The sequence below is a fragment of the Dermacentor andersoni genome, chromosome 2 (assembly GCF_023375885.2).
Source record: "Dermacentor andersoni chromosome 2, qqDerAnde1_hic_scaffold, whole genome shotgun sequence".
In the NCBI taxonomy this organism is placed as follows: domain Eukaryota; kingdom Metazoa; phylum Arthropoda; class Arachnida; order Ixodida; family Ixodidae; genus Dermacentor; species Dermacentor andersoni.
Genome location: NC_092815.1, coordinates 181,487,955 through 181,614,935, shown reverse-complemented (window position 1 = coordinate 181,614,935; position 126,981 = coordinate 181,487,955). Strand labels below are relative to the sequence as shown.

General features: G+C 46.9%; 1 pseudogene; it reads right to left on the bottom strand.

The window, feature by feature from the left end:
- Positions 1 to 57,242: 57,242 nt before the first annotated feature.
- Positions 57,243 to 122,242, bottom strand: LOC126540361 (ionotropic receptor 25a-like; annotated as a pseudogene).
- Between the last annotated feature and the right edge of the window lie 4,739 nt (positions 122,243 to 126,981).

Sequence of the window (126,981 nt, the reverse complement as noted above, 5' to 3'; positions counted from 1 at the left end):
TTAAAACCTCTCTTAATATAATGTGCCATTACCTACGCTTAATATGACTCCGGTTCTAATAATCTCTTCCCAGTTCTTTTTCAACCAATCATATCTTATCTCGACTGCTGACCAGCTAATCCTTCCATCTTCATGGTTAAGTAAAATTGAAACTTTTCGCAACCACGAATCCAACATTCTAATTAGCCCAATTGGCAGTCTTGATTCCTTCCATCTTTAAATCTCAGCGCTTTAGAAGGTGGGCACTCTCTACGGATGTCGCTGGGTGAATATTTTAGCATTCTGTTACGATGTGCCGAGTCGTTGCCGGGTTTTTTTTTTGTCTTTATTTTTTGCGACACAGACACGTCTCATCCTGTGGCACATATATTCTCCGGCATTTTTTTGTCCTCAGGTGGCCAGGTCGGGCCTCAAATAGCAAGACACTCCCCTTTGCGTTAGCATACATATTTTCGCTCCTAATTTCTTGCCGTTGTGCCTGACGATCCCTCAGAGCAAAGGATGATTCACCGGCAGACATGCGGCTATCACAAGTGCTAATCACGCCTCGTCGTTCTCTCAAGGCAGCTCAACCAACGTCACCTGAGACTTACGGAGAGGGAGTCGTGTTTCAGATCTTCGGCTGTTCCAGCGCCCAGTCGCTTCACGACAACACCGTCGCCCCTCCTGACCGTCACGAAGAGGCCACTGATAGATGACAAGATCGTTGTCGACAACTCCCGGGGAAAGCGTCGACGGCAGGTTTACAGTTTGCACGTGGTTTCCCCGTAATGTGCGACGTTGAAGACACATGGCACTTTGGGGAACGGGAGGTGGACGGCAGTTTCACAGTTTGCCAGGTGCTTGCTTTGTACTGTGCAACGTTTGAGACACATGAGACGTTGGGGAACGGGAGGTGGACAGCAGGTTCACAGTTTGCCAGGTGGTTAATTCGTACTGTGCAACGCTGGAAACACATGAGAAATTGGGGAACTGGAGGTGGTGAACGATTCGGCGTTTGTGATTGGGCAGTGAATTTCCTCGACGAGGGAAAGAGGGAAATAAATGGCATAAAAAGCGGCTCCGGATGGCTGTGAAGGAGAGAGAGGCGCTCGGACATGAAAAGCTTCTAGCATGCAGCGTGCTCTGATAGTTGGAGCCACGTTTGTAAAGCTGAATCGTGTACTTTTGTGTATATTCTTCTTTCTATTCTCTCAACCGCGGCTCGGAACCTCTCTTTCTCCCGGCACCTGGCACGGCCCCATCCATGGAACCTTCGTGGCCGCACGGACCCCCGACTACACAGCACCGTATTTGTTAATCTCCATGGTGTTCTTTTTGTGTTTCCAGCCTTTGCATCCAATTTATCACCTCTATTTCTCACCCTTTCTTTTGTATGATTCCTGCTTGTGCATTTACACTTTCAATTACCCCCTAGTTGGTTGCCAACTTTCCCGACCTCTTCCTACATTACGTGTACACGTTTTTTTTTTGTCCACAGAGTTAAGCACGGCGCCGCCTCTCACTAACGACGTAGGTGTTTTCGAGAACTATATGGGATGCTAAAGAAGGGCAGTGTCACGGGTTAGCAGTGCTATCTGCTTTCTCAAGTCGAGGTGAGGTGCTGAGTGCAGGAACGTTCTAGAACAGGAGCGGTTAGAGACGTCCAATTAAGCTTGTCCTGGATGAACTGCCCCCCTCCCTTCCTATATGTGTTTATACGCCGTGACTTGACTTATGTACATCACACAGTGCCTCCTGACGAAGCAAATCAATACGTTTGTTTAACGGTGAAGAAGAAGAAGCTCACGTTCACAATTCTTGGAGCCTATTTATCTCCAACAAGCCGTCTGGATTGTGAGCGCTTACGGGGAATTTTGACATCGACTCCACAGCCGTGGGTGCTCACTGGTGACTTTAACGCCCACCATTACCTATGGGGAAGCTCCAAAGTGAACTCTAGAGGCAGAACGTTGGTGTCCTTTGCCTATGAACTCGAATTTTGCCTGTCAAACGATGGAAGCCCTACTTTTCTGCGTGGATCAGCGTATAGTAGCTGCTTGGACCTTACCTTCGTTTCACGTTCGCTTTCGAGAAGAGTGCACTGGTTTTCGGATTTAGAAACGCGGGGTAGCGACCACATCCCAACCTATTTGAAGATCGAAGGTTTGACTAGCTCCAAGTCCTCCAGAACCGTACAGTGCACCGATTGGCCTAAATACAAAATAATAATGGAAGACTGTTGTCGTGACGGCACCTCCTATAACCTACAGGGCGCGATAAAGGATGCCATACATACAACCACGCATTTGCTTTCGAAGAGTTCTTCCCGCACCGATTTCGACATCGCACTAGCGAAACTTCGACCAATTCGCCGTCGTGCGGAGCGAAGATATAGACGCACAAAGTCCAATTATGATTTGAGATTGGCTAGACGAACACAAAAGAAAATACAGCGTCACATGAACAAGCTGGCTTCGCGACAATGGGTATCCTTTTGCGAGTCCCTGGATCCGCGAAAACCTTTGTCGCTTATATGGAGGACTGTTCGTGGCCTTCGCACAACCTTTGGTCAGCGCCACCCGTTTAAATCTCTGGCACTCCATCTACAATGTAGAGATATTGATGTCGCTGAATCTTTCTGCAGAAAGATTGCTGGCGAAACAAATTCCGATGGAACGGGTACGGGAACGCTCGACCACCCACCGTTCTCACGCGATCCCCGCATGGAATGCCCTTTTTCTATGGAAGAACTAGAAGCTGCGCTGGCTTTGTGCAGGCGTTCTTCAGCGCCAGGACCTGACGGCATTACATACCGTGCCCTGTGTAAGCTAGGAGACCCAGCTCGGAAGGCACTCTTGCTCCTGTACAACGACTCCTGGCAGACGGGTACGGTTCCGCAAGAATGGAAGTCAACTCGCCTCATTCCACTTCTGAAAGCTGGCAAGTCGCCTTTGGACATTTCCTCATACCGTCCGATAGCACTTGCCAGCTGTGTCGGAAAAACAATGGAAAGAATGATTTTAACACGTCTAGAATGGTACTTAGAGCACTATGAAATCTACCCAGATGCTATGGCCGGATTCAGACGCGGTCGTTCGTCAACAGACAACGTTGTTGACTTGATAACATTTGTGCAACACCAAAAGGCCTGTAAGCGACTATCTGCTGCTCTGTTTCTAGACGTTAAAGGGGCTTATGATAATGTCACCCATGAAGCCATCCTTAGCACGTTAGAAGCCGTCGGACTTGGTGGTAAGATGTATATGTGGGTGTGCAGCTACTTACAGAGGAGACCATTCTATGTAGACACAGAAAATGGCCCGACATCCGAGCATTACGGTAGCCGAGGAGTCCCTCAAGGCGGAGTGCTTAGCCCGACTCTTTTCAATCTCACCCTCTGTGGATTAGTTGACAACCTGCCAAGCACCGTACGACTTTCCATCTATGCGGACGACATCTGCATTTGGACATCAAGTGTGACACGACTTCAGCTTCGCGCTCGGCTTCAGAAGGCTGCCACAATGACATCTTGCTACCTTCGTGAACAAGGACTCGAAATTTCATGCGGAAAGTGCGCAATGGTGGCATTCACGAGGAAGCCAATGTCTGGTTACGGCGTATCTATTAACGGACAACTTATACCATACAGCAGAAGTCACAGGTTCTTGGGAGTCGTAATTGACAGAGACCTGTCTTGGACTCCGCACGTCAATTACGTGAAAAAGCGGCTGACTGCTATCTGTCACCTGTTCAGGTTCCTTGCAGGAAAAAGTTGGGGAGTATCTGTACACGCTATGTTACAGCTGTACATGACGTTGTTCGTTGGATTCCTGCGATACAGCCTGCCTGCAATATCCAACACCTGCAAGTCTAACCTGCGTACGATACAGAGTATTCAAGCCCAAGCCTTTAAGATATGTCTTGGCTTACCACGCAGTGCATCAACGGCTGAAACCATTGCCCTTGCGCAGGATTACCCAATCACGACGCACATTACCGTTGAGACAATGCGCATGCACCTCAGGCATTATGCTAGGACCCCTTCCCACCACTTGGCGAGCCTCACTGCTGCAAAGCCCTGCTCGACATTTAGCGGCATTGTCAGTGCACATCGTGCGTCGTTTACTTCAGGGTACGCACCTGCGGCCAAGCCAGCGTTTCCTCCGTGGTGTTTGAGCCGTCCACAAGTACATCTAATGATTCCAGGACTACAGAAGAAGACAGATCTACCGGCCTCTGCTCTAAAACAGTTGACCTTACTTCTTTTGCATGAAAAGTACAGCAACCACGTGCACATCTATACCGATGGATCAACTACGTCGTGCAGTTCCGGTGGTGCCGTGGTGATACCAACGCGAGGAATGACACTGCGCTTCAAGACATCGCATGTCACGACCTCAACGGCGGCAGAACTAACGGCCCTGCGTCGAGCGCTGGAATTCATTGAATCTGAAAGAGCTAGAAAATGGGCTGTGTTCTGTGATTCAAAACCGGCATTACAGTGCACGCAGTCAGTTCTCCGACACGGATGCCATGACCAACTGACATACGAAATCGCGAAACTTTACCATCATGTCCAACAAAAAGGTCACGAGGTCGTTTTTCAATGGGTACCTGGCCATTGTGGAATCAGTGGCAATGATTCCGCCGATAACGCTGCTCGCACAGCACATCAGGAAGAGCACAGCGTTCCAATTCCGCTTTCGAGGACAGACGCCGCTAGGCAGCTTCGATACCTGGCACGCAGTCTCACACTGACCGAGTGGAACTCGCCAAACTTACGACTCACACGACTGCATCGACTAAACCCCTCCCTGCAACTCCGGCCTCCACTCGGACTTCCTCGACGTGAAGCTACGCTTCTCTGTCGCCTTTGGTTAGGAGTTGCCTTCACAAAGGCATACTCTACATTAATTGGACAGACTGACAGTGGAGCATGCGAGGTCTGTGGCACGGAAGAAAACATCGACCACCTGCTGTGCCACTGTCCACGATACACCCCTGAGAGACAAGAACTTGCCAAAGCTTTTCATAAACTGGACAATCGGCCGCTTTCTGTGCAGGTGCTGCTGGAACACCGCCCCCATCGCCCGTCGGCCCATAAAGCGGTGAAGGCACTTTTGTGCTTCTTAAGGACGACGGGCTTGTGCGACCAACTGTGACTATTAATGCAATTTCTGTAAGGCCACACACGTCAGCGAACTCACTGCAATTTCCTTCTTTCCTTCCCTCCTCTCTCTCCCTGTTATCTTTGTTTTGCACCTTTCCCTTTCCCCCGGTGTAGGGTAGCCAACCGGACATGATTCTGGTTAACCTCCCTGCCTTCTTCTTATCTCTTTTCCTCCTTAAAACCCTATGTATATTTGCGTCACAATAGATTCTGTTAATTGTCTTAGTTCCCGTTCTGCCAAAATAGCAGAGCGTTAGCCATCTTAGGCTGACAGAAAAGTAAGTTGATACGGCTTCATGACATGAAAAGTCAAGATTACAATACATAGACACAAGGGGGAACAACACGAACGGCCCTGCTATAACGGTTTACCGCGAACTGCTGACACGAAAGAATACGCACACTTTCTAGCACCGATTTATAAGTACCGTGCTAAGCAGCTTCTCTTCGCATGACTTCTCAGCCCTAGTAAGGCGACCGATGAAAATTTGGCAAAAGCAGTATTCAACAACGGTATTCTCTTGAACGTCGCGGTTCACTGCTCAGTGCCATTTGTCGTTCTGTAGGCGAGTAAACGTATCCACCAATCAGCGGTGCGGTTTTTCGGTAACATTGCGAAATATTTTCTCTCCGGCTCGCTTTATGCACAAACCAGGAACAACGCCTGCTATGACGTACGTTTCGACAGCACAACTTAACAGCTGCGATTGTGAAGGCCCTGGCTCTCGGTCCCAGCAGTGAGGCTTGAACGAAAACACACTCTGTGCGTATAAGTCAAGTACAGGGACGGTCGCGTGACCGTGCATCGGAGCAACTAAAGCGGGCTGTCGTAAAACTCGGATGCCATAATACTGGAAAATCACTTCTGCGCACCCCCTTCATCACTCTGGGAAACAATTGCATGCCATTTTTTTCGCATTCGTCAGGACGTTCTTGCTTTACTTTCAATCACAGGATAAGGAATTTCAAATTTCCCGATGATTTTTTTAATGTGACCCGTTTATATAAATTTGCCAATTGGAAAAGTAAGGTTATCAAGCAACACTCCTTCACAAGCAATTAAATGAGGTAGCAGAGGAGGGATCGCCGGTCTCACATCCATAAGGTTCGAACCTATATAATATTCTTCGTTCCATATTTAACGTTGCTGAAGCGTTCTAGGGTAACGTCACGTGAGTGAAATTGCAAACATAACTTGTTTTCGAGCTCAAGAATACTTAGCGCAGCAAAATCAGTGCGCTGTGTATGCGGGTGTCATTGGTCCGTCTGCGCGTTGTCGCCATCCAGTGAGTGAGGGCGAACTTTAGTTAGGTCCTAAAGAATGGAAGAACGATGTGCCTCAAGTGTTTTGTACTTTCAAGAATGCTGTCGTGCTTTTAGTCTGGACTCAAGGTGCCGTGATATTGCTTTCGTCTGAGGTCACAGTGACTGAATTTTTCAGTTACATCTGTGTATTGAACGTGCAGTACACGGAAACAAATATGTTTCTCTTTAGAAACTTTGCCTTGAGGCATCAAACGATGTGAAGCACGCTCAAAAGGCGCGCAAAACGGAAAAAAAGAGTAGAAAGAGAAATATAGTGATCATATAACGTTTAAGGACACACTAGGTCTTGACACACTATGCTCCACTTGTGTGAACGCGAGGGTGCTCTGAGAGAGGAAAGTATCGAAGCAGAGCCACAGAACCATTACACGCCCTTCTCTTTTGATTACAAAGTAGCTTTATGCGATGGTATGAAATTTGCGCGCGGGCGACGTGCGATATGAGCAGCGGATGTATAATAAGCGTTGATAATAGTTGCAAACTGGGCAATCTGGCACTGGCTCAGCTTTGAAATGGCCTTTCCCCACGTTCCAAGCACCTTTCCTAAGATATCCTAGCTGTCGCCACCACCTAGATTCGCCAACATCACTGTAATATTAATACGGACTCTTTGAGAAAATAGCCTCGCCAAAGAAAGCACATGTAGGCGGGAACTGCCAAGTTCGGTTATATTGACGGGTTTGCGTAGAAAATGCGCTGCATAGAGATACTTGGATGTGAAACCACGGCGGATTAAACACCTTGATTACTACGTGTCAAACGATACAGTCCCGGTATGCACACGAAGCGCTGTCAATAAATCCGCAGCTAAATAAACACGCGGAATGAGAGACTCGGCTTAGTTAAGCCCCTGACTATTACGTACGAATTCCTTGGTCGTCGTGGTGTCTTATGCTGGTGTCTCAAGCGTGCTTTTGATGACAATTGAAACGAAACACTATGGAAATTCTCAATCCCCATAGGCTCCTTTTCGCATGCTCCGGGGAGGAAGCCAGTGGGGCTCCCAGATTTTAGTTTTCTTCGGTTTGAGTGTTCCTTGAAAGCGTGCGTGTGACGGGTATGTACGCGTATTAGGCACCAAGCAAGAACACAAGATAGGAGAACGAACTTAGGGTGCTAATGTGCACCTCTTCAATTAAGTACACTTCGTCTTGAGTGCCGCAAGGTGTAGTATTCTAGGAGCATACCTTCTCAATATATTCATAAACGATGTAGTTAATGCGGCGGACCCAAATGTTAAACATATTAGTTATGCCGACGACACGAGCCTGGCTATAGCCGATGATGAGTGTGACTGAAAGGTGATTCCAGCACGGAAACCAGGTTCTGCTTAAGCTGACCGAATGTACATGGCATAATAGGTTAGTAATTAATGTTTCCAAAACGGGTGCGCTTGTATTTCAAGCAAAAAGCAAGCACTTTGAGCAAATTAGTTCACTCCTATTACACGGAAGCGCTATCGAAGTTGTTAATAACTTCAAAAAACTTCAAAACTCTTGGTGTTATATTTATTGAACACATGTCGTGGCACTCACATACTGATTATGTAGCTAACAAGGCAGCTTGTGCATTAGGACTTGTCTACCGTCACAGTGACTTATTAGCAACAAAGACTAAGCTTTTACTTTATCATTCTTTTTTTATGCCTTACATTGAATGCTATTCCCTCATATAGGAAAGCACCACTTCTACAAAGATTTTTAAACTCAAAAGACTTGAGAACAAAATAATAAGGGTAATTACTATTACCGCTTCCGATATTCCGGCTCGGTCGTCGCTTAAGTATGGCCTAATTAGTTGGGACCATTTCTGTAATTTGAAACTATGTTCATAGTAATAATAATAATAATAATAATAATAATAATCAGCAGCAGCAGCAGCCTGGTTACGTCCACTACAGCGCAAAGGCTTCTCCCATACTTCTCCAACTACCCCGGTCATGTACTAATTGTGGCCATGTTGTCCCTGCAAACTTCTTAACCTGATCCGCCCACCTAACTTTCTGCCGTCCCCTGCTACGCTTCCCTTCCCTTGGAATCCAGTCCGTAACCCTTAATGACCATCGGTTATCTTCCCTTCTCAATACATGTCCTGTCCATGCCCTTTTCTTTTCCTTGATTTCAACTAAGATGCCATTAACTCGCGTTTGTTCCCTCACCCAATCTGCTCTTTTCTTATCCCTTAACGTTGCACCCATCATTCTTCTTTCCATAGCTCGTTGCGTCGTCCTCAATTTAAGTAGAACCCTTTTCGTAAGCCTCCAGGTTTCTGCCCCGTACGTGAGTACTGGTAAGACACAGTTTTTATACGCTTTTCTGTTGCAGGATAGTGGCAACCTACTGTTCATGATCTGAGAATGCTGCCAAACGCACCCCAGCCCCTCCTTATTCTTCTGATTATTTCAGCCTCATGATCCATATCCGCGGTCACTACCTGTCCCAAGTAGATGTATTTCCTTAGCACTTCCAGTGCCTCGCTACCTATCGTAAACCGCTGTTCTCTTCCGAGACTGTTAAACATTACTTTAGTTTTCTGCAGAATAATTTTTAGACCCACCCTTCTGCTTTGCCTCTCCAGGTCAGTGAGCATGCATTGCAATTGGTCCCCTTAGTTAATAAGCAAGGCAATATCATCAGCGAATTGCAAGTTACTAAGGTATTCCCCATGAACTCTTATCTTCAATTCTTCCCAATGCAGGTCTCTGACAACCTCCTGGAAACACGCTGTGAAAAGCATTAGAGAGATCGTATCTCCCTGCCTGACGCCTTTCCTTATTGGGATTTTGTTGCTTTCTTTATGGAGGACGACTGTGGCTTTGGAGCAGCTATAGATATCTTTCAGTATTTTGACATATGGCTTGTCTACACCCTGATTCCATAATGCCTCCATGACAGCTGAGGTTTCGACTGAATCAAACGCTTTCTCGTAATCAATGAAAGCTATATATAAGGGCTGGTTATATTCCACCCATTTCTCTATCACCTGATTGATAGTGTGAATATGGGGTATTGTTGAGTAGCCTTTACGGAATCCTGCTTGGTCCTTTGGTTGACAGAAGTCTAAGGTGTTGCTGATTCGAATTGCGATTACCTTAGTAAATACTTTATAGGCAATCGACAGTAAGCTGATCGGTCTATAATTTTTCAAGTCTTTTGCTTCCCCTTTCTTATGGATTAGGATTATGTTAGCGTTCTTCCAAGATGTACCAGTTTCTTCCGTTCCCTCCTCAAGTCAAGGCTAATTCGAGTTCTTACCATCCTATGGTCACTGCAGCGCACTTTTCCGAACACGTCTACATCTTGTATGATGCAAGGGTTAGCGCACAGTATTAAATCTATTTCATTGCTAGTCTCGCCATTCGGGCAACTCCACGTCCACTTTCGGCTATCCCACTTGCGGAAGAAGGTATTCATTATCCGCATCTTATTCTCTTCTGCAGACTCTACTAATAACTCTCCCCTGCTATTCCTAGAGCCTATGCCGTATCCCCCCACTGACTTGTCTCCAGCCTGCTTCTTGCCTACCGTGGCATTGAAGTCGCCCATCAGTATAATTTATTTTGTTTTGACTTTACCCATCGCCGATTCCACGTCTTCATAGAAGCTTTCGACTTCCTGGTCATTATGACTGGATGTAGGTGCGTAGACCTGTACGACCTTCAATTTGTACCTCATATAAGTTTCAAAACAAGACCTGCCACCCTCTCGTTAATGCTATACAATTCCTGTAGGTTACCAGCTATATCCTTATTAATCAGGAATCCGACTCCCAGTTCTCGTCTCTCCGCTAAGCCCCGGTAGCACAGGACGTGCCCGCTTTTTAGCACTGTATATGCTTCTTTTGTCCTCCTAACTTCACTGAGCCCTATTATATCCCATTTACTGTCCTCTAATTCCTCCAATAGCACTGCTAGACTCGCCTCACTAGATAACGTTCTAGCGTTAAACGTTGCCAGGTTCAGATTCCAATGGCGGCCTGTCTGGAACCAGGGATTCTTAGCACCCTCTGCTGCGTCACAGATCTGACCGCCGCCGTGCTCATTTGCTTCGCAGCAGGTGTGGACGGAGGGCCGCGGTTTGATTGTTGTATTCATATAGGATGTTGTGGCCGAGTACTGCACCAGGGTGGCCAATCCTGCTCTGGTGAGGGAGTACGTTACCGGTTCTGGTCACCGGGATTAAGCCGGCCGAACTCCAGGCCTGTTTATGCAATTTTGTCAACACGCGGATTTTTTTTTTTAATCCGGGGGAAAATTTCGCGGCATCAGGATTCGAACCATGGTTGTCTTGCAAGCGAGTCGGATACTGTACCTCTACTCCACCGCTGCACCCTAAATATATTATACGCTACGAAATGAAATGAAGAAAAATATTCATTATTTACGCTCTCTGGGTAACTTAAATGTAAACAGTATAGCGTTATACGTTAAAAGTATAGCGTTATAGGAGTATAACGCTATTTTTTTCCAATATTGGCAAGTGCGTCCCAGCAGAACTAATTATGGGGAAGACAGGTTATATTGCATCATCCCTAGAATATTAAATGGTTTTTATGAGCAATATTTTAAATATAGAGTATTTCACACTCGACCGACTCAGGCAGTATTCATGTAGCGCTGGTTTTATACTGTATTCTATTTTCTTTGTTTGCTCTTTGTGTGTGCACACTTTCTTACGCTGAGATCAACTTAAATTCTTTTGTTTGTGTACCATGAAAATGAATAATGTATAACATATATTTACAGTATATGTTTTTGTACTTCTCTTCAATATGGTTATTACTTTTACATTTATCTATTTCGATCAATTGTATGTCGTTCGCCGCGTGATGAATCATTCAAGACGTTCCTCACCTAATGCTGACCCATGCTCAAAATACAGGGGGTGAGAGCTTCGTCAAACTGCCTAAAAGCAGTTTTTTCTCTCACTGCTCATGTTCTGTATTGCACATGAATAAACTTCTACCTCCCAGCCGTCTATCTTGTGGCAAAAGAGGAAACATGCTCGTTCATCTGCGAGGCTTTAAAGCGAAGATTTCTTTGCCGCTTTCCCGGAAATCGTCGTTCATCGCTGTATCCTCGCTGGATCTGTTTGTGGACATATATAGGTAACTTGGACCAATAGTTATGTGCGGCCCGCTGCCTTGTCCAATAGACAGCTGGGGCCACTGGGTGTGTTTGTGAATACACAACTTGCTTTTAGTTGCTGTCTGGTCTAGCAGGCGAGTGGCTTACGGGATACGTGCCACTGGGCCGTGTGAGCGAACACACAATTCCTATAGCTGTTGGCTTTGGTTACGCGTAAATGAGTATGTGCAACTGGGCATGTGTCCATTCTTGGCCAGTCCATTTGTCACTGTGACATAAGGGGCATGAAGCCCTAAATATATATTGATATGCGTCGTTATTCTCGGTGCAGACACGCTTCATCAACGTTATTTCCTTGACAAGCGGTGGAAGAAGAAGAAGACGCCGTTCGAAACGGCTGCGCTCACATCGGGCTACGTATGTTTGGTTTTTCGGGCGGACCACCTTCTGGGACCGGCCCGAAACGATCACCACCATCTCCAAGAAGTGGTCCGGCGCCTGTGGAGACCAACTGCAGGTCAGTCGGACCATATTTCGGCGTTTTACGGCCGATTTTCCACCTTCAGAACGTGCTGAGCAGCTAACCCTAACTTCAGTTAGGAGAGCGGCGCCGGCGGGCGAGCACGCATTTGAACATGGCGGCCTTAAGAACTCCGGCTGCGACATCGAACCCGCGACTTATTACAACGTCGCGACTTGAAGAACAGATGGATTTCACTGCATCTCAGGTGGGTGATGCAACACCGCAACACGAATGCAATAAGGCCGCCACGATCAACAACAACATGCAAAGCGCTACCGTGGTCAACGAAACGACCGCAGAAGCCGGATGGGAGCGCGTTCTTTCCCTGAAGGAAAAGAAAAATCTCGCTCAGCAGCGCCGCTCCGCGCAAGAAAGCGCACTCCCATCAGGTCCGACTACCAACTCGTCCAAACCCATGGCGCATCGCGGGCACCCACGACTCAAGCGTCTTCCGCCGCTACCGAAGAGTGACCTGAAGGTGGTCATCAGACCACACCAAGGGCTACCACTCAAGAATGTTACCAGTCAGGCACTGGCAAGAGCCGTCATGGAGGCGTGCGAGGACAGAACCACTGACAACAATTTTATTCTAAGAATCAAGTCAGGTTCGAACATTGCAGTGATATCCACCCCGAATCGTGATACGGCCAAGGTCATGCAAGCCATTAAATCCTTGAACATCAACGGACGACAACACCCGGTCAATGCGTACGTTACGGCAGGAGAAGACACGACGCGGGGAGTAATCCACGGGATAGAAGCACACACCCCTTCTGACGTGCTGCGATCGAACCTACGTATCCGATCGCAGGGACTGGAGTTGATCGACGCAAGAATGATGGGCGACTCACAAAGTGCCTTGCTCACCTTCTACGGCAGCCGAGTGCCAAGGTGTGTTTATTACTTCGGGGGAGAGAAACTCTGCACACCCTACCGAAATGCGGTTCAATTCTGCCGTACCTGTGGCACCGTGGGACACCGCACCGACGTATGTCCACAGCCCGACGTACAGGTGTGCCGCTCGTGCGGGGTGCGGGAGCCTGCCGATGGACACACGTGCACACCCAAATGCGCCATTTGTGGGAGTGATCATCCAACGGGTGACCGCCGATGTCCCAAAAGACTAAAGCCAGTCAGGCAGGTGTCAAGACCACGGCCAAAGAAACCAACGAAGACCCAGCTACGGTGGTTCGCCACTGAAGACGAGGACTCCGAGCTGGAGTTTCTTCCGGCCATGGATCGTCGCAGCCGCTCCAGAACCCGCTCGCCGTCGCGGAGCCGATCTTGTTCCGGGCAGCCGGGCCAGAGGAGACGGTCGGCATCCCGACCCAAGGTGCCTCAGCAGCAAGATCGGACAAAAAAGAAGGAGGCCCCAAGAAGCAAGTCACCAGGGATCCTACTGGCATGCAGCACCCCACAAAATAATCAGGTGAGCTGGGCGCAAGTCGCATCTCCCACTGCCAATGCTAAGAATACACCTACACCAATCACACAAAACCCAGAGTACAAGAAAATAGTAGAAGAAAACAAAATACTTCGAAACAGTTTAGCCGAGCTACGAGCCGAGTTTGAAGCTTTTAAGCGCACGGCAAACAACAGCACATCACAGCAACCCATACAAATTGCGGACCACACTTCCAAATCACCACCACAAACATCACTGCAACAAAGTACCGCCTCCAGCACTCATTCGTTAACGCTGCAACAGTTAGCACAAAACATGCAACTAATGTTCGCAGAGCTACACAAACTCAAACGAATGGTAGAGGATGTGCAAACAAAAGCCGCAGCCGTCCCCCGAAAGAGGGTCAGTCAAAGTCCGGGAGCTCCTACCAGGACACCGAAAGCTATAGAGCACACTGATAGCGACAGTAATATCCATGGATAATATGGCAAACAACACAAAGAGCGGACACATTGAAATCTGGCAATGGAATTGCTGCACGCTGCGCACTAAATTGGCTAATTTCACGCACTACATAGAATCGGCGCCAATCCCTCCCGACGTTATCTGTATTCAGGAAATAGGGAAACAAAATCAAAAACTCAAAGGCTACGAGCTTTATGCTCACCCTGACTACCCTCAAGTAGCCACCTTTGCCAAGAAGGATGTCGCGATTAGCGTAAATTATTTTTTCCGGGAACCTATTCAGCAGCAGATAATCACGATTTGGCCGCAGAAAAGGGGCAAACCTAAAACAATTATTGTCAACGTTTATAGTTCTCCCAGAGAAAAACAGGCGGATTTTGAAAACGTGGTGGCCACCGCGGTGCGACTCGCTCAAGGGAGGGACAAATTAATATTGTTAGGCGACTTTAACGCTCAACACTCAAACTGGGGCTACAGTAGAGTCAATCCCAAGGGCATATTGTTAGCAGACGTTGTAGAGCGCTACGGACTTTACCAGCTAACTCAACCGGATCTCCCAACGCGAATCGGGAACAGCGTGTCCCAGGACACTTCCCCCGACCTCACGTTCACCAACAACGAAAGTGAGACGCGATGGACGAACCTAGGTGAAAACCTAGGAAGTGATCACTATATCTTAAGCATATCGGTTAATGCAGCCAGGATTCGAAGAGCTATTGGCAAGGCAAGGCTATCCGACTGGACCAAATTTCGTGAAAAACAGAAAACAATCGGCAGCATAACAGACGTAGGAGAATGGGCCGAGCAGATCCGAGTTATTCACTCTAGGGTCACCAAAACAATTGAAACGACAACGGAGGCTCCAGCCGTGGATCGTCACCTGTTGCATCTCTGGGAAGCCCGGAGAGGCCTCACAAAAAGGTGGAAAAGGCAGAAGCTTAATCGTAAACTCCGGATACGGATAGCTCAGCTAGCGCAGGAAGCTAACGAATACGCACAAAAGCTAAGCGACAGCAACTGGCGTCAGTTCAGCGACTCGCTTCGGGGCACGTTGACTACAAAGAAAACATGGCGTATTCTTCGAAGTATGATTGACCCGGGAGGAACAAAAACAGTCGCGAATCGCACACTTAAGCTGCTTGAAAACGAGTTTGAAGGTCGGGAAGCTGACATCATAGACAAAATTAAAGAGATATACGTAGGTACTGTACCGACCGGGCAATCCACCAAACCCGTTTACGAAGGTCAGGACCAACCGGAACTGGACGTCCCCGTAACCTTTGAAGAGGTTTACGCAGCGGCACACTCCTTCAAGAAAAACACGACCCCAGGGGTAGATCAGGTCACGAACGCAATGATTCGCAATCTAAGTGACGACACGCTAAAGAGCTTGACCAAATTCTTTAACGACACGGCCTGGACAGAGGACGGCGTCCTTCCAAAAGAATGGAAGGAAGCAAAAATTATTCTTATTCCAAAACCAGGTAAGCCTCGTAACATCAACAACCTTCGACCCATCTCCCTAACGTCGTGCGCGGGGAAACTCTTTGAAAAGGTTGTGCAGGTCCGGCTCTCGAACCACATAGAGCTAAACAACATGTTCCCCTCCAACATGTTCGGTTTCCGACCCCACGTGTCAGCGCAGGACATTTTTCTACTACTAAAGCACGAGGTCCTGCACCCCAACAGAGGGTCGGAAGATAAATTTGTACTGGCATTGGACATCAAAAAGGCCTTCGACAGCATCTCCCACCACGCTATTCTGGAGGGACTGGAAGCGGTGAACTGCGGATCGCGAATTTATAACTACGTGCGCTCGTTCCTCAGCCACCGCACGGCCACAATCGGATTAGGCTCCACGAGGTCTGACACCTTCAACTGTCCCGACAGAGGTACCCCTCAGGGAGCTATACTCTCTCCACTGCTATTCAATGTAGGGATGAGAAAGCTAGCCCTGGAGCTAGATAAGCACCCGAATCTCGGTTGTGCGATATATGCCGATGATATCATGTTCTGGGCTCACCAGGGGTCCTACGGGGACAAGCAAGAAATCCTTCAAAAGGCCATAGACGCAGTCGTGGAATACGCGAGGGCGGCGGACATGGCATGAGCACCCGAAAAATCGGAATTCATTCGGGTGCGTGCGAAGTACGCAAGAAAGAAGGACTGGGTGCCGCTCACTTTGACTCTCGACGGGGTGCCAATTCGTGAAGTGGAGACAGTCAGAATATTGGGGATGTGGATACAGCAGAATGCTGGAACATCTCACACCCTACAAAAACTAAAGGCGGTCACAGGAAACGTGGCCAGAATGATAAGGAGAGTGGCAAGAAGCAGAGACGGCCTAACTGAGGGAGAGACCATCAGCCTGGTTCACGCATTCGTAATTAGCCGACTCACATACGCCCTTCCGTATCAGGCCTTGACAAACCAAGAGATTAAACAGGCAAACGCAATAATAAGAAAAGCCTTCAAAGCCGCCCTTGGTCTTCCCGAATGCACTAGCACAGAGAGATTCGAGGGACTGGGCCTGCACAATACTTTTGACGAGTACGCAGTAGCGACGTTATATGCCCAGAAAGAAAGACTTTGTTCTTCAACTCAGGGCAGGGAAGTATTGGCGAGGTTAGGCTTTCCCCTGAGACCCCAGTATTGCGGAGAGGAAACGGCACAGATAGACCGCAATGTTCGATCGCACATCGCGGTGGCCCCAATTCCCAAAAACATGCACCCCAAGTACCATCCCGGACGACGCAGAGCAAGGGCAAATACCCTTCACAAACGTTTCGGCATGGGACCGGGGGTGTATTATACGGATGCCAGTCGAGCCAGCTCAGACACTTTCAGCATAGTCTCTACATGCAACAACAACATAACAACGGCATCCTTCAAAACCTCCTCGGCATGCGTGGCAGAGGCTGCAGCCATCGCCTTGGCCATTCAGGACGCCGAGCGCCAAACCAATTCGGCTGTCATATTAACCGATTCACAAGCGGCCTGCCGCCTGTTTTTACAAGGAACGGCACCCAAATCAATAATCAAAATTTTAGGCACTCAACTAGAAGGGCACCACACTATCGTCTGGTGTCCGGCACATGAGCGACTGGCAGGAAACGCTAGGGCAGACCGTATTGCTCGAGGTTTGAACGTCCGAGCAACGGCATGGCCTAGCGACGTCCTTCCACCGAATTCTCGTGACATCCTCCTACAGCAAAGGCAGGAGCGGAGACGTTTTGGACATCCTCACTCCGATTTAAACAGCGAACAGGAGAGGGACTGGCGTCGTATTCAGACGAATACATACCCCAACGTGCACCACCTACACAGAATACACCACACGAGGTTCACTGACGAGTGCCCGTGGTGCACAGACACACCCACACTAAAACACATCACATGGGAGTGCCCCAGGAGGCCTCCGCACATAGACAGTCCCATATTACACCAACATCCACTAATGAGGAATAGGCAGTGGGAGGCATGGCTTGCGGACGAGGGTCGGGAGAGCCAGTTGGCTCTTCTGGACCAAGCCCAGCGAGCCGCTCGTGCCAGTGGGGCCCTGGAATAGGGGCTCCAACCATCGTGCCTTATTTTATTTAGATTGAATAAAGTTTTACTCTCTCTCTCTCTCCTTGACAAGCATCATGCATTGCCTTCGTTCTCGTGACGCAGACGGCTAACAGCTACAGGTGACGAGGGTGCGCTGGTGCCTTTCGCTACTGCTGCCCATGCTAGCTCGCTAACTCAAAGAAACTTGACGCCATTTACGTTACAACACTGCGTTGAATCTGCGTGCTTTATTTTTTCACCCTTCTTTATCTGCCTCTCCATTACGTTCTTACCAGACTCACTGCTTTAAGATTACTTTGCCATTATTCTCTAAAGCTTTCGCTCGCTTAAAGTTACGTTAGATATAATTTCCGAGTTTGCCATCTCATAGTCTCTTAGTTTGCAATAATAATAATAATAATAATAATAATAATAATAATAATAATAATAATAATAATAATAATATTCAACATAAACATCATCATCATCTACTTTGCTTTTTCTGCGCGTTCGTCGAGTTGTTGCCTATCACGTGTGTGGCTCCTACCCACGGTGGGGGATTGGCCAAGAAATGGGTGGATTATTCCAAATTAATATGGAGCATAAATTTCCGAATGTCTATGGAATTGCATTGAATAGCCTAGAATTATCTGTTAAAATAAGATCACGAAAGTAATCTCGAATGAGCAATCATTACTTTAAAAGTTAAAAAAAAAAAAAAAAACATCGGGCTGCGCGGCACCGGCCTGTTAAAGGAAGAAGGAGAAGATTCGGATTTTCAGCGAGTACTCAGTTCACAATCGCCCGCAGCGAATCAACCATCCACGGTTGCCGTAGGAGTTTCTTCGCCTTGAGACGCCTCACGACGAGTTGCAGGCGCTCGTTTTTTTTTTTTTTCTGACAACGGCATCTCGCAGCCATGTTCAAATGGCTTCACAAGGATGGGATGAACGACGACGCGGCGAAGAGCCTGCTTCCGGTACGCACCAGGCAGCTCTGCAGAGCTTGAATGTTCCATAATTTTACCTATAGCGTGTGACGCTCCCTTTCTTCATGTACGTTCTGGAGGCACTGCTCTCTGGACACAAAATCTGTGAACGAGTTGTTACCTTGGGCGGCGAAGGAACCGACCAGACGCTACCTTTTGCCGTTCGTAGCAAACTTCCTGTTCAGAAGTTCTTACCCAGGCTGCCGCCTAACGGGCTGAGGCCATAAGAAGCTTCTTTCTCCAATTTGTGTGCAGGAATTTTGAGGGCGTTTGAGGGGAATTTTGCGCAACGGGCATAGTAGAAAAGCGTTTGCTTCATCTACGATGCACTGAATTCTATGCAAGTAGCTCGCTACTATTAGCGTTTTGATTTTTGCCGTCGTATTAAGCTAAGTTCCTATAAGAATGGCACTACAAGCATGAAAGAAAAACAAAGAAAGAACAGTCAGTCTTATATTATCAGCTCTGTCCACACATGCTTCGGCATACATAGATCTCGAGAGACAAATATTTGTACATATTCAGGTTAAAAAATCGACCACATGCACTCTTGCCACTGTAACGTCCCGAAGATGTCCTCGTAGAGATTACAATCTCAGTCTTACATTCTACCGCGAAGACAGATTCCTGTCTAATCACGGGAACTACCGTGGTCATTAGATCCTCACTGCCGCTGCGGCAAAAGCGCCGGTTTTCTTTCTGGGTCAGGCTCTGAATTTATTTGCAGGGTTGCCCACCTCGCGAAATCAATACTGAGGGTCATGTAATAGGGTAATCTTGACATTCAGTAAACAAGCGATGGTCAGCCGCCAAGCACTAGCGCACTGCTAGAAATCACGGTAATACGTTGACTTATGCTCTTCGGCCATCCCAACGCAGGCCGCCATGTCACCTCTCTCGATGACACAATCTCCACTGACGCCCTCCACGTCTATGGGGGGCCATCTGCCCTTCACGTCCAGCGCGAGCCATCGCACAGCGCTGAGAGGAACGGTGCCGAGGGTTACCGGATACAGCGCTGCGCAAACCACCACTGGACACGCGATCTCCGAGGTGGCCCACAGTTTCTGGAGCATGCGCTCGGGGGGGCACAGTTCGCACTCTTACCTGTAAGCAACAAACCCTGTTCCTTCGGCAAGCTATTGCCGCAATAGCACTACTGTGTGGGGCACAGTATTTCGTACGCAACTCTTGCCGGGCATTTAATTACCTGGTGGTCGCAAGCGGCGATAACTTCTTTTCCTCCACGATGAAGAATTCGCATCCGCTGTTTTCCTACAGCGTAATGTGGTTGACATTTGCCATGTCCTAGCCTTGTGCTGAATAACCATTACCAGTTGAGAGGGGAACTCGTTGGCCAAAACGATGAAATTCTATTTGACGGATGTATATAATGAGCTGTACTATAGCAATGGTAACATTGTCATGGCGCAGCGGCAACCGTGACATTCAGAGACCTTTATTTACTTTTTATTGATTGATTTTTTACAATATACTGCAGCACACAATGTGGCGCTTGCAGGACGGGCATACGTGATTGCATACAAACGAAGGAAAAAAAATGTACATCACTTCAAATAAAACAAGAAAGCTATACATATATATATATATATATATATATATATATATATATATATATATATATATATATATATATATATATATATATATGTATATATTTCTATATCTGCACATATACACGTATGTACATAATCAGAAATACCGTCACAAATTATGCGGTAGACGTACTGCGGTAAGGGAATTGCATTCGGAAATGGTCCGTGGAAAGAAGGAGATCTTATACGTGTAGGTCCTAGCATAATAGCGTGTTCTTGAATCGGGGCGATGGTGACGTGTAGGCCTTGTGGACAAAGGGGTTACGTATAGTGAAGGGTCAAGGGCTATAAATCTTGGTTGATTAGATGATGTAGACAGTCTAGACGGTATTTCTGTCTCCGTAGTTCAAGAGAGGGACTGTTGTTAGCCAGCATTAATTCTGATGGAGAGTGAGGACTCAAGTGGAAGCGATCTTCGACTTGCGCCGCATCCCTGCACAGTGCGCTAAATACCTTCGTGTAGTTTCTACACTACCATTTGAAGTTGCGGACGAATTCGACGACGTGCTGAGCATTCCACACGCAACCCAACTATACGCCCATTTCAAGACCATTGCTCTGACGCGCAAAACGGTTTCGGAACGCAGCCGTTTGCAGCAACTTCTCAACACGGAGGAGCTGGGAGACCGACAACCATCTCAGCTGTTGCACCGAATGCGCCAGCTACTCGGCGACAGCATGCAAGATTCCGAGAGTCCTCTACTTCGTGAGTTATTTCTGCAGCGTCTCCCACAAAACCTTCTTCCTGTCCTGGCTGCTGCAGGCGACATGCCGCTGGAGAAGCTAGCCGAGCTCGGGGACCGCGTTGCAGAAAACTCCCGCGCTGGCCCCACGGTTGCAGCAGCGACCGCCGTGACACCGGATACCCAAGCGCGGCACTCTCGCCTCGAAAGCCTCGAAAATAAAATAGAGCAGCTCACTGCTTTCATCGCCGCGATGCGGACTTTGGTCCATGGTCGCTCTCACGGCAACTCACGTCCGCGTTCTCATTCCCGCACTAGAAGCAACTGTGACGGCTACTGCTGGTATCATGTCCGTTTCGGCGGCAGCGCTAAGAAGTGTCGGGAGCCTTGCCGCTGGCAGGAAAACATGAACGTGAGTCGCTAATGGCGGCGAGTGACTCGCTTGACTTCGCAGCGAAACGCAGCCGCCTGCTATACGTATGAGACAGAGCAACGGGACGTCGTTTTCTGGGCGACATTGGCGCTGAGGTTATCCCTGTCTCACGTCACGACCGACAACGCGCTCAGAGGATTGCGTCGTTACAAGCTGTAAATAGTTCCACAATCGCCACATTTAGACAGCGTTCGCTCACCATCGACTTAGGACTGCGCCGTACATTTCGATGGATATTCATCGTCGCTGATGTGCGCTTCGCTATACTTGGAGCGGACTTTCTTAACAGCTTCGGCCTGAACGTGGACATCCGCTCACGGCGCCTTGTGGACTCTACGACCAGCTTGTCCGTGCAGGGAATCCTTGCACCTTTGTAGACCCCTGTACAAACGGCTCCGAACTTACAAGCATGCTCGTCTGGCTCAATTCTGTCTGATTTTCCTGAACTTACAAGGTCCAACAACTTAGTACTACCGGTGCGACACACAGTCACGCACCACATCGTCACAACCGGACCTCGATCCCGTGTTCAGCAAACCACGACGCCTCGCGGGTGACCGCCTTGCCACGGCACGCAGGGAATTTGAACATATGCTGCAACTTGGCATCATTCGCCCATCGTCAAGCAGCTGGTCATCAACCCTGCACATGGTTCCGAAGCGTCACCCAGGTGATTGGCGCCCCAGTGGTGACTATCGTGCACTGAACGCGAGCACTCTCCATGATCGGTATCGACTTCCCCATATTCACGACTTCGCTGCCACACTAGCTGGTACGACCATATTCAGCAAGGTCGACTTGGCCAAAGCTTACCACCACATTCCTGTTCAGCCGTCGGACATACCAAAGACTGCCATTGCGACATCTTTCGGCCTCTTTGAGTACGTGTGCATGCCTTTTGGGTTGAGGAACAGTGCCCAAACGTTCCAAAGATTCATCACTGAGGTGATGATCACTGACCCACGGTCTACACTTCGTCGTCGCCTACCTCAATGACTTACTTGTGGCTAGCTATTCACCTGAACAGCATGCCGATCATCTGCGATTGCTTTTTACACGACTCCAGGAACACGGCTTGACCATTAACACAGCCAGGTGTGTTTTCGTCGTCAACAATATCGAATTTATTGGCCACCTCGTCACACCTGAAGGAGTCCAGCCCCTGTACGGTAAAGTTCAAGTACAGTGCGATTTTCCTCGTCCAACTTCACTTGGAAAGCTGCGCGACTTTCTAGGACTGCTGAACTTTCACCGTCGCTTTATATCTAATGTGGCTCGTATTGTCCTACCGCTGGCCGACATGCTCAAGCCAACTAAAGCACCGTCAGCCCCTCTCGAGTGGACAAGTGATGCTGACGCAGCATTTCAGGAAGCCAAGAATGCGCTGGTCAACGCACCAATGCTCGTGCATCCTTTATCCAACGCACCAATGCGGCTGATCACCGATGCTTCCTCCAACGCCGTTGGTGTCGTCCTTCAGCAGTTCCAGCAAGACTCGTGGTACCCACTAGCCTTCTTCTCCCAGAAACTAAAGCCTGTCGAAACTCGCTACAGCACGTTCAACCATGAACTTCTCGCTGTCTACCTCGGAATTCGGCATTTTCGCCATCAACTGGAAGGTAGCGTATTGCACGTGCTGAACGACCATAATCCGCTGACATTCGCTTTCCGTGGAAACCACAGTGCTTTATACATCCCGGCAAATTCGTCATCTAAGTTTCATTTCGGAGTTCATCGTCGACCTATAGGTACATCGAAGGCCCCGTCAACGCTGCTGCCGACGCCCTTTCCCGCGTAAGTATCGTAACATCTGATGCTGGGAACTTCGAGACAATTGTAGAGGCACAGCGTAGTGACAGTGAACTTCGCGACTTGCGCGCAAGCTCTAATTCTTTCTTGTTGTCTGATGTGCCGCTGCCCTTATCCTCTGATACAATTGTGTGTGATGCGTCTTCTGGCCGCACGCGCCCTTTTGTGCCCTCCGAATATCGTCGTCAAATCTTCACTAAGCTGCACGAAGCAAGCCACCCTGGCATCCGCGCCACTCAACGCCTCATCACGTCCGGGTCACCAAGCCATAGTGGCCGCGATATACGACGTTTACACGCAGCCGCGTGTATACCAGCGGCGGAACGCATAGCGGCGCGCCCTAAGCGCGCTCCCGATTGCAGCGCCAGCACCGCGCTGCGCAAGACGCGCGAAATAAAGACAGATTGCACCTCTGCGTTCGACCTCTAAAGGTGGCATCGTACGAAGACTGGGTCGCACCGCAAGCAGATCCCACCAGAAGAATTAACGCTTTGCTGTCCTTTGCGAAGGAGGCAGGCATCCTTCCTTTCACCCGATCCCTCACCCCTATCTTAGGCCACGGGCCATCCCTCCTAATAAAAGTTTCAATCAATCAATGAATCTGCGTTCATTGCGTGCTGACGTGCGTTCCGCCGCTCGTATACACGCTGCTGTCTATAGGCGTCGTATATGGCGACCACTATAAAACGCATTGACTTTCTCTGCATTATCTCAAATTTCTCAACGTTGAGCTTAGTATACTGACCTCAAGCAGTGCGAGTCTGTTCTAGTTTTGGCCGGATAAAGGTAAGCTAACTAAGCAGCTTAACGCTTGAAGGAGAATTTCTAAGCGAGTGTTGAAGAAAGCTTATAATATATAGTCTGCGGAAGGCGGAAGAAGATATGTCACAAACGAAATGGTTAGCGCATTGGTACAAAAAAATTCAACCCCTTTCTCTGATGTGGAGGTTCTATTTGGGCAGCGTAAGGTCAGTTTAATAAAATTAGGTTGGTGCCAAACCTTTCGCAACAGTATCCCACTGCAACAGCCGTCGCTATTCCTCCCTTAACAACAAACCTGAGCTTCATTAATTCGTGGCTTTCAGGTAGTTATTGTTAAGGTGATGACAAAATGTAATACAGGGGCGCATCAGACAATGTGATCGTGAAATGAAAAAGTTCGCACCTTACAACGGTCACTTAGCCATCTGAAAACAACCGAAATATAGAGAAGCGTGCGTACCAAGTCTCTTATTCAGCAACTATCGTACCTGGCCGGTGTGCATAACGGTGCGTATTATAGCAGCTGGTCTCATCGCGACGGTCATTATTTGACTCACTGAAGGTAGAGCAAATCCACATCGCTATTTTGTGTGTTTACCTGCAAATTTTGCGGGAAAAATTTCGTTCACACTGTAGGGTAATTGCATTCGAGGACATGACTTCCGCCATGCGCTGCTGGTATGCGGAGCCAGATGAGAAAAAAAAAGCAAATAAATTCGGAGGCTTATATTTTTTTACGTCGGCGACGCTCGCTAAGAATGCCGTTGTTTTCGCATCGCGTGTGTCGACGAGCAGGGCGGCCGGCGTAATCCTTGTCACATGAACAGATGCTCAAGTCTTCTGTGGCTATGCACCGTGCTGCGTACTGTATTATGCGAAAGTCGTGGTGAAAAGTCAAGAAAGTCTTTTCCTTCCTGCGCCAGGCGAAATGTGCACACCCGGGACCTGGCATTCCTGGTGGCGCTCATCCTCGCTGCGAGCTTTCTGGCACTGATGCTGGTCGTGATATTCAAAGGCGGACAGGATGGCAACGATCACGTGCTCGCGGTCGGTCGCTTTGGCGTGTACTACGGCACCAGGGCCACGGTGTCCGGCGTGGAAGTGGGTGCTTTTCTGGGCGTTCCGTACGCCGACCCACGAACGCTGCGCTTCGGAGCACCCGTGCCCTGGTACCGCGAGCAGGAGATGTTCGACAACACATCGCCCGCACCGAGTTGCGCACAGACGTTGCCAAGCCTTGGTGAGCCAGGGGCCAGTTATTCCTGCAGTGAATTACTTCTGGGAGTGCCTTCACTTTATTCTTTAGTGACGTAATGTGGATGCGCCACTTTAGCGTATCCATGCGATGTATTTTTGCACGCGTTAAGTCAGGCTCACGGTGCCATTTTCATGAGTCGCGCTTTGTGTAAACGTTCTCTTTCGTGCCCGGGGATGACAGCAAAAGAAAAGAGTCGGTGCACATTTTTTTTCAGATGCACGCACAATAAAATAGCAGCAACACGTGATCTCGCGGCATGCATGAGGTTTTGGCACCGGGACATTAGGGCTGCAGTGAGTGAGCGTGGAATGCAATCATGTTTAAGTGCTTTTCGAGGCTCACGCTTGTGACAGCTGTCTCCCGCACGTAGCGGCAAAATAGTTTTTACTCAGCGTGCCAGGAAATTTGCAATGGCCGCGTGTACAAACACCATGAGACATACGAACCAACATGAAAAGTACGAGCAAGCCGAGCACGCAATGATTGCACGTAAGCGGCAGATACCCGCTGTTGTGGTGTAGCGGCTGCTGCGTTACGCTGCCAAGCGTGGGATCGAATCCCGGAAAAGGCGGCCGCATATCGATGGGGACGAAATGCAAGAACGCCCGTGTGTCGTGCATATGGTGCACGTTAATGAGCTGTGGGTTGTCGAAATTAATCTGGAGCCCCCCCACTACGGCATGCCTCATAATCAGATCGTGGCGTTGTCACGTAAAGCCCCAACATAATTTTTTAAAAAATTAAGCGGCAGGTAAATATGCTGTGCTGATTAACAAAGGCTATGGCTATACTTGTTTCGCAGGTATAATGGAAAACAGCACTGCGTGCAACAGCGCAAAAGAGGTGAGGCGTGCAGGCAGGACACAAGAGTAGAGAAGTGGACAACACGGACACTTCTCTACTCTTGTGTCCTGTCTGCACGCCTCACCTTTTTTTTGCATAATGAATCCTTACCAACTAGCTCAGCTTTCTGTCGCAAAAGAGGTGCCCTGTGCAATGTATGGCAAGGCAGAGCTTTATTCGGATGCTTAGGAAATTGTTGTGTTCACTAGCATCAACAAGTGATTTGTCCAGTTTCTAGTCCAATTAAATACTGCGCAATTTATAGAGAAAAGCTTAGCGGTTACTTCAGTTGCCGATGCGCAACAATAATTTGATGAATGTTGGGGTACTTGTGAACCTTAACAATTCAAATATTGCGACTAATCCTGAAGAGCGCATCAGAAGCGCGCATACTTAACATGCGGCGCTCGTGTAATGCAACGTTTAATTAAAACCATTTCTAAGAACATTTTGTTGAGATCAATACGTACACTAAAGTGGATAATGGAAACACAATGCATGGTCATATCGAAGATACTGAACTGGGTTGCGGGACATTCCAGCTTCGATAGTTTTTTTTAATGTAAGACATCTTTCAGCTGTTCGCTCGGACATTTATAACGATAAGAGTCAGTTGCACCTAGGAAACGCTGTAGAGACAATGGGATTCATGATCTTGTGTCCCATCACGTACGCCAGCTATCAACGGAATTCGTTAGTTTCAGGGTTATACTGTCGTCAGGAGATATTTTTCAAGGAGTTGCTGCCAGTTTGTTATTGCAAGATAGTGGTGTGTGTAAGGTCACGAATGCTGAAAACAGTGTGGAAGTATCGCTATGTTGTCGTAAAACATTTATAAATTTATGTATTATGATGCTTCTTGAAAGCGACCTTATAGATTCCTCGACGCAAGCTGCTTAAACGTTTTGCTTACATCAAAAATTGCCTTTTTATTCTTTTGTGATATAATATCGATACGGAACAGCAGCAGATGAAGGCCGCATCCGCGTGACTGCAGCAAAGACGATGAGGAAAACCGAGAGCTGCCGATTGCTAGTCTGGCAGGATCTTTGTTGGCTATGGACTAGCGTTGTAAATATCCAGAGTGATCACTTTAAACTTGTAGCGGGTGAGTTTGCAAGCCGCATTCACTTGGAATGGATTTCCAGAATGACGCCAGTTTGGAGGTATGCGCCATCAAACTTGCCCTAAGAATGCGCTTTTGTTCCATTACATTTTTTTTGACAAAGCGCTCTTTTATGCATTTAGGCAGAAAGTAACTGAAACGACCATGTATCTCATTTCACAAATTAGAAAATAATATCTCGAAACTGGTGTCACCCTGGAAATTAATTTCAAATGTACACGTCTCGCAAGCTCACTGGCCACAATTCGTAAATTGACATATGTGCCGTAAAGCAAATAATTAAGAAGTTATTTAGTGAATTTATTAATGTTTTTCAGTTTCTCGTGCTAGCAATGTCCACCTCTTCGAGTAATCCAGCTCAAGGACAAGAATTACGCTATTTCCCACAGTCGATCTTTGAAAATTCCATAAAACTTAAAAATTATCACGTGTTAATGGCTTTGCACCGGAGTTACACGTAATGACCAGGAAGCACGCGTGCCGATAATGGGCTCGACAAATATTTCACGTCTTCTGTTGCTCTCGTTGACGTTTCCATCTTGTTTCACGTCTGCCTCAGATGAGATGAATGCGAGCACATCGGAGGACTGCCTGCACCTCAACATCTGGGCTCCAGCATGCGGATCTCGAACATGCAGCGGCAATAGGACGGTCGTTGTCTTCATCCACGGCGGCTTCTTCCAGGCAAGACTCAGCCACTTAAAGCCACTTAGCCGTGCTGCTTAATTTTGCAGTACCTTGACTCGATTTTATGGCCTTTGAAGGCCCTCTCTCGAGTTTACGATCGTAGCCATGAGAAACGCCGCGTGGCACACGAATGTGAAGCGGAGTCATCAGAAGGCAATATGCACATATTTCGAGTTTATGGTTAAATGAGTAGTTGTTTATACTTCGGCGAGAGTGAATAACGTATGCGTTGGTGTTATAAAGTGAAGTGATCGCTCAACCACTTGGGAAGCTCTGCGGAGAACAAGATGGCCGCGAATGTGTTTCTCACGTTTGTAACATGTTTTGACACAAATCCTCAGCTTCCAGGGCTGTTGTAGCTAAACCTTGTCTTGTTAGGAAATCTTGGAATAAGCAAGGACAATAAGAGCACGCTTGAATAGACGAGAAGAGTGACATATGCACTAGTATGGAAGCGCCATTAGCCAGGGAAACACGACTTATTAATATTTTTTGTCGCATGTGGCTATAGCACCTTACGGCTTCCTGACAGTTACTAAGACGAAGGGCTCCAGAAAATGAACAACTTTTCGTCCGGCTAGACCTTGATGGGATGACCGGTTGCTGCCTGCCGAAGTGTCACCGCAGCAACTAAGCGCACACCGCTAACGTCGTCTCACTTTAAAGGAAGATGTACGGACGTGAGCAGCATCGTGCGATGTCCCGAAAAATTACGCGCCTTTCGCACGTACAGTCCCCCTGTTCTGGTATTATGCTAGAGCAGCTAGTCGCACATTGTGGCCTGATGCTGGAATACAGGGAGGGAGCGGAGGTGAGGCAAGCGGAAGATTGAGTAAGCGCACACAACTGAGTTACGACCTGGACCTCTTGAGGTGGGGAAAATATGTCGCTTGAGGTTCGAAGATAGACGAACAGGACTGGCGGCCCCTTCGCATGAGGATTACTTCGCATGAGGATGTCATTTGTTTTTCACCCACTGTCTTCATCTTGTTCCTATAGATGTAACAGCTTAGCGGCTGCGGCTATCCGCCACCAGCATTACACGCTGGTGGGCTTCAGTGGCATTACGGGGTTGCTCTTGCGCTTGCTTTCACAGAGGGCACTTTATGGTTTTCGGAAGTATTTTTGGCTTATAGCGACGCTGCAATTGTCATTGCAGTTGGGGTCCAGTGAAGAAGCATTCCTAGGAAGCCATTTTGAATCCAGCTTTGCACCCATAGTAATGCACACCAGATTTAATTTCATATGGCCTCACTTTGCGAGGGTATACAGCAAGGATGCTGAAAAGTCCATGTCAGCAACCGCAATCGCACCACCGTCCAAAAAATGGCAATGAGCAGCAGTGACGACACAGAACTCCGACCCAAAGCACCCGTGTAATTGACGAAATTCTGGTTCCCTTTTAACAGTTGTGTATTGAAGAGCCTTCTTGAAATCTGAGAATTTTGGAAACAGGCAAAGTGCAAGTTGATTTCGGCCATAGGGTTGTGACACGTAAGATCGCATTGTAAAGCGAACAGGTAAAATATGTTCGTACTCTATTTTATTTTGTCTTGCAGCGCAGTAATCCATTACACTCGAACGCCTCCACAATGAATGACCTGTATGACGAATGGATAATCCTATCCCGGTTCTTCTGGGAGTGGCGCGGAGCGCGACCTTTACAACGAAGTGACCTCTATAGCAAAATATTTCGGAGATCTCAAGCACTTTGTTACAAAGGCGTTCATCTGTATATTGTCACGTGGTGGTGACGTTAAGAACACAGTGGCAATACTGTGAAAGGCAAAACTAGATTTTATTGGGCGAACCTGTGCCCACAAAACAGGCTACACTTATAGCACAACGAAAGCGGCGAACACAGTCGGCGATCGTCGAAAATCTGATCAGCGGGTCAAGCGCGTCGGCTTTTATAGAGCAGTCGTCGAATGTTCCAGACTAATCGTTTGGACCCGCGTGCCTTCCACAAAGTTCTACACCATTCGCGTTACGCGATGAAATCAGATAACACAAGGTTCGGCGACAACAGACAGCCGGGTAGAAGCATCGATAACTTTCCAAAAACGTCGGATACATGCAGGCGCGTCCGTCGCTGTGCGATTGCAGTTGTTAAGCGGCGAAACGTGGTCGCCCGATAAAGATAAGTACACGTGTCAATATCTTATCTTGTCTATATGATCATAATTGTCGCAGTATGCATTTATATTGATGTATGTTGCGGCAATATCACCGAATTTGTGGCGTATAAAGAATTGTTACTTGTTGAAAGCAATATTGTAGGACATGCCTATCCTAGGACAAAAACTAATGAAATAAATATCTTCTAAATTGGTTAAGAATCTCTTTAATAAAAAGCCTAGTTTTAAATATGGCAGGAATTTGTGGAATAACATTTAACTCTTGGCGGTCTGGCCGGCAGACGGGCAGCAACAACGACCCTCACTACGACGGCCGTGCGCTGGCCGCTTTAGGTGACGTCGTCGTCGTAGTGCCCAACTGGCGGCTGGGCGTGCTGGGCTTCCTTAGCCTGGCGCGTAGCGACGACGTGCCCATCAACGCCGGCCTGCTGGACCAGGCCGAGGTACTGCGCTGGACGGCGAGAAATGTGGACGCCTTTGGTGGCAACAAGTCCGACTTGGTGGTCGTTGGCCACGGGTCCGGCGCCTCGGCTCTCGCTTACCACCTGATGCTGGGCCAGGGCCTGAGTGACGTCGCTCCGATCGTCAAGGTTGTGTTCATGAGCGAGAGCCCAATGACCAGGTGTGGTGTCATTGTCTCGAAATTGCCACTCGAATTATCTTGTGTCTGAGCCAGTATCGTCGCTGGTTAGTTCGTAGGGTTGTCGTTATCGTTTCTGCTAAAGACGACGATAAGAACGTACTACGGTTGAAAGACGCGTTGCCGAAAAGGGCCGGCTTGCAGCTTTGATATACTCCCTTGTGTTGGTCATCTTTCGTGTAGCAGTACAATATACGTAACTTTTGGGTCTTAAGTATGCCTTAAGAAGGCATAATTTTGTTGTAGCGCGAAAAGAGGAAGACGTAGACGACATACGCAGGAATTGCGCTGCCGCACCAAATTGCCCAACTGTCGATCCCCTTGCAGGTTAAGATGATTTCAGCAGGTGAAGCAAAGAAAAAAAAACTTGAGCACACGTAATAAGGAAGAGACGGGACAAAGTTTGACTTCCAACTAAGTTTTAAATGTCCAGCTTTGTCCCATCTCCTTCCTGTCACACGTGCTCGTGTTCTTTCACCTGCTGGACCCTACTTATCCATGTATGCTCCAAGTCGTCCAGCAAACCATCCTTCTAAATTTTCGCGTTGCACTTTGCAATTAACACATTCCTCCTTTACTTCCGCATTAGGTCTATATGAGGTGGTATCAAAATGTTTCGAGGCTGGCTCTGTTTTGAAGAAAGTAATTTATTTGTGAGCTTCCGAACACTGTAACCTTAGAAATTGCTCCCTTGCACAGCAATACAGCGCTCCCAGTCTTCCTGCCGCTTTGCGAATATCCCCTGGTACTTTGTTTTCCGAAATGAGTCGACCACCCTTCTGCGACTCAAGCCTGTAAGCAGTCGAGTCAAAGTGGCGACTTTTAAGCTAGGTTTTAAACTTTAGGAAAAGAGCGACATAAGTGCGAGCCTAATGTAAAAAATGACTCGCCTTTCTCTGGGAGGATGATCACCGGTGAGAAAGTGTAGGTGCATGATGACCATACTGAGACACGGAAAGTCTCGTCGCAGCGGAAAAGCCCAACTTCTTTACGACCGAAAAAACGCATGGCATGGCCGTAGCTCAGCAAAGTACATGCTCATCGTCCATGCAGCGCGACGACACTGCACCTTGTCACAGATCACTCCACCCACATGAGTTTCTTGTCAGAAACAAGATTGTTTCTGCTGTACTCGTAAGATTTCGCTATCGCTTATTTCACTCTATTCAATAAATTAAATGTCGAGCTCAAAAATCACGATTTTCGATTTGTTGTTCGTTGTGATTTTCGTTGTTCGATTTCTTCCGCAAAGAAGACGTCCAGGACATATTCGCAAAGTGTCAGGAACGCTGGGGGCACTGTATTCATACGCCAGGGAAGTGTTTCAAAGGTGGTAGCATTTGAATGCACATAAATAAATCACTCTTTTCAAGGCAGAGCCCGGCTGAAGATGTTTTGACGCTGTCTCGTATTTCACAAAAATATAGGCATTTAGGCCGAAGGTTAACCAGCGCCATGGCCACCAACCCATTATCTTAAATTACCGGTGTCTATGTGGCGACAACTGTAAAGGCGGTATTAGCAGAATCTAAGTGGATGAGGAGTTCTATAGAGATTTATACAGTACCAGTGGCACCCACGACGATAGTGGAAGAGAGAATAGCCTAGAGGAATTCGAAATCCCACAGGTAACGCCAGAAGAAGTAAAGAAAGACATAGGAGCTATGCAAAGGGGGAAGGCAGCTGGGGAGGATCAGGTAACAGCAGATTTGTTGAAGGATGGTGGTCAGATTGTTCTAGAGAAACTGGCCACGATGTATACGCAATGCCTCATAACCTCGAGCGTACCGGAATCTTAGAAGAACGCTAACATAATCCTAATCCATAAGAAAGGGGACGCCAAAGACTTGAAAAATTATAGACCGATCAGCTTACTGTCCGTTGCCTACAAAGTATTTACTAAGGTAATCGCAAATAGAATCAGGAACACCTTAGACTTCTGTCAATCAAAGGACCAGGCAGGATTCCGTAAAGGCTACTCAACAATAGACCATATTCACACTATCAATCAAGTGATCGACAAATGTGCAGAATATAACCAACCCTTATATATAGCTTTCATTGATTACGAGAAAGCGTTTGATTCAGTCGAAACCTCAGCAGTCATGGAGGCATTACGGAATCAGGGTGTAGATGAGCCATATGTAAAAATACTGGAAGATATCTATAGCGGCTCCACAGCCACCGTAGTCCTCCACAAAGAAAGCAACAAAATCCCTATAAAGAAAGGCGTCAGACAGGGAGATACGATATCTCCAATGCTATTCACAGCATGTTTACAGGAGGTATTCAGAGGCCTGGAGTGGGAAGAATTGGGGATAAAAGTTGATGGAGAATACCTTAGCAACTTGCGATTCGCTGATGATATTGCCTTGCTTAGTAACTCAGGAGACCAATTGCAATGCATGCTCACTGACCTGGAGAGGCAAAGCAGAAGGGTGGGTCTGAAAATTAATCGGCAGAAAACTTAAGTAATGTTTAACAGTCTGGGAAGAGAACAGCAGTTTACGATAGATAGCGAGGTACTGGAAGTGGTAAGGGAATACATCTACTTAGGACAGGTAGTGACTACGGATCCGGATCATGAGACTGAAATAACCAGAAGAATAAGAATGGGTTGGGGTGCGTTTGGCAGGCATTCTCAAATCATGAACAGCAGGTTGCCACTATCCCTCAAAAGGAAAGCGTACAACAGCTGTGTGTTACCAGTACTCACATATGGGGCAGAAACCTGGAGGCTTACGAAAAGGGTTCTGCTGAAATTGAGGACGACGCAACGAGCTATGGAAAGAAGAATGATGGGTGTAACGTTAAGGGATAAGAAAAGAGCAGATTGGGTGAGGCAACAAACGAGGGTAAACGACATCTTAGTTGAAATCAAGAAAAAGAAATGGGCATGGGCCGGACATGTAATGAGGAGGGAAGATAACCGATGGTCACTAAGAGTTACGGACTGGATTCCAAGGGAAGGGAAGCGTAGCAGGGGGCGGCAGAAAGTTAGGTGGGCGGATGACATTAAGACGTTTGCAGGGACAACATGGCCACAATTAGTACATGACCGGGGTAGTTGGAGAAGTATGGGAGAGGCCTTTGCCCTGCAGTGGGCGTAACTAGGCTGATGATGATGACGATGACAATTGTCAATTTCTAAGAATATTGCTAGTAATAAAAAAATCACCCGCCGTGGTTGCTCATGAGCTATGGTGTTGGGCTGCTGAAGGTCGCGGGATTGAATCCCGGCCACGGCAGCCGCATTTCGATGGGGGTGAAATGCGAAAACACCCATGTACTTAGATTTGGGTGTGCGATAAAGAACCCCAGGTGGTCGAAATTTCCGGAGTCCTCCACAGCGGCGTGCCTCATAATCAGAAAGTGGTTTTGGCACGTAAAAACAAATTTTTTTTAGTATTAAAATTGTTGTCAGTACTAGAGATGACAGGCTATTCGATAATTTATGAAGTTATCCGGTTCGTTGTTTACTTTCTAGAGCACGAACTGATACGTTAGGATGACGTTTGACGACATCCACAAGAGTTCGGTATCCTATAACTATTCACTGTAGAAGAAGCCACCATTACTCATGAATTTCGCGCAGTTATCCGGTGCCCAACGGAGGCCAGGAAAGCACCCAGAGCGAGTACTCGAACGCGTCGGTGCGACTTCTGTGCGAGGGGACAGAGCAAAATAAGTCCAGCCTGCTGAGCTGCCTGCGTAGGCTCCCAGTGGAGGAACTGCTGCGGAGGCAGCGCGGAGACCCGCGAGAGCTGCCAAAGTTCTTCCCTGTGTTGCCCGTGATGTGGCCGACCAGGTTGTGGAAAGATCTGAAGGTGAGCACGGTACACTTCATGAGTGTCGCGGTGGACGAAGCGGCATTTGAAAAATGAAAACTTTAGGAGGGCACATAGAGAGGGATAGGATAGGATAGGTATGGCGATAACATTACGAGAAAGGACCCGACCTACAAATAAATAACCCCACAACAGCCAATGTATAACTTCTATACGCCGAGTTTGATACCTTAACATGCTGATTTAAGTTTCGGAAATTTAGTGCCAGAACATCAGTAGTAACATTAAAACAATGAAGCGAGGTGTCAGTAGTGGATGGGTCAGAAAGCCAAATTAACAATTAATTGTTGCTACGGTATTTACCCTTTGATTCAATTCTTTTTCGGAATGTACTCTCCATAGCCAGAAATAAAACCAAACTCCTCATTTTAATTTTCTTTGGGTATGTAATCGTGTTTTGATTTGGTGGGAATAAATAGCCAGCAAGATTCTGCACTCGCAGATGCATAGTAACGTGACGGTTCTCCTGGGATTCTCGGAGTACGAGGGGCCGGACCTGGTGCACTTCTTCCAACGTTTCTTCCGCCTGGGTGACGAGCCAAGCCTGCACGAGCATGTGCGTTCCATCCTCATGCTGCTTCGCTTCTCGTCCGCCGAAGCTACGGCTATACTTGACCAGTACCTCGAGGTGAGCTTCGCAGGCTGTGTCTTCCAGTACAGAATACCACGGTGAACCTGTCAGGTGCACCTTCCGTGAAGCCAGCTATCTACACTTTGTAGCTCAGATAATCGAAACGAAATGTTTCATTACGCCGTATTGGCAGAAAATGGAAGAACCGTGGGCCGAATTGACGAGACTTTTCATTCGTAAGCTCTCGGGGCCATAAGTGTTCGTTTGGGCTATTAATTTAGGGACGGTTTTGAACTTCAGAGCTTTTGATAAAAAGGAGTCGCAGTCAGACTTCTTCATGACAAGTCGTGTCATAAGTGCCTAAGTGCTATAAAGATGACGCTCGCCTACTTATGCACTTGCCAGAGGTTCCCACAGGCAAGTGATGCGGAATGCCTCGCTAGCTTCGTGGAGATGGGCACTTGCCAGATATGGGAGCGTGCGTCGAAACAGCGTTGCTGGTATGTACCAGTCAGAGTGCACGCCTCCGACGTGACTCCCTGAATGAATCTTCGAGGGGTTTCCATCACGACAACTTCGGTGCATGGCCCTGGCTGCAGTTGCAGCATGACACAGACTGGTTACAGATCAAAGACGTAATGTGGCTCTGGAAAGATGGCTAAGTGGAGTATAGTATAGCTGCGACACCCATAAAGATAATTTTTGTGCTTGATAGTGAAATTAACTCGCAGAACTCCTTTATTTACTAACCAAAAATGGTCTAACAAGGAAAGTTGCCAGAACCATCATATCGAGAGGCGGATTTGTCTTTGTCAGCCTATAAGTGACGTCCAAAACATGGTGGCAATGAGTTTTTGGTGCACGCAGCCAGCAACAGCATAGCCTTTGAGTTCGGCTTTGAGCGACATTCCGTGGTCGACCACGGTTGATGACTTCGAGCCTCCACCTTCCTGTGACGTCTTGTTATTCTTTTATTACGTTCCATTACTCCCTTGGGAAGCTTATCGCGGACTTTATGTAAGGCTGCTGCAGGACCAGCTAACGTAACTGTCAGCGAACGAGTGCAGCACTAATGAACGGCGCCGATAAACGCGAGAAGCGAGCATAACTTGCGCTGTCGATGTGGCGTTCACTCTGACATACCTGAACAGGCACATCAGTTTCCCTCCATTAGCTTATCAGACCGTAGTATACCCCCATAGTCTGCACGAGTAGAGGAATTAGTGTATCTCCCGATGCTTCTTCGCTGCACTTCCTCCTTGCTCTTACATTTTCACATAGAGCGCCATTGATTGTGATCCGCTGCTTTTCGCATTATTCTTACGAGTGCGCATCGATGACAGCGCTCGCGATGATGCACTTCCCCTACGAACTTTCATGCTTGGCTATTCTAGGACAACGACAAGAATTTCTAGGCTCGATTCGTCCAATGCCCCATTGTCCAATGTCCAATGGCGTTGAAATTGCAATGCAAGGGGTTTAGAGGGCAGAAATTTCACTTTTATTGAATCACTGTACTGATATGTCACCCACACGAATGCATCTTCGCGTCCTTTTTGGTGCACATGGACGCTCACGCGCGCGCGCACACACAAGCACACGCACACGCACACACACACACACACACACACACACACACACACACACACACACACACACACACACACACACACACACACACACACACACACACACACACACATACACACGGTCACGCACACGTACACACGCACACGCACACACACACACGCACGCACACACACACAGACGCACACACGCACGCACACACACACGCACACGCACACGCACACGCGCACATGCACACACACACACACACGCACACACACACGCACGCACACGCACACGCACACGCACACACACACACACGCGCGCGCGCGCGTGCGCACGCACTTTTCTGAAAAGAGGTTTCTGTCTATTGAGGGCATTTGCTGACAGGCCACTATATGAATTGCTTCGATAACGTTATAGCGCTTGTGAACTGCGCTCCGGTTATGGTCAGCCAAAAAATGTCAGCCAAGTTATGGTCAGCCAAAAAATGAAGCAGCATTGGTGCTTGGAGTTGACACGAAGCTACATCGCCTGCTAAAGTCTTCAACCGAGGCGGTGATCGAAGGGGAGAGCAGGGGGCTCGTAAAACCCGTGTGCTTAATGCATCTATAGATTCACTAAACTCATTATGGTGATTAAGTACACTGGAGGGCGAAGATTCAAAGAGCTAATTATTTCTTTTAAGCAATTTCTTGCTTCACCTGTGCCTATTATACAGGCGCATTAAGCTGGCAAAATGCATGGAATCCATCCAAATATGCAGTCGTCCCGCATGTATATTCCTGTTCTCGTAGTGCATTTTTTTTTACACTAACAGGACGGTAGGATATTGACGCTAAATGTGACTCCACATGTTCGACGCATCGCGCGCAGAAACTGCAACGAATGTGTGCTTAACTATGGCGTGGTGCGGCGCAGGCGCAGGGCGCCGCGAACACCAGCTGGCTCGAGCAGCTCTTGTCCGACCTGCTGGTCGTGTGTCCGGTGCGCTTCTACGCGGAACGCCTGCGTGCCTCGGGCAACAACGTGCATGGCTACGTGCTGCACTGCAAGAGCGTAAACGGACAGTGCGTCAAGCCTCCAAGGGACTACGCCGCACGGCTGTTCTTGGGGTCCCCTCTGGTGCTGGGCACGTCGTCTTTCGAGGAGCAGGCACTGAGCCGAGTCGTGATCGCGCGCTGGGCGCATTTCTTCAAGACTGGGTGAGCCGACAGTAAGGGATGAAACGGCGCGGGGCCGTGGCCTGCTGTTAATGTAAACAATGGTTGGCAAGTTGGCGGCGAAGCCTAATTGTAGCCTTGCGTGCGGAACTATGCGTAGGACCCACTAAAGGGCGAATGAACAACTACTGCTGGCTCCTGAGATGCAGCGTTTCCTGTTGTCCTATTTCCTGTCGTTTCTCTCGGTGCTCAGAGCTCTTCTTGTGCTTCTTTAAAAGGACCCTGAAACGATTGTGACGATTCTGTACAAACGCACTGAGTCGTTAGAGTAGGTCCTTCTGATCATTAATTGACGCATCTAAGTGCTCCGCGTAAGGCGTGTGATCTATTATAACGTTTTAAAAATGTGCATCCCTTCCGATCACAGCACACTGCTTGGCGGAATTTTCAGCCGTCCCTACCTATATGACGTAAATCACCCAATTGACGACAGTAGCGCGAAGTATCCGATTGGCTGCCCAGGGCGCGTCATCGATAATTTTTCCTCCTTTATGGTGAACAAATGATGTTCGTAACAGTTGGATTGCTAGTTAATTTGTTTCTATAAAAATACAGTAATAGAAACAGAATCCACAAGAAGAATTTCTCACTGCACTTAAGCACCTCCGGCACACAGCAAGCGTCGTCTGCTTGTGTTACGACATGCTCCGTCTTGACGAGAGCTCTGCGGTCAGTGTCGGTCTGTCTTTTCGTGAGCACTATGAATCGCCTTTGTTGCTATGTGGGCTGCAAACGTAGCGACTGGCAGTATGTCAAGCTGCGATATCGTGTGCCTCTGCAAGGCAGCAGACGAGCGGACTGGCTGCAGCGCATCGGACTGCCGCTATCCGATCGGCGCCAGGATTTGCGCGTTTGCGGCCGTCACTGTACACCGGAAGATTGCTAACGCAATATCGTTTCGCGAGTCCGGTATTCGGGCAAATGCAAGCGCAAGGGGACGGGGCCTGACCGTTGGACCACGCCGTTTCTCGGGATGAGCAGAAGCGCAAATACGAATGGTCTGCACGGTGCAGCTACCTGGTGGCACAGAGCTCAAACACACACAGTAGCAGTAAAGAAATGCATTTTTCTTTGCTGCTGGTGTAAATTTTTCGCAAGAGTGTAATCGTTAACACGTTGTTTTTGTAAATGTTCAAAATGTATTACACTTGGTTAGAGCAATATTAGCGCTTCGTTTGGCTGGTAGAGCTCTGCGCCAACAGGTTTGCTGGACCGTGCAGACCGATCAGGTCGCTCACGTACGTCTACGCTAAAGTTCCTCCATCAGTTTGAGTTTATGCCCCCGCCGTTCCATCAAAATGCCCAGCTCGCCTGTGTTACCGGAATGCCAGGCACGTCCGGCACTGCGACAGAATGCTCTCGCTTGGGGTCGACTGCCAAGCAGCTGGCGGAGAGCTTGGAGAGATTTCGTGCACTGGCTCCTAGATAACCGGAAGTCGACGATATGACGTGCCATCATGACGCAAAACCAATGAAGGCGGAGCTTAACCCCGATCACTCGGCGAACGAGTTGAGGAAAAAATGCATGACTATGGAGGAGGATAACTTGTAATCGTCCGTAGCTCTCTTAATATGAGACGTTTCACATAAATTGTGGTGCGAATGATTAACTTTAGCTGTACCCTACGCGTCTACAAAATTTGTCCGAACCATTTCAGGGGCCCTTTAAGGAAAGGAGACGTTCTAAAGCACGTCATAACGCTTGTTCACGCCAACATTGAAATACGCTGCGAAAATGGTTGCTATAGTTGGTTAGGCTATATAGCACCTTCTGGCTAACTTTTGCCATGACATGGAAGTATAGGAGAACGCGACTAAAAGCACGTTGTCGGTCACTCTACGCAGCAAATCACAAACATTTTTGCAAGCTCTACAGTGTCATAATTAGCCAATAAATATTGATAAACTCGGGAAGTCTTAAATATAGAGAAAGTTTTCCGTTGAGGAAATGGTAGAGCGCTTCACCGAACCGCAAATTCGGCAGGATCTAAACTCATATTACCCAATCATTTTTTTTTCCGCGTAGAGTCAGCGAGACATTAAAGAAACCCATGTGACCACTGTTGTGCCCTGCGCAACAGTGGTCAACAGTGACGCAACATGCATTCTCTGAACAATTGTGCTTCTTTTAGCAACGGCAAGTCCTGCTTTTTTTTCCGAGGCAAAATTTAAAAAAAGGGCGGCGGAACTCATCTCACGATAACTGTCCACGGTAGTGCGTTATCATTCAGTCATTATATTGTCACGTGGTGGTGACGTTGAAGAACACAGTTGTAATACTGTGAAAGACAAAAACTAACTTTTATTGGGCGAACCTGTGCCCACAAAAGAGGCTACACTTATAGCACAACGATAGCGGCGAACACGGTCGGTGATCGTCGAAAATCTGATCAGCGTGTAAAGCGCGTCGGCTTTTATAGATCGGTCGTCGAATGTTCGAGATTAACCGCTGGGACCCGCGTGTCTTCTACAAAGTTCTACACTATTCGCGTCGCGCATAGATGCAATCCGATTACACAAGTTGCGGTGAAAGACAGTGGACGGAACCATCGATAACATTCCAGAAAGTTCTTTTACATACAGGCGCGTCCTGCGCTGTGCGATAACACTTGTTAGGCGGCGAAACGTGGTTGCCCGATACAGATAAGTACACGTGTCAATATACAAAACGTATTGCCGCAGTCGAAACGAGTTACGTTTGAGGCACGCACCGCAGTGGGACCCCTGTTTCGCGCTTCCTTAAAAACACTCGACGACATCTATCGCCGCCACCGTGACGTCAGGGCGCGGCCTCCGAAACACTTGCGAAATAAGTAAGTCTTGAGCAATTACGCAACTGAACAGAATGCAGAAGACTTGTGATTTGATAGACACAGAACCACCAACAACATACGTTAAGTTGCGTCCGTCTCAAGTGCAACCACGTATTTTTAGTTCTCGAACAACGTTGGCTAAGGCACTCTGCATAGCTAAAGGAAACGAAAACAACTTCAGCTTTCATGTTGGGTACTAGGCGTGAATTGAATTGTGACCAACTCGCCCAACAAGACGTCCTTCTAAACTACAGCTTTAAGGAATTAAAAAAAAATTTCTACTACTTCGGTTGCCTAATGTCGTGTAAGTGACCTGGAAATGAAGATTTTATGCTAAAAGCTTTACTTATCTAATGCGCAAGAGCTGATTTGTGCTCCGCAGATATATGGAAACTATATAAGAACAGCCTTAAGAACCTGCCATCACGAATGCAAAAATAATCCAAGAAAAGAATTAAAGTGCTCTTTTTTTCTTTTCGTTTGCTGTAAGCAGGAAGAGCTGGATCCAATGGAAAAAACAAAGCAGAACTACAACTCCCCCCCCCCCCCCCAGAAAAAAAAGAAAAAAAAAAGAAGATGAAGCGGGACCTCACTGAAGGGGAATCGTTCAGGATATTCTTGGCATTGTATGGTATTAGACGTGCTGCGGAATGTCTTATGCGCAGTAACGATGTGTTGTGAGGGTTATGTTTATCAAGTACGAGTTAATTATTTATATATGCGTGAAGAGTAGGAACAGAGAGATGATCCACATATTTACATTGCCGCACGTATGCGTTACGCACCACACCGACCACCATAAAATGCTATGCATATCTTCGGCAGTTCCCGTTCAGGAAGGTACCGCTTAATGTGTTTGCTCGGTGCCCGGTTCGGCATATCCAACGCGAAAATGCCGTTGTAGGCAGCGTAGGGCAGACGGCTGCACGTGCACGCGTGTCATTAATGCATGAGTGGCGCCTCCTACCAAATTGGGTTCCCTTTACACACCTTCCATGCTCACTGGTTGATGTCTACCAGGGCGTCCCATGCTGTCTGCTATCCACGATAGAGTGTATAAGCGCGACTGAACGAGGACGTAGAAAGTGAAGCGCTGTCTCTGTGCATCTGTTTCTTTTATGTCCGTATAGAAAGTGAAGCGCTGTCTCGGTGTATCTGTTTCTTTCTATGTCCTCGTTCAGTCGCGCTTATACACTCTATCATGGATTCTAACCAACTAGTCCGCCAACCTATTTTAACCATGCTTGCTATCGTCGTTTTGGCACCTCTTAGGCACTTCTGGCCTAGGTTGAATGCCCCTTTTCTACGTATGGCATATGGGGAACGGCGAAAGCGGTCGCGTTCGAATAATGTCTTGCGCCGGCGTGAAACATGCTATTCCTTCTATTCTTTTCAGTATTCCTGTCTGTGATGGCTAGCGTTGCTAACTATCGCTGATAGCCATCAGCCATGGTCACAAAGGTCTTAAATTGCGCATTCTAGATCTGTATTGGGAAATAGCTTTTCTGACTTTACAGGGACTTTTTTAACCAACCCAGCATACAATGCTCCGCATTAAATACACATTGATGCGCGCATCCGCAATGCACTCGTTCTTACAGGTGCCTCTTAGTCGAGCGAGCGAAACGCTTAAATCGCTTCGACTGAAGATGCCACTTAAGAGCCGATTGCTCCAAGACTGACTCCCCGCTGTTTGTGTTGCATTATTTGAAAAATATTGCAGTGATATTGACCTGAAGGGGCGTAGTGCATCACGTGACCAGAGTGCAGTGTCGATGACCACAGCCTAAAAAGAACGGCCAATGCAGCATCAAAGAGATGAAAGGTTTCCCGACGCACAGTTTTTCTGTCCAGAGTATACGGGCTACGGTGCCTGTGATCGCCAGGCTGACTACAGGCTGTTTAACAGTGTTCTTTTGGCGTGTTGTGGGTTCTAACGCTCTGGGGAATGAATGTAACCCTGCTATAACTCGCTAACTATAAGATCTGGAGTATCATAGACTTCGGAAACCGCAGCACGCATCCGGTATGACATAAACCTATACGGTCCAAAAGGACTTCTTCTTGGGCAAGTTGGTGCTTAGATTTCCTAGGTATACTTTGTGGCGCAAAATACATTTCTTGAAAAGGGCCAGAAGAAAGGGAGACACTGTCTCCCTTTCTTCTGTCCCTTTTCAAGAAATGTATTTTGCGCCACAAAGTATACCTAGGAAACCTATATGGGGCAGGCGCAGAGTGGTCTGCGCACTTTTAAGGTGAGCTGTATATGCTTGAAATTACTTGCCTTTGACACACGTTTCCGATTCATCAGAAGTTTCAAGCGCTGTGTTTGACAATATTTTCAGCGTATTTCATGTGCGTAATAGTGAAACAGAATGAGTGTGAAATCAAGATGTTTTTCAGTAGTCCTCTCTCATTTCACCTTTCTTTGATTACAGATGGCTCAGACCAGCAATCGGGTCTATTATTGAAGAACCCATTCAGATGAGCATGATATCGCTCACAAACCCTGCGTCGACATGGACACCGGACCTGCGTAAAGAAGCGTGCCAGAAACTTAGGCCGTACTTCTCTGCTTTTATAGAGTGATTGACCAGAGACACCCCTGACTAACTGCCATTTGTGTAACCTTAGTGGTATTTGTTAGAAATTTGCTAGTGTTTTCTATTTTTTTTTCATTATTGCTTTCTATTGCGTTAGAATTTGCAATAACTTGTTAGTGAGTTCAACTTGACCGTAGCTTTTCTGGGATATACCAAAGTGCTTAGTTCCCGCGGCGCGTTATTTGTGCACGAGAACTTGCCGTTTAGACGAACTCTGGCAGAAATGATAGAACTAAGAGTGCCTCCTAGTTCTCCTAGTTCCTAGTTGGTGCTCATACACGTCTGATGCACGGACGCTTTCGAATAGCAGCGCTGGCTGTGGGCAGTAGTTTGTGTTCTTTTGCGTATGCATCATCTATGAACCAAGGAATGTTTGCAGACGTTTTGTTCACAAAGCAAACGTTTGTTCTTGTCTAACACACTTGAATGATATTGTCGCAACTAGGCATATAGCGCTTGAAATGTTGTTGAACCTCTATGCAACTGCAAGCTGCAAACCGTAACTGTAAGCTGTATAAGGTTTTATAGTTGTTTTTGTTGTTGTGGTTGTTGTGGTTGCTGCTGCTGTTGACGATGATGATTTGTGTGTTTGCGCGTGCCTGTGTGCCTGGCAGCTCAGGATAGAACTCATCCTTCTTTCCGGCACTCTGTGGTATGAAGGCCTACCTCGTAAACTAGACTGGACGTTGCTAAAATTGTGCAAGCACACACACCATAGCACCGCATGAAGTTCGGTTCGCTGTATTTTTTTTTTTCGATTGTCGGAAATCGCGTTGGGTGTTGAGAAATTCGGAAGTGCTCATCGGTCCACGAAATCAACCGCAGTTTTCTCTATCCCACTACGCGCCATAAGTGCAGATGCGCATTTCCAACACTCGCACTGCTCCCATCTATATTTGCTGCCTGCGGCACTGAACACGGGCACCAAACATGGAAGAAGAAAAGAACAATAATAAAAAAAGAAAAGAAAAAATTTAAGAGGAAGCGTCACGTGACCATACTGAAGCACTGCCATACAAATATAAAGGAAGGGCTAATGGAAAATAGGTCCAAGCCACATACTGCGTAAGCGCTTATTTCTGGTCACTCAGTGCGTGTAGTGTACCCAAGATAGTAGACCGGAGAGCGTGTTGGGAGAGTCGATTGGGACGAGAGCACCACCAAAAACTACCACGTGCCAAACAGTGTCTCGAAGAGATATAGCAACTGTGTAGGGCCTACTTCCCCGAGAGTCGCCGCGCAAATAGACTCCGGAGAGAAGGTGAAAAAGGCTCGCTTGCCGACGCTAGCTGCCTGGCATCATGCTCCCTCCTGGCTTTTTTTCAGTCATCCATGGCCCCAAAGTGCCCGCTCGAAATCAGCACTCATCATCATCATAATCATCATCATCATCATCATCATCCTGGCGACGCCCACTGCAGGGCAGATGCCTCTCCCATACTTCAACTACCCCGGTCATGTGCTAATTGTAGCTATGTTGTCACTGCAAACTTCTTAATGTCATCCGCACACCTAACTTCCTGCCGCCCCCTGCTACGCTCCCCTTGTCTTGGAATCCAGTCCGTAACCATTAATGACCATTGGTTATCTTCCATCCTCATTACATGTCCTGCCCATGGCCATTTCTTTTTCTTGATTTCAACTAAGATGTCATTAACCCGCGTTTGTTCCCTCACCCAATCTGCTCTTTTCTTATCCCTTAACGTTACACCCATCATTCTTCTTTCCATAACTCGTTGTGTCGTCCTCAATTTAAGCAGAACCCTTTTCGTAAGCCTCCAGGTTTCTGCCCCGTGCGTGAGTACTGGTAAGACACAGCTGTTATACACTTTTCTCTTGAGGGATAATGACAACCTGCTGTTTATTATCTGAGAATGCCTGCCAAACGCACCCCAGCCCATTCTTATTCTTCTGATTATTTCAGTCTCATGATCCGGATCCGCGGTCACTACCTGTCCTAAGTAGATGTATTCCCTTACCACTTCCAGTGCCTCGCTACCTATCGTAAACTGCTGTTCTCTACCGAGACTGCTAAACATTACTTTAGTTTTCTGCAGATTAATTTTTAGACCCACCCTTCTGCTTTGCCTCTCCAGATCAGTGAGAATGCATTGCAATTGGTCTCCTGAGTTACTAAGCAAGGCAATATCATCAGCGAATAGCAAGTTACTAAGGTATTCTCCCTTAACTCAGCCCCAATTCTTCCCAATCCAGGTTTCTGAATATACCTCCTGTAAACACGCTATGAATAGCATTGGAGAGATCGTGTCTCCCTGCCTGACTCCTTTCTTTATTCTGATTTTGTTGTTTTCTTTATGGAGGACTACGGTGGTTGTGGAGCCACTATAGATACCGTATCTTTCAGTATTTTTACATACGGCTCGTCTACACCCTGATTCCGTAATGCCTGCATGACTGCTGAGGTTTCGACTGAATCAAAGGCTTTCTCGTAATAATGAAAGCTATATATAAGGGTTGGTTGTATTCCGCACATTTCTCTATCACCTGATTTAGTGTGAATATGTTCTATTGTTGAGTAGGCTTTACGAAATCCTGCCTGGTCCTTTGGTTGACAGAAGTGTCCCTGATTCTATTTGCGATTACCTTAGTAAATACTTTGTAAGCAACGGACAGTAAACTGATCGGTCTATAATTTTTCAAGCCTTTGGCGTCCCCTTTCTTATGGATTAAGGTTACGTTGGCGTTCTTCCAAGATTCCGGTAAGCTCGAGGTCATGAGGCATTGCGTATACAGGCTGGCTAGTTTTTCTAGAACAATCTGCCCACCATCCGTCAACAAATCTGCTGTTACCGGATCCTCCCCAGCTCCCTTACCCCTTTGCATAGCTCACAAGGCGTTCTTTACTTCTTCCGGCGTTACTTGTGGGATTTCAAGTTCCTCTAGACTATTCCCTCTTCCATTATAATCGTGAGTGCCACTGGTACTGTATAAATATCGATATAACTCCTCCGCCACTTAACTATCTCATCCATATTAGTAATGATATTGCCGACTTCGAATGAAATCTACATCAGCGACGTTCAACTGAGCAATGGTCCACAAGAGTACAGCTGAAACTCTTACTAACTTGCGCTTGCTCGAAGGCTGCGCTGTACAAGCGATAATTTGGAAAGTCCGGCTACTCATAGACGAATCATGGGTTCCACTCATTGCAGAAATTGTAGCAAGCGTACGTGCTCAGCGCGACTAGCAAACGAACGGTGCCATTATGTCAGTCGTCAGTCGTGCTGCATGCGAGCCAGCACCGCTTCGGTATGGAAGCAAAAAAAAAAAAAAATTAAGTATGGGGTTTTACGTGCCAAAATCACTTTCTGATTATGAGGCACGCCGTAGTGGAGGACTCCGGAAATTTCGACCACCTGGAGTTCTTTAACGTGCACCTAAATCTAAGTACACGGGTGTTTTCGCATTTCGCCCCCATCGAAATGCGGCCGCCGTGGCCGGGATTCGATCCCGCGACCTCGTGCTCAGCAGCCCAACACCACAGCCACTGAGCAACCACGACGGGTGGTATGGAAGCAACAACGCCAACGCTCAGTCCAGGTCGGTCCAGACAAAACGGGGAGAGGAGTGTAGCGAGCGGGAACGATAACTGAGCTGACCAAACCTACGAAACTCCAAAAACTGGGCTGGCGTCACAGCGCCGTAGCCGCACAGCGTCTAGCCTTGTCTGACATTTGGCCGCAGGGGTGAAAGGAAACGCTTACACAGCATGCACTACTTGCATTTCAAGTTCTTTTGTAATCACATGAAGTACATTGCGTATGGTATAAAGGTGGGACCCTATAACTCTCGTAGGATTCGTGAAGGGTTATATATATAACATATATATGTGTGATATGCTTCCATATAAACACTAGAGCGCGTGAGAATGTGGGAGACAGCACAAATATTGTACGCACTCATTGAGCAAGTGAAGCGAGCATAAAACAGCGAAGGTTAGTTTTGTAGCTGATAAATGGCTGTTATGCTGTTACATATGTTGGTAATTTATTCCAGAGCTGCGATGCGGCATGTGATAATGTAGATGATCCATAATTAGTGCGAGATTTTGGAACGGTTAGCGTTTTCGAAGTGACTGATCGTAATGGGCGTGTGGTATTTTGATAATTTTTACAGAAGGACATAGTATCACTTTTTGCATGATATTGCAGAGCGAAACGAGAATGCGGTAATCAGTGCAATGTTTCGCGTGTAGTATATTAAGTAATTTGTGCGCGAATGTGATTGAGTCCGATCTTTTTAGGAAGAGAATAGCTCGAAGCGCTGTATTTTGTGCTCCAATAATTGGCAGTAAAGAGGTCGGGTACGTGAGTCTGTATATGGTAATAGCATACGTAATATGCGAGTGTATTAAACTGACATAAAGAGTGCCGAGTGTGTCCAAAGGAAAAATGTAGCGCAGTTTAGATAGTATTGAGATTTTCTTATAGATGGTTAATGTAGTATCATGGATATGTTTATGCCATTTTAGTTGATTGACGAGTTAGACGCCTAACAATTTCGGCTCGTTAACACTTTCTAAAGGAGAGTCGATGAAGTTTAATAATTTAGTATTTATTAGTCGGGTGTTTCTTGCAGCGAAAAGTATATAATTACTTTTCTTTGTGCTTGCCAGAAAACAGTTACACTGAAGCCAGTTCGATAGTTTTAGCTGGACATCATTGCATTTTTTGTAAAGATCTGTTTCAGTGCCAGTTGTAAAGAATATATTGTTATCGTCAGCGTATAAAATGGAGTCTTCTGAGAGATAGTCGGGTAAATCGTTGATGTATGCCAGAAAACGAAAAGGGCCTAATATGGATCCTTGGGGAATTCCGCTGTAAGTTATCATTTGGGATGACGACATATCGTTATCCACTACGCACTGCTGCCGGTTTTTGAAATATGTGCTAATCAGGCTTAAGGGTGCTCCCCGAATACCATATTTTTCAAGTTTTTTTTTCGTGCTTTCCCACTTTCCCTTGCTCCACCTTTTTATTGCGAATAGTAATTATATGGGCACTCCAGGCGCATTTTGATGGTGTTCCGCTTAAACTCCAAGGACGATAACACCGTTGCCGCGCGTCGTATGCTGTATGTGCGATTGAAAGCACGCGAGGGAAGCTGGCGATCGCGGCCCAGTCTCGCACGCCATATATGGACGAAAGGGGGGACGCAGTGAAAAAAGGAGAGAGGGGGCGGCTTAGACTCCGCCAAGTGCGTACTTTGTACGTTCGCGTTCGCCTTATCTAGAAAGTGATCTACAGACAGCTCAATAAATCAGTGTTGCCAGGTTTGGCTATCTATAGCCGAATTGGGCTACAAAAAAATTTTTTTTGGCGTCGACTTGGGTGAGTTGCCTATGTGGCTGTATTTGGGCTACTTGTTATCTGCCACTTGGCCTTGTTTGGGCTATACGTGGCGCCCTAACCCGCGCTTCAGAGATACCTCTCATCGAGTAGAAACAAATCTTGAAGGCCATGTTTTAGATGCCTGAACAGGCAGCACGGCTGTGCGTGTGTGCGTGTGAAATTCCACCACTCCCCTTAGTGCACCGTTGTCGGAGTTCATGGCTCTGATCTTTGATGCACTTAAAGTTACACCGCGCTTCACCGTGCTAACAACTGAGCCAGAAACATCGTCTCATCTTCGTCTTGTAAGTTTCAGTCATGGGACACCCGGTCACCGGGAGTCGGAATGAGCCTGGGAGTAGACGGTGTATCGAAGTACACTGTGCTAAGATGGCTATGCTCAGAAAGGGAGAGAAATAAAATAGGGTCGGGCAATCGTGGCTCCGGCATGAAAGAATAGAAGCACGGATAGATGACACGCTCCAGTGTGTTCATGGCCGTCATTCCTTGGTGAAGTATTGCCCCAGGTACCGCTTTCGACTTGCTCCGCGTTTCTCACGGTAAGCTTTACTGCCATTTTCCTTTACCTGCGAGATGAATTTTAACGCGACAGCGTTAAGGAACCCGTGTTGCGGAAAATCCGGCGTCGGCACCCAGTGTCGGCGTCGCTGCGTGTATGCGAAGAATGATCCCGAACCACGCAGGCCTTCCGCCTGGCGCATAGGTGTTTGCCTTACACACAACCTATATATATGATAGCGTCGGATCGTAATTTGAATATATGAGGAGACATATTTCTGTTGCGTGGAAACTCGAACACACACCCCTTTTCGAGCTGCCGTTTGAGCGCTGTCTTATGGCGAGTTCGGCAAATGGCACCGACGTGCGCCGGGTTGCCCTCGGGCGACGATGATTGGATGAAACGGCACATTGGGGTGTCCCGGTATGCATCGGTGCGATATGCCGAGTTCGCCATTAATGGGTACGGTGTGCGCGATTCCGTGCAATAATATCCGCATGCCGCACGCATCCGCGACAGTGGCGGCGGCGCCTGCCATACGGGGGAAAGAAAAAAAAAAAAAGCTCACCTTCGAGCATAGCTTTAGCCGTCAGCGTTTGCAGCTAAACATTACGGTTACATAGGCTGCAGTTGCCGCGAAGCGGGGAGAAGCAGTCAGGGATCTTTTAACTCTATCACGTTCCACTCTTAAAGGCGAACCATCTCCAAGTTTGCGTTCGCCCTTACATTTGAGATTCGTTTCGACATATTCACCCTCTGCAGCGATTCGCCGGAACCTTAGTTTGTGGGGCCAACCAAAATATGTTGTGTGTGGAAGCCCGACGCCGCTGCTGTTAATGTCAAAAGTCGACCGACATGGCGTCGCGGACGTTTTGTTACGCAAGGTTGCGCAAAAAGGGATTGCCACAGTCAAATGCGAAAATGTATATACAAATAAAAGTGGAAATAAAAATCGGTATATTTGGCTACACATTCTTCTGTTCTTTTTTGTGTTTGGCTACATTTGGGCTACCATTTCTCTAGTTTTGGGCTACGCCGCTTTTTCTCACCTGGTAACACTGTTCTTACCTCCGTGTGTGCTATGCTCTCGCTGCTCGAACGTTGAAACGATAGACGGCACGTGGGTTACTTCGCTCGTTGCTGCTGCCACGCTTGCTCACACCAGCGTTTCGACAGCGAGTGTCCGCGCTCATCGAGTGCGATGTGTTCATCTTTGCTTGTGCGCGCTGGCATCATGCTTGTTAATTCAGTTAGTTAGCGAATGTTTCCGATTTTACACGGCCGATGAAACTACTATCCTTACTTCGTATAACTGTGTGCTCATTTGCTATCGCAATTGATGCTTCGCCTTTCCGGTGAAACTGCGACTTCTCATGTTGGTTACCACATACGTACAAAACTTCTTGTGAGGCAGAACAGCCGCCAGTGGGGTTGGAACCCTAAGAAGCGAAAAGTTCGAGGTGCGAACAAGGGAACGCCTGAATGGTCGGCCATCTTGCCTTTGCTCTTCAACAGCACAATGATGTAGTCGCCCAAAGAACTAGACGAAATAGAAGGGCTCAGTCAGGTCTTTTATGCCGATGGCATAACAGTATGGACAAAGCATTATCTACGGACCAACAACACAAAGCACTACATGAGGCAGTAAATCACGTCAAACAAACAAACAATGATGCGCACCAGAAAAATGAGAAATACTATTGCTCAAAGCGACAACTCGTAATAGAGCACCAGCCTATGAGCAAGCCGACCCGAGAATAACACTTAAAGTGCCCCTCACGAGGCCCTATAGCAAATTTTGGTTATACGCTGGAAGTTGTTACGTGTCTTCTAGGGAGCGTTCTGCTGCAAAAAAGTTTTGAAATCGGCTCGTTAATAGCGCCGAGATATAAATATTTCAGTGTCGCGAACCCCTGATTTCAGGAGATGAGCCTCCGCAAGCGAAATTCCTTCCCTGCGTTCTCCCATACCGCACCTCGAGGATTGCGTGACACATACAATTTCAATTGACCATGGATGGATGGATGGATGGATGTTATGAGCGTCCCCTTTGGAACGGGGCGGTGGGTTGCGCCACCAAGCTCTTGCTACTATGCTGCCTAATATCCTACCTAGGTTAACCAATGAAAAAAAAAAAACACTATGAACTACCGCGTCCAAACTTTCTGATCCCCTATTGCGAATTGTGCTTTTGTACGTCTCCGTCTTTTGTCGTTTGCCTACTTTTCTTCCACCAATCCTCCAATCGCCTCTTACTAATGTCTATTGCGGACCTGTTTGCTTTACCACTGCTCCCGCTGAACCCAAGGGCTTCAAGGAGGCCAGTGGTGCCTAAATCGACCGCTGGGTAGACGTCTTCACATTCTAATAAAATATGCTCCGTCGTTTCCCTAGCTTTACCGCAGCAAGCACATGCTTCTTCTTCCTTCTTATATCTCGCTTTATAGGTGCGTGTTCTAAGGCATCCCGATCTCGCTTCGAAAAGTAATGAGCTTCCCTTTGAGTTATCATAAATGGTTTCTTTCCTGATTTCGTTTTTTCCTCTTAAGTAGTTACTCATGGCAGGTTTCTTTTCCATTGCCGCCACCCATGAGATTAATTCAGCCTCTCTGACTTTCCGCTTGACCTTCCTTGTTGCTGTGTTGCCCACCCCACAGGCCGCATACTTGCTGGTAAGCTTCCTAGTTCTTTTCCTCCACTGTGAATCAATGTTTTGCCTGCACAGATACCTGAACACTCTCCCAGCCCATTCACTTTCTTCCATATTCCTCAGCCGTTCTTCATACTCAATTTTACTGCGAGCTTCCCTCACTTCAAAACTAGTCCAGCCCATATCCCCCTGCACAGCTTCATTTGTAGTCTTCCCGTGAGCGCCCAATGCGAGGCGACCCACTGACCTTTGGTTCCCGTCGAGTCCTGATTGTACCCCTGATTTAAAGCAAACAACCGCATTTCCAAAAGTAAGTCCTGGAACCATTACCCCTTTCCACATACCACGGAGGACCTCGTACGTATTGTATCCCCATAGCGCTCTGTGCTTCATTATGGCTGCATTTCTCTTCCCCTTGACTGTTATGGTTTTTTCCTGTGTTTCCATATATCCGTTGCCTTCGTTTATCCATATACCAAGGTATTTATATTCTGTTACCCGAGGTATTTCTTGGCCCTGTATCTCCACTGTCTGTTCACTGTTTTCATTGAATACCATTACACCTGATTTTCTAACACTAAATTTCAAACCTAAATTGTTGCCTTCCTGTCCACAGATACTAGCCAGACGTTGCAAATCACTTTGCTTGTTAGCGAGCAACACAATGTCGTCCGCCTAAAATAAACCTGGGAGTTGCTGCTCTATTACTGTACCTGCCTGTTTGTATGAGAGATTAAACCCGATATTACTTCCTTCCAGCGCCCTCTCCATCCTCACCATGTACATCATAAACAGCAGCGGGGATAAAGGGCACCCTTGCCTCAGTCCCTTGTTGATATGAACTTTCTCCGCGCTCCTCATCCCTTCCCATTCAACGCAAACGGTATTTTCTAGGTAAATCTCTCTCAAAAGCTGTATACAATCGTTACCTAAGCCTTCCCCTTCCAGAATATCCCACAAAATGTTGCGGTCTACGTTGTCGTAGGCTCCTGTAATGTCTAAAAAGGCCACATACAACGGTCTGCTTTCTGCTTTTGATATTTCAATACACTGAGTAAGAACAAACAAGTTATCGTCCAAACGCCTACCTATTCTGAAGCCATTCTGAAGCTCTCCCAAAATGTCATTATTCTCTGTCCATGCTTGAAGCTTTAATTTGATTGCCTGCATTGCTAGCCTGTATATTACCGATGTAATGGTCAACGGTTTATACGAGTGAATTCTGTCTTTCTCCCCCTTACCTTTATAAATTAAATTCATTCTACTTTGTCGCCAACTGTCTGGTATCCGTCTATCTTTTAAAGTTTTTTCCACTGCTTTCACCAGAGCTTCCTTACTTTTTGGTCCTAGTTCATTTATCAGCTTAACGGAAACCTCGTCTAGCCCTGTGGCTGTGCGCTTAGGAATTTTCTCTTCCGCTTTCTTCCAGTTTAAATTTGTCAGAACCAGCTCCTTTTCCTGGGTCTCTTTCATGCTCTTTTTTTCCTCAAATACAACCTCGTCATTGCCTTGGAAAGATTTGGCTGTTATTTTTCGGATGTAATTTATTGCCGCTTCTCCTTCCAGTCTGCTTTCATCTTCGTCTAGGATATGTTGTTGTATTGTTGTTGACTTCCTGCTTAATAATTTTATGTGGTTGCAAAATATTCTAGGTGCGGCCTTCTTTTTCTCACGTATTTCTGACAACCGACGTTCACTTTCACCTTTTAATTTTGCTTGCACCAGTATTTGAACCATAGACTTTTTCTCCCGGTATATTTGCGGAAGTCAGAGCGCCACCTAGCGCGAATAACAGGAAGTTTATGCCTCGCCGCTTGGTTGGCAAACATCCCGGCTCCATCCTTGCTTTGGTATGGCGGCATCGAGTGGCGACTTTGTGTTTGCAGAGCTTCTCTCACGCTTTGTGAAAGCATCGACGTTCTTTGGTAGTTGCATATGACCTGCCTTAAATACGATTCAAGTGGACTGCATTCCCTTGACGTGTTTGCAAATGGGACGGAAAACTGACTTCTCAGAGTGCCGGATAACTAGCGACAATGCGTGGGGTTATCTTCATGCCAACGCTTCGTCCGTTTGTCAAGCGCACCACCGATAGGCTTTAAAAAAAGAAGGTTAAGTTAAGAACATAAAACTTAACGTAAGCACCGTGGACCCTGCATTTGGCCTCATACGAGCTACGTGCACGCCATCCATGAAGTCGGGCATCTACGTGGTTAACAAAAGCCGTTGGCGACATTGCCGGAGAGTACTGTGAATGTGTGGCCGGATAAGTACTTTATGCCTGTCGCATTCCGCGAACTCTTAGTTGTTGCATGGAACAGTAGAAGTACACGTTCCAGCTTGCAAATTTGGTATTCGTCCCGTACTGTTTCGCCAAACTGCTGTGTTGCATGCCTGTAGTGTACCAAACCCTATCCCAAATTTCGCATGCGCTATACGTACGCGGTAGGTTATTCAGTGTGTTTTTGCGAGCGATAAGGCCTCAAAGCTTACGTCAACCTATTTTATTATACGTTATATTAGCTTAAATATGGGCAGCACGTGCGTCCGCAGGCCTGTGCGCTCCCGCTCACTCGCGAATACTCATCAAGGCAGATGGGCGAATTGGTTCGAAGTCATGGTGGAAGAGAGCGCAACTTAACTGACACGTACGGAAGAAAAGAAGACGAGCGCAGACTCACAAATGACACGAAGTACATAGACTGTGGTCGCATCTGTTTGCGCCGTTTTTCACAAATCACTCAATCGTACTCGCATATACTCAGTCAGTCAGTGACGAGCGCGAAGAAAAACTGAATTCTTTATATTTTACAGCCTTAGCGAGATCTGCCAGCACGTCGCTGGCTTTCTGCTCAGCCTTGCAGAACTGGCAGGAGATGACACGGGAATAGAAGTCGCCGGCACAGGCCACAGATCCTAGAATGCACTGTTAGCTGCCACGGCGTGCCGTCCGGGTTCGACCGCTTTATCGCTGCCGGCCACAGAGTTCTCCCCTCCACATTAACCTGCGCGGGTGGAAATCTGCAGAAATGACTATTTCCATATATATATATATATATATATATATATATATATTTGGAAAGTATAACAGCGCTAACACATGCATCCACAAAGGAACAAGGACGAGACACGACCGCTTCATCGCTGCCGTCCACAGAGTTCTCCTCTCCACATTAACCTGCGCGGGTGGAAATCTGCAGAAATGACTATTTCCATATATATATATATATATATATATATATATATATATATATACATATATATTTGGAAAGTATAACAGCGCTAACACATGCATCCACAAAGGAACAAGGACGAGACACAAGCGCTTGTGTCTCGTCCTTGTTCCTTTGTGGATGCATGTGTTAGCGCTGTTATAATATTCAAATCAAGCATGCATCAACTCGCCCAGAAAGAAGTTTTAATCAGGTCTATATTTACTGCGGTGCATCCTTTACTGCGGCATAGCGCAATGTGGTTAGTTTCCGACTATATTGACGCTATCTATACGCCCGTACAGATAATTTTCGTGCTCTGCGACTAATTATCGCTTCTTATCTCATTGAAAGCTACATTTTGATACCTCTTGCGACGCGTTACGGCTCTCCGGAGGCGCGATAGGGCCGTTTCTTTTCTGGAAGTGAATACAAGATACCCAGATCCCACATACGTCGGACCCACGTGAAGTCGGTTAAGACCTTGTCTTCGATAGGCCTGTGAGACGGGAGTTGTTAGCAATAAAGAGGCAGAAACTACGGCTTAAATTTCTTTGCCGTATCTATTATAAGTAGCCTTCTATTAGACTACGCTCGCGAGCGGCATGCGCCGCTCGCGCGCGTAGTGTTAGAGGGTCGCCAAAGACGCGGGGCGTGTTTTGCTGGAAAAACGACGAAGCGAAGTGTACGCACCGTCAACGTTACGCTCCGTCGGCTCGGCGGCGGAGCCAGGACAGCGTTCTGCTATGCCCTGTTTGCTTGAGCGGTGTGCGCTCACATACTATAAGCACACTAGCATTTCTGCTGAGCTGCAGTATGTATGCACCGGTGTGAGCGGAACCAACAGTGAACGCTAGTCTAACGTTACCTAGTATTCCACTGGGTGCTACCGAAATCCGATGGTTTCCCGTCGCTCTCGTTCGTGTAAGGTGGCGGTGCGACGCCTACACCGCCACTGCGGCACTCTTTGTCAAGCCAGCGTTGTGAGATTCCACGTAGCTGCCATGACGCTGTCCCGACATGGCGCACCAGCCTATGGTCGGACTAGTTCATCCGCAACACTAAACCTTGCTGTCGCTGTCAATGCTTCGCCCTTAGGACGAAAATGCCAAATATTTTTTCTCGATGCCATGCCGTTAGCCAAAACGTCTGTAAAGAGATAAAGTAGATATCCAGTGCACATCCACTCATTACTCTGGTCGAATGGCCATACTTTTTCTGTCATGTGTGTTTGCTCTCTGTCATGGGTAGGTTGTTTTGTATGTGAACTTGTGTGTAAAGAATATTGGCCAAAGCGTATTACCGCAGAAGATGCACTTTATTTCAGAATTCATCCATCACACTTGTGCGTTCATACATTCAAATGTTAGCACAGCAATAAATAAAAAATAGCATAGTTGCAGTCGTGTCATCGCCATAAAGTTCTGTGCCAACAGTAACTAAGGTGCTGCGAAATATTGTTATACTTAATGTAGTGTACTTGCAGTCATAGATTGTTTAATTGATGTTTCTTTTTCATTGTCTTATATGAGCAAAGTGAAATGTTGCTTCTTCAATGCACGTGTGAAGTTAATGGGAAGTGGGATGTCCAAATATAGCTGCTTTAATAGATTCAGTCGTGCATTCGTGCTCAAAACTTGTCCAAATGTGTCTGTGCAATTATCACGCGCAGTTAATGAAGCGCTTTCTTTTACATCGTGAGCCTGGTTTGTGTTGTCTGAAACAAGTACTAGTAGAATAAATTTAAATTTTCGCGCTCTTCTGATTTCTGGACATTCTTTAATTTCCAGAATGGGTTCCTGTTAGCATAAAGTAATGGCGTTGTCTAGATTTCAAAGCGGGTTACAGAGGTGCGGGGGGGGGGGGGGAGAGCAGGAGGAGGTGGGTGGCAGACGGATCTGTAGATAGAGGCGGTGTAGCAGGAACGGGAAACCAGGATTACAGGCGTGATGTGTGCAATCTGTTTTGTTTCGGTTTTCTGGTTTTCCTTTGGGTTTTATGCCGTACGTTGCCAAGGCAGATTTGCCACTCAAACATTATTAACGTACGCTTAAATCGCAAATCTATTTGCGACTTGACTCTAGAGTATGATGTCCTTACTCTGCCTTGATGCGGTTTGTGATGCATGACCAGCTAACGGAACAGTATTGATTCTGCGCCAGCAGGTGACAGATGCTCTTGCTCGAGATTTAGCAGGACGCCCTCTTCTGCTTTACTGCAGCATTCGGTGTTACTACCAACGTTCTGGTCACCACCTCGGGTCATTGTCGCATAGAACTGCCTCTCTGGTGCGAAGCGGCACCCAAGTTTGACACTGGCCGCGGGCACGAAGACGCGCAACAGGACTACGCGCGTAAAAGCGGGCCCTGTAGCGCTTTCTTTGTGGACGTGTGGTCACTTTACGCTAGTGTCCGGCTAAGTCACAGCTCTGGGACCTTTATTGGGATGGTTGCTGAAAGACATCTTAATGTGAAAGGGAGGAAGAAGTGCCATTCACAGCAGTGGTTCTCAATGTCGCTATAAGGTAAAGCACTTTAAAAGGTTTGTTTTTATTCAACGAAACTCTGGCATATTTCTCTGGATAATTTAGTACACACGCACCTAATCTTAAAACGCGTTTGGAACAATATCTATTCACTCGTAAGTTTCCCGCGCCCTGCTGTTTCTAGCAAGCGAGGGAATATTCTTCTTCGGTATAGCGTAGCGAGTGAGGTGCTTCGGGAGTAAATGCCTGGTTGAAGGCTACTAGTGATTGATAGAGTCTTTGATGAAGTCTTTGCCAGAGTATTCTTTGACGGCGACCACTTTGCTGTTAGGTTTGCGGCTCTTGTAGTAGCAGTACTCTATGGCTAGGGTGATGCAAGCCATGACAACGCCGATGAAGATGACGATGAAAACGCCACCTGTTTAAAGAGAAATTTATCAGGTGACTGCTTTTATTTCAAGAGACGCCACAGCATTCCCGAATCCCAGAAAACACTAATCCTATGGAGATTTGCGCAAACCTTGCCCCAGTTCAAGCTGTCGGAACACCTTGCACTGAGGCAAGCTACTTCGTTTCTTAGCTTCGCGGAGAAACTGACCGGAAAGGTTGCGCGCATGCACAATTTGTTGAAACTATTGTCTGAACGGTGACATGTCGGGTAATGAAAATGTGTTTAACTGCGGCTGATTTTCTTCCGTGATTTACTTTTATTCGATGTAATCCAAAATTCGAAATAGTTGTCCTCTTAGCCAATCATACCCTATTGTAAATTTATTTTTATGTTTATTTAAAAAAAATACTTCCGCCTATTCGAAGACCAAACATGTGGGCAAAATTGTTATTCATGCAAATAGAGCACGTTACACGGCCAAAAAGTTGTACAAGAAATACAGCTCGGAGAATAAAAGAAAAGGGCGCACACATTCGCGCAACCGAATTACAACAGCAGGTGCACAAAAAGGGAAGCACTCTAAGTGTGAAGAATAAAAAAGAAACATAATCCCGGCAAGGCGGGTACTACAAACGTACCGCTTGCAATCCGGGAACAGCTTAGTTATGTATTTGCAGTGTAATAAACAATCTAGATATTTAAATAAATACTATTTGCTTTTTCTCCATTCTGTCTTTAATTTTCGGTTTTGTCATGAGCTTCAAACCCTGTGCTGTAGAGCGCTTTGGTAGTAACAAAGCTGACGAGCTGTGGAAGATGCTAGTGACAGTCAACAACTTAGCGCAATCGCTGGGAGAGCGAGGGTTTTTTGCACTGTTTCCTTTTTTTTTTTGCACACAGGAATGGAGTTTCATACTAAAACAGAAAGATGGTCCATCTCACTTTGGTCTGGCCTCAAACTGCCTACCAATGTTCCGGATGCTGATGCCGCCGCTTTGGCGCTCGCTGTCGTCACATGTGAGACGGGCGGGGTTCTTGTTCCACCACGTTTCCTTGAGGCTTTCCAAGCGACGCTCGTTGAGTAGCTTGCGGATTCTGTCGACACCGAAAGCGAAAGAAAAAACTTGAAGGACGCTTAAGCTTCCCCTTTAAGAGTGGAATGCGTTGGCATTCAAAGATCCATGGCTGTTTCTCATGTTTCCCGGCAACTACAGTTTACACAACCGTAATGTTTTCCTGAAAACGCTGGCGGCGAGTGCTATGCATGAAACTGGGCTTTCTGGTTCTTCTTTTTCTTTCCCCCTCTAACGGCGGGCGACGCCGCTGCCGCGGATGCGCGGAGGCGAGCGCCTTCTGGATGGTGCTGCAAGGATCCGAACGGGGCGCGCCGCCCCTACTAAGACAGACCTAATAGGGCAGCTGGAAAATGGGTTTGAATTTCCGCGCAACCGAATATGTTTACTCGTACATTCAAATTACAACCCGATGCTATCATGTCTTTAGGTTGTGTTTAAGACGTACTTTACAATTTTTTACGCGTTTTACTTTGAGCAATTTAATTAGTTCAGTAACGCCTATGCGGCATGCGGTGGGCCTGCGTGGTTCGGGATGTGTAGTTCGGCATGATTTTTCTCTAACGGACAACGCCGTCGACGCTGACACCGGATTTTCTGCGGCATCAGTCCCTTAACGCTGTTGCGTTAAAAAGAAATAATGATTAAGTCTAGTACAGCAAAGGCTTCCGCGCCCGCAAGTGTCGCACTGTTTCCACAGCGCTGGCGGTACGCAGGTACAAGTGCCTCGTCATAACATTATCCAGAAGACTCTCGTTGCACCTAGTGGAAATCGTGATGATCCACTGTGCAACCGATGTGAAAATACGCTTTTACGCAATGTTTCTGATTGATTCGTGGGCGTTAAACGGTCCAAAGCAAAACTGGGGCTATGACAGACGCCCTAGCAGACGGCTCCGCATTAATCTTGATTACCTGAAGCTACTTGACGTGCACCTAAACCCCTCAAAAGCACGAGCATTATTCACCCCATCGGTATGCGGCCTCTGTGACCAGGAATTGAACCTGCGACTTCGTTCTCAGCAGCAGTATGTCTCAGCCACTAAGCCACCGCGGATGGTAATGCAAATTGTCTCAACAGACGTAATAGCGCAGTCAGCTTTTTAAAGTTTTCTTATTCGTTATCTAGTCCAAAGGTAACACTGATGTGCTTAAAGTTTTCAGGATAAATTCCAGGTAACCGCTGTGCCAGTCGTCGTGACGACATCCCCTGCCGCACTTCCTTCCTTTATACGGGGTTTTGAGGGTAACGTAATTGATAACGAATGTTTCTTATAGCGAAGAATTTGCGTTATGATCGGCCCCCTTCGTAAGCAGGCTCAACTATAATGCCGTCTCGGAGATCTTCGGTGGCCATCTTTATCCTGCTGGTACGGCTTCATTACTCGAAAGTGAAGCAGACGACAAACGACAAACGACGGGCCGACGTGTGCATGCGTGCGTGCGTGCGTGCGTGGGTTTGTGTGTGTGTGTGTATGTTTTGGGAGCGAAACGCCAGCGCTAAAAGCTCTTCCGTGCTCTGAGAACCGTTTGCAGTGGTTTGCAGTGTTGCCAACAAGCCCCATGCTGATAGTGGCTCATGTTAATACCTTTTTTCTTTGCAGCCCACAATGTGCCGCGATGCCGAATAAACTGAATGAATGAATTGAGACAAGAATAACCTCAAGGCAAACATGGGGCGCTATAACGTAAAGCTATTCCAAACTTTTCCAGTTCTGCAATCAGCCCTCCGAGATTGGTCGAAAACTTTTTTGGACCACCCCTAGTTCGCCTGTTTGTCACGCGACGTCACAAAAACCACGATAGCTTCCCATCTGATATGACGTGAACGCACTGATTTTGCATGATGGGAAAGAAAAAAAGAAAAATAGGTATTTATGATTCGACGCCCTTTCGCCATTATCCCTCGGCTATTGGTCAAAAGTTTTCGGGCGACGCCCACGTCAACTGCCTGTCACGCGGCGTCACAAAACCGCGAGAACTCACCACGTCAAAGTGACGTGCACGTGTTAAAGATGCATTATTGTGCCGAAAAAAAAAAAACTGAATTTTCTTCTGAATAGCGGCAGGCTGCCCCGTTCCAAAAGGAATAAAAGATGGCTGCCACCGATCGTTCAGGCACTGGCTACTCGGTTTTTGCGTGGCTGTGTAACGTTTTCGAGCACTTTCGGCACGTTTACGACCTCGTTCTGCGAACATTTCTTTGCTGAGGATTCGTTTTAGCGGCATTCTTAACCTTCCGTTGCATGCCGTCGTGATTTTTGACCAGCCACCGCAAGCGAAGTAAGGGAAAGCGGACCAAACACAGACGCCGGACCACCCTCTTCATCCGGTTACCGAGTTTCAGTGCACTGACTCGGCCCCATCGAATGCCTTTCCACTTGAGCGTGCTCCTCGCCTCTTGTCAGCCAATTAGATAAGACAAGCCGCTCACTGTAGGCAATGCTATTCGTCTTTACAGCAAAGAAAAGTGACCTCCTATAAACAAAAGAGCGTTTGATTTGTCTGTTCAGACGACCCTGAGGGTCAGCGCCCGATGCTTGCGTCGTTGGTTACGCAAATTTGACGTCAGGAGATTTTAATAAAAAAACATATTGGAATAGCTTTACGTTATAGGGCCCGAGCACGCTAACGCCGCGTAGCGCTTTCGCAGTAACCAAGCAAATTGCTGCAGCTAACGACACCCACCGACAAACAGGTGAACCACAACGCGTATACCTACGCGCTTGAAAGCCGGTCCTTCAAGGGCGAGTTCTGTTGAACCGCCAGTGCCAACGGCTTTCTGCTGAATTCACTGCCAACGGTCACAGTTGGTCATTGTGGCGTACTTCACTCGGGTTGAGTCCGCTGCAATGCAAGTACAGTCACGCGTGACATTTACCATATGGAATCCACACGATGGTTGGCTGAGTTGCGTGTTCAAGCTAATAAATGCTAGTGAATACCGAGGGGAGTACAGCCGAAGCCGTAGGTCAGCAGATGGTATAGAATGATACATGACAGATGTCGTGGGCTTTAGTACGCATCAATTGCGTTTTGTCTGTCCTTTTTTCACAGTTTGCCTATACTACATAAATGATTTGCCTTTCGCTTTTATAAACGCTAAAATTCACCCGCATTTCTTTTTTGCTTCGTCGAGTTTTGGCTACTTCGGTCTTTTCACTTAGCGGCCTTCTCATGCCCCTAACTCCCTTGAAAAGTTTGGTAAGTGACGCGTAGAGTGGGTGGCGCGACTGACGCACCTAAAGAGACGTGCTTCAACTTTTCGCTGCCTGAAACTCGGTGCTGTAACTTACTTTCTGGTGTTCAACACCGACCGTATACGGTTCTCTGACACTGGCGGTGGAAAACGAAAAACTGCGACGCCGAATGCTAAACTAGACGGAAGGCTACTCTTTCACCGTGAATGACGCCGGGCGGCATTTCGAAAGGGCTTTCACTGCAATTATCCTAGTTTAGCACTGAAAGGAAGCTGCGTAATGAGAACTGGTAGTGTTGTCTGTCATATTGAAGCTCGAAGTGAAGCAACGCGTGCAGAAAGGACACAAATACTGTGCACTGTTTGTGTCCTTCTTGTCCACGTCGTGTCAGCGCCGTGAGTATGTTATACCAAAAGGAATGTTTCCTCTGACATTGAATGCCAGGAAGCTATATATATATATATATATATATATATATATATATATATATATATATATATATATATATATATATATCATAAGAAGCCAACAAACACTGACACCAAGGACAACATAGGGAGCGTTACTTGTGCTTAATAAAAGAAATAAAGAAACGATAAATTAATTCACTTATTAAGCACACGTAATTTCTCCTATGTTGTCCTTGGTGTCAGTGTTTGTTGGCTTCTTATGATATGACTAATAAAAATCAGGCCCCTTGGTTAACCCCCTGTCCTCTGGTTTATTACATAAAGAGGGTCTCGAATCTGGCAACATTGATGCCTTCAGGTAGCATGCGTGGGTTTATTGACCTGTTGCCTTCACCCAAAAAGATCGCGTTCTCGTGACGCCTGCGGCAGAATGGATGTTCCTCATCCGCCGCCAAGGCCTGTGAGTGGGTGGGGGAGTGGTGTGTGGGCGAGTGGGCTAGTGGTGGCGCTGGCGAACACTCCCAGGGTTCTACTAGGCAACATAAATACCCAAGAAAGTGGATGGCGAAACGGGGCCACGGTACCTCAATTGATGGAGCATCGCACGTGAAATGCGAACGTTGTGAGATCGTTCCCCACCTGTGGCAAGTAGTTTTTTCATCTACTTTCATTTCCATTAACTTATCGTGTTTTTCATTTGTTAAGCACAAGTAATTTCCCTTATGTTGTCCTTGGTGTCAGTGTTTGTTAGGTTCTTATGATATGACTAATAAATATCGGGCCCCTCGGTTAGCCCCCTTTCTCCGAATATATATATATATATATATATATATATATATATACAAATGACGGGGGTCGACTTCGGACGACGGTCAGTTGCGCTTCGCACCTCGATGAGGCAGGACGTGGTTCGAGTGAATTCCTGAACAGTACGTTGCAATGTGGCGAACGCGCGGCTTAAATCATGGATCCGAGACCTCAAAGAAGTGCGACATAATGCTAATGCATTTTTCTTGCATTTACTTCTACATCGCCACTGAGATTTTTTCCTTGTGTCTGTTTTCCTCTCATTTTCTTTACTTGCTAGAAACGCTTCACTTGACAATAAGCTGTCTGTCTTGTCTGTATTTTCAAGTGCTGTTTTTCTAACATGATGACGTACCACCAAGCTCAAGTCGAGACGTTATTGTTGTTTTCTATGCAACTCGTCATTAGCTATAGCAGCAAGAATGGCGCACTCGAATCTTTTCTTCTTGTTTTTTTTCGACATCCCGAGCAATGCGTTTACATTCGCAAGACACGTGTGACAACGTCAAAGAACGACACAGTAAGGGAGATACCGCTACAGTGCTTAATTTTTGCTTTTTTTTGCTTTTATGATAGGAAGTTTCCTGTGGTTTAATTTGAAGAACCAAGGCTGCTTTGAGCGTGCATTTATCTCTCAGCACAGAGGCTGAGTCTCGATTTGGCATTTAACGAAACCCGGGTTTTAAACGCGTCTTTAGCAGCAGGGCTCCATAGCCGCTGTGCTAGTGCAGCGGGTTGTGCGTCCGTGAAGACACACCACCAAAGCTCGCTATACCCTACAGGCTCGCCGATGACTCACCGATCAACGCGAACCCTTCTTGCGAGCCCTTGGACTCCTTGACCTTTCGCACACCTTCCTCAAATTTCGTGGGCATGCCGGAATCATGCATGGTCCACCAGATCTTCGTATATTTCTCACTCACTGGATAGTCCCACACTGCCAGTTTCGCGCGCTCTTCGTCGCTCAAGGTGTCGTCCAAAGACATTTTCTTCCAGATGCTGAAAAATCAAACTTAGGGTGAAGAACAAAACGTGTAACGCGGCGAAGGTGAAGTGGTGCAGCATGCTTGATTTTAGGTTACCTTGGCCCACTTGTACTCACATTGTGGCTGTCCGGGCCACTAAATTCACTTTCTTTTTTATTCGGACATTTCGGCAAATGCTCACGAAGAGGGGCAAAAGGAGGCTGTCTTCTTGACTACGGCTACTCGCTATACTTCGTATAGGTACAACACATGAGAACTCGAAACAAAACACTATAGTATGTACAGAGATTTGGTACGCCATCATAAACAAAAACAAAAACACGCGCGCAGAAAACATTTTTTTAAAAAGTCAGGCTTACTGCTATAGACATACAGAAGTACGCACGAAGCCTGCGAAGTTCATACGGCAATGTGTGTCGAACAACACGACGTATTTACATAAGAGCAAGCAGTCAGCGAATATGGTGACATCTGCGCAAATTTGGTCAGATACATTCGTACTAATGTGAACCAGCAAATCATAAAAAAGCAAGCCTGCTTGTCTTACTTATAGTACGCAATCTGAGGTAGAATAGTATATACTTGACCATTAGTATTCGTTATTGTTGTGCGGTCATTCTGATGCAGCTAACTGTGGCCCCCAGTCAGCGGCGTCGCACGTGGGCCCAAGGAGGCCTTGCAAACACACTGACAGCCAATTGTAATTTGCTAAGGCAAAATAACCAATTCCATTTCCACCTGTCATAGTGACTCTACCTACACTGACATTCGATGCTGCGTAGCGTTGCAGTCAGTTACTTTAACAGAATGGAGGAAGAGGTCAAGAAAGTTGGAAACCAAGTACAGGGTAATTGAAAGTGTAAATAGACAACCAGGACTCATCAAAAGAAAGTTAGAGAAACATAAACAGTGATTTGGATGCAAAGAGTCGAAAAAGAAAACACCATGGAGATTTACAAGAATGGGAAGAAGAAATTCGAAGGAAAAATCTGTACGATAACGTATAAGGCAGTGGTTTGCTATCTGAGGCTCGAGTTGGTTGCCTAAGGGCAGAAACATACCGGAAAGATGACGCAGGTGTTTGCTGCAGCAACAATGCGGAGACCACTGGGCATGTCTTAATGAAATGCGAAGGGATTCACCCGGTGAGACCCGTAGGTAACATACGCATTACAGAAGCGCTTGGTAATGAAAGGACGGAAGCATCAACTGGTATGTGGTCGAGATAAGCAAGAGGCGTTTAGAGTATTGGTGAGAAAAAAAAAGCAGGGACACATTGATATGACCGAACCCGTTACATGTATAGGTAGCAGTACAAGGTAGGTAGAAAAGTTTTGAACATAAACATGAATGAACTTTATTTAAAGCAGTGACTCGTCAGTCGAGGTGGGAGGGTTGATCCCTTATTCCAGGAACCCTCTGGCTTGGATCACCCTCCGGGCCCGGGCGACGAGCTCACGCTGGTGGACCAGTTCCGTCTTGGAGATCGCAGCCTCCCACGTTTCAGCGAGGAGGTTTGGGTCTGCGTCTGCTTCTACTAGTTGTGTCGCTGTGATGCTTGCTCGGATGGTCTTGCATTGCAGTAGGAGATGCGCCAGGGTGTCTGGCACGTTGAAGTGTGGACAAGTGTAGCTGTACAGCGTCGGGTGGAAATGGTGCAGTAAGCTTCTGTGGGCAAAGGTATTGCTCTGGAATCGCCTGTAGTCGGTGCTTTCGTTTCTCGTTAGTTTTGGATGTGGTGGAGGGTATACCCTGCGTCCAAGCCGATAGTGCTGCAGTAGTGCTTGGTAAGTTACCGCTATTGTTTCCGTTTCCTCCGCTGATTTGGGTGGGTGAGACATGTCTAGAACCTCGTGCGGGGAGGCCCGCTTGACGCTTGTGCGGACCGCGGTGTGTGCCGCTTCATTCCCTTCGAGTCCCTCGTGTCCCGGAACCCACATGATGCAGGCGTAGAGGGGGGGGGGGGGGGGGAGTAGTGTGGTCACGTTTCAGCATGTTGATCGCTTTGATGGAGATCCTGCCCTTCATGTAGTTGCGCGCCGCTGTTTGAGAGTCGGTGAAGACCACTATGGCGTCATCGCTTGTGTGGGTGGCGAGTGCTATAGCGGCCTCCTCAGCTGTGTCTGTACGTTTGGCCAGAATTGTCGCCAAAGCCAGTGTCGTCCCCCTGTAGTCTGTGACGCTGATGGCGAAGGCGTTTCGGACCGGATACTTGACTGTGTCCACATAGCTTGCCTGCGGGTAGTTACGGTGATAGTGTCCGAAGGCGTTTACCCTGGCGAGCCGTCTGCCTCGATGGTGTTCTGGATGCATGTTCCGAGGGATTTGATAAACTTGCAGACATTCTCGGAGCTTCGACTTGATCTTTTCCTTACGTTCGCCATCGAGTTCTAGGCTGGATACGTATCCTGTGCGTCGGAGGACTGCTCGGCCTGGGGTTGTGAGCTTGAATCTCTCGATCTGGCTGATTAGGTGTGCTTCCGCGAGTTCTTCCCAGGAGTTGTGAACTCCCATTCGAAGCAATCACTCAGTTAAGGCGGTTGTCGGCAGTCTTAGGGCGAGCTTCGTGGCCTTTCGTATTAGGAGGATTAGCTTTCGTTTCTCGGCTGTCTTCAGGTTGAGGTAAGGAGTTCCGTATGTAATGCGGCTGTAAAGGAGGGCTTGTACCATTCGCAAGGTGTCGTGCTCTTTGAGGCCATTGCAGCGATTGGCCACCCGTCGTATCAGATGAGTAAGCTGTGCCACGGTTTTGTGTAGCCTGGGGAGTGTGGCGGAGCCGGACCCATCCTTGTGTATATGGACTCCGAGGATTCGAAGTGAGTCGACCTTCGGTATCGGGGACTCCCTGAAGAAGGACTTGTGGGTCCGGTGCGTCGTGGCTTGGGGGCCGGCCCCGGGTGCGTGCCCCGACTACTAACAGCTTGGATTTATCCGGGGCACAGTGAAGGGCGCAGGTGTTGAGGTACCGTTCGATGATGTTGACAGCCTCCTGAAGATGGGCCTCCTGTTCGCCCGTGCTCGCGCCTCTCGCCCACAGCGTGATATCATCTGCATATAGAGCATGGAATATCCCTGGGACGGTGTCCAGGAGGCGGGGAAGTTTGAGGAGGGCCATGTTGAAGAGAAGTGGCGAGACTACCGGACCTTGTGGCGTGCCCTTGTTAGGTAGGTAAAATGTCTTGCTCCGGAGGTTGCCAATCCCCGTCGTGGCCGTACGGTTAGTGAGGAAAGCGCGCATGTAGGAGTATGTTTTGGCACCACAGCCGATATCTTCTAGGTTACGGAGAATGGCTTCATGGCTCGCGTTATCAAAGGCGTCCTTTACGTCTACAGCTAGAGTGGAATGCTTGCTGTGTTTGCTCAAGCGGTCAAGAATATCTTCGTTTAGCCGGAAGAGGACGTCCTGCTTGGAGAGCATCTGGCGGAAGCCGAACATGGTGTGCGGATAGCGATCGTTTTCCTCGATATGTGTGGTGGGCCGCTCGTTGACCATGTGTTCAAACAGTTTCCTGGCGCAGGACGTTAGGGAGATGGGGCGGAGATTTGCGATGGAAATGGGTTTGTTTGGTTTGGTTACTATGGTTACCTCCGAGTGTTTCTAGGCTGTTGGTAGCTCGCCCTCAATCTAGCAGTCGTTATAGTACCGAAGGAGAGTCGTCAACGCCCGAGGGGGTAGCTGTCGAAGGTGCTTGTTGGTCTCTCTGTCTATGCCCAGGCTCGTATTGCGTGTTAGCCTAGAGAGGGCTGCCTGTAACTCTGCCTATCTGAAAGCCCGATCTAGCTCTTCGTTCAGCGCTCCTTGGTACTCCCTGGGGGTGGAAAGGTTGGTGGCAGTGGTTTGCGGGTTAGCTGAGCCGTGTAGCTTCGTATGAAGTCCTTGGAATAGCTGATACTCTGTGCCGCCATAGTTGTGGATTAGTCGGTAAATTGTATGTCTTTGTTGGGTTTTGGTGTGGGTGTCGGCGACCAAGGCTCGAAGTGTATGGCAAATCTTCCCTCTGCTGAGGGTCCCTTGAAGTTGGTCGCAGAAGGATCGCCAGTAATGACTCACTAGCTGTTCAGCGTACTCCTGTGCCTGCATGCTTAATAGGGCAATTCGGCGCTGGAGCTTGCGGTTGAGCTTTTGGCGTCGCCATCGTTTGAGGAGCGATCGCCGAGCCTCGCATAAGTGCAGTAGGTGATGATCAACCACTGGATGGTCCTTGTCTAGTTGAATCGCCCTGGTGTGGCCGTCAGCCGCAAATACGATACCGTTTAGCCAAGCTTCTTTGATGTCCGAAACGTTGTGAAGCTCATTCCTATACGCGTTCCAGTCAGTGAGTCGCGCCTTTCTTGTCTTGGGCGCGCGGTGAGATTGTTCAACCTCGATTTGAATTATGTGGTGATCGCTCTCCAGTTTTAAAGAAGCGAAAAAATATTAGAGTGGTATACAAAAAATGCTAGAATGAAATGCATCTATACCACACCTGAGTAAGTCAAGCAGGCTAGGTGACTATTTGTCACCGCTCCGTTTCAAAGGGGATGCCAAGAAATCACCATCATCATCATTAAAGAATGCTGCTTACTTGTAGAACCTGGACTCGATGTCGGCCATGCGATGGAAGTAAGTCGTCGATGACGGGTCCGTCTGGGGCGCGTACTTAATCTTGTACTGCTTAGCGAGGTCGTCGAGGGACTCGATGGGCGAGTCGAGTCGGGACACGGTCAGGAAGGCGGCCAGGTTGGCCGTGTACGAAGCGATGATGATGAAGCCGAACAGCCACCAGGTGGCCGCCACCAGGCGTCCGGAAAGGTTGCGCGGTGCCTCGCCACCACCTGCGCGTATGCGAGAGCCATTGAAGGAACAGCTTTTTGCGCGCGAAGGCAGGACGCGGTACGAACACACAACGTCCCCCAGCATGTGACCCGAAACCACCACTCGCATCTGCAACTGTCAAGGACATAGCTGTAATGTATACGTGGACCGATATCAGAGTCAGTACAACACTGGGCGAGTTTCGTTGCTTAATTACAATGCATAGTAAAGTTTTGAAGTGCTGCTAATGTACATAAACACCTTGTGATGCTGTAGAATTCTTTTTGACTGAGTGCAATTTCTGTCTATGTATATTTGCTGCTGAAACAACTTCGCTTTTTGTAAAATGCGAGTACGAACCTCGGAGTCAGTGCAATTTGTGTGACATAACGACTCACATTACGATCCTCCCATGAACGTGGGTTTCATTGGCTCCGCCAGAGTAAAGTAGCTAAAGTGTAACGCTCATCAGAGGGTACACAAAGCATATTTCCGGCGGGATAACCCGCAATGCAACGTATGGCAAAGACACGTGAGTTACACCAAAGTGTCGATGAGCAATGCTTAAAGGTAGCGTCGTTATGTAGTTCGTGATCAGCCCTTGCTTTGCCGTTTGGGCTCTCACGTCCACCGTTACCTGGTGCAAATAGATGCCAAGTTCGCAAACGCGTGCAATAACTTATGCAAGGTTTGTCAAACCCATGACAACTCTCGGCCGGGCCCTCCAACAAATTATTTGCGCAAGGAAATCAACTATTTTCTGTGGTCGAACTAACTTGGTCGCAGCCGCATCAACTTACACTATATGGCTAATTTCCTGTCTCATCGTTTCCACAGCGTGCTTAATTTATAATCGTCGCCACCTACAAACGGCGCGCTCTCACTATGACGACTTCCATCGTCTGCAATGCTATGCTTTCCTACAGACCTGTGGCGCTTGCCAGTTGTATAGGAAAGACCATGGAATGTATGGTTTGAACGCACCTGGAGTGGTTTTTGGGGAAGCGTAATATATGTCCAGACGCGATGACAGGTTTTCGAAAGGGTAGGTCGTCAATCGACTGCGTCATTGACTTAGTAACGACTGCTGAACATCAGAAATGTCGCCGTCGATTGACGGCTGCAGTCTTTCTTGATATCAAGGATGCTTTTGACAATGCTCTCCATGACGCAATTTTAAATGCCCTTGAAGAATGTGGCATTGGTGGCGGCCTGCATCAGCCGGTAGCCAACTATCTTCAAAAGAGAACGATATTCATGACAACTCTAGACGGTGATACAAGGAACCATCCCGCCTATCGTGGTGTGCCTCAATGAGCTGTACTGAGCCCAAGTTTATTGAATGTTGTTCTCGCTGAACTCGTCAAAGAACTCGCAGGTACAGTTTCGGTCTCTGTGTACGCAGATAAGATACACAAGTACAAACGAAGCTACAGTGCATGCTGTGTCAATAATGTCGATATACATAAACAGTCATGGACTACAGCTCTCACCGACAAAGAGTGTTGCCATGGCGTTTATACGCAAGTCAATGGCCTGCTATCCCATTATTGTTGATGGGAAGATTATACCTTCGGTAACCCACTACAATTTTCTCGGAGTCACAATCGACATTGACCTATCTTGGTCGAAGTACATCTCTGCATTTAGAAAAAAGCTGGCCAGTTTTACTCAAGTCATTCGACATATGTCTGCAAAATCGTGGGGGCAATCCAAATCATCTCTTCTGCAGCTCTACCAGGCACTTTTTGTTGGATACCAGTGCGCCTGTACTTTCTCGGATTAGTATATCAGCCGTACGCACACTTGAAGTGCTCAGGCTCGCGCACTAAGAATTTACCTAGGACTACCACAATGTGCTTCTACTTGGGGCACTATTGCAAGGCACGCGCTCGCCCAGCTCGAGGTTAGCTGCAACATGAGCCAGTGCAAGTGCATCTACAGCTTCTCACTAGGCACAGAAATCACCTGCTGACAAACGTCATAAGCACATGGCCTGAAGCTGCCTACTCGGAAGCCGTGTTGTCGCAACAAGAGCTACTGCCGTCGGACTGCATGAGATACCGGAAGTTCTACTCCGGACGATGGCAGAGCCAAAGGTGAGACTCTCAATGCCCGGAATAACAAAGAAGTCTAAAATGCCGCTTGCTGGGCTGAAGCATTTCACGCTATCCTACATTGCTTACATGTACAGATATACAGAACATGTTTTTTGCAGATGGTTCTGTAACACAGACCTCTTCCGCGGCAGCTTACACGGTACCTGGAAAAAGGGGTCACGCAACGATTCAAGATAGGACACAAAGCATCGTCAACAGCAGCTGAGTTGGCTGGCGTTCCAGAAGTAGTCCACTGCATACTGCAACAAAGCCTTGAGAAATGGACACTGTTGTGTGACTCAAAACGCGCACTGCAACTCATAAGCAATTACATGAATCACAGAACCGCATACAGTCCTCTGGTTTATGACATCATGGTGCTCGTTGAGGCGTCTAAAATCCGCGCATACCATCGTGCTGCAGTGGATTTCTAGCCATTGTGGAATAGCTGGAAATGAGCAAACTGACGCGGAGCCAAAGAAGGCACACACTGACGGAAAAATGATAAAGCTTAATTTTTCCCCGGTATGACGTCAACGCCTTGCTTCCTAACTCCGTCAAAACCTCTATAGCGCGACAATGGGACAGCCCCGAACATCAGCATGAGCGCCTCCAAAGACTTGACGCTATTTGCGATTCCGGCTTCCACTTCGGTTGCGGAGAGGCCAGGAAACACTCATCCATCGATTACGGCTTGGTGTGGCCTACACTCGCCGATACTATCACAAGATTTAACGAGAATGAGACCCGGACTGTAACGTCTGTCAAACTCCAGGGACAATAGCTCACAGACTTTGTGTGTGCCCTCAATATGAGGCCGAGCGAAGGACACTTAAGTCTAGTTTTGACTGCTTGGACTCCCGCACCCTTTCGGAAGAAAATATTTTAGACCACGCCCAACGCACCATAACATCACTCTTGAGCTTTCTATGTGAGGCTGGCTTAGACGGTCGTCTCTAGAACCTGTGACACGTGAAGACAGTGCGAAACGTGTTTTCGCAATAGCGTTCTGTGTGGACAAGATTGTTCCCGCGAGTATTGTGTCTAAAGCACGCATCCGCGTATAGGACAACATGTAAATAGTAGTTCATTGTGCCGTATCATGATTACCTGCCGCCTACCTTTCCCTGTATCTCCCACTTCGTCTTACCCCTGTGAGGAGTAGCAGGCTAGATACACGCTCTCCAGGTCGACTTCTCCTCTTTTCTTTTCATTAAGATCTACTCCTCCTCCTCCATTGTCTGATCAAATAAACTGGGGTGTCATACCTATAGTGCTCATGAGCTTGGAAATTCGCAAACACTCACCTCAGATTGAAAGGCGAGCAGCTCTGAGGATAATTCTTAGGTAATCAGAAACACCAGTCAGGCCTTTGTGGCTTCGGAGGAGTCATAAATCTTTGCTGGACGTAACCTACAAGTGCTAGTTCAATTCTAACTCAATCAAAAATATTGGTTGTCATTTTATTGGTACGAAAAAAAAGAGCAAAAGTTACTGACGTAGAAGGCAGACTCCGTGGCACACAATATAAATAAAATGAACTAAATTTTTCGAATCGAGGTTAATGGAAAAGTACGTGTAGTCGTGATTGCGTGTACGAATATACTTAAAAGTGGTATTGAGAACTTGTATACTAAGAAACTGCAGGGCCTGTTATCGTGCTTTGTGGGTAGAGTTGGAAGACCACAACGATTTGTTGGAACTTTTCGAAAACTACAACAGTTGTTCCCCAGTAATGGCACATGGGTTAGCTTGGGATGGAATAGACATTCAGTGCACTGACCCTGGGGTGTGAGCGATGTCATGCAGAACCAGAGGCATTCTTTCAGGTTAAAGTCTCGTTTCTCCTCGTCGTCCTTGTATTTCTCCTGGTTGCTTCGGTAGCTGTAAGGGCTCAGCCGATCGAAAAGGTACATGAGGAAGCTGCGAGAAATGGGATATTCGTGTAAGCAGACATATTCCGCCGTTTTCCAAACCGTGTAAGGTTATTGCTGTGAGTCGAACATTCAATTGGCCTATCCAAAAAATCTCGCGCTGCCAGAATATAAATGGGAATCCGACTGAGATGTAAAAGTTTACCAAATACTGTGACGAGGAGCGTCGCATCGTAAGTTCATGACGGATACCATTTTGTAGTAAACTTCATGCCACTGAAAGCCGACATAGTATGCATACGCTACGCTACGGTGTTCAGTCGAGCTATATAAGTTTATGCCATCACGCATCGTTAGCGATGACACTTAAGGAGAGTTACAATCAAATAAAATTTTCCAAAGCTGCTTAAACAGCAGTTGCTTGCCTATACTAAAAGCAATTAGCAGAGCAAACATGTTCACGGCTTAAAGAAGTCTTCCAAGCATACGCTGATACTTTGGAAACGCTTAGGATGTCAAAACGTGAAATGCAGAAAAACCGTCTGACATGTCAAACGCTTTAATTGGCAAATAAAAGTAGTTCATGTTGCAGACCGATGTTTGACTGAGAGGGTATAGCTCAGTATAGGACGTACGTTATATTTAACGAAAACATTGAGATCAAGTAGTAAATACGGTGTCATAGTTGGGCAGTTACGCCTACCACACGCTGTCAAATGATAATAAGCCTCACATTTTCTTTCTTGTTACTATGTACTAGAATGACTGCGCGTTTGATCTGCGGTTTATTGAAAATGTCGCCAACCTTGTAAAAAAGTATGCTGCGAGGATAAATCCCCACACGTTTCCTTCGAGCACGGTGAGGAACTTGAAAAGCGACGATTTCACTTCGGGTTTCTTCATCAAGATGGACATGCCCACCAGGTCGTAGTAGGGCACAGTGAAATCCACCACCGTTTCGCGCTCTGCCATGACCGAAATTGGCCCCAGTGCGATGTCCGCTCTCTGCAACGTGCGTAGACAAGCAAACAGGGCATCTTTCCCTTTTCCAAGAAAAAAAGCAGCTTCTGTGGTCTTCATACGAAGGGACAACCTTTAAGAAAGCTAGCCGCTGTGTTTCTCTGACTGCTTGTGCTTTTATTTAGCGAGAAATATGGTTTAAAGTAGACTACATTGTAGGTACGATTTCTTCTGGAAAATTGGAATTTCTATTCAGCGGTAACCTTGACACTTTCATAACTACATTTCTTACGCTCATACAATATACAGTGACAGTGATACAGAATAAGCCTCGGAAAGGGGTCGTCAGAGAGCTTCCTACAATAATTACTTGAGGGAACTCTGGCGCTGCAATCGTTCAGCCGTCATGGGAATTAGGGGTAGCACATAAATTTGTCTGATCTTCGTGCTTGTGGATCCAGAAGTTCTTGCGGCTTTGTTCATTACGCTTTACCTGCTTTTATTATTCTAAATTTCAGAGCCATCTATACTTTGCTAAGTGCAGAAGACTCTGCGAACACCTAAAGTAGCTACTAATTGCAGCGGTTCAGCCTGTCGAGATGGCCAAATCGAAACACGCCATGCGTCTCAACGTAATGGCTTGCCCTTAATAGATTGGCAAGGGCGTTCTATGCCACTTGTCGATGCGTGCGCCCACGGCGTAATGGTTTAAATATTGGGACTCTGTGCAAGAGGTCCTGCGTTCAAAGCCTGCCGTCGGATAATTTAGTTAATGTTCATTTAATTATTGTTTACGCGGTACTTTGTTGAAAATGACGAGTTTATCAAGTCGCGAAGCCGTTTGAAGACAGAAGGATGAAGCTTAGGTAAATTCTCGTACTATACCCATCATTCGCCTGCTGGCTGAACCGTCCCGCTTGAAGCTCCCGTAGACACAAGCGCCAGAGTTTCCTCTAGTAATTGTATGAAACTCTCCACGGTTCTTGTGCTCTAGAACCATACTGCGCATTATGTCTTCCAATACGCATATGGTTGCACAATACATTAGGAATAAGAAGACAGCTCCGGGATATAACGTTACATTCACTCTATGTCTCATGGACTTACACTGGACAATAAGTTAGGAAAGATATACGTCGCCGTGTATAGAGAGAAATACTAGTTGAACAAGAAGAACAAGACCTGACAGGTGTTTTATCTGAAGCATACCAAGTAAGTTCGCATAATTCCGTATGGGCATAGTGTTTAAAGTTCCTTCTCGCTGCGGTCGCTCACAGACAGGGTAATGCATCAGTAATGTATTGCTTGAGCATAATCGTTTGTTGAGCGGTAGAACTCCATCTAACATTTTGTTACACTGTCACGATTGCAAGTGTACTCCGAAATTTGAATTCTAGCATGCGTTCAGTTCAGACATAAGAAGGAACTGCTCTTATGGTCGAGGCATGAGATGTTCTTGCTCTCAGTATACGTGCACTTGAACTTATTTGGCCTATTATTAGACAGTAGCAGCAAACGCGTGTCATAGATTTTGTCGAATGAATTTTTTATTTTTTCGGTAGCACAGCAATGTCTCGACATTTCGATGTGTCGACGTACAGAGACGTTTCGACAAGTCCCCTTGCCAAAACGTTGAATCCGGATACATATTTCTCATAGATATTGCTCATTTATTTGGACCTATCATGTCGTAGGTTTCATCACATTGAAGATAATTTTTTGGCCGCATAGAGATGTCCCTGGAGCCAGTGTTTCGACAAGAGAGCTTGTAAAAGACGAGCCTCCGGAGCCTACGTTTCGGCAAGGATACCTGAAACGTTGGCAGCACAGACATTTCCTCTTGTTCAACCACGCTAACGGAGCAAGAAATACGTGACCACGGTCGATCATTTGAAGTCTACATCTTCCCTTGAAACTCTGCCTTGTTTGACTATCCTGTCAAAGAATCCACCTTTTCAAGGTGCAAATAAATAGTCTGCAGCCACCTAGGTCGAAAGACGTCGACTCGATGTATGGATTGAGTCAGCATGATCGATGATAGAGCCATTTGCAACACAGAAAGTTTTGATGTCAGAAACAGTATGCTTATTAGGTGCGGATTTCGGTGCCCAGCACACCTGCCTGTCGTTCCATCTTTCCGTTGAGGAACGTTTTCGATACCACCCTTTCGAGATCTTTAAACCATAACGTTCTTAGCAATGCCAATGTAATAAATGATTTCTTAACCACACAGCTGAGCTCACCTAGATCGCCAAAATATATTAGTGAAAATAAAGTAAAAACAAAAGAAAACTCCGAAACTTGCTCATCAGCACATTTTGGTAAGCTTAAATGCAGGGTAGCGTTGTAGATGCTTGTAGTTTCGATTACATAGTTTATCTGTACGGTTTAGATAACTAGACAATCACATGATGGCGTGCAGCTTACGTGAATATGTCACCCATTAGCTTACCTTGTCAACGAGCTCCCGGATCATCCCGTTCCACTTCTTGGTGGTAGAGTTGATAGAGCCAAACATCTTGTCCCGCACCTCGTATATAGTGTACTCGAACTTTAGTATCTTCTTGATTTCGTCAATCAAGTCTATGCAGTAGCCTTCGAACTGGTCCTCTCCGCTGCTGGTGTTCTTCTTGACGATGAACGGCGGTTGCTGGGCGCAGCGATCGCGTCGAGCATCAGTGGGGTGCCGCTGCTTCGATTAAGTTGGTGCTGTGCTCTCACGCGAAGGCTGCTCATCCGACGTTTAAGTGCGGGACCGAACCGCTTGTGAACCCGTCGAGAGTGAAATAAAGGTGAATTTGAGGACACAAATAACGTGACATACTGCGGTTATTGTGGTTCGCTTGCTGTATATCTGGTAAAGTAGTGTTTATTTATGGCGCTATACAGGGTTTTTCAGGGAACACTTTCAAAAATCTTTAAAAGTTGCTTGTGGCAGGCATCACAATTCCAGTCCATGAGCTCGTCTACTCGAAGCGGCGGACAATACTTGCACGAAAAATTGAGATGCAAAATGGACTAATTAAAGAAACTCTAATTAGGTTTGTAACTAATTATATTATGGCCCATATTGCAATTTACAAATTATAGCCGTGGAGTTCGCAAGGAGGATATACTTGGAACGAATTTTCAAGTTGTCGCCAGTTTCGAGATATAAATTCCCGAACTTTACGGAGAAATGCATTGGCGTTCCAGTTAATTCGTTAACAAAACGTCCTTTCATGTACTGAAGCACACAAGTAACTGGAACGCCAATGCATTTCGCCGCAAAGTTCGGGAATTTATATTTCGAAACTGGTGTCGTCCTGAGAATTCCACTGCGAACTCCTCGGCAAGAATTTGTAAATTGCATTATGGGTCATACAATAATTATCTGAAAAGTTAATTAGTGAATATTTAGTCAATTTTGCATTTCAATTTATTGTGCAGGTAGTGTCCGCCACTTCTAGTAGACCGGCTCATAAACTAGAATTCAGCTATCTGCCACAGGCAACCTTTAAAAAATATTGAAAATGTTCGCTGAAACACCCTGCATGTTATGTCGCACTATCATATTGGCGAGAGCTTTGTCATTCAAAACTCTGAATCGAGTACAGCCTGTTTAACTTTTTAACGGGTGCAAGATAAAATCAATGTGAGTGAGAAAGTTTTTTTTCGTATTTCTTTCTGCTTTGTAACAAATGAACACTGAGCCCAGTTTTAAAATATTTCAAAGCAAAATAAGAGGTATACAGGAGGTAAGAAGGTCGACTGATGTGCTACTTTAAGGAAAATAAATTGGAGAAATTCGTGGGTTTTACTGTGTTCCTTAATGGGCTTACATAATGTGCAGTAGAGAACTAAAATATATGATATCCTGCAGTTGGTTCATGTGAGCTAATACGCTCAGAATGTTGGCGCTGGGCTACGCGTGATCCTAGCCTAGGGCTAAAGTCTGTTGAAGACGCACTGCCTTATACTTTACTTGCACCGCATAGCCCACCCATCGCATACATATTTTGCGTATTCCAAGAGTTTATTACGGGGAAACCGTAATATGATATAGATATCTTTATGATATGGAGTTGGAGTAGCCGAGAAAAAATATTTGGCATCCTACTACAGGCTTAATATATAACAAGAGGGCAAAGAATGAGAAAAAAAAATAACGTGCATGCTCCAACTCGCACATAATTTCAGAAAGGGGCAGGAGTGAGCTCCATAATATGAACAAATGGGGAAAACAAGCATTGTGGCACCGTCAGTAAACAAAATGTTATCCATCTCAGTTGTGCAGCCAAAAGAATAGAATTGTGTATTGACGGTGCCGTAGAGTACCACTTTGTTGATTTCATGCGGCTCACTGCTGACCCTTTCCAAACTTTTATGTGACTCTATATACATGCGCGTTATTCTCCTTTCTCTCGTTCTTTGGTTTCTTGTTATATATCAAACCTAACTTGAGGCTGTTAGATCTTGCCGTTGAGTGCGGGAGTTGGCCGACGTTGAGGAGGATTTGGAGAACTGAAGGTTTATTTACATTATTTACAGTAATAACACAAAGTAATGAACAGTCATCAAGTCATCGATGGACAGCAGCAAATCGGACGCTGCGGCCCGTGGCAAGAAGAACGAAAAGAACTCTTCGCCTTGTCTCTCGCTTTTAACCCCTTCGGTCTCTCGGGGTCGCGTCATTTTCAGCCGATCGTCGAGCCAGCTCAGGTGTCATTGTTTTCCTCCGATGGTAGGCGCCCGTGCCAGTGCCGTCACATTTGGCCAGTGGGGACTCTCCAAGGGCTCCATTCTCAGAGGGTTGACTTCCCTCCGGCGTCGCCTTCTCGCCTGAAAGCACTCAGCTGGAGGAGACGGGTTGTTCTCGAACGTCCTTCCAGAGCCACAAAACAGATTTACTGGGGACCAAGATCAACTACCTGGAACCGTGCCAGCCTCCCGTTGCACTTTTTGGAAGAGTCAAGCAAGGAGGGAGGGGAGACAACAGCTCGACGTGCGGCGCATGAGGTGGCGATCGCCAACCTGTCTGACGGGTCCGGTAACGTGGTAGACGCGCCCCGGCGCACAATAATTGGAAAGCGACGGCGATTGGATGTGGTCGGGTAACTTGAGTGATGCCAGGAAAAGGGTGCGTATCCAACAAGGCAAAGCGCAAAAAGCAACACAAACACACACACACACACACACACACACACACACACACACACACACACACACACACACACACACACACACACACACACACACACACACACACACACACACACACACACACACACACACACACACACACACGCGCACACACGCACATTGCGGTATTTACGGGCACATATGTTTTTGCCGAGACGACAACAGGACGAACGCCGTGGCTACGATGTTTATTAGAGAGACCCGTTGCTTCCTTCGAGTCCCTACCAGTGACGGCTTTCCCAACGCTCACTTTCTCCACCTCCCGAAGCGCCTCGCAACTACCGTCCAGGGCGCCGCCGCTCGCCCTCCCCTCTCCGACGCTCGACATCACCCCTGCAACCGGCCACCCGCCCTCCTGACTACCGATGAGAAAACTAGATGGTGCAGTTTTTGGAGGGAAAGCCGCATGGCTCGCACAGACTACAATTCCTCCAGCGTGCCCAGCCAATACTTTGCTCGTATGTGTAGCAGGTGCACCAGTTATAGCACTGATTGATACGGGAGCAGCTATTTCTACTATTCACGCTGACTTGTGCTCTCGTCTACGCAAAGTTACTACACCCTACAAGGGAGCTCTTCTTCGTGGTGCCAATAATGTTGTGATTCGACCATCGGCGCAATGCACCGTTCGAGTTTCCATCGACGGAATACGCCACCATATCCAGTTCTAAGTGTTGACTGCCTGTGCTCACATGCTTATACTAGGGTGGGACTTTCTCTCTTCGGGGTCTGCTTTCATCTCGTGCCGTCAACGCCTCGTTAACTTGACAGAGACCGACTATTCCGACGACGTGTACGAACCGTGCCTTCGTTTACGAACTGCTGACGATTGTATGGTGCTACCTGCCCGCGAACAACTCATTGTAGTTAACTCTGACATCACCGCTGGTGACATTTTAGTTGTACTGTCAGCCCGCTGCCTATCCAAAGGCATGGCTCTAGCATCCAGCCTTGTTGGCTTCACCAACGGCACGGCCACTTTGGCGGTACTCAACACAACGACTGAGGCAGTACTGCTTCCTAATGGCGCTGTTATCATGAGCGTCTTGGACACTGAGCCTGTCTCAGTGCTTAGCTCAACTACTGCTGTTTCACAACCACCCACAGCTACAGATTCGGTATCTGCTTGTGTTCTCGCTAGTGCCATCAGCACCGATCTAACGCCACAGCAGATGGGGGAGTTACTAGCGTTGTTATCCAAGCATAAAGACTTCTTCGATGGCTACTCTCCACTTTTGGGACAGACTTCTGCGACGGCTCATCGCATACCCACAGATGGCACTTACATCGTGCGCCGCGGCCATATCGCGTTTCTTCCGCCGAACGTCAGATCATCGATACCCACGTTGCCGACATGCTGAAATGTAGTATAATCCGCCCTTCCTCAAGTCCTTGGTCATCACCTGTCCTTTTGGTGCGTAAGAAAGACGACTCAGTGCAGTTTTACGTAGACTACCATGCCTTGAACAAAATAACCCGCAAATATTTATATCCACTGCCCCGAATCGATGATGCGTTAGATTCATTACAAGGCAATGAGTATTTCTCCAACCTTGATGTGCCCTCCCGATACTGGCAGATCCCCACGCACGAAGCAGACAAGGAAAAAAATTGCCTTTGCCACACCTGATGGACTTTGAATTCAACGTAATGCCTTTCGGCCTGTGTAATGCTCCCGCCACATTTGAGCGGATGATTTACACCGCTCTACGGAGCCTAAAGTGGAAGACTTGCTTATGCTAGCTTAACGACATCATCATGTTTTCGTCGACCTTCCATCAGAACTTTCAGCGCCTCGACGAAGTCCTGTCATGCCTCTCAGCTGCTGGCCTTCAGCTGAATAAAAAAAAAGTGCCACTTCGCCAGCAAAACCATTAAAGTAATCGAACACCTTGTAAGCGAGGAGGGCCTTCGACCCGACCCCGATAAGATCACCGCTCTCCTCTACTTCCCCAGACCTCAACGCCTAATAAGAAATGGGGCGGGGGGTACGCCGGGGAGTGTAAAATGCTGTAGCAGGCAGACGGGGTGCTAGAGTCGCCAGATGGTTGGGAGCAGTAGCAGGAGCAGGAGGAGCACTCTGAACGAACGCTGGTTGCATAGCCGCAACCTGGGTATACGAGGTCGACGTTGAAGGAGGGGCACAGCTCGCAGCGCAGGTCATGGAGGACAACTCCTTTTTGACAATGTCGCGCTGGCCAGGAACCGAAGGTTGAGGCTGGAGAACAGGAGGACTGAGCACGCCCCACGCATGGAGCTCTTGGCGTATGAAAGTCCGAACCAGCATACGCAGGTCCGCATCCGAGAAAGGAGGCGTGTCACAGACGAAAGGTTGTAAACGGATGCCTGCAGTGCGTCCAGATGTTGGCAAGTCGCGATCACATCGTTAACGGTATTCGCATTCTTGATCGCCAGTGCGCTGAACGCGACGTGGGCAATGCCCTTTAGGATATGACGAACACGATCAGATTCCGTCATGGTGGCGTCAACACGATGTATGTTGACGGTAGAGGTGTATGTTTCCCCGGGAAGTTGCATGCGTCAATCGAGCTTTTTCTTGGCGACCTCAGAGCGGACGCTGGGTGCGCCGAAAATCTGCCGAAGCTGGTGTTTAAATGCCGCCCAGTCAGGCAAGGTGCTCTCGTGGTTAAGAAACCAAGTCCTGGCAACGTCAGTGAGGCAGAATGCGACGTTGCGAAGCTTGTGCATATCATCCCACTGGTTAGACTCACTCACGTGGTCATAACTGTCCAGCCAGTCGTCGACGTCGTCACTACGAAGGCCAGCGAACATGGTGGGATCGCGCTGCCGCGTGCTGACGGTCCATGAAGGAACGGCCGGTGGGGCAGGGACGGTGACGCCGGAGGTTGCTGGTGGATCTTCTTGGGGCATGGTGGCGGAAAGGGGGAGCAAGCGGCGACCTGAACGCAGCTCCAGGAAAACTCGAGGTCGTGGAGGACCAAGGGATCCAGAGCAGCCTCCACCACTTGCGAGACAGCTGTTACACCTCGACGGTTTATTTTGCGGGTCGCGCGCGAAACACAATGACACTGGTCATGATGATGAATAAATACAGATGAGGAAGATGAAGGCGTAATATAATGCCCACAATATATATATATATATATAGCGCTGTGTCTTCGTTTCCTTCTGAAGCCCATTAGTCTGTTCTCTTGCATCATCAAACTTGTAGTAGCAAGCCAAATATTTCATCTCGGCTAACCTGCCCACCAATCGTTAAAATTGCCCTCACCAGCGCGCACGCATTTTCCCTACTGGCTACGCCGGAACCTAAGACTTGCTCCCCCATCAGTAAAATAAATAGATTATGTTACATATGTCCGCCCAAAGTTATAATATGCATACTTTGTCTGGGATCCTTATCAACATAACCTATCTAAAACACTTGAACCAGTTCAAAACAATGCAGCCCGGTTTATTTACACTGAATATTCTTGTCGTGCAAGCGTGTCTGAACTAAAAACCCGTGCCGGTCTTACTAATCTAGAATCACGACGTCATATTTCCAGACTGTGTCTTTTTCACAAATTCTATCATTCGCCACTCCAGATTTCAGCTATATTACAAGCCCATCGTCAGTCCAGCCGCATTAACCACAGACAAGCCGCGTATCCTTCCCCGGTGCAGACTACCTCCCATCTACCATCATTTTTTTTAATGAAAACTGCAAGGGACGGGAACGGTCTGTCTGCCGATGTCACGCACCACTCCGACGCACGTCACTTCAAGGTTGCTCTCAAATCACTGTTTTCTTAAACTAAGCCCATCCCTCATGTAATACGCCATCTCTGGAGCCTTTGAGGTATAATAAATAAATAAATATTACGGTTTTCTAGTGATACATCGTTGGAATACGCAAATTATGTGCATGGCGGGTGGACTATGCCGTGGGAATAAAGTACGTGGCGGTGCGTCTTAAGAGACTATTGCCCCAGGTTAGTTGTCTAGCATAACGCAGCACCAACATTCTGAGCACATTGCCTCACAGGACCCAAATCCAAAATGCGTCTTTTGGTTCACTGGTGTATTTTACACTCGGAATGCAATAAAACATGCCACGAGAAAAATTTACCAAGCATTTTTGCGCAAAATCGATTTTCTGTGTGGACCCTGCATGCGACAAACGGCGAAGGAGGCTGCGTATTCTCACTGAACCAAATTAGTTCTACCCCCCCCCCCCCCCCCCATGTAAGGCCAAACCAGTTAAATAAAAACTAGATGTCTAAAAGGAACTAATTGTGCACTAAAGCGCGCATATCACTCTTTAGGCATGCGTGTTTTGTTGTCACTCTTATATAGTTTACAATACCACTGTGGCACCCGATAACATGATTGACACTAGTGACTCCTACCCCGTGATTTCTGTCGCAAAGCTGATACAAAATTAAAAGCCATTTCGCTGTATAACAGGAAATATTGTGTGTTTGTGTGTATGTTTCAAGGAGGACCTTGTGCAAGAGGAATCGCGATACTGCGCCTTACTAAACTGACCGGTTTAGTAATATTAATGCTTATATAAAAGGACGTTATATAGACTTCGCTAACTCAGCGTTTATTTATGGTCTGTTTTATTAGGCCTGTTTTATTGGGCGAACCTGTGCCCACAAAACAGGCTACACTTAAAGCACAACGATTAGTCTGGAACATTCGACGACTGCAGTATAAAAGCCGACGCGCTTGACCCGCTGATCAGATTTTCGACGATCGCCGACTGTGTTCGCCGCTATCGTTGTGCTTTAAGTGTAGCCTGTTTTATTGGGCGAACCTGTGCCCACAAAACAGGCTACACTTAAAGCACAACGATAGCGGCGAACACAGTCGGCGATCGTCGAAAATCTGATCAGCGGGTCAAGCGCGTCGGCTTTTATACTGCAGTCGTCGAATGTTCCAGACTAATCGTTCGGACCCGCGTGCCTTCCACAAAGTTCTACACCATTCGCGTCACGCGATGAAATCAGATAACACAGGGTTCGGCGACAACAGACAGCCGGATAGAAGCATCGATGACTTTCCAGAAACTTCGGATACATGCAGACGCATCCCGCGCTGTGCGATTACATTTGTTAGGCGGCGAAACGTGGTCGCCCGATAAAGATAACTACACGCGTCAATAGGTTCAGATCAGAAGTGGCAAGAAATGTGTAAAAAGTAACAATTAATCAAACGTGAAACCCGAACGATCCGAACAGCGTGGAAACCCATGGTTTTCGAAAGCTCGTTGTGCAATGTCCAGAGGCACTTCCACTAACATACATTTCATTTTGCTTAAGCTCTTGCTAAATGTAAGTGTTATAATAAAAAGCGCATGTGCTACAGCAATTAATTATTTGGTTTGTCTGTGCCATCTTTTGGCGAAGGGAGTTGTAAACGAGTTGTATATCTTACAGCGTTTGGTGTAACTTTCGCGCGCTCGGTTTTTATGCCTTATGCAAATTCACTTGTGGATACCAGGGAGCACGCACCGCGACTGATATTGTATGTTACGCAGCTGGCTACTGCATGTGCCATCAGCAGGCTTGAATCGTTTTCAAAAATGTTTTCTTGAGTATAAGCAAACAGAACGTTGTTGCTGAAAACAAGTAAGCAAAACATCTCTTTGTAGTACGCATATCATTTTTCTAGTGCAGAAAACCATGCATGCTTGTTAAACGTGACAACAAAGCGACGGCCGGCTACGGAGAGACACATGGGAACTGCAACTATATGAAGGGGACCGTGCATTCCCTTGTCATGCCGTAAACGCAAGCCGAGGCTGTACTCTACGAGGCCATGAATCGTTCCGCAATAGCTTGTCATGTCGAGCGTGGAGCTCATAAGTTCACTAAAAGTGAAGTTCACATTTCTTGCCTGTCAGAGCCAGTCCCTAAGGCAGGGAAACTTGGCTCTATTACAGCGAAGCTGTATACCTCAGCCGTCCGAGGAAATTTTCGTGTCGTAAGAAAAAAATCTCCCCATACGTGGGCCGAACCCGGAGATAGTGCGATGCCTGGCCAACCCGTGCGGAGTTTAAGCAGGGGTAAACACTCCCCATACGCTGGCCGATGCCGAAGATAGTGTAATACCGGCCCGACCCGCGGCGGAGATGAAGCAGGTGTTAGCCCTCCCCATACGTGGACCGATCCCGAAGATAGTGCAATGCCGGGCCGGCTTGAGGTGGAGGTGAAGCAGGCGTTAAGCACTCCCCATACGTGAGCCGATCCCGAAGATAGTACAATAGCGGCCGGACCCGCGAGGACGTGAAGCAGGCGTTAAGCACTCCCAATACGTGTGCCAATGCCGAAGTTAGTGCAGTCGCGGGCCGACCCCGGCGGAGGTGAAGCAGGCGTTAAGGACTCACCACACGGGGGCCGATACCGAAGATAGGTCAATGGCGGGCCGACCACGACGGAGGTGAAGCAGGCATTAAGCCCTCCCCAATGTGGGCCAATCCCGAAAATAGGTCAAAGGCGGGCCGATCCCGGCGGAGGTGAAGCAGGCGTTAAGGACTCCCCACACGGGGGCCAATAGCGAAGATAGGGCAATGGCGGGCCGATCCAGGCGGAGGTGAAGCAGGCATTAAGCCATCCCCACATGTGGGCCAATCCCTAAGATAGGTCAATGGCGGGCCGATCCCGGCGGAGGTGAAGCAGGTGTTAAGGACTCACCACATGGGAGCCGATCCCGAAGATAGGGCAATGGCGGGCCGATCCAGGCGGAGGTGAAGCAGGCATTAAGCCATCCCCACACGTGGGCCAGTACCGAAGATAGGGCAATGGCGGTCCGACTACGGCGGAGGTGAAGCAGGCGTTAAGTCCTCCCCATACGTGGGCCGACCCCAAAGATAGGGCAATGGCGGGCTGACCCTGACACTAGTGACGCAGGCATTACGCCCTCCCCACACGTGGGCCGATACCGAAGATAGGTCAATGGCGGGCCGACCGCGGCGGAGGTGAAGTAGGCGTTAAGCACTCTCCATACAAGGGATGGTCCCGAAGATAGTGCAATGCTGGGCCGACCCGCGGCGGAGGTGCAGTTCGCCATAAGGGGCTCACATACACAGCTTTCATTAATTACGAGAAAGCGTTTGGTTCAGTCGAAACCTCAGCAGTCATGGAGGCATTGCGGAATCAGGGTGTAGACGAGCCATATGTAAAAATACTGAAAGATATCTATAGCGGCTCCACAGCCACCATAGTCCTCCATAAAGAAAGCAACAAAATCCCAATAATGAAAGGCGTCAGGCAGGGAGATACGATCTCTCCGATGCTATTCACAGCGTGTTTACAGGAAGTATTCAGAGACCTGGATGGGGAAGAATTGGGGATACGAGTTAATGGAGAATACCTTAGTAACTTGTGATTAGCTGATGATATTACCTTGCTTAGTAACTCAGGGGACCAACTGCAATGCATACTCACTGACCTGGAGAGGCAAAGCCGAAGGGTGGGTCTAAAAATTAATCTGCAGAAAACTAAAGTAATGTTTAACAGTCTCGGAAGGGAACAGCAGTTTACAATAGGTAGTGAGGCACTGGAAGTGGTAAGGGAATACATCTACTTAGGACAGGTAGTGACTGCGGATCCGGATCATGAGACTGAAATAATCAGAAGAATAAGAATGGGCTGGGGTGCGTTTGGCAGGCATTCTCAGATCATGAACAGCAGGTTGTCATTATCCCTCAAGAGAAAAGTTTATAACAGCTGTGTCTTACCAGTACTCATGTACGGGGCAGAAACCTGGAGGATTACGAAAAGAGTGCTACTTAAATTGAGGACGACACAACGAGCTATGGAAAGAAGAATGATAGGTGTTACGTTAAGGGATCAGAAAAGAGCAGATTGGGTGAGGGAACAAACGCGAGTTAATGATATCTTAGTTGAAATCAAGAAAAAGAAATGGGCATGGGCAGGACACGTAATGAGGAGGGAAGATAACCGATGGTCATTAAGAGTTACGGAATGGATTCCAAGGGAAGGAAAGCGTAGCAGAGGGCGGCAGAAAGTTAGGTGGGCGGATGAGATTAAGAAGTTTGCAGGGACAACATGGCCACAATTAGTACATGACCGGGGTAGTTGGAGAAGTATGGGAGAGGCTTTTGCCCTGCAGTGGGCATAACCAGGCTGATGATGATGATGATGATGATGATACACAGCTTCGCTAGTCATCCTTCTTCACGGAGTGGAAGGGCACTGAGATTTTTTTTTGTTGAGATCCTGTGTGGCTCATTCACTTAGTGTTTCAACTAGATCTTATAGGCGAATCGAAGATTACCTACAGAGACAATAGAGTAGAATCTCGGCCAGCGATACCTGCAGACAGATGTCACATCACGTGTGCCGTCACAGACGTCACATGCTGGTGGGCTCTTCAGCCCCTCAGACAGTTACGACGCATTACTTTTACAGTGGAGCTGTTAGAGCCTCGCTAGGTTGCTCTTCACGTCCGCAGCTTCACTGAGCTGGGAGAGAAAGAGCTGATAGAGAGTAAACGCAGAGTATAAAAATAGCATCGCGCAGCATAGCGACGCGATGAGAGTTTGTGGAAACTAGCGAGGGAGAAAGAGCGGTGCGGCGGGGATACAGGCGGTGTGACGTCATTGTTCTCCAATAAAAACCCTTGCGCTCGCTTCGGCTATCCTTCACTCTAAGAAAAGTTTATACCCTTTGGGTTGTATCTTGACACACAACAATAAACGTCATCTGTCTTTTCCGCATTTCCTTTCTTTAACGCTGCGAGCCCGGGACTTCCCCGTAACGAATGGCATGCGCGTTATTAGCATGACATAGCATTTCAGACAGGAAAGTAGCGGGCGCGGCGTTTTCAAGGAAGGGAACGCAAGCAAGGCAGATAGCGATTATCGTTGTGTGGCAGATATGCACCCCAAAGGGTGTAAACTTTTTTAGAGTGCTTTTCTCGCAGTGGAAAAAAACATGTGTGACTCTGTTATCGCAAACACCAGAGACCAGCCTAGCTGGGGGAAGCCCAGCAATACACTCTTAAAATGGTTGCACCCTTTGGGGTGTATATTTGTCCCACACCAATAATCGTCATCTGCCTTGCTTGCGTTTCCTTTCCTGAAAGCTCGGCGCTCGCTACTTTCCTGTCGAGAATGCTGCGTCACACTGATAACGCGCATGTCGTTCGTGACTGGGAAGTAGCGGGCTCGCAGCGTTAAAGAACGGAAATGCGGGAAACACGGATGACGATTACTGTTGTGGGACAAGATAAGCCCCAAAGGGAGTAAATTTTTCTAAGATTGTAGTTAGACTAAGTATGCGGTTTGGCACTACTTTACTGGCCTTTCCCCACACTTTAATAAAGTGTACACCTTTTGGGGTGTATACTTGCCACACAACAATAATCGTCATCTGTCTTGCCCACATTTCCGTTCTGGAAAACTCTGAGCTCGGTACTTTCGTGTCGAGAATGCTCTGTCATGCTGATAACGCGCATGCCCTTCGTGACTTGGAAGCACCGGGCTCGCAGCGTTAAAGAATGAAATGCGGGCAAGACAGATGACGATTATTGTTTTGTGGCATATATACATCCCAAAGGGTGCATCTGTTTTTGAGTGCAGCTCCGCTGGTCTCTGGTGTTTGCGATAGCAGAGCCACGCATAATGTTTTCTTATATTTCGAAAAAAAAAAGATAATGAAACCAGCGCTGTTCAAAAAGCCCAAGTAGATATTTATATTGCTACCTTGCCTGTGTGTGTGAGCGCATCTGCAGAAGGTGTCCGCAATCGTGTACGCGAGAATGCGATATTCCGCCATAGTAACCACATCCTCACCCAGGCTCGTCCGCATGTTTTAGTACGCAACCGGGAGGCTTTTGAGCGACGTTTTGCTGTAGACATTATATGGGTAGTTTAATAAATACTTCTCCAGACGCGTTTCGACTTACAACAATCGTGGTAACCCGAAGCACGATGACCGCGGCATACTTCTTGAGATCTTCTCCGGGACTTTCCAGCAGCTTTCCCTCAGGGTCCTTGTACGTCCATTTGGCGATCTTGAGAAGAGCAATATATACTATCAATATAAGTTCAAACGCCAACTACTCTTATGCGTTGCTCCATTTCCAGGTTCCCTTGCATTTCTAACAGTGATTTTTGTTCAGTCTCTGAAACGTACACTTGATACTACTCCGCGCTTAGAAACAGGCTACAGAGCGATTACACGTACATTTCCATGCAATTACACGTAATAGGAGTTCTGATCAGTAGTTTTGTTTTCGCGCTTCACTTTAAGCTGCCGGTGCAGACTGAATTTGCTGCCGAACAGGCTACCTTTACATCCAGTTTTGTGGGCATAGAAATACATATATCGAAGGTCGTAATGAAACCTGCGCGGGGATGCAGAAACACGGCCCCACAAGCAATGACAAAGGCCACGCACTAAAAAGCTCTGACATTCAGTGCCCTCCATGTAAGTGCCAAGAAGCAACATAATTTTCAAGGCATCTCCTCGGACGCATCACTCCGGGTGTGCTCTGCAGAATCCAACGAGCTTTTAGTAACGAGAGGACAAGAAAGCAGCACATGCAAAGAACCGGCTTCTGCACCGAAACGTGGCGCAGTACTTGTTAACAGCGGGGTCTGCGTCATCCTAATGTGCTCAAATTGTGCACTTACAATGATGAAGGCCATTAGCATAACCTATAAAGAGGAAAAATGGTCTCGTGGTGTCTTTACCGTCGTGAAGTTCGTCCTCTTCGCTTCTCGTGTGTTGACTCTCTGTACGGACATACTGATCTCTTGGTAGCCGTTCTTTTTTTCTCGTATCACAATGGGCCCAAAAGGTCCAGCGTACTGCATCTGAAATTACATATCCACATTGCGCGAGGACGATCACGGGAATTGGGGAGTACGATGTTTAAGTAACAATCGTATGAAGCCAACAGGCGTAGTATGGCAAAGAATGAAATTAATTTCCTTGCCCAATTAAAGTGTCCAGTGATTATAGCGGATATTCGTGTTTATCTTCGTAGTCTTAATGTAAGGAAAGGAAGCGAATGTGGACAACTTCACGCCCGACGGGAGCCGGACCCTCAAACCCTCTGACGCGTGCGCTGCCCTATCAGTCGCAGATGCTGTGGATTCGCCTTTCTCTAGCGAGAAGTTTTCTTTCACTTCCTTTCTATTTCTTTATTTCTTTATTTGCTTACATATCCTACATGGGGGTATTACATATGGAGTGCACTTATCCAGGATAGGAACATAAGCACTAATCTAATCCTCCCCTATGGTCCGTGGACATGTTGAACAAAATGTTAAGCATTTTCTGCATTGTCTCTCGTTTCAATGTCACTGGGATTTATGCGGTTGTGACAAGATGCACACTATCAACCTAGCAGGAATCATTTGGTCTGCTGCTGTCTATACGATGCAATCAGTGGTCCTGCTCATTTTTTTTCCTCTGAGAAGAGCGATATGAACTATAATTATACAACGTATAGAAGGATAGGCTTTTCAGTAGGTCAATAAGGTTTATAGCCCCAAACCTATGCCTCGGCTATAAGGGATGCCATATTGATGAAATCCGCAGATTTCTGACAACCAGGGGCTGTTTGGTTAGCGTGCACTAAGCGTGTATCAAGATGCTGAAGATGAGGGTTAGGAATCCTATGCCTCAATTTCATGAACAGCAGCAGAAAGCCATAGCAGCTGAGCTACCCAGGCGAGTAGGTTTCCTTGTTCAATAACTACTGGCCTATTGCTACGGTGATTGTTGCTCATAACTGGTTCTTGCGCCATTAAAGACCACACATCAACTGGCCTATTGCTCGACGCTTGAAGGAAAAACTGCCGTTGATCAATAGCGTTGCAAATAAGCGAGTGAGGAGGCAGTGGGGTACGACTACTTCCACCCTGTCAAACTATTAGCCGGATAGGTCTTGTAGAGACCGAAGAAGGACGTCGCCATGGTGGGAAACCATGCATCCCTAGTCGCCCTTTGCCAAGCACTTCCGGCGCCCTTGGCATTGATGGTAAGAAACATCTGAGTACCGTGGCCGGACTACGTGGACTGTCCAGTATGACGCTGTTATCAAGCGACACATGACATCACATGCTTTAGGAGTGTAAATATTGCCATAAGCGTGTCATATTTACACTAACTTACTAATCATACAGAATGAAGAAAATCTAATCTGCCAACTAATTATATGCAAACAACCAAGCAACTAACTAACTACCCGCTGAAAACTGAATCCAAGGGACATACTACAAAGGAATGATGACTGTATAAAACCTTGCCTAACTAAGACATTTCGTGGAGCAACTGAAAATTATCCAGTTCATGCAGTGTAGACAAACACATATTGTAGAGGCAGCTCGAGACCTACTGCATTCATCAGAACACGCTTACACATACCCTGCTAATCAACTGCGCACTAAGGAAAATTGCATCCTTAGTGGTGTTTTCTCGTGTCTATAACTCACCATCCTGCACCCATAAGAAAAGGATTTTAAGTGGACTAATACGTCCATCAGAGAGGGTAATTTTTTTAAATTGCACCCGTTCTCCCAATGTATGCTTTGCCGAAATGCACGGTACGATGTATTCTTACAGCGCTATCTTTTATTCTGTCACTACGCTAGTCTTTCGGACATCCGCCGAAGTAATCCTCGCGTCTATAAAGAACAGAAGCGAAGAAAAAAAAACGAGCCTTCCAGCAGGTTTCGAACTGTGAACTTACAGGTGTCCTGTCAAAAGTGCTACCTCTCGACCGCTCCGCCTTTTTTTCTTCCTTTGTTGCCTAGCGACACAACCCCCAGGATTAGTAAAGTAGCGTTAGAGTGCAGTAGAGCCTCTGGCCCCTTGCTGGTTTTTCTTATCGAAGATTGCTCTGCATGCACTTGCGCATGTTTATTGCATCCGATGCTGCACGAAACAGCGCATAACTTACTGCGCGTGATATTGCACCGGCGCCGATGCTACACCGGAAAGAACATGCGCCTGAAGAACGCGGCCGACGTCGCTATGTTTTGCTCCCCATTGGCAGCTAATCTATAAGACAACATCCAGCTGAAACAAGTTCAACGAACCCAGTGGTTAAAAGCAAAGGCAGGGTAGGCATTAAGCAAAAGAAAAAGTTATGTTTTTCCATTTCACCGCCGAGGACGCCAGGTGCATGAAATAGAAGGTTGACATCCGTAACCTGGTGTGACCAGATGAGCTTCTCGAACAATGATTTGGCGCAAACCGCTCAGAAATAGAGACTTATGGCTTTTTACTTGCTCGAAATATTCAAGTGCCCGAGCACCCTCAAATTTTGCAAGGTGTATGTTTTGAACAAAGCGCCCGTTTAGCACCACGAAATTAGGAGAACGGCGCACTAAGGGTGTTCTGCTAACAAATGCACCCATTTTCGAAACTTTTCAGTGAAAGTAAAAGGTTGTTTCGACATCTAATCCCCCCTCGAGGGTGTGGTTAACCGACTGAGGCATGGAAGTGGGGTCTAATAATGGCGCCTGGCGGCGGAAGCACCTACTTGCATCATTGTCGTCCTGAGCGCGATGTTCTGGCGCTCCATGAGCATGGAGCTGGTGAGATTCATGTCCGTGCACGTTGGGTACTCCAGGTCAGGGGGCATCCTCCTGCTCGCTCGCTCTTCGGCAGCGGCTCGGATGACCATAGACGTGACGTCTATGTAGAAGGCCGCGTCGACCTGCAGTATACACATAAGCTAAGCTCGCGATATCTATACGACACGGTTGCCGTAGGAGCTCAATTAAGAAGTAAAATACACTGAAGGGCCCTGAACAAAACAGTGAATGTGCCAGTGCTGCATCTTAGTTTCTGAAACCAGCTGAACAAGCTGGTTCTAAAGTTCCTGGGTCTAAAGACTGGTTTGGCCGACGGCTGACAGTCACAGCAGCTTGCTCGCGCGAAGAACAAGAGCAAGGCCACAATTTGACCTGGCGATGTGAGCGAACTCTTAAGCTTTATAGCCAGAGAAAGGTTTCAACATTGCCACTGGTGAAGGCAGAATCTATGAGCACTGGGTGCTTTTTCGCCAGCTTCGCGCACCATTAAATTCTGCAAATTTTCTCATAATGGCACAACGTCAGCCTTAATGAAAACGAAATCCAACGCAAACAGCACGTGCCGCCTCTCAGTCCGCGTAAACTATGTCTGGCTGCTCACTGTGACGAGTAATGATATGCTGTTTACTTTTTTTTTACATTTAACCTTTTGCTGACGTCTTGAATACATTGTAGCAATTGCCTTATGCTAATGCAACGTAATAAAGTAAAAACGGAGCTAAACTTTCTTTTTTTTGTCAGATCACTCGTACAGGCCGCAGCTAGAGTCGCGCAATATCAGAGCTACGTATAGGTACATTCCAGTGCGAGGAAAGTTATGGGTCCTTATTCACAAAAAGCTCTCACACAGAATTGTTCGTTTACAAGAAATTCCAGCCACTCCTGATGCTGGACGTATTATTGATGAAGGCGGTCCGGCAATGGGCAAAATACAATTACGAACAGAAATACATGTTTTTCGCCGCAAATTAAAACACACAAAAGGACGACACATAGACGACGGTGCGGGCGGCCGTCATCTGTTGTGTGTGTTTTAATTTGCGCAAAAAACATGCCTTTCAGCACCCACCAACTAGGCCAGCAAGCAGTTCCGTTGAAACGAACTAAAGGATTTGGAAATTCGGTGTCTGGTTCTTTGAACCAAACAGTCAAAGTATCTTTGGAACTATTCCAGAAAGAAAAATTAAGGAGCCATTTTACCATGTGAAGGTGGATGATCAGAGAAGCTGTAGCACATTAGACAGGGTTAGACAAGGGTACGTGTATTAATTTTCATCATAAGGTAATGGTAGTGACGATAGCTTTATGATTACTGTGACATGTACACTGATTGGTTTGGTTACAACCTTAGACAGATTCTGGGCCAGAGTTAAATATACACACGGCCGTTGCTGAGTGACTTGTGTAGGCGTGGCACTTCAAACCAAACTCTTCTAGTACAAACTGAGTGAACCATTCCTTATCTGCTTTTGAAATGTCCCCATTGATGTCGCCAGTGATGATCAAAGGGGCAGTGTCATCACGGCTAAACCACGCAAAGTGCGTGTTCATGAACTTCTCGATATCACAATTGGATGCACCTGGAGAGATATAACAGTGGATATCCCATTTCCGCCTTTCATTTGTATGGCACAGACATTCCCACAGTCGCTGGCATTGTCCTCTTGCGAGTCAAGGGTGTAGGTTGTATACATACGTACACTTTGTCCTTTGCGCATATGGCAACGCCTCTTGGTAGTGAGTCGATGTGCAGTTCACAAACAATCCCTGTATACCCATTCACTTGGAACAACGCATCTTCATTGATTTATTTCATATATTATTTATTTATTTATTATTATTAGGAGTGGAGAGCTTGAAGCCGGCTTCACCTCCGCCGTGTTGGGCCTGGTATTGCACTATCTTTGGGATCGACCCACACTCACTCACCTTTCTTTTTATTCACGCACAAACACGAAAAATACATGGAACCGGAACCATATACAGCTTCGCTATAAAGAAAAAGCGGTATTTAAGCACGAAGCAGTTCAGACAGTGTATATTCGAGGTATGAGAAACACGATTCTTTTTTTTAATTCTTCAGAAAACACTTTTTTTTTGTCGAAAAACAGGGCGTTGAAGTCGTGTATTGCTAATGTGCATTGATACACATATACTGATACCGTTCATCAAGACTCATCGAGCAGTGAGCGATGAGAATAGTCTTCCCGCGCTTCCGCGGCAGTTTCAAGGTCTGAAGTGTTGCGTCAGTTCAGACGTTGGAGCAGTGCACAGCCTGTGCCCTTCGCTACGGGGTACGTGTTTCAGTATCATGGAGCCTGCGTTTGTTACTTGTAATTCTTCACAGTAATATGGACATGGAGTACGAAGTGGCATCCGGTGTTCTGCTCAGGTCTGAGCAGACGGCAATCTGACCACCTCTTATTTTGGTAGACACGGGAATCATGCCGGCTCAGTGCATTCCCTACGACTGCGTTGCTGGTTTTCTCGAGTCGCTGTGGTGGCAAGATGCACAGCTGGGCGATTTCATGGTAGATTATCTAGGGGTGTGAGAGCATAGGTTTCACAGACACAGACAGAAAATTAAATCAGCCTTGTCCGTGTGTATTATCTGTTAGAGGTATACGTTGGCGCCTCGACTATGAACAAGCTACAGCTTTCACTAGTAATATCACATTATTGTGAAACAAGTGGCGATACCTTTTAGGAATGCCACAGAAAAGACGACAAATAAGAGTAAACAACAGGACAGGTGCTAGAACAGAGGACAGATAAGCCCGTACGAACTAAGCCAAAACAAGCCTTACTCAAGTTATACAAGCTAACGAATACACTGCTGCGCCAAAAGGGAAAGAAAGGCTTGGGAGGGCAAATAAGAAACGATAGGTTGAGCACTGACGTCAATGTAATCGTCATTGTAATTGTTCTAGACAACACTGATGTACGCATGCGTATTTGTTAAACCTCCTTGCTCTGCTGTAACAATAAAATCAGTTCAAATCAGCGCTCGACTTATCGTTTCTTACATGTCTTTCTAAGTCTTTATTTTCCTTTTGGCGCAACAAGGTATTCGTTAGATCTCAACCAACTCGCCCAGCAACAAGTTCTACTCATATACAAATTAAGTCAGCAAAAAGTCTCACTTGAGTTATAATACCTCCACCTGACTTCCCGTACTCCCCATAGGATGCTTCTTGACCCTTAGAGACTCCTCAGAGGAAAAACCAGGAAGCTTCATGTGCCCGTAACATCCGTGTACGAAGCGACAAGACTTCGAATGACACCCGGTGAGCATCCAGCTTGGAATCGGGGAAAGAATCTGTAATTCAACTGCCACATGCAATACGGAAACCTGTGTCATCTGCAGTGTGGACAGTTGTGCTAGTAGGTATCGTTAGACGAGTTCCAATACTTGTAGTTTCTTACTCCGGTAGATGCTGCGTACGACGGGCGGCAGCACACAGAGATCAAAGTAATCCAGCTCTCTCATGCGCTCTGCGCCTCTAGCGCGACGGGCCAAGCCTTTTGGGTGCAACACCTCAAATGATCGGTCGTATTCGGCAGCCCAAGTGTATATAACTAAAGCTCTTGAATACTGTACCACATGCGAAACTCTCCGTAGACCTTATATTTCAGAATCCGGACACAGTGACTAGTGAACAGCTTGGGGTTCGCAGATTGTCCCATCGCCTACATAAAACACAAAAATAGCTATATAAAGTGTCATTCACTTTGCCAGCGCCGCGAAAACAAACAAACAAACAAACAAACAAACAAACAAACAAACAAACAAATAAATAAATAAAAAATTTAGAGCCCTTTCAGTGTGTGAAGTGGATGACCAGCAAAGCTGTATTGCTTAATAGTTATAAGTTCTATAAGGTGGTTATGCTATATTATTTGAATAAAGGCACAAACACATAACTTCTGTTTGTTTCGTCTTTTTTTTGTTGCTTTCTATTTTCGTTCTCGTGTTCTTTATTTTTCTTATTCTTTATTTTTATTATTTTCACTTTTTTGCTTATTTTATTTATTTATTTATTTTACACAAGTACACCGACGTTTCGACACGTATCGTCATAGACTGGCGTGGAAGACGACGACGACGAACGCGCGAGCAGTGGCTCTGGCGCCTTTGCGCGGTTGCAGCCGAAACATTTTTAATATTCTTTTTTTTTTTAAAGTTCTACAAAGCATTGTTTTCAGGAACAACTGCTCTTACTCTTGTGCCTGGGACTTCCTTGGGTCCCGCGTGTGACAAGGGTAGTTCAAGGGCGCGTTACAGGTCCCCGAGCCCACAGGGGTATGTGCCATTGAGCTTGGACCCTTTCTGCACATCACCAGGATCGGCCCACATGATGATTTGTTTTTGTCAACATCCCGGACAAATATTTTTTCCGGATCCTAGCCATAGACAGCTTCGCTGTAAAACCAAAGTAGATGCATGAACACTTTCGAATGAGTCTGTTCTGAGCGCATTGAAAAGAGTAACCTAGCCCACGTGCGATCAGACAGCCATTGCTAAGTGATGACTTACAGTGGGACGCGTCACGTGTGGACAGCCTAGAAGGAAAACTGCGCGTCTATTTGTATGGTATGGGAAAACTTTATTCAGGCCCTTCGGAACGCGCGTGAGCACGTAACGGGCCGCTCCCACGTCGGTGCAGAAAGGCAGCCTCTCTGCTGCGTCGCGCGTCTATGACAACGAAATACACAGCATGCGCAGGCGAAAGCTTATGCTGCTCATCGTTTGGATGCCGCGATACGAAATGCCCGATTGCGAAGATGACGCCATGCGCTGCGAATATTGCTCGTGGGAGAGCGCACGAAGAGAAAGATGCTGATAAATCATGCAGCGCCATTCCTTCATCATCGATGTGGCTCCGCCGACGTGTGCCCGCCGTATCGCGGGACCACACGTCGGCAAAACAAAGCACGAAGGCTTCAGCCTGATAGAATGTTTTCTATATACTCCACGCAAGGGGAAGCGGATAACAAATTAGCAAGGATAGAGGTATATTGTGGTAGGGTGGCGAGTATTAGCACAGACACGTTACGTGATATCCTGCTTCGTTGTGCTCGACAGGCAATGTTACATGCTTATGGACAGTTGCCACAACGTTGATTGACGGCATTACTGGTATTTTTTTTTCGTTTTTTTGTTGCTAATGGTGTGTTTCAACCGTCAAGTAGTCGCTGCAAGACAGTAGCTTTACTCCAGCAGAGTCTTACTAAGGCTGGCAGTTCACGCGTGACCTCTCGTTGTGCTTTCTTGACTCCGACTGAACTTCGTAGCTATGGGTTGGTTGAAGAGGAGGGCATCTCTTTCCGTGAAGCGCGGAGCTACATGAGGGGGGCATCCGGAAGACGATTTTCAATATTGTTACCACCTCCCGCGAAATCAAGATTGTTAGAATCAGAGGCTGTATATTATTGCTCAATAAGGACGCAAGCGCTCTTATCGTGGCACAATGCTGCCTTTGTCTTGAGCGAGTTGTTATGTTCCTAGCCATTTTCCTCAACGTGGCGCGGGATTTATCGTACCCAACGTTTCGGAAGCAACTCGGCTTCTTCCTCACTCATAGCTACGTCTGATCTACCATCTTCTGTTCGCTTTCCCGTGCCTTTCTTTTTAAAGCTAGAACAATGATCAGGCTAACCTAATGAGCACTTCGTTCTCAAGCAGGGTATGAAAACGAGCAAATGGACTTGGGGACGAAGTTGGCAAACGTTCGTACCTGTACTGTTTGAACGTTGAAATCCTTGTCTTTCATGGCTTCTGCCAACAGCTCAGGGTTGGTCAGCTGCGGCGTGGCCGTGATGAACGTGACGTTGCTGCACACCGAACAATTTGGGGTGTAGTTCTCCTGCCGGAGAAGCAGAAGTGTCAACGTACACCAGAGAATGTTTTGTGTGGTGGCTAACTTGGTTTTATCAATGAAGCTGGCCTTTACTGGTGTGAAGCAGGTAGACTGAAGTCAAGAGGAAGAATAATAATTATAATAACAAGCACAAGAGCGTACGTGGGAACGCTAAACGGTTTTTCCATCTAGCGGTGACGACGACAGTTGTCAACTTACCATCGGATATAATGCTTTCCAAACTGTCCTGCAATTCTTTTTCTTCCCACCATGAGATGGTGTTATTTCTTTTTCTAAACGCATAAAACCTCCCTAATTTCCGTTCACAGATAATCTGGACTCTTCTTAAGTACCGTACTAGTTTCCGAAGATTTGATCTCCCGAGCTGCTTCTGAACTCAGTGTTTTCTACAAACGAAGTAGAGTTGCCACGTGAAGGCCGGAGCGATTAGTGCAAAAGGAGAAAGATAGCTATGGAGAGGAGGGGCGCATTGTGGCCACGGAACAAGCAAATTGACCCGCGCTGTTCTGGCAAATGGACAAGATACAGCAGTCCGTTTTTGGGAAAACTGGCTAAAAACTTCATCGAGAAGATGTACTTGCTTTTTTTTTTTCCTTTTGCTTTGTTAGCCGTTTTTGCTTTTCTCTGACTAGACTTAGGATGTCCTGTATAAGACAAAACGAAAGAAATGGATTACATTGTTCTGTGGCGGTCATGCATATCGTATACGAAAAGAAAAGAAGATTGCTTCTCCTCATTGACTGCGTAAAGAAGTGTATGTTTAAGCACCCGCGTGATTATTAACGAATCATTGAGTGAGGTCGTAACGTTACTTGTAAACTGTGCATAATGTACAAAGCACAGCGATTAAAAATGTTACCTGCAATTATATGTGACAGAACGGCTAGTGCACTATACAGTACTAGCTTCTCACATGCACACAGCTTTGCACATTTTCTTTTTTCACTGTTTGCATTACGAAACCAGGTATGACTTAGTGAAATTATGTAACGAAGAACAAGAAAGACGGTAGACTCTTACCCTTGAGATAAGGAACCATGCAAACTCCCAGTTGTCCCAATCGTTTCTGTGAGCCTGGTGCAAACCCACAAATCAAGAATAAGCTGAACGTAAAGCAAATCCTATGGCTTAAAAATTCTGCACAGCACATGCCCGTTGGAAAAAATACCACAAAAATATTTTCTAGCGTTTTTCGAAAGGGCATACGAAAAATATTTTGCCGTGGCGATAGAAATTTTTGTCGTAGTTTCAGAGGTAGCTGTGGTCACGACAGAAATTTGTGTCATTACAATAGAAATTTCTATAGCACTTTCTTTGACCCTTTCTTCATAACACGTTCGATTCTGTCGTGAAGAAGACGCCTTGTTACAACGCCGTTTCTGTCGTGACGACAGAAAGCATGTCGTCTTTTGGGACATTTCTGACCTTTAATTTGACTGAGCGGATTTGATCATATTGAGAACAACACGTTCGACCGTTATTTTATTATGAACGAAAGTTGCGCAGCTGTTATAAAATTTGTATTCGCGAAGTAACTATATACCATGCTGGATAAAATTACAAGCATCAATATTGTGCTTAAGGAGCAGGTTACCTCGTATGTTTTCTCATAGTTTTGGCTTGCCATTTTTGCTTCGGAGCTATAGTAATTCAAGCTTAAGAATAGCGCAATGCAAAAGATGGACTATGCACGGCGTTATTCTTTTCAGCTTGAATCATGAACCAACTAGCCCTGCAGCGCGTATTATAAGAAACAGTAAGGGTCTCGGGGAGGCACAAGATATGATAGACCTTTCTTTTAAATTGATATGAGTAGAAGCACTCGGTTAACAACAACAAAAAAAAACCGAGAACCTAAACTGAGATTATCGCTATAATTTACAGCATCCTGTAAGGAAATAATTTTCATTCAAAGTAGTGCGAAATGTAAGGAACAAGATTTATGTCCTCCTGAGCATTATATATGAGAGCTGCAACTAAGCTGAAGCTAATGACCTTCACCAAGGAAGTTCAGAGTGTTAAGCGAGTGATGCAAATCGGTTCGTGCATCCCACAAAACTGAGTCAACAAAGCGCAAAGCGCGCAGGTGGTGCATTGGCGCTTGCGTTCTTTGCGCACATTTGCAGGCCGTAGTGAAGGCTCTCACCAGCTCCAAGGCTTGGTTCAGCGTGTCACCCCGGCCAAGAATGAAGAAGTTCGAGACGTCCATGGAGTGAATGAGCTCCGCGTTTCTTTTGAAGTCATCCTCGGTGCCGTCGACCTCTCGCATGACATGCGGCGTCGGTATGTTCTCCAGCAGCCGCGCGTACTTATGGTCGATGACTGGAGTGGCAGAGTGATAGATGTTAATTGTGGACAGGTATAAAAGACTCGGTTCAGGGTGCAAGTTTTCCGCGCGCTGCCCTGCGCGACGAGGGACGAACAGGCAGGATGTAAGGCGTGTCTGGCGAAAAGGCAGACCTGAGCTGACCTGACCTGTATTCTAGCATAACGACTTTCTTTCAATTTTGCTCCGCTCTTATAGTTCGTACGTACTAGCCGTTGCTCTGAACATCATAGACCGGGCACTGCTACAACAAATGACGAAGAGGAAAAAAGCGATTCAATTTGGAATATGACTTGAATAGAACGTTTGTATACATTGTTTGGGTGATGTTAAAAAATAAAAGAGCGAGTCTACTGGCTCATTCAGCATCACACGCGGGAGCACCCATGATGGCAGCAATAGCTTACATTACGTTTATGTAAAAAACAAGAAAAAAAAACAAGCGGGAGCTACGGATCTGTACACGTTGGAGAAGCTGTACAACGCGTCGCAAAGGGCACCCTGCCAAGTCGCTGCGGGCTTCGACAACGTAACTGGACTGCACTGCGGTTGTACAGTTGATTTAACTATCGACTTCTGAAATTGCTCAAGCGCTTATTGGCACATAACAATCATTCGATGGCACATAAAAGAGTGTACTCGCACGTCTTTTCTAAGTAGCCTAAAGGTTGACAGTACGCAAGGATATGGGGCAGCTTTCAGTTTTGCAACTAAAAGGGCACAATCGTCATCCACCAAAGCATAACGAGCATGTACGCATTTCTTTTTGTAGCTTCGCGATACTATTAGGCGGATGACAATATTTCCCGTTGATGAATCTTTCTCCACCTCGCAAATTCTCACTGCACTAATTTTGCATAAATTTTCCACTGTCGATAATGTCATTATCGCCTAATAAAAAGAAGCGTTAATTCTGCGAGCGCACAATAGTGTTATTACAGTACGAAATCTGTCGACGCGAGCAGCTTCCACGGTAGAGTTTAGACAAGGTCAGCATGACTACGGTAGCTTAACCATACTATTCCAGCCTGTGGAACAGCGTTGGCGTCCAGATGACGAAAATAGCACGCATGTGGTACAACTTCAACCCTCATTATCAGGGCCGCGTCGCAACTCGTGGCACTAATAATACTGGAATATAGAAATTAATACCTGACCGTAGCCGTTTTTTCACCTACGGAGATGCGACGATCCCTGGCTTTGAATCTCATTTATACTCACTTTTTTGTTTCGACTAACTGCCAGTAATTGAGTCACTGACATGCAACGGTTTACCTGCGACTCTAAAGTTCACCTGTTCCCGCCGCATCCACGCAACCATTTATCAGCACCGCAGACTGCGCCTGACGGTAACGCGATGCCGCACAACTTGCCGACACGGAGCGTCAGGGCTAAGCCAGGCGAACGCTTCCACGGGCTTCTTTTGTAGACTTCTGTTACTTTGAAAGTGTCGCCTGGATGATACTTGACCATTTGCAAGGATCCGCACAGAGGCGGCACATGGCCACTTACTGACGCTACTGTCGTAGATGATGCCGGCTGCGGAGAGGTCCATCTTCTTACAGAGGTCGCGAATCACCTGCGTGTAGATTTCTCCCGGAGGCGTGACGTGGACCAAGAATTCGCGCTCGAGCGCTGTGAGCCTGTCCCAGCCGCTGAGCGGGTAGTCGTTGTGCGCGCCATACGTGAGGCTCAGCGTGGGCAGCCCCATGCGGCGAGCCGTGTCCCGTACCGCCGTCGACAGCTTGTCCATGGTGCTGCCCGGCGCGCGCACGGCGTCGATCAGCACGTGCGGTTTCGGATCGGCGAAGATGGCGCTGCACACTGCATCGCGGCATCCAGAGGGCAACCGTTCGTCGCTGCACCGCCAGCGTGGTACATCGTGGTCACCGTATGCAAGACTATCAAGTTTTGTGCAGAATGATGTCGGAGAGGTAGCCTCATGATAATCTATCTAGAACGAAACGAAGGATTGTGGTAAAAAATGGCGCTGCAACCAAGGATAAAGCTTTGTTTTGTTTGCGCAGTTCCTTTGTCCTTGGCTTTTGTGCGAGTGCATTTAGTTCGTTAAGGCATCCATTGCAGATGCCCAAATATTTTGTTTACAGCACTTGTCTTGATTATGTTAAGTAAAGATTGTTTACAGCTCTTGGAAGTAGTAGAAGCGTTACTGTCCGTATAGGCTGATAACTTTGTTTTGCCTTATCTTTCTTTTTCGTAGCTTTGCGAATGCCGAACCGCGCAAAGCTCGATCGTATTCAATGCGCGCTAGCACCTTATGATAGAGTATTGGAAAGGTTACGAAACTGACCAGCTTTCGATGCGTTGGGAGCGCAGTCATGGGAAGTTGCAGAAATAAGCATTCACTTTTCAATTTTAATGGTCAACCTCTTGAACCTGCATTTCAGTTTGAGTGTTATCTTCAAGCAAGCGTGACGAGTTGCCTTGAAACTAGCAAAAAACACAAGATCAAAGGCTGAGCGTGCATTTCATGGTTATGCGTATTCAAGAACTTTTCTTCCTAAGCAGCCGTCGGCATATGCATGGGAACTGGGAAGGTTTGTCACTACTTTATGCCAGTGCTCTACCACCGGCGTCAACTGAGAAAAGCGAATATTGTTAATAAATGCAGTGGAAAAAATAATCGTTTTTTTTTACCGCAGCGCGTTACTAGGGGCGGCGGCCACCAATAAATGCTTGATGTTAACTAATTAACTAACTAAAGTTTGTTAACTAACTTCCCAATAATTATTTTAGGGTGCTTGTATTAAGTCGAGAATTGAAATCGGTCAGCGCTCGGCATATGCACTAAGGAGGAGTCTTATGACTAGCAACGGCTTAGAGATATTTGTCCTTAAACTCCCTTACAAATTGTGTGATGGTGTTCCATTTATTTTTTGTCGCGTTTCTCGAGGGACAAAGATAAGGGGAACCGAGGGGCTCGGTTTTTCGTTAGTTACAACCACATCAAGGCAACAGGCAACGAAGCCACAGAAATAGTAAGAGAAATCAACTCTGCTGTTGTTTAACTGGAATATAGAAATCACAGGGCAAAATGAAATGAAAGCAGACGTAAAATCAACTTTCTACAGGTCGAAACGTGCGGTTGAAAGGATGTTCCACATACGCTGCCGTGGCCGATAGTGGTGCTGGCTAACACTTCCACGGATACAATGCACTCAAATGCGCAAACACACGAGTATTCAAGGAGGTGAGCGGGAAAACAGCCGCCGTCGTAACTCCATGGATACGTACGCGTAATGCGTAAGGTGTGGGTTCGGCTGCCACTAGCGAAAATTTGTTTTTTCCTCCACTTTCATTTACCTTTGCGCCACGATTTCTACATTTCAAATAAAAACAAGTAATTGGCGCTGTTTTTTTTTGGCTTAATTGCATGTTGTCTTCCTGTGTAATCGGTCGAAGGAAGAGTTTTGGGGAAAATACTGACTTGAACGCCAATGCATTTTTTTCCCGAGTTTAGCGAGAGCTATCTCGAAAGTGGTACTAGCCTCGGTGTTCCTATTAAGTGTGCATGTCTTGAGTTTGACCGCCTTTGATTCCGCAAGAGCAGCATATGTCCCAATAATAATTAATGAAAAATGCACTCGGCAAACTTCTTCTAAATATATATTTAATCAATTATTATCACATGGTTAATTAAGTCGTTGTCCGCTAGTAATACGTTGCAGCAGAAAATACACTATTGTGTAAATTTCACTTTTTCTAAAATTTTCTTCGCTTATCCTATTTGGAGGAAATCGAAGAGTGTTGAACTGCTATTTATGGGCAGTAGGTGGCCAATTATTGATGTAGTAGCCACAGCATTCTCATTAGTTCGAGTTAGGTTAATCATGTGTTATACCCATCCTCTGAAACGTTCAAATAGAAATTCTAATGGAAAAATCCCAACAAGGTTACTACTTCACGACTGTAGTCGTACTTTATTTGTAATCGTAAATTCCCCTACCTCCCCCCTGTAAATTGTTATTCGTGAACGTAAGAATAGAGGCAACGCAGATACGGGGGCTTACACGAGGAGGGGCGCCTTAGCAGCTAACTTGTAGTAATGTTCCGCGTACGATTTCTCCTGGGTTTTAGTATCATTGTGTTTTCGTTGTGTGCGCTATGCTTAGGCCTATAATATGTGCGGCGTGATGCGCTGTACCGATAGCCAGAAAGGTAGAGAAAAGGGCACTTACCGTCGGCGATGTTGACGTTTTCCGGGTCTAGTTCAACAAGAGAGTAGGTCAGGGGCACACTGGTGGTCATCCTGAGCGTCTTGGTGATCGTGAGCTTCGCCACGTCGTTGCCTTTCTCCACCGCAACGACTGCAAGCGAGGCAGAAAAAGCTTCGCTATGAAAGTATAGCTGTGTTTTCTTCTGCATCTTCTGCCTACAGAACTTTGCTTTAATGTAAGCCCCACAGATAACTACATGTATACCCTACATTTCCTCCATTTCTTCCGCCACGCACCCGCACACTCAAAGTCAGTGTTTCTACCTGTGGCGTTTTACATGCTGCTCAGTAGCATTGCCGCGTCTGAAGGCGTGTCAAGGCAAATTTTTCAGGTCATCGTTCGTATTCGTTTGATGCTCTGTTTGTAGATTTCCAAAGGCATGCGCAGCATATTGCGCCTTTGCCTGATTAAGTCGCTTTCATGCGCCTTAGCTGGAGTGGACTGACGCAGCCTTGGTACATGTGGAGAGGCCTAGAGCGCTGAGGAGAAAAGTAGGATGGAGGTGCAGCAATAGTCAGACGCTAGCTACAAGCATGTCGTGTCCAAGGTACTTTCCTTTTTAGTGCTCTTCCTTCTGAGCGAAATAACGAAGAAAAAAAAAAAGAGAGAGAGAGAGAGAGAGAGAGAAAAGGAAAGCAGGGATGTTAACTAGTCAAGAGTCCGGTTGGCTACCCTGCGCTGGGGGAAGAGAGTAGGGGAATAGAAACACCCACGCCTACAGAGTCAAAGGCACTCGCACAAGCCAGACGTTCTCAGAAAGCACAGAAATGCCTTTAGTGCCTTCTGAGCCGATGATCGGTGGGTACGGTGTTCTAATATTGTCTGTTTACTCAGCAGACGATCGTCTAGTTTCCTGAATGCCTTGACATAGATTGTGTTTGTGCTTCAAACTGAGGACAGTGACAGAATAGATGGTCAATACTCTTCTCGCAGCCGCAGACATCACATGCAGGACTGTCCGCCATCCCAATGTGTGCTGGGTAAACTTTCGTGAAGGCAACTCCCCACCACGACCGACACAGAAGAGACGCTTCGCGTCGGTGCAGTCCGGCCATAGGTATGAGTTACAGCTAAGGGTTGAGTCTGTGCAGTCTGGTGCACCTTGTATGGGTGGTGTTCAACTCAGCTAACGAGAGTGTGCGTGCTAGAACCCAAAACTGTCCCGCAGCGCCGATCCTTGAGAGAGGAATGGAGACGCAGCGGTTTTCTTTTTTTGACGTCCGAGCTGCCTTATCTGCGTTATCATTTCCTATGATATCACAATGGCCTGGTATCCACTGATAAGTGATATCGCGGCCTTTTTCTCTCAAGTGATGGATGGGCTCCATGATTTGGCATGTCAGTTGATCGTGAGAAAAAGAAATGACTGTAGACATTATCAGGCCGGCCTTGAATCGCAGAAGACTGCCCATTTTTCAGGACTCTTTGTATTGAGCACACATCAAGCGCATCGCGGAGAGCCGCGAGCTCTGAAGCTGTAGGCGTAGTGATATGGGAAGTCAAACAGTTGGGTTAGTAAAGGGAAAATCAGACATCCACCAGTTCGCAGCAATTGCTGCAAAGGAAACCCATACGGGTTTCCGCAGAACTGTCGAGTTTTCGCAGAACTATTAGGTCAAACTCTTGCTTTTGCTTCGTGTTGTCGACATATTGGACTTCATCCTGCCATCTGCTAGCCGCCTCGTTAGCTCAGATGGTAGAGCGGCTGCCCCGGAAAGGTGGTGGTCTCGGGTTCGAGTCCCGGACCACGAACAATTTTTCTTCAACTGTGAGGCTTTTCTTTCGTGAAACCCGTATGGTTTTTTTTGTAGCAATTGCTGAGAACGGGCGGATGTCTGATTTTCCCTTTATTAATTACTTCTCTCCACCTTGCGGGTTTCCGCAGAAGTATTACGTCAAACAGTTGGGCTATTCTCCCTAGTGGGATAACTACAGTGCCACCGGAACTGGTTGATGTAGTTGAGCCATCAGTATAGACGTGTATGCAGACGCTGTATTTCTCGTACAAGAGGAGCAAAGTAAATTGCTTGAGTGCAAATGACGGCAAGTCCGACTTTTTCTGAAGTGCTGGGATTGTGAGGTTTACTTGGGTGCAGCTCACACACGATGGAGAAATGGAAAATCTTACAGCAGCTGCGTATCCTGAAGGTACGTGCACGAAGACAGTTGTACTGAATGTCTTGTCGGGTCTTTCTACAGGGATACGTGCGAGGGGGTGGGTGGGGGTCCTGGCGAAGTGGCTTATGTGCACACCATTGTTTCAATGGTAATGTGCGCTCTGATAGTGTAATTATGAGCGATTGCAATAACTTCTGCCGTTGACGCACTCCGTAGTAGACCAAGTCATATCCTGAGGGCTTAGGCAATACCGGTAGGCTATTCCGCAGGAATCCAATAAAGAGGACGCTGCAAAGTTGCAGCACAGATGGTGTTGACACTCCCCAGGTCTTTCGTGCTAGGAACCTAAACATATGGCAAATTCCCGTCAGTAGTTCCTTCACATAATTCACATGAGGGGTCTAGGAGAGATTTCTGTCAATAACAACCCCCAAAAATCTGTGACTTGTGCTGTACGAGATCAGCTGTTCGTCGGCGGATATCACTTATGGAGACATTGGTTTCCTGGTAAGTGCCACCATTGCACACTTTTCTCATGATATTTGAAGACCTGGTTCCAGAAGGTACGATGATGTTAAACGCCTGCCTTCTGAAGATGCGCGCGAAGCTGAAGTCGTGTCACACCCGACGTCCAAACAAAAATGTCGTCGGCACAGATAGAGAGCCGCACGGTGCATGGAAGGATGTCAGCGAGTCCAATGGGTGTTAAATTAAAGAGCGTTGAGCTCAGTACTCCACCCTTAGTGACCCCATGGTTACTGTAGTGCTGGGAGGTTGCGCCATCCTTGGTAAGTATGAAAAATGATCTTCTATGTAGGTAGCTACTAATCCAGAAATAGGTCTTGCCGACAAGTGCTACTGCCTCTAAGGTGCTGAAGATCGCTTCGTGCGTTACGTTATCATATACTCCCTTAACATCCAGAAATAGGGCAGCAGATAGCAGCAATCTTTAGCAGAATTTCTGGTGCTCGACGTATGTCACCAAGTCGATAACGTTGTCATGGAAGAATGGCCATGCCTGAAACCTTCCATTGTGTCTGAGTATACCTCGTAATGTTCGAGGTACCATTCTCATCGTGCGAGAACCATTCTCTTCATTAGTTTTCCGAGGCAGATGGCTAGCGCAGTAGGTCGGTACAATGCAATATCTACAGGTGACTTGCCAGGCTTGAGCAGTGGAATTAGGTGACTGGTCTTCCATGTCTGTGGAACCGTGTCGGTCTGCCAGGAGATGTTGAACAAGTTAAGAAGCGCTTTCCGAGCCTGTTCGCCAAGATTACATAGGGCACGATAGGTTATACCGTCCGGTCCCACTGGTGATGAACGCTTGCACAAGGCAAGTGCAGCTTCAAGTTCGTCCATAGTGAAAGGACTGTGCATGCGGGGGTCGCGTGAAATCGGTGAGTGATCGAGCGTCGATGTTCCAGCGATACTAATTTCGCCAGCAATCCTCCTGCAGAAATCGTCAGTGATGTTAATCTCTCTGCCTTGTTGGTGAAGGATCAAAAACTTGAAAGGGTGGCGTTGGTGAGGGGTTCCACGGAGACCACGAACAGTTCCCCATATGTGAGACAAAGGTTTTCTTGGATGCAAAGACTCGCAGAATAACCATCTTTGCGACGAGAGTTTGTCCATGCGACGGTGAATTTTCTTTTGAGTTCGTCTGGTCAACCTTAAGTGATGTGTCGACTTCTTGTGCCTATATCGTCGCCCTGCACGGCGACGTATTTCCACGAAGCTTTTCTAATTCAATGTCGTATTCAGTGTATGCAGATGTTCTCGAAAGCGAATGCGTGGCATCCTCTAGGGCACCCTTTATAAGGTGCTCTAGGCTAGAGGATACGCCCTCATGACATTCCGCAATTGATTTGAACACCGGCCAGTCGACACAATGGGTGACGCCGGGTAACTTGGAGACCGTCAGCCCTTCAATCCTAAGAGAAGTGGCGAGGTGGCCACTTCCTCGCGTTTCAATATCTGAAAACCATCTAACCTGTTTGGTGAAGGAGCGTGAAACAAAGGTGAGGTCCAGGCAGCTACTGTAGACAGTTCCTCGCAGAAAGGTGGGGCTTCCATCATTTACCAAACACAGCTCTTGTTCGGAGGTAAATGACACTAATCTTTTGCCTCCCGAGTTTATCTTAGAGCTTCCCCAGAGATAATGGTGCGCATTAAAGTCTCCAGTCATCACCAAAGGATGCGCATTCAATGTCGTGATTCGCCGTAACCGCTCGCAGTCCAGCCGACTACTGTGAAAGTTAGTTTGCCTTTCTTACTGTTCGACACACGTACTGGTTTTCATAGTCAGGCGGCACTGGATGATGAACATACGTAAGATCACATCGTATCAAAACCATAGCTTGCTGCATTCTCTGTGTGGGGAACATGAAACACGCATCACCGGACAGTCTAATGTGAAATGATAAGGGCTCGAAGATGATTATAATGGGGAAATGATTCATGAGCACAAACTGTCGAAAGTCCGACATATGTGACTTAAGTTCTCTGGCGTTCATGGCTTCTTGCAAGCCATGATTTCAACCAAGGGCTGCAAGCACTGGACTCAGTGTCCAGCACCTGTAGTGGGCATTGCCCAGACGAAGTTGTCATGCTGTTCAGTATAACGCGAATGACATTCATGAGAGACCGCACAATGTTGATGACCTGGTGATCATCGGCCAGCGTCGCTTCAACAGTTTCCGCAGCCATCGTTGTCGGTGCGTTTTTATGCAACTCATTAGAGCATTGTGCCCTTGGTAGCGCAGGCCATTCTTCAGGACGGGCGAGTCTTTCGACTTTGTTTGTTTTCCTTGTATCTGTCTGGGTAGTGCTGTGCGTTGATGCGGCAACCCCTCTGACGGAAGATGGCGTGCCGCTATATAGAGGTGTTGTTTTTCGTGAACGTCTTCGGCGTTGATTCCGATGTCGGCGAATAGTAGCAGCAGCCTCTCGATGTGTTGAATTGTCCCGCACCATTTGTTTGAGGATCGCTAATTCCCTCCGCATCGGCTGGCGATCCTTTGATGTAGCCTTGTACGTGCCACTGCAGTTAGGGCACTTTGTAACATCAGTGCGACAGACATCTTCTGAATGGGGCTGAGAGAGCCGTGAGCACACGATGTTGTTCACACAGGTACCCTTTACGCGACCAATCTTGCAACACTTGAAGCACTGGAGGCGCTTCGCTACGAATGGTCATACTGGATGGCGGACATGTCCTACCTTCACGTGGGAAGGAAAGCTGTCTCCTTCAAACCAAAGAATCACACAGTGTATGTTTCCAAGTCTAGAAATCTTCGTAATGAAAGTACCTTCTGTCGTTGGTTTGATTAGTATTGGCAAGTCGTCATCATGGATGGGAACGCCAACGTCATAAATGACGCCCGCAGTACCATCACCGCCTGTAGGTATCATTCATCGTACCTTTGCATTGTCGATCTCAGTTATATTACGTAGACCCTGTACGGCGGTACGGTGTAGCACACACACTGCGAGGACACCTCTCCATGAGATTATTTTCACGTCTTTAATCTCGTTTGGGGCAATTTTCTTGAGCAACAAAGAGAGGACTTGCCTGTTTAAAAGCCGCAAGGTGGTCGCCGGGTCAACGGACACGAAGAGCAGAGCGTGTGGCCAGTGCTGCGGTGCACTCTTCATGTTAGAAATAGTTGCTGACGATAACATCTGTAGAAATTTTCTTTTTGCTGTTCGGCTCTTCAGGAGCTTGAAATCATCGTCCGAGGAGTCATAGCTGACCGAGCATAGCTCAGTGGCCCCGCTGTTTGCAGCACTTGATGTGCTTCCACATTTTCTGGAGGTTATCCGACCTGGCGGCTGCGTACCAGGAAGATCCTCTTGGATCTCTTCATCCTTTGCCGCAAGGAAGGAGCGGTAGCTCCCAGAATTGCAAGGAAACAAAGCGAAAAGGTAGAGACAAATGTCCAAGCGTGCTATCGAAGACAGCAAGATAATGAAGATTAATTACAGCCATGTCATCACAATTACAGCGCACATATGCCGCTGTTTTACGAGCTGCTGACGAAGCTCACCTGATGGCTGACCGACGCATCTGGTCATTCCTCTTGGGGCTAGTGGGTCGTTCCTAATAGAGCGCCTACGTTCGCCACATTGGTCGCCTAAAATTTACGTCAGAGCTTTCAAATTACTCGTGTGCCAGCGTTGCACTTGGGAACACCTAATTGGAAGGGACCCTGAAAACATATATTGCTGCCTTTTGGCTGTGAAGCGTATGATTCCATTGGAATTTATTCTTTCTCAGCACAAGGCCGCAGGACAGCAAGTGGCAAACATACGAAGTGTGACTGAAACTTCGACCATGAGGAGGAACCCATTATCTAGGTGGTAATCGCTGTCGTCAAACTAGCAATGCAAGGTCAGTTTTTCTCAAAACACAAGTCAAAGCACAATAAAATGCCAGTTTAGCAGAATGCGTTGTTGGGCAAGTTGGTTCATTGTATTTGGAAAGATTGGATGCGCTTTGTAGACGATCACAAGGAATTATACATTGCGCCTGTCCCGTGTTCTTCCTTGTGATCGTCTACAAAGCGCATCCAATCTTTCCAAACAGAATGCCAGTAATCGGTCGCCATGGCAACAGTCGACATTGAACACTCAAGCAACATTCGCTTTTCAATTTACTATTGTTTCTCTATAAAAATACGCCACAAAGTGCTCCAAGGTTAATGTAATTCCACAAATGACGTACTGATTTAATTCGCGCCACAAAGCATTCTTTTATCAGACTGCTAACTGTCATTTTACCACAAGTTGGTCCACTATCTAGGTGGCACTCAACATCGTAAGCTTAAGGCATCAGGGCAATGTAATCCTGGGGCCCTATAACGTAAAACTATTCCAATATCTTTTTATTCCAATCTCCTGACGTCAAATTTGCGTAACTGCCGACGCAAGCATCGGGCGGTCACCCACAGGGTTGTCTCAACAGACCAATCAAACGCTCTCCTCGTTCATAGGAGGTCACTTTTGTTTGCTTGAAAAACGAATAACATTGCCTACACTGAGCGGCTTGTCTTATCTAATTGGCTCACACGAGGCGAGGAGCACACTCAAGGGGAGAGGGATTCGATAGGGCCGAGCCACTGCAGTGAAAGTCGATAACCGGATTAAGAGGGTGGTGTGGGCGTCCGGGATTGGCCCGTCTTTCCTTACTTAGCTTGCGGTGGCTGGTCGAAATTCGAGATGGCATGCAACGGAAGCTTAAGAACGACGCTAAAACGGATCCTCAGCAAAGAAAAGTTAGCAGAATGAGGTCGTAACCGTGCCGAAAGTGCACGAAAACGTTACACTGCCCCGCAAGAAGCTTTATTATACGCAAATAAACCCATGCTCTCCGGCAGGTGCGAGTAGCCAGCGCCTGAGCGATCGGCGGCAGCCATTTTTATTCCTTTCGGAACGGGGCAGCCTGCGGCTATTCGGAAGAAAATTAAGTTTTCTTCGGCATATTAAAGCATCCTTAATGCGTACACATCACTTTGCCGCCTTGAGTTTTTGCGGTTTTATGACGTCGCGTGACAGGCAGGTGAAGTGGGTGCAGCCCGAAAACTTTTGACCAATACCCAGGGCTAATGGCGAAGAGGCGTCGAATCAGAAATAACAATTTTTGTTTTTTCTGTAATCTGATGTATAATCCGTTGTACACGTCATATCACATAGGGAGCTATCGCAGTTTTCGTGACGTCGCGTGACAGACAGGTGAAGTGGGGGTGGTCTAAAAAAAAGTTTGTGACCAATTGCGGAGGGCTGATTACATATATATTATATATAATCAGCAGAATTTATATATATATTCTTGTGACACGCAGTTGTTTGAACTAACGACTGCCTTGCACTTTAACATGGACTGCAACCTTCAAACTGACTGTATCTTTCTTGACTTTTCTAAAGCTTTTGACCGCGTGCCCGACTGTCGCCTATTTTCTAAATTATCTGCCCTACGCCTTGACTCTTTAACATTATCCTGGATTCGTAATTTTCTTTCTTTTCGAGAACAGTTTACTGTTGTTAACAATTTCTCTTCCCCGCCTTCTTCTGTTAGCTCTGGTGTGCCACAAGGCAGCGTCCTCGGCCCCTTACTCTTCTTAATCTACATTAACGACTTACCCACCCAGATTACTTCCTGCATGCCCCTTTTTGCCGATGACTGCATAATCTATCGTCTTATTCACACGACTGACGATCACTTGAAACTTCAAGCAGATCTTAACCTTATCGCTAACTGGTGTAACAAATGGCTCATGACGCTAAACTTTACAAAGTGCGAGCTGATGTGCTTCAGCCGAAAATGTGTAAATTCTAAATATTTGTATCATCTGAATAACACTATGCTTTCCCACACTTTATCATATAAGTACCTTGGTGTTGTTATTACAGAGAATCTTTCATGGGCTCCACACATCACTTCTACATGCGCCAAAGCATCACGTTCTCTTGGCTATCTACGACGCAGCTTGCGAAATGCCCCGCCAAACATTCGAAAGCTCGCTTTCCAAACATTCATTTTGCCACAGTTAGAATTCGCCTCCCCAATTTGGTCCCCTCATCAAAATTACCTAATAAATATGACGGAAATGATACGAAATAGAGCAGCCTGGTTCATATCCCGTAACTACGGTATAAACTCAAGCATTACACAAATTAAACTAAACCTACTGTTGCCACCATTAGATATCCACCGCAACATCGCTCTTCTGTGCTTATTCGACAAATATATTTACACTAATAAACTAACCCGGTTACAACTACAAATACCCCACTCTTTTTCACGCAGATTACATAATCAGTTCAGTTTCATGCGCATATACGGTAAAACAAATGCATTTAATTCATCTGTACTACCACGTGCCATTCGTCTCTGGAATGACCTCCCTGATAACATAGCTTCCATATCTAATCCCGATACGTTCCGCTCTCAGTTACTCATGCTCTTCCCATTCAATACAGTTTACGAGTGACCAATCTAGTGTATGTTATCGTGCATTTTTGCCATGTATATCATTCTCATAAACGGTATTCCTTTGCATTGTTAACAGTAACAAGTGTTCGTGTGCCTTCAGATATTGCTTTGTAATCCTAGTGCCTTCAATATTGTGTAACACGGTAATCTTTTTATAGCACTGTTCCTGTTGGAAATTTGTACTTTTTATACCTTTACTGTTTAATATGCCCCCCTTACTTTATGCCCTGCCATAGGGCCTGTAAGGTTCTTTTGAATATATATATATATATATATATATATATGATATGGTATGACACTATGATGCTTCGTTATCTGGGTATATTTTTATGTTTATTGTAGCCCTATTGACGGATGTAATTGTTTGATTAACACTTTTTTCGTTTGTAAGCCCATGTACAGTCATAGTTTCAGTACATGACCGTATCTTTCAAAAATGAACACTCTTGCCGTTAGTCAACACTTCTGTCATGTCCTCTTATTGTAATCTACCTCTATCTCTGCGCTGCATTTTCGGAAGCGCATAATGAAGTCAGAGAAGAACATCTTACCAAAATGTAGCGTGTTCTGAGCCGTCGTGGCCACCAAAGCGGCAGCCAATAACGCCGCAGTGACGACACCTGTCTCTCCGGCTGCCAAGGTCATTTTGGCGGCAGGGCGATGGGAGCCTCGGTGCTCGTGCAGATTTTCTTGGCTAACGTCTACCTGCGCGGAGTGCACGAATTGTCGAGAGTGCACAAGTGTGGGAACGTTGCTAGTTTCCGGTCTACTCACGGCTGCATCTCGTTTTAACCTGGGACAGATTTTATTAGCCTCAGAATTTTTCTTGATGCCACTACAGCTGCGCGCTATTATTACACGCACGAAGGTTCTACCTCCATCTAACAAATTACGAGGATGGTAGAAATACTTGCATTCATGAATTGTGACTATACTGGCCTGGCGTGCACCTAAAAAAGTCCATCACCATTATCGGGACGGATGCATACTCTTCCATGTGTTCCAATAATCTCCCGCTTTGCTACTTGTTGTGCGTGCTGCACTATGCTGTTCAGCTCGAAATACTAAAGTTATAGGCTAACAGCGAGGCCGACCGAGTGACCTACAATAGCGGGCGCATGACCCTATCTATGCACTGGACTCCTGAACTTCACTCGGGAGACGGACCGTAAAGTTCTCATTTAATTTAAGCCCAAAGGCGTATTGCAATTAGAAAATGAATGGACACCTGAAGTACATTTCCGCCTTATCAGTTCTCAGGCATTCTCCAAAAAAAAAAAAGAAAGAAAGCGCTCACACTTAGCTTTGAGGTAGAAGCCTTACTGTGAGTGCGAGAAATGATCAAGTGAAATTAGGTTTTCCATATAAGTTAGAGGAAAAGCCCGATAAGGTGATTCTTTTGCGTTTCCACGTGGTTGCCAGAAGAATGTGGTTCCTCGGCTGTCGCTCGTGATCACGCGAAGAACACAGTTGCATAGGGACGTTTCAAAGCGCACACGTACACTAAAGTACCCGCTAGATTCGGGCATGCTTTCAGTATCATCCAAGTAAATTGTAATGGGGATTCCAGCTGCAACGTTATTTCTATCTAAAGATTGAAAGTTTGTGTATTTATTCCCGTTCCATAAGATGTGTCGATGTTAAAGCCTCGTAATAAATTGACAATGACGGGTTTATGTATTGTACATGTTCAAGCTTGTTAATCCAAAATTTTTACAAATTACAATTTTGTTGATCATGTTACTACAGCCCTAGCAAGTTACAGAAAGCAGCACGAGCTGTTTCCCACTTTGAGATATTCAAGGATTGTAACATGAGCAGTAAAAACAAATTAAAAAAGGTAAGAACCTACTTTTAGCATTATTTGACTGTTTTAGACACGGTAATTATTTGGGGAAGTAGCACGCGCACGTTGCAATAGGCAAGCTTATGTCAGTTCATATTTAATTTCCTAAACTTCCTAACTTCCACCGAAAGTATTCGTACTAAGGCCGTTGATTTTACTCCCACCAACGTTTTCTTTATATTGGAGCGCACTTCCTCACCCGTGGTCCCGTGCGACGATCCTGCTCCAGCGTCTTGCACGCTGCTCGCCAAGAATGATTGAAGACGTGTGCGCGGTCGGTCCTCGCGCGCGGTTCGCCGGACAGCCAATCAGCGGCAAGAGATAAAACGTGCTTTGTGTGCAGCGTGAATCAATGCCTGGGACAGAAGTGCACTGCTCCACTCCTCTCTTGCTTTTCCCTCGCTTTCCACTTTTACCTTCCCTCAACGGCTCGCTTTTTGAAAGTCACAGGCCTTTCTGTGAGACACTTTAAAGACAATCAATCGTTAGTTGTTTTTTTCTCGGCGCACTCTCCAGATGGCGCCACTGTGCAGAAAGGCGAGCCAGCGTTATGTTTTTCTTTTTACGAGGGACTAAGGTAAACGTTTTGCTAGGAGAAATATTCATCTTATTTAAACGTGTCAGTAGAATACCTCCGTTTTCTTTTGCTTATTGCGAAACCTTACGTGAATGTGGATTCTCAGGCTTGTGCTTGCTTTCACTCGAGCTTGAGTGGTCTTTCTTTATTGTCGAGTGCAGCCTAAGCTGCACGTGCTCGTGTTAAGAAACATCTGGTATTTGATTTTGCGCGAGAACCTACACATCTTTTATTCGATAAAGCTTACGAAATGGAAATGGAAATGTCGGTGATGCCCACTGCTGATATCTTCAAGAAAAGAAAAAGATGTCCTTGATTCACGACTAGAATTAGAACTGCTTGTAATGAATGGATTTTCAGCGTTATCTATTTTATTGTTTCTCTTTCGAAAATTTAATTCATTCATTTTCCCAATTTGAAAGAAAGACGTAATTCAGCTCGCGTGCTTCATGTAAAATGCTTGAACGCTTCCATGACTTCGTGATCTGGCGCCTCTTGTGCCGCCTTTTTTTCTTGGCGGGGAGCGCAGATCCTCCGCCATTTCCTCTCACATTACATAGATAGGAATTGATGTAAGGTTTATGGATGTGCGAAAAATCTATTTAGCTGCAGGTTACCTGGGGTCTCATTTATTAACGATACATTTTATTTGTCAATAATTTCCTAAATTTCTTGACACACTAACAGACACACACACACACACACACACACACACACACACACACACACACACACACACACACACACACACACACACACACACACACACACACACACACACACACACACACACACACACACACACACGCACGCACACACACACACACACACACACACGCACACATGCGTGCGTGCGTGCGTGCGTGCGCGCACCCTGATAGTGGACAGGACAGGGTGAATACGGAGTTTAGGTGATTCTGTCGCGCGAGCGGCCGGTAAAGGGGGAGCCAGCCAACATAGAGTCTGGAAAGTGACATTTGTGAGAGGTCGATAAAGGAGCTACGGTGTTTGCAAAATACGCAAAGGTGACTGAACTCTCTTATGCAAGTAATTTTTCCCATAGTTTCCTCCTGGTGGCATCGCTTGAATATTGAACGTCGAGTTTTCGATTCCTCCTCAAAAGCGTGCTCTTCCACAGTAAGCTCGTTTGTGCAGTGAAGCACCCTGATAGTGAACAGGACAGGGAGACGACGGAGTTGAGGTGATTCTGTCGTGCGAGCGCAAATAAATATGCGGCCAGCCATTAGGCCGTCTGGTAATTGCAGATATTTGCTTTAAAGTGATATTTGCGAGAGATTAACCAAGGAACTACGAACTTTAAAAGGGAGCAGAGATGGCAATACCACGTTGGCTCGGGAACTCCCTCAGCCAGAGTGTTGCTTCGTGACACTAAGCCCCGGCAACAAATCAAACCTTGAAGGGTCTGCTCATATGATATGCGCAATCAACGCAAACAGGCGCTGGTTTCGAATGGATAATCATGACGCTACTTATACAATGTAATCGTGCTAACAGCGGCTTTCATTTAACCACCACCCGTCAAACTCGTTTCTTTCTGTGTCCTTGGTTTTTTGGTGCCTTTGCCAAGCAGAAAGAAAAGAAATGCAGACTTCAAGAATTATTTAGGCCTTGAATTCAGTTGCTTCAAAAGCAGTTTCTCTCCCGACTACCCTCTATTTCTTCAGATTTCCCGTAGTACTGTGCAAACTCCTATAAGTACTCCCAAGTGTATGCGACGACGACGACAGCATGACGACGATGGAGACATGACGACGTGGCGGCAGTGCATCGACGACGCAACAACGAAGACGGCACTGCGTCATGCTAGTCACAATTCATTAAATGACCACTAAGACAGCCAAGAGCCGTCCTTGTGAAATGAGCGCGGAGAGAAAGAGAGAGAGAGAGAGAGAGAGAGATAAGTAAACTTTATTACAGGTGTATTAGTTATTGAGACCCTGGCAGAGGAGCTAGCGTGGAGACCATGTGGCCTCGACGTGGTTAGCCCACTCTGCCAGCATGACTTGGAATTTCGGGTCATAAGTCTTAATCGTACATTCCCGGGCCTCGAGCGTGGGAGCTTGCCGATGAATCGTTCTTGGCGGGGGGTTGGATGGGCCCCCCCAAGTATGTGATCTTGGTCTGCGGTTAGTGCTTCGCAGTGCCTGCACGTAGGTTTAAATTCTTGCTTAGAAATTTCAGCCAACCTTTTGGGGCTTAGCGGAGAAAGGCTGCAGTGCTGAATGCTGTGCTGCAAAGAGCTCTTCAAGTGACCGTCACGTCGTGCATCAGCTATGATGCGCGAGCATTATGCATGATGTGCCTTCATAATTCCTCTACTGAAGCTACACATCTCTGAGTCTGCAATGCAACAAACCACACGAAATGCCAAGCGATAGGCTGCACGATAGGAGGAAGGAGATATGTTGGCAAGCTGGAGGCGGACCTAGCCTTGCGAATGCTGCTGGCGAATGCTCCGCCCGAGCGCCACTTATCAAACGTGGTAGTCTGAAGCCCTCCACGACGCATACAGTAATGGCTGACGGTGACGACGGAGTTCAATGCGGACGCAACATGCTTCGCGTCATCCATCCCACTTGGCCCTGCTGGCTCGCCCACACATCTCACCATTCACGCTCCTGCTTTGTGTCGAGGATTAATTTGAGGAGGAGCTGGAACACCTCCCTCGTAAATATCCAGTGTCCTCGCGGGCATAAAATTTTGCTTGCGCTTGTGTGAGTAGTCGTGCATTCTACGCTTGTGTTCTGTATCAAATTCGGGAAATCCTAACAAATAATTCTCCATGTCACCAAGAGATTGATAGTGCAAACACGACGATGCCACACAATGTCCTGTCCTTCACGGCCAGGCTGGAGTTCACGCTTACCCTGTTTGGGTGTGATTTAAGAGAGTAGCGTTGGTCCTGTGATGTGGGTTAGTCACACAAGGTTAGTTCGGTGAAGAACATTCATCACCCTTTTTGTGCCCTTGGTTGGCCTGGATGCCAATAGCGTGCGCGCAAGACTACCAGCAGCCTCGTCGCTTTCTACTCAGACGTGTGGCGGCAACCACTGAACAACAATTGCAAAACCCGTGATGCGTAAGTTTTTGACAGTACGGTAACGTACGCTGTCAACACTTGTATAAGGGCACTCCGTGTTGTAGTGATAACGGGGCAGCCTTGCTGTCTGAAAAGAGAACTTGTTGCGGTTGGTATGACTTCAGGTTCCGCAAGCCTACCCCAATGGCTACACTTTCACATGCCGTAGCAGGCACGACACGTTCTTGTAAATTGCAGCCAAGAAGGTGAAGTGTGCATGCTACCGCAGTGGTTAACGCGTCCGGATACTACTTGCTTATCACCCCATTGACATGAGTTCTTAGCACAGCAGTGGCAGCGAGCAATACGTGTTTATTTTCACCACATGTTGAGGCTGAGGAGGTGGCGAGGTTCAGGAGGTGACATGGCGACAGCGGCGTAACGGAAAGGCCTGACAGCCGGACTGAGCAAATACAATTTCGAGCTTTTAGCTGATGTCCCAATAAATGTCATCACACTTCGAACGAGGACGTTGGAATGCCTGTATACTAGGCGACAGAAGCTGTCCCTTGTTGGCTTCTTTGGCAGTATGCTTAAAAACATTTATATGTTTTTGTACAAATCAGATAACAAGCATTAACGTCATTAACAAGCACTAAGGTCAGTATTCAATGTGCGCCGCCATATCACAACGAAAAAGAAGGTGACGCCGACGTACAGCTTGGCTAGCCACCTAAGTGATGTATTGGAGCGCAACTACCAGGCACCCGTTCTTGCGGCAAACGTCGGCGTTGTCCCTCGTGATCGAGCGAACGAACACAGCGAAGGCTGAAAATGAACGCGTAGCGCAGCGGGAGGTGAAAGACGGCAATAGCGAAGGAAGCGCGTGGAGGAAAGCGGATGAGGAGGGTATGGCGAAAGCGTGAGAAGAAAAGCGTAGTGCAGCGCAAGACGGGCTCTGTGGCGACGATGGCTATGAGATGGCGCCGGACTAGCGCGCGTCGTCTGTACGGAAATCAACTTCTGTATGAGCGGAGGCCTGTCTGCGGCGACTGCTGGGAATCGTGCCCACGCGTCACCCACGCGGCGCCTTTCGTGATCTCCCGATTAGCGAGGCAGTCGCGCCACGTTTCGCTCCGGTTGCAACGTGTCGCACAAGAAAGATTGTCCGCGCCAGCCAGTAAACCACTAAATGAAAACACACATACAGCTGCACTGAAATTTCGAATTAGGGAGTATCGTAATCGTCGGTGAATTTTTTACGAGGAAACGATTCAAACGCTCTGTGTTTCATCCGTTCTTTCGAAAAGAAAGCACAAAGCGGGACTTCAACACTGAAATTGTTAGGTGTGCCGAACTTTTAGGTATATCGACGCAAGAAAGAATACGCTTCGTCATTAATTCCCCTCGTTTGTGCAGGTCACCGGCGAACCAACTGCACAAGGGATCGGTATATATAGACACAAAAAACGCTACGGAGACACTTTTGACGGCAATGCTTAACCTACAACTATGACAACATCGATCAGCATCGAGTGAAAGAGACCCAACTACAACGCATCACGTCCTTTCCTCCTCTATAAGCGTCCAAAATTTCCTTTGCTTTAGCTTATCACTAAGGAACCAAGGTAAAAGAAATGCACACCATAATACAGAACGCACTCATCAGATGAACAACTGCAGACACAAACCTTCTCCAGTGCGGTTTGACTGCGGCACATTTTCCACGTGCAATTCCCGAGTGCTCTTTGCAAGTTATGTCAGGCAACTAGAGCGACGCTCTCACACGTGTCGTGGGAGTGTCCTGTTATATCAGCTAAAATGGCAGTAGCTCCGAGGGCTCTTGCGTCGAAGTGGGCCGCCACTCTGCGCAGCTCTAACCTCAAGACACAAGAGCGGGTGGTCCAGCAGGTCCGAGAGGCGGCGACGTGGCAAGGCCTCGAAGTACCCTCATTGAAGACCTGAGCCCGAGTGGGTAAAATCTGCCGCGTTTAAGATAAAGTTGTTTCCATCCATCTATCAAATAACCTAGCAACGATAAAGCCATTAGTGCGCGTACCATATATGTGTTTACAATGTCGCTAAACTGCCGAACGTCGATAAGCTAGAAGCATCACAGATGTTTTCACGAACGTTCAACCACCGTGGAAAGCAAGCAAGAGATATTTTAACGCTCTTATAATGTCACCGCGTCAGCCTGGCGGAGACAACTCTACAGGCCCGTTTCATCAAAAAGCATCTTCTGCAACATAAGTGCTTGCTTTTTTTTAAAACTCAAATAATTTTTAAAACCGGTACAACATGGTTTTCGACGTTCATTTTCTTGTTAAACGCAGTTGCTATGACTCACACAATTTTTGCACGCTAGTATTCACAGAAATATTCAGTTGGGTTGCACTGTCCCTAATTTTGCGAAACCGTTCGACATAATGAATCACAAGTTACTCGTGTTTCAGTTATCCTTGCTGAATTGCTCTTTAAACTATACTACTGTTTTCAGTATTTTCCAATCAACCACTATCTATACATGACTGTCAATGGTCATGACTCACCTGTGGTCATGACTCCTCCACGCGCCAGTCATGACTCCTCCACGCGCTTCCTTCGCTATTGCCGTCTTTCACCTCCCGCTGCGCTGCGCGTTCATTTTCAGCCTTCGCTGTGTTCGTTCGCTCGATCACGAGGGACAACGCCGACGTTTGCCGCAGGAACGGGTGCTTGATAGCTGCGCTCCAATACATCACTTAGGTGGCTAACCAAGGTGTACGTCGGCGTCACCTTCTTTTTCGTTGTGACATGGCGGCGCACATTGAATACTGACCTCACGGTAATTGCATGGCTCCTGACAGGCTGGATGAAGCTTCGAGGAATTGCCGATAGGCTTCGGAGAAACCACCGTTCTCCCTCAGCCAAGGTGTGCCACGGCGCTCGTTATAAGCCGCGTGCCTTGTTGAACCACTTTTTTTTATTTCGCCCGACTCGTCGTGGTGTCTATATACGCGTCAAACTGATGACTATCACACAGCAAGTGGTCGACATCGGCGCGAACACAGACAGCGCACGCATCACTGCCAGCCATTTCGATGTGAGCGAAATAGGGTTTCGCAAGCGCAGTTTCTATAGCCGCAGCATACACAGGCCAGTCGCCGTCAAGAAACAATCAGCCCATTTTGAGAGTTTCAACAATAGCTAGTTCTTAGCGACATGTTGCTAGGCTAACTGGTTTAATAGTATTTACTAAAAATGATCTACGTATCTAGAAACTTAGAAAACACTCGCGCTAATCATGTTAAAATTCATAACATGATCAATTGTTGCAGAGAGGTTGCTATAAAAAGCAGAGGCCACGTGAAGTTACCCGATACAAATGCCGCGTCGATGGACATAAAATTCGTTGCCTAACGGAAAATTGGCAGCAGAAGAAAAGCACCACTTGAGCAACGACGTCAAACTGTCAAAGAACGCGACGCACGAGTTTTCAAATTGAATGACTTCATTTTCGTCAGTGCAATATTTAACTCTCCATAAAAAATTGTGGCCCATTCATCCTTTGTGGATGATTGGCGACGTTAATGCGATTAGCAATGTATCTTGTGATAGGTGTGTGTGATTGCTTATGATATATTTTATCGTTATAGTGATTATTACGAACAGCGGCACATACCCATGCAGAGGCACATATCTAGTGATCCAAGTAGGCGTCAAAGAGGTTCATTGAAGAGCAGCTCATACCGAATGTAACATACCCTGTGGAGACAGCAAGAGCCGCAGGAGCCCTCGGCCGAAGGCGCCTCCCCGCACAAGCAGAAAGACGCCTGCTTGTGCTTTTTTTTTTTCAATAAATGTTTTTCCTCCTCCTGTACCCAGTGGCACACACCCAGTGATCCAAGTTGGCGTGAAAGGAAACTGCTTATATCCGGCAATAGATGGATGCCGGAAAGTTCTTGAAGCATCCTAGGAATGGCAATCGTATCAAAATACCTTTTTTTAAAGCTTTAAAACGACTGTGCTCATAGTCAGAAATGGTTCTACGCTTGAACTGCTCCCAAGTGCTGGTAGCAGCCAATCATGGATGGGTTCGGAGAGAAAGAGAGAGATAAATGCAAAGGAAAGACAGGGAGGTTAACAAGAGATTATATCCGGTTGGCTACCCTGTATCGGGGGAGGGGCAAAGGGATGCGATAGGTGAGAGAGAGACTTAGTATTAGTGAAGGCGGCTGGCCACTTGGGAACAGCACTTTGCAACGAAAGACTTTGTGAGTACGGCCCCTATCTACACCCATGAAAAAAGAAAAAAAAGGGAAAGAAATATAATCATTGTCCTGCAAGCACCTAACCGCCATCTAAGATAAGCCTCCGTATTAAAAAAAAAACAGTCTTATGTGTCAAGAGTTTCATTAGATCTCTGACATCTCGATTTCGACATAACGATCTTTTATATCAAAAGTATTTCATTTTATTTATTTGCTCATACTGTTGGCCTGTCGGCCGTTACAGTGTGGGTCAAAAGCAGCACTTCAAAAATTAGTACAATACATGGTATTCCAATAATACATATAGCACAAAAACAAAAACAAGTCAACAGAAGTATTTCGGCAAATTAGTACAGTGCATGAATAAGGCAGTACACGAATACTGTTTGAATAGGCGACCATAAGCGAACAAAAAAGATACATATGTCAAATATTCTGCACATACTTCGATCAATAAGACTATAAATGCAGTGTTAACAAACTAGACCATAAACAACCCCCCCCCCAAAAAAAAAAAAAAAAAGTGGTGAGCACGTATATGTGCGTGCATTTTTCAATGTTGCTTTAAGTTTTTCTCAATTTCTTCTCCACTGATGCTTTCTCGCGTTAACACCGGTAATTCATTCCATTCTTTAATGGTTCTTGGGAAGAAGGAGAACGCGTAAGCGTTCATGTGCAGCTGAGGTATTTGAAAAGCATTATATTTGCTTGACATCTCTGTAAGGCGCCTTGTGGCGGTCTCGTGCTGAAGATGCCTTCTCGGTGAGCGCATATTTCCCCCCCTCATCTTTTAAGAGGTTCAATACCTACAAGCATTTGTCTCGCAAACCAGATTTTTTTTTCAAGGGAATTTTCCACGTCTCAGTAATTTCTCTCGCCGTATTCGAGTGCTGATTGCCGTGTTATAGTTTGTTTACGAAGCTTTCCCTCAAGTCTAAATATATTAAGGCAGTTTGTCGTGTGCGTATCATGGCCACGCACGCTTATATCGCCTTCCGTTTCTCTACCACGGGTGCACTTTAAAACCACGGCGCTGTAATTTTGCTTCAGAGACTTTCCTTTTCTTCTTTCTTCTCCGCCCTTACACTGGCTCTCTTTACTACTACACAAAGAACAAAACAACAGCGCGCGCATTAGATCCCATAGATGAGATGAATATTTACAATTAGTATTAGGGTTATAATTATATTCGAGTGCTGATTGCTGTGCTATCGTTTGTTACCGAAGCTTTCCCTCAAGTCTAAATATTTTAAGGCAGTTTGTCGTGTGCGTATCATGGCTACGCACGCTTATATCGCATTCCGTTTCTCTACCACGGGTGCGCTTTAAAACCACGGCGCTGCAGTTTTGATTTTCTTTCCTTTCTTCTTCTCCGCCCTTAAACTGGTCCTCTTAACTACTACACGCAGAGACAAAGCAACAGCGCGCGCATGCGATCCCATAGATGAGATGAATATATATATATATATATATATATATATATATATATATATATATATATATATATATATATATATATAGAAAACTCAGTCATAGCTCTCGTAGTATAGCCCTCTGGGCCGTTTCCTTTTTTTTTTCTTTCGAAAGTAGTCCTATTAGGGTTATTATAAGTACACGAAGGTATTTCGCCCTCGTCAGCAGCAGTCCTTGGTATAGTTATTCTGGCGGCTAGCTTCCCACGCTAGGCGTGCCGCCGTCGCACCTGGTTAAGCTTTTCCTAGACGCTAGAGTTATGTTTTGTCCGCGCAACCTTGAGCGATCGGAAAGCGCGTTTTCACCTCTTGGCCGGCGGAGAGGGGATGCTTCGTTCCGGCCGCGAAGCTCTCCACATCTCTGTAAGGCGCCTTGTGGCGGTCTCGTGCTGAAGATGCCTTCTCGGTGAGCGCATATTTCCCCCCCCTCATCTTTTAAGAGGTTCAATACCTACAAGCATTTGTCTCGCAAACCAGATTTTTTTTTCAAGGGAATTTTCCACGTCTCAGTAATTTCTCTCGCCGTATTCGAGTGCTGATTGCCGTGTTATAGTTTGTTTACGAAGCTTTCCCTCAAGTCTAAATATTTTAAGGCAGTTTTCCTAGCCTCTAAAGCCGCTCGAGTTCGCTCTTCTCCTCGAGCGGCCATTTTTCCTAGAAAGTATGCCTTCCAACATGAGTCTCTTTCCACGTAAGTGTGAGGCTCGGAGCAGGAGCTGTGGCGCTTGAAAGTAGCCTGGGGCCTGACGAACCAACCGACTGAGCTATCTTTCCGGGCAACATCGAAGGGTCACGAGTTCAAATCACCTGTTATGTTCCTTTTTCTCGCCCCTTTTTCTTTCTTTTTTTTCTTTCTTTCAATGTCTTTTCCTTTATTTTATCACTGTACGGAAACCCTCCTAAAAAGAAAGAAATATATACATCTTCAAATATGTATGGCCTCACATGTGCAGGTCACAAATACCAGGTTCTCTAGCCGAATGCCATCCATGCGGTATAACCGAGCTCAGACTGGTCCACCTTGACTGATCAAATAGGGCACCACTGTAGGTTAAATGAGGCGTACAACTCCTGCGGGACCCGCCGTGGTTGCTCAGTGGTCACAGTGTTAGACTGCTGAGCACGAGGTCGCGGGATCGGACCCCGACCACGGCGGCAGCATTTAGATGGGGGCGAAATGCGAAAACACCCGTGTACTTAGAATTAGGTGCACGTTAAAGAACCCCAGGTGGTCGAAATTTTCGGAGTCCTCCACTACGGCGTGCATAATCAGAAAGTGGTTTTGTCACGTAAAACCCCATAAATTAATTTTTAATTTAACTCTTACGGGGACGGTAGAGTATCCGTCTCCAGTGCTAGAGGACCGTGATCCAAATCCCGGTGCCGCGCAATTCTCCACCGGAAAATACAAAAAAAAAAAAAAACGTGTGTTGAGAAAATTGCACAAACAGGCCTGGAGTGCGGCCTGATCCCGGTGACCAGAACCGGTAACGCACTCTCTCACCAGAGCAGGATTGGCCACCCTAGTGCAGTACTTGGCCACAACCTCCTATATGAATACAACAATCGAACCCCG